The following is a 143,855-nucleotide window of genomic DNA, read 5'->3' as shown; positions in this document are numbered from 1 at the left end:
TATTCACAAAAATCTAAAAAAAAAAACCCACCTGGGATTAAAAATCTAACCAAGGAAGTGAAAGACCTCTACAATGAAAATTACAGAACACTGAAGAAAGAAATTGAAGAAGACTCTAGAAGATGGGAAGACCTCCAAAGTTCATAGATGGGCAGAATTAATATTGTTAAAATGACCATATTACCAGAAGCAATCTACAGATTCAATGCAATCCCTCAACAAAATACCAGTGACATTCTTCACAGAACTAGAAAAAAAAAACAGATCTAAAAATTCATGTGGAAGAATAGATGACCTAATATCCAAAGCGATTCTAAGCCAAAAAAAGAGCACCACACCCAACTTCAAATGATATTACAAAGCTATAGTAACAAAAACTGCATGATGCTGACACAAGAACAGACAGAAGACACGGAGACAAACCTACACAGATAATGGTCATCTGATCCTTAATAAAATTACAAAAAAAGTCCGCTAGAGAAAAGACTACCATTAAAAATAAAATAGGGGAGGGGGCATGGAGGCAGAAAAGATGGTGGAATGAGATGGACATCATTACCCTAGATATATGTATGACTGCACATATGGTGCGTTGCTACATTGTGTACAACCAGAGAAATTAAAAGTTGTGCTGCAATTGTGTACAATGAATCAACACACATTCTGCTGTCATATATACCTAATTAGAATAAATAAATTAATTTCAAAGAAAAAGCCTGAATCAGGGGAAAAAAAAACAAATAACCTAATCAACAAATGGGCAAATGAACTGAACGGATACTTCTCAAAAGAAGAAATTTAAATAGCCAACAGAATATAAAAAATATTTTTAAAAGAATGCTCAACAACTTTTTCAACCAGGGAAATGCAAATCAAAACTACACTGAAATTTCATCTCACTCCAGTCAGAATGGCCAACATCATCAGAATGTTCTCTCTGATACGGAGATGCTAACCCAAAACAAGGGAGGGAAAGATTGGAAGTTCATTAGACCAAGGGGAATGATGGGAATAGGAAAGACAGTAGAATATGTATGAATACGTGACCAATGTAACTCCACATCACGTACAACCACAATAATGGGATCCTACTTGGAACATATTATCCTTTTTCTATGTATGTATAATATGTCGAAATATACTCTCCTGTCATGTATATCTAGAAAGAACAAATAAGTTTTAAAAAGAATGGCTGCCATCAAGAATATAAATAACAAGCCAGGCGCAGTGGCACACGCTGTAAACCTGTAATCCCAGCAGCTTGGGAGGCTGAAGCAGGAGGATGGGGAGTTCAAAGCCAGCCTTGGCAATTGTGAGGCACTAAGCAATTCAGTGAGACCCTGTCTCTAAATAAAATACAAAATAGGGCTGAGGATGTGGCTCAGTGGTTGAGTGCCCCTGAGTTCAATCCCTGGTACCACCCCCCCTCCAAAAAAAGGAATATAAATGATAAATGCAGATGGGGATGTAGGAGAAAAGGAACACTTTTACACTGTTGGTGCAATTGCAAATTAGTACAATTATTATGGAAACTGGCATGGAACTACCATATGACTCAGCTATACCACTTCTCAATATTTATCCTAAAAAACTGAAGTCAGCATTTTATAGCAATCTGTGCATACCCATGTTTATAGCAGCCCAATTCACAAGAGCCAAGTTATGGAACCAGCCTAGATGCCTGTCAGCAGGTAAGTAGACTTTTAAAAATGTGGTATATACACACAGTGAAGTTTTACTCAACCATAAAGAAGAAAAATTTTATCATTTTCAGGAAAATAGATGAAATTTGAGAGCAATGTTTCAAGTGAAATAGGTCAAACTCTGAAAGTCAAGGATCATATTTTCTCTCATATGTGGAAGCTAGAAAGGAAAAGGAACCAAAAAAGAAAAAAAAAAGAGTGGCAGGAATCTCATGAAAATAGAAAGGAGACCAGTAGAGAAAGGGAACGGGGTAGGGAAGAGAGAGTTAGGGAAGGTATTAGTGAAATAAAATTGACCAGATTATACTGTGTTCATGTACAAATAGGCAACAATGAGTCCCACTATTATGTATAATTATGATTACCAATAAAAATATTAAAAATAGTATTTATTTGTAATTGAGATAATCAAGTATATAGAAAATCCTTAAAAATATAATCATAAAGCTGCTAAATAAGAGGAAAATGTATTAGGGTTACAGGAAAATGTCAAAGTAAAAAATCAATTGCATCTCCATATGTTACGTACTAATAAGTAACTGGGGTAAATGGCAAAATGGCAGCCAAACCATTAAATATTTAGAAACAAAATATGTGTAAGATCTGCACACTAAAACCTACAAAATATTCTCAAAACTTTAGAGATTAAGGGGCTCCATATTGTCAATTTTCCCAAGATTGATATGCAGATCAATGAAGCATGTCAAAAATCCTAGCATGCTTTTTGTCAAATGTAACAGTTTCACTCTAAAATCTATGAAAATGCAAAGAACCTACAACATAATTTGAAAGATGACACTGAGTTTAAGATTTACTCTAAAGGTATAGTAATCATAAGGTATAGTTGATTGACTTTATCCATAGGTGCCTTGATATTTCAATGACCATTACTGCAATACTGTAAGAAGAATTTGATACCCTGCTTTAAAAAAAAAAAAAAAAGATAAAAACAATATCAACTTTTAGCTCCCACAAAAATTAACTTTAGATGATTGTAGAATGTTTATAACTTTCTTCATAATGGCCAAACCCAGAAAGAAGACAAATGAAAAAAGAGTGAATAAATCCTTTTCTCACCAAACAATGGAGAGTATTTATTTATAAATACTCCATTGTAACAACATGGTTGAATCGCATAAGCATTGTGCAGAGCAAGGGCAGACCCAACAGAGGGTGTACCATGTAATCATATGGCTGCAATGCCCAGAACAAAGCTCATTTGTTCTAACAGGAGAGGAATGGATCTGGAGCCCAGGTGACTGGTGGGGATTATTATGAAGGGACATGGAGAAGAAGACTTCATCTAGATTGTGGTGATGGCTACAAAACCATGCATATTTCTCAAAACTCTTCAAGTTCCACATTTTAGAGGAACACCATATTTTATTATAAGTATTGATGAAATAGATTTTAGAAAAGTAACTGTAATCATTTTCAGAATATCACTGCAACCTCCCTCAAAATGTTTGTGTCCATCAGTGTCACCCGGGAAGTCTGTCTCAAAACCCAATTCCCAGACCCTTCTCCAGAAGGAGTAGATGGCAGGTCCTGCGATTCAGCTTTCAACAGCCATCCCCAGGACCATGATCCTGGTGTCCTCTGATCATGCTCTAGAAAACTACCCTCTTAGTAGAGTTGGGCGTCTGATCTGCCTCTTAGATAAGAGTCACACCTTGTCTGATCATCTGGACTGCACACTCATGACCTCAAGAGATGTCCTCATGCCCAGCATTCCCAGTTTGGGCCTAGAGCTGACATGGGAGCTATGGGTGGCAGAGCATATGACCTGGAGGACCACAGATGGATTCAGAGAGACACCTGGGCATCTTAAGTGACACTGATTGACCCCAGTGCAGTGACCTGGCCCACAACTGTAATACCAGCCACTCAGGTGGCTGAAGCAAGAGGATCACGAGGTCAAGAACAGCATGGGCAACTTAGTGAGGCCTTGTCACAAAATAAAATATTTAAAGGGCTGGGAGAGGCTGGGGTTGTAGCTCGGTGGAAGAATGCTTGCAACCATGTGTGAGGCACTGGGTTTGATTCTCAGTAACACATATAAATAAGTAAAACAAAGGTCTGTGGACAACTAAAAAAACTATTTAAAAAACAAAAAAATGCCCTATGAATATACCTCAACTGTGGAAAACCCTTGATTAAACACACAATACCAAAAAGGAGAAGAAAACCCACACTGATATAGCCACACCCCTCAACAGAAAATTTCAGTTATATGATGGTTGCCCTCATAGACTTCCTAGGAAGATGAGCACCAACTGAAAGTTCTAGAATAACTGTCAGCAGTTGGTAGGTTAAGCTCCGCCCATGTTACCAGGGTAACCAGGGAGGCTTAGACTGACCCAGCCTCCTAGGCTCAGTCACCTGGCTGCTGTGGACAGAACAGGGAGGAACAGCTCCCAAAGAGCCCTCACAGCTGCTTCTCCACCAAACCCAGAGCTTGGCACAGGCTTTCAAGATGCACAGGAAGGGACTAAATAGTCTCCCCAAGGGTTTAGGACAACAGGACCTAGTAGGAATCCAACATACAAAGGGACCTCCAGGAACCGGCTCACAGGGAGGCCTTGGAGCTCCTGCCAGGCCTGAGAGGATCTACCTTCAGAACCATGTGGAGGAGAAAGCCTGAGCGGTCCTGGAGGGAGGAATGTGATGGGCAGATCCCCAGGTGGGGCGGCCCAGGTGTCTCCAAGGGGTAGAAGTGATCAGGGCCATTAGACTTGGGCCCCATGATAGGAGAGACATAGGGCTCTCCCAATCTCCAAATGGATCACCTGGAATATATCCAGATACAATAGGACCAAAGTGCATCAAGAGAGAAGAAGGAGGGGAAACAAAGTTAAGCAGAGAAACCACCCAAAGGGATTAGGCTCGGAGGGCTGGGGAGCACGCACAAAATGTGACTCAGAGCAGGGAAAGGGGCAGATGTGGACTTAGACCTTTGACCAGGAGAAGGGAGCCTCAGCAGCAGGCTTCAGGGGAAAGGGGCTTTCCTGGCCTCTGTGCGGGGCAGCATCCTTGAGTCTCCTATACGTCCTTCACCTTAAACAGGACTTCAGCCTCCAAGCCAAGGGGGTTCAGGTGTTGAGGGGGATATAGATGGCACTGAATCCAGGAAGATGAGGAGAGGTTAGTTCAAAAGGAAGAATGAAGGTGATCAGAGCCCACAACTGCCAGGCCAGGGACACTAGTTTGCAGGACTCCCCTTGGTCTGTCTCCCTTTCTCTGTCCCCCAAGGGCCATCTGAGTACATTTGAACTTCTGCTTGGGTGCACATGGAGATTTTAACATCAAAAGCTAAATCAGTGGGTCCTCAGTCAGAGAGGGCTCTCCCCAAAGCACTGCCTGTAGAGAGTTACACTGGGGGGCACTTTGACTTCTTTTAAGACCACAAGGGGGTAGGAAGTTGGGAAGGAGCTCTGGGGGTGGAAAGAGGAAGACTGAGGACACCACATCAGCTGCCTTGGGTGGGCCAAGCAGGAACCGGCAGGCACCAGCAGATAGAGGCTCAGCCTCCCAGTCCCACACCCCTAACTGTCATTCTTCAGCTATGGTAGCTCTTCTTCCCATCCCAGAATACCCGGAACTTTCTACGATGTGGGGACACTGGGGATGGAACACTAGGGCCCAAAGTCCCTCTTCTTAAACCAGTACCACTTTTGTACCTTGCAGAGTAGGATGTTCCCCCGCCTTCCCCTGTCTCTTGGAGTGAATCCTGCCAACAATGTGGGCCTGGACACCAAGGGCCAGGTCTTCCCTGGCTCTGCAGGTGCCAGGGCCCCTGGAGGCTAAGCTTCAAGAACTTCAAGGGCAAATAGCCTGCGGTTTGGCAGGTGGCTGGCAAAGGTGTCAAAGAGGTGGGACTTGACCTTGGCCAAGCCTTGAAGAATAGGCAGTGCTGGGGGAAGAACAAGCCTAAAGGAAGGGCAGCTGTGGCAAGAAGAAGCTCAGAGATCTGCAGGGAGCTGGGGGCAAAGCAGCCCTGACAGGGAGAGTCCTCTCCAAGCACAGGCTGGAGGAGGAAGGGTCAGGAGTCAGCTGATGTCCACTGGGAATGCTCAGGCATCTGAATCCTAGTTCTCTGGCTGCAGGAGCCACGGACATGTCCTAGCTGCAGTTCAGTGGCAGGAATTAAAGCAAAGTTGGAGGGCGGTGATGAGGCAGGTGGTGTTCACAAAGTCCAGGCTTGGGTGACAAGGGCCTGAATGGAGGCTGTAGGTGAATCCCGCTGGATCTCCGAAGATGAGAATGACCCACCCAGTGGGGTTTGGTGACATAGGGGGAAAGAAGGGAGGGATTCCAGGATAATGGATGGTTCTGTTGAGATTAGGGAGCAACTGTACTACGAGGAGAGGAGGAATTGGGGTGGGGGATCAAGGAGGGCAGATGTGAGGGGCAAGTGGCAGGGGAGGAGACGGCTGGACATTTGGGGTTTAGAGATGGCCAGATGGTCCCTGGGAGTGTGGGGTGAGAGGAGACAGTCAGTTTGGGATGCTTTCATTTACTCATTCATTCAACATGCGTTTGTTGGCAACCAGGGGCACACCCAGCCCTGGGTGAGGTGTCAAAGGGGGGGCGTAAAAGGGCAAGGTGTCCCTCCCTTTTAAGAATCAGACTTGGACCCCATGACAGGAGAGAGACAGTGCAACCAAGGGGCACCAGGTAGCCTGCTGGGTGTAAGAATGAGCCACCAGAAGTGGTGGGGAGCATCCTCTCTCACCCCGTCTTCCACAGAGCAATCAACTCCCCTCGGGGGGTGTCCGTCTCTCCCACTGCATCCCCCGCAAAGCAGAACACTTATGTGAAGAGGACAGTGTCCTCGGGGGCCGCACATGTCCCCTAATCAAGGATCCTTGAGTAAAATGAGGGGAACAGACATTAAATGTGATGCCAGTTCACAGAGTGGAGGGGCAGTCCTGGGTCCTGGAGGAGGTGGGACCAGATCTGGACACTAACTGAGGAGTTTGCTGAGTGGAGGGGACCACGGGCTCTAAGAGGTAACAGCCCAACTCAGTCTGCTACCCGGCAGCCTGAGGAACCCACGAACCTCAGCTCTGGGCAGGAGCTAGCCGCCCTCCCGGTGCAGGCAGGTGGCACCCTAGGGCACTTGTGACCGAGGGGCACTCCACTGACCTTTCTTCCAACACCACCAGCTCTGACCACTACAGTGCCAAACTGAACATGGTAAAAATGAGAACATGAAGATACAGGATGTTGGGCGGGGGGAGGACTGCAGAGTGCACAGGGGCCTGGGCCGCACCCCAGGGCACCACCTTCCCACCTGCAGATGCTTTCTTGGTTGGATTTCCTCTTTCTTCATTTCATTTTCTGAATGGCATGGCTCGTCTTTTTTTAAGAGAAAGTCTGAACTCATTCTTGAGACGCCAACCTGAGATGGTTGTAGCTCCAAAGATGCCACATCTGAACTATTGTGACTTTCAGTCTCCTCCTCTGCCTTTAGCAGTTTTCTTTACCTGCCAGGAATTGTGACGTCGGGGAGGGTAAGAAGAAAGGAAGGAGTAGCACTCAAAGGAAGGTTGCTCCACATTCCACTGTGCCACCAACAGACAAGGTGGCACTGAGGTTTGAGTGGGATGAAGACTTGCAGTCCTTCCCTGAATGGCCACCTCGCACTGTCAACAAACCAGGCGAGAAGAGCTGGTTTTCTTGTCACTCACTGCAATGGAACCCTGTGCCATGACTGAGTGACTGACTGCACACGTGCCCAGCCTGAGGCGCAGGGCCAGAGCCCAGGACTGTGCCTGTAACTGCCATTGCCCCGTATCAGAGAAGCCAAGCTTCCTGCCTGACCCCTCAAGAGTTGTCCCAACAAAGATCCTACCCGCCCAAATGCTTAAAGCCATTCTCCGTTGAAGACAGAGAGGGACCTTAGGTGCAAAGGGCCTTGTGGTTGGTTTTTTTTTTCAATACTGATGATGAAATATTTCAATCAGCTGTAAGACACCTGGGTTGGGTGCCCTTGTGCCCCTACATGGCTCTGGGGAATCCCACTGTTTTCCTCTTCTGGTTCAGATTCTTTGTGAAAAAGTCAAAGGCTCCTGATGCCTGTGAGGCTTCTGTTCTGTCCTCAGGGCCACGGGAGCACCTGCAGAGCTCTCTAGACCACAACACTTAGAAACTATTGGGCACAGTTGGTAAAACATCCTTTTAATGCACAGCTGGCTTGCAAGAAAGGAAGGGGAACCCAGGGAGCCAGAACCCCCAGGGGGGAGAACCCTGGGGCAGCAAGCAGAAGCCCCTGGCAGCCCTGATATGGGGCAGGAGGGAGGGTGGCTAGGGGAGATGTGGCCCTGTGTTAGGAAGTGTGGCCTTAGCCACCCAGGAAGAGGACCTGGGTTTTGGCCTTGCTGGGGGTGAACTCAAAGTCACCCCTCACACAGGCACATAGAATTGGAGCTCTCTAAGAGCAACATTGTATGACACACAAAGAGTCAACAAAGTTCATGCAGGAAGACAAGGGAATTGTCTCCCTCAGCCAGGCTTCTAGGTGGGAAAGGTCGAGGACTCTCAAAGAGATTTTGAGATTCATGACTCCTCTCCAATTTGGGGAACTCAAAACATTAGGCTCCGAGCCTATAATATCCCTAAGTGAGCTGGCATCGGCCAAGGAGCAGCCTCCCTGGGACCCACGCTCCATCAGGCCTCTCAAGAGCCCCCGAGGCAGCGCCCTGCTTAAGAGGAACTTGTGTTCGGGAGGAAGTGCCCCTACACTGTCCGCCACCCCCCTTTCATTTTTCTCCTACTCTTTTCTGGTACAAGTGTCCCCTGTTCTGTGACAGAGCCTCACTTACATTGCTGTAGTGCTAGAGATGCTGCATCTGAACTATTGTGACTTTCAGTCCCCTCTTTTGTGCCATTAGGAGTTGTCTTTACCTGCCAGGAATTAAGTGAAGTCAGGGTTGGTAAGAAGAAAGGCAAGGGTAGCCATCAAATGATGTTTGGTACATATTTCTACTTTTACAGAGCAGAAGCATACCCTCAGAACCGTGTGCCCAGCAAGTACTTTATGCCTTCCAAGCCACTCCATTTTTAGTCCTGAACATGGTTTTGTACTTAAAACTGCACTACGCGTGATTCCATAGGTCACAGCCACACTGGCTGGCATCTGGAGCTCACAGACGGCGAGAACCATGGCCAGAAGAGAGGCCTGCTGGTGCAGTCCTGCAGAGTCAAGAGGAGCGTGCGGTCCTCTGCTCCTGGCCTCCTCCTCCTGCTTGGGCCTCATTAGTTTACCTATCTTTTTTCTGCAGCCAACACTGGCAATTTTAGAAAGAGCCCGATTTCTCTGACAGTGCGACAGTGTTTTAGCAAAGTATCTGAGCAATATGTTTTTTAACTGATTAATGCCCAAGATGGATGATCCTTGACTGCTTATTATACCCATGGCTTCTATAGAAGACTGGTGGGGTAGGGGTGTTGGGATCGTATCCTGAAGTCCATTCATGAGGGGTTGGGAAATCACATGTGATCAAAACACATGGTCAAGTGATCCACTGAGGACCTCTTCCATCACCCAGAAGCTGATAAGCCCTGGGGTGGTGGGCATAGCGGGAAGGGGGCGGGGGGCAGAGATAACAGTGTCATGAAAAGGCTCTCTGTGTCTTGCTAGGAACTTGCTGCTAAATGAAGTGCACTTTCCACGCTCTTGACACAGGCTGAGTGTCACCCCCATTCTGAGTGAAGGCAACAGAGGACCTTCCTGGCATCCCAGTGCCAGACTGTCATCAGCCTGTTCAGGGAGGGCACATGTCTGACTCCACAGCCTCCTATCCTGAGCACTCCAAGAGAGCCTGATTCCTCTGTCAGCACCCCAGCAACAGAGTCAAATGGGAAACCCAATGTGGGGGTCAGACAGGTTGCAGGGTTCCTGGGCCCAGGGTAACCTGAGCATCCCCAACTCTGCAAATCCACAAACAAGTTAGCCGAGCTGAGGAGGAGAAGCGAGAGAGCTGAGACATAGGAGGAGCTCTGAGTGCCCCACAGGCTGGCCGTCCCCTGGGAAAGAGGTCATGCTGATGGCCGCCACTGTCTCAGATTCACCGCCCGTCAGCTCATGCCCCTTCCCAACACTTCTTGGATACTAGTTTTCTGTGCTATGTGATACCAGCGTCTCCCCTCTGCCTGACCTGCTGAGGTGCCCACACCTGTATGCACAGTCTTGGTGAGGAGCGGGCTGCTGATGTCAAGTGTAGGAGAGGCAGGAGAGAGACAGCCCATAGGACTGGCACGCCGGCAGGCAGTGCTGGCTGGAGGGTCAAGACCTCTTTCCCAGGGCCGGCAGTCGAGTGGCAGTGCAGGCTGGGGTCTACCACCTGGAGCCAGGAGCACAGCACTGGCCTCATTTCCTTGGTGCTCATCCTGCTTGGGCCACCACTGAGGGTGATTGTCCCCCTGCCACTGGACTCAGTCTCTGTGACCCAAACAGCACTCTCTGTGTACCCTCTAAACAAAGTTTATGGGTTCCAAGTCCCGAAAGAGAAGGGAGGGCAGTGGGGAGACCCTAGAGAGAGGCATTTTGAGCTCTGAAATAGTTCCACACACTTCAGCATGAGCTCTAGTCTGCTATGAGCTGTGTAAAACTCAACTCTGACCGTTTGTCATTGACACGTTCTTCTTGTCTTTCAGGGGGAAAGTCACGCTTCTTCTGACTTTCCTTAGTTATCCTGCCTACAGTCAGCCATCTTGAATAGCTGGACTCCCTTCTGCCTGCCCCCTGCCCTCCTTCCTGGTCATGTTACCTGTGCCGTCCTCCTTCCCAGTTCTCCTCGTCTGTATGGAAAACTGTGGCCACTTGTCCTGTTTGTCACCCAGGAAGTATCAGCTCCCCCAGGAAGGCCTCTCTGCATGGCCTAAAAGGACTAAAGTATTTTTCTGTCACCATGGTCTAGGATCCCCTTTCTAGGATCCTTGCTCCTGGAGGTCTTGAAGTGACTTTTTAAGTAAAGACTCGAGACAGCAAGGCCAGCAAGCCCCTGAGACTCTCCCTCCTGCAAGGCAGCAAAGCAAACCAAGCAGACTCACAGGGGTGGCTGACCAAGACTTACCTGCTCACAGGAGCTCTTCCCCAGCCAAGCAACACATGAGCGCTCTCCAGCTCCGCCCGCACCGCCTGCTGCAGTACCCAGCACCTCAGGCAGGGCTGGTGAGCAGAGAATGCTCTGCCCAGGTGGGCAATGTCACCCGCCCCCTGCCACAGCAGCCCAAACATCTTATGTTTGTCGTCTGGTCTGTGCCTGTGTCCTCTGCTCATGTAAGCACTAAGGGGACCCCTTGATTAGCCCCAAGAAGAACCACCTTGGCCCTTGGCTTCTTGTCTCAAGTCCAGGGAAATATGACAGCAGAAAAAAAATCCCAGGATTGGAATGATTCTCCATCCTCACTGGGAAAGAGGAGAAAACTTCAAATCCCAGGGAGTGGAGGCCACACCAAAAGTTCTAAAAGGACAAGGCAAGTGGCCTTGGAGCTGCCTTGGACACATAGCTCTCCCTCGGGACTGAGATGCCCTGGTGCCCAACCAGCTGCCAGGCCTGTGTCCCCTAAGACAGCCACCCCCTTGGGACAGGGATTGCGTCTTCCTTGCCTCTGCCCCCCTGTGCCTGGAATATGCAGCTGCACAAGGGATAGATAGAATTAGTGAGCTACAAGGGTCCAGGCCTATTTGAAACCCCCACTTGTCCGGGCAGCCTCCCTGAGCTGCCCCTCCGCCATTATCTGCCTGCACAGAAAGGAGCTGGCCTTCACGCAGCTCCCCAGATTCTGATGCCCACATGGTTCCAGGAGTGGAGATGGGACGCACATCAGGAAACAAGACCAACACAGTCTAAAAACCAAGGAATGCAGGTGCACATCTGCTCATTGGAATTTGTACGTCCTCTTTGCTGCAGACGACGAGCCAATTGTCATGGGGCCTGTGGCTTCAGGTACCTCTGGTGGGGGCCGGGGTCGTGGGGAATAAGTGAGGGAAGCTCACCCTCAGCTCGGTGTTCTGTCCCCGTTTGTGCTGGATGTTTTGTCCTGTTTGGGTTGTTATCATATTCATGAATTTCTTTTTTAAAAAAAGGAATCAAAAGCCAAATGTTAAGCCACAGGGAAAACCACAAATTCCAAAAAATGCAGAAATCCCCAAAGGCCGCACACAGTCACACTCCTACCCACAAACAATAGATATCTCCAGGGCAGCCACATGGGACTGGCAGGATGAAACAGAGGTGCAGCCGGTCTATCCTCGCATAGTAAATGGAATCAAAAATACCATAGCAGCTATGTTGAAAGTAAGCAAAACACCTTAAAATAGGATGAAAGCAGGATTTCTCAAAGGAAAATTCTTTGATTTTAATGCTTCTGTATTAGAAACAACAGAGAGAATAAAGGAAGACAAGAGGCCAGAGAAAGGAGGACCTGGGGAAAAATGAGGGAAGGAGAATAATCTTCCCAAACCACCCTGACCCTCTAAGAAACTGCGTTTGCCAATCAAATTCAGTCCTGAGCTGTCAGCAGGAGGAACACTCAGTTTTCATTCGGATCTGGCCAACTGGTTTCACCCTTGACCCAGTCTCAGTCATCTCCAATCCATTGGGAAGTAAGGGATTGACTGCCAAAGATCTGATCCTGCCATATCTGAACACCGCAGTAGCCTCCCCAGGGGTATCCTCTGGACGTGCTTCGGAATCTTACCTGTGTCCAGCTCCCTCCTCTGCTCCTGCCACAGCGGCCCATCTCCAGGCAGCTCACACATACTCTGGCCTGTCACGCCTTTGCATCTGTCTGTCTATCTGATGTCCCACCGACCCATCCCCACTTCTCTGCGGTGTCAGATGGAACTCAGCCTTTCGGGGGTAGCTCAAATGTCCCTTTCCCTGTGGGGCTGTGTTCAACTCTCCCTGGAAGTTCCCCTCTTGCACGGGGCTTTGTTTGTACCCTAGAGAAGTGTATGTTCACATGTTTTGTGATGGGAGACGGCAGCGACTGTCTTGTTCATCTTCACATTCCTGGCTCCTGCCACCCCCAGCCTAGGGCCTGGTGCCGAGAGTCCCCTCGGTGAAGGCACATTGAGTATCCCAAGAGACTTCTCATAAGAAGCTAAACAAAAGCTAGAGACTACCCCGCGAACACGCTCTGCCCTCCATGGGTCTCAGAGACGCTGCTGTCTACTAGGACACCCTGACGACCCCTCTGCCAGATGGAGCTTGTGCTGTTCACTCTTGAGGGCCCAAGTAGACTGTGGGGGGGGGGGGGGCATCTGGACTTTGTTAACAAATGACTACTTCTTTCCCTGTGGTTCTCCTTGTCTGCAATGGATCTTGCCCAGATGGGTTCCCCAGGGCCCCAGAGCTGGGTCTGGGCTTAAAGCTCCATCCAGTTCGGATGCAGGGTCTCAGCCTGACAGGAGAAAAGCAGATGCATCCAATTATGTACCTGGTTGTTCTGTGCCACGCCTCCTACTCTTGGACAACCCAAACTGAAATGTGTTACACAAAAAGGGTTGGGCACAGTGGCGCACGTCTATAATCTTAGCCGCTCGGGAGGCTGAGCCTGGAGGATTGCAAGTTCAAAGCCAGCCTCAGCAACTCAGTGAGGCCCTAAGCAACTTGGCAAGACCCTATCTCTAAATGAAATATTTAAAAGGGCTGGGGATGTGGCTTAGTGGTGAAGCACCCCTGGGTTCAATCTCTGGTACCAAAAAATAAATAAATAAAAAATTACACATGAAGACACTGTTCCATGGTCACAAGAGAAAAGTGCCACAGAGCCACCAGGCTCTGAGCATGCAGGTGGTGGACCTTCAAGCAACAAGTGGTCATAGCACTTCAAGGCCAGGGCCCCTGCATCCTGCGCCCTCAGGAGAAAGCCTGGCACACTGTCAGTGTCCCATGCACAAGTCAGGTAGATGCTGCTCCAGCCGGGTCTGACCAGAGGCTACAGGCCTCCGAGGGACACAGTCCCCCTAACCCAGTGTGACCTGTAAGTTCATGTTCAAGGCAAGCAAGTGGTAGGCATGAAGAGAAAGAACTGAGGTGGGAGCTGTTCTCAACCCCCAACCCACAGCTACCAGGGCATGTTCAATCTTTTGGAAGTCTATATCCAAAAGTTGCTTTCTCAAATATTTTTTTAATTTTTAAAACTTATATTTTTCAGTCTTCAAAAGAGTTTGTTTCAGAGCACAAGCCTCTAGAAGGCAGGTATTTCTGTGTAACAGCATTCATTACTCATAAATGTTATTTGATAAGACTGATACTAGTAGGTGAACAACCATTCCTGCTTGGGAGGGAGTTCCAAGAAAAGAACTCTGTGCATCCGGTAGGAAATTCTCTATTACCTCAATGGAGGGCCATAAATGGGTTTGCTTCCAACATAACCCTGCCAAAGAAATCCTTTCTAATAGCACTGAATTTGGAGTGCCCTCCAGAGGCCAGAGAGAATATTTTAATTTTAGGACTCAACTGGTTTGTTTGGGGAGACTCGAGAATGTGAACCATGGCTGTACTCTCTGCCTCCTGTGTTTGGACGCCTCTAAAGTTCTCTAGCAGAAAGGAGCTCACTAGCCCTCGAGAAGGGTTGCCCGTCTTCCCACAGCTCTAGCAGGATACCTTTCCTTAGGGCCAATCCAATTCTTCGACCTTAGAGTGCTGCTCACCAACTGGAACAAAACCAAGGCCAGCACCAAATGCTGGCGGAGTTTAAGTCACCTTCTTGCATTGCAGGGGCACTGTGTGTGTGAATTGCATTCCAAACCCTTTAGCGAAAGACTGCTAAAGTGCACAGGCACATTGTTGGTGAGGAATTTGACCGTGGCTTTCTGCAGGGAATGTCTACTCAATTTAAGCATCGACCCTGGAGCTCTTAAGACTCATTTGTTTTAATTTTCAAAAGAAAGAGGCTGCGTTGAATACTTGTACTTGTTTAAGTTGATTGAAGTATGACTGACTACTATGTTCTGGCCAAGACTTATCCTGCTCACAGGAAATCTCTTTCCCCAGCCAAGCAACTCACTACCATTCCCATTTCCCACATTAGCCCCTTCCTCCTGCTGTTGTACCCACCCCCTGGGGGAGGAGGGCTGGGGAGCTGGGAAGGCTCTGTCTGTGCACAGGTGGGTTGCATCTTGCCCACTGCCAATTAGCCCTGTGTTCCAAGAGCTCCTGGGCCATCTTGCACTGTCCTTTGACCATGCCCTCTGCTCATTAACACAAAGGAACCTCTTACACACCCAGGGACGGGGGGGCCACTCCGAAGGATTCTATTTCAAGGGGAAGGCAAGTGGTCCCAGGGTCTTTCTGGACAGACAGAATTTTTCCCAGCTGTCAGCTGCCAGGCCTGCTGCCCACAGGACCGTGAAGCCCTCACAACAAGGAGCATTTCTTATTCACCTTTGCTCCCCAGGCCTGGCTTGTGTGGCTATTCAATGACTAGAAGCATCAGATGGGACCCAAAGTTCCAGGGAAGACCCAGTGAGGGTAGACAATGCAGATCTTTAGAGCCCACAAAGGTAGGGTTGGCACCCTGGAGGTCATGATGATTAGTGAGACAAAGAGCAACCCAAGACACCCAGCTAATACAAAGCTCATTTCTTCTAACAGGAAACAGATGAGTGGGTCTGGGGCTTGGGTGGCTGGTGGGGATTAATGCAAAGGGACATGAGCAGAAGCCTTCACCCAGATTATGATGATAGCTACAAAACCATAAGTATTTCCAAAACTCTTCAAGCTCTACATTTTAGACAGGTAATATTTTATTGTATGTAAATTATACCTCCATGAAATTCATTTTTTAAGAGTAACTGTAATCATTTTCTGAATATCTCTGCAACCTCATCTCTCATGTCCTATCCTCGGAACGGCCCTCAGAATGTTAGTGTGTCAGGGTCACCTAGGAGACCTGTCTCAACTCCCATCTTCCCAGGACCATCTACAGAAGGAGTAGATGGCAGGTCCTGTGATCCAGCTTTTAACAACTGTACTCTCTGCCTCCTGTGTTTGGACGCCTCAAAAGACTGGATGCCTCTGGGACATGATCCTAGTGTCCTCTGATCATTGGAAAACTAGCCCCCTTAGTGAAGGTGGGCATCAGATCTGCCTCCTAGATAAGAGTCACACCATGTCTGATCATCTGGGCTGCACACTCATGCCTTCAAGAGGTGCCCTCATGCCCAGCATTCCCAGTTTGGGCCTACAGCTAACATGGGAGCTATGGGTGGCAGAGCATATAACCTGAAAGACCACAGATTCAGAGAGATACCTGGGCATTATGCCATCTTAAGTGACACTGATTAACCCCTGTGCAGGGACCTGGCCCACACCTGTAATCCCAGTCACTCAGGAGGCTGAGGCAGGAGGATCACAAGGTCAAAAACAGCATGGGCAACTTAGTGAGGTCTTGTCACAAAATATTAAGAGTCTGGGAATATACCTCAACTGTGGAAGACCCTTGTTTCAAAACATAATACCAAAGGGGAGAAGAAAACCCCTACTGATGTAGCCACACCCCTTAATAGAAAACTTCAGTTATATGGTGGTTGCCCACATGGACTTCCTAGGAAAGTGAGCACCAACTGAAAGTTGTAGTATAACTGTCAGCAGTTGGTAGGTTAAGCTCCGCCCATGTTACCAGGGTAACCAGGGAGGCTGAGACTGACCCAGGCTCCCAGGCTCAGTCACCTGGGTGCTGTAGGCTGTGCAGGACAGAAAGGAACAGCTCCCATAGGAGCCCTCACAGCTGCTCCTCCACCAAACCCAGATCTTGGCACAGGTTTTTAAGATGCACAGGAAGGGACTAAATAGTCTCCCCAAGGGTTTAGGACAACAGGACCTAGTAGAAATCCAACATACAAAGGGACCTCCAGGAACCGGCTCACAGGGAGGCCTTGGAGCTCCTGCCAGGCCTGAGAGGATCTACCTTCAGAACCATGTGGAGGAGAAAGCCTGAGCGGTCCTGGAGGGAGGAATGTGATGGGCAGATCCCCAGGTGGGGCGGCCCAGGTGTCTCCAAGGGGTAGAAGTGATCAGGGCCATTAGACTTGGGCCCCATGATAGGAGAGACATAGGGCTCTCCCAATCTCCAAATGGATCACCTGGAATATATCCAGATACAATAGGACCAAAGTGCATCAAGAGAGAAGAAGGAGGGGAAACAAAGTTAAGCAGAGAAACCACCCAAAGGGATTAGGCTCGGAGGGCTGGGGAGCACGCACAAAATGTGACTCAGAGCAGGGAAAGGGGCAGATGTGGACTTAGACCTTTGACCAGGAGAAGGGAGCCTCAGCAGCAGGCTTCAGGGGAAAGGGGCTTTCCTGGCCTCTGTGCGGGGCAGCATCCTTGAGTCTCCTATACGTCCTTCACCTTAAACAGGACTTCAGCCTCCAAGCCAAGGGGGTTCAGGTGTTGAGGGGGATATAGATGGCACTGAATCCAGGAAGATGAGGAGAGGTTAGTTCAAAAGGAAGAATGAAGGTGATCAGAGCCCACAACTGCCAGGCCAGGGACACTAGTTTGCAGGACTCCCCTTGGTCTGTCTCCCTTTCTCTGTCCCCCAAGGGCCATCTGAGTACATTTGAACTTCTGCTTGGGTACACATGGAGATTTTAACATCAAAAGCTAAATCAGTGGGTCCTCAGTCAGAGAGGGCTCTCCCCAAAGCACTGCCTGTAGAGAGTTACACTGGGGGGCACTTTGACTTCTTTTAAGACCACAAGGGGGTAGGAAGTTGGGAAGGAGCTCTGGGGGTGGAAAGAGGAAGACTGAGGACACCACATCAGCTGCCTTGGGTGGGCCAAGCAGGAAGCAGGAAGCAGCAGGCACCAGCAGATAGAGGCTCAGCCTCCCAGTCTCACACCCCTAACTGTCACTCTTCAGCTATGGTAGCTCTTCTTCCCATCCCAGAATACCCAGAGCTTTCTACGATGTGGGGACACTGGGGATGGAACACTAGGGCCCAAAGTCCCTCTTCTTAAACCAGTGCCACTTTTGTACCTTGCAGAGTAGGATGTTCCCCCGCCTTCCCCTGTCTCTTGGAGTGAATCCTGCCAACAATGTGGGCCTGGACACCAAGGGCCGGGTCTTCCCTGGCTCTGCAGGTGCCAGGGCCCCTGGAGGCTAAGCTTCAAGAACTTCAAGGGCAAATAGCCTGCGGTTTGGCAGGTGGCTGGCAAAGGTGTCAAAGAGGTGGGACTTGACCTTGGCCAAGCCTTGAAGAATAGGCAGTGCTGGGGGAAGAACAAGCCTAAAGGAAGGGCAGCTGTGGCAAGAAGAAGCTCAGAGATCTGCAGGGAGCTGGGGGCAAAGCAGCCCTGACAGGGAGAGTCCTCTCCAAGCACAGGCTGGAGGAGGAAGGGTCAGGAGTCAGCTGATGTCCACTGGGAATGCTCAGGCATCTGAATCCTAGTTCTCTGGCTGCAGGAGCCACGGACATGTCCTAGCTACAGTCCAGTGGCAGGAATTAAAGCAAAGTTGGAGGGCGGTGATGAGGCAGGTGGTGTTCACAAAGTCCAGGCTTGGGTGACAAGGGCCTGAATGGAGGCTGTAGGTGAATCCCGCTGGATCTCCGAAGATGAGAATGACCCACCCAGTGGGGTTTGGTGACATAGGGGGCAAGAAGGGAGGGATTCCAGGATAATGGAGGGTTCTGTTGAGATTAGGGAGCAAATGTACTACAAGGAGAGGAGGAATTGGGGTGGGGGATCAAGGAGGGCAGATGTGAGGGGCAAGTGGCAGGGGAGGAGACGGCTGGACATTTGGGGTTTAGAGATGGCCATCTGGTCCCTGGGAGTGTGGGGTGAGAGGAGACAGTCAGTTTGGGATGCTTTCATTTACTCATTCATTCAACATGCGTTTGTTGGCAACCAGGGGCACACCCAGCCCTGGGTGAGGTGTCAAAGGGGGGTGTAAAAGGGCAAGGTGTCCCTCCCTTTGAAGAATCAGACTTGGGCCCCATGACAGGAGAGAGACAGTGCAACCAAGGGGCACCAGGTAGCCTGCTGGGTGTAAGAATGAGCCACCAGAAGTGGTGAGGAGCATCCTCTCTCACCCCGTCTTCCATAGAGCAATCAACTCCCCTCGGGGGTGTCCGTCTCTCCCACTGCATCCCCCGCAAAGCAGGACACTTGTGTGAAGAGGACAGTGTCCTCGGGGGCCGCACATGTCCCCTAATCAAGGATCCTTGAGTAAAATGAGAGGAACATACATTAAATGTGATGCCAGTTCACAGAGTGGAGGGGCAGTCCTGGGTCCTGGAGGAGGTGGAACCAGATCTGGACACTAAGTGAGGAGTTTGCTGAGTGGAGGGGACCACGGGCTCTAAGAGGTAACAGCCCAACTCAGTCTGCTACCCGGCAGCCTGAGGAACCCACGAACCTCAGCTCTGGGGAGGAGCTAGCCGCCCTCCCGGTGCAGGCAGGTGGCACCCTAGCGCACTTGTGACCCGAGGGGCACTCCACTGACCTTTCTTCCAACACCGCCAGCTCTGACCACTACAGTGCCAAATTGAACATGGTAAAAATGAGAACATGAAGATACAGGATGTTGGGCGGGGGGGAGGACTGCAGAGTGCACAGGGGCCTGGGCCACACTCCCAGGGCACCACCTTCCCACCTGCAGATGCTTTCTTAGTTGGATTTCCTCTTTCTTCATTTCATTTTCTCTTAATAAGTTGGCATGGCTCGGTGGGTTGCTTTTTTTAAGAGAAAGTCTGAACCCATTCTTATATTTATAACTAAAACATACCAGGTTTTTGGCAAAGCAGACAATTGGGGAATCCCCGATTGAGCAGGTCCCATAATAACCATCTCATTATTAATGGCTCTTATATCTTGCAATAATCTCCATTTACCAGATTTCTTTTTGATGACAAAAATGGGAGTATTATGGGGAGATACAGAAGGTTGTATATGTCCCTCTGCTAATTGTTGTTTGACCAGGTCATGGGCTGCTTGTATCTTTTCTTTAGTCAGGGGCCACTGAGGAACCCATACTGGTCTTTCTGATTTCCAAGTAATTTTTATTATCTCAGTGACCCCTCCTGAAAACCCAATCCATGTCTATCTATTTCTTGATCGTATTTGTATTGGTGCCACTATACTTTGTCCTTTTTCTTCCTATCCTTTTTGTTTCCTAAAACCTTGTCTAGCCATAATAGTGGATGCATTTGAATTGATGTTATTTGTTAATGTTAGTCCTAATTGATCTAGTACATCTCGTCCCCATAAATTTATAGGAAGATGATCCAATACATATGGTTGTATAGTTCCCTTACATCCTTCAGGATCCTTCCAATCTAATACCATTGCACTTCTATGGGGATTAGTCGCCACTCCTAGGCCTCGAAGCGTTTGAGTAGCTTGTTTTAACAGCCAATGTTTGGGCCATTCTTGAAGAGAGATGATGCTAAGGTCTGCACCTATATCCAGTAGCCCATTAAATTCATGTCCTTGAATATTTAGTTTTAGCATGGGGTGAGAATCTAAATTTAAAGAAAGCATAGCCCAATCTACACCTGTGGAGCCTAATCCCCTGGAACCTCTTTCTACTGTATGACTGGAAAATTTATCATGTAGGCTGGGTATTATTAATAACTGTGCTATTCTATTTCCTGGTGAAATTACTGATATATCCTTTGGAGAACTGGCTATAATTTTTATTTCACCTTCATAATCGGGATCAATTACCCCAAGACTTATCATAAGTCCTTTTAGAGTAGAAGAGCTGCGTCCCAATAATAAGCCTACTGTTCCTTTGGGAAGAGGTCCTTTTACCCCTGTGGGAATGATTTGAACTCCCATCTCTGGAGTTAGTACTGCTCTGACAGAGGTGCAGATGTCCAATCCTGCGCTCCCTCTAGTTTGTCTAGTGAGGGATATAATGGATAATGTGTCCTGGGCACTACCCTGATGGGGTTGCTGGGTTCCTCCAGTGCCCCGTATATTTGTGGTCGTGGGCCCTGGAGCATTAGGCCCCTCTGTCCGTTTTTTGGCAATGGAGGCCGATGCCTTTCTCCATGATATCGTGGGTAAACACCTGGTCCTTGTCCGTTTTTTTATAATGGAGTACCCTCTATGGTGGTTTGAGAACGGCATTCATTAGCCCAATGTCTCCCTCTACGGCATCGTGGGCAAATCTCCGGTATTCTACTCCTTTGATACCTAGTTTTGTTAAACCCTCCTCCTATGGGGCAATTCCTTTTAAAATGTCCTGTTTGTTCACAAATGTAGCATGTTTTTGGCCTGGCATTTAAGCCTGTTGTACTGCAGCCTGCCAAGACTTGCCCTTGTTCATTAATGTCTCTACATAATTTAATATATGTGTTTAAATCTCCATGTTTCCATGGTCTAATGGCCTCCTTGCACCATCTGTTTGCTTGTTCATAGGCTAGCTGTTTAATTAATGGCATTGCTTGTTCTGTATCCCCAAAAACTCTGGTAGCTGTTTGAATAAGCCTATCTACAAATTCAGCATAAGGTTCATTAGCTCCTTGTATTACCTTAGATAATTGACCTTGTAAATCTCCATGTCCTTGTAAAGTCTTCCATGCCCTAACCACATCTGCAGCAATTTGTGAGTATATGGCAGGATCATATGCAATTTGTTGCTGCTGTCCCTCATAAGGTCCCTTTCCTAACAACATATCTAGATTTCTCTGAGGATAACCGGCTGCTGCATTTCGCCTAGCCGTCTCCATGCAAAATTCCTCATTGGCAACCTTCCATAACAGGTATTGTCCTCCATTTAGCACAGCTTTACACATACTAGTCCAATCTGCTGGCGTCATGTTCAAATTGGTAATGGATTCGACCATGTTTACAGTGAAGGGGGCTTGAGGACCATAGGTTGTTACAGCCTCTTTTAGCTGCTTCACTGTTTGAAATCTAAAGCATGGTGAATTTGCTGCCCTCCTGCCTGCTCAAATACAAGGCATGCTAATCTTTGAGGTCCTGTCTCAGGATCCCATCTATCAACTACGGGGGTTGGGGGCCTCCCAGCATATGTTGTCTCCACAGGTGGAGCTGTTGGTTGGACACTTATGCCCTCTGGTGATAGAAAGGTGTTAGTAGCAGCCTCCTGTTGTAACTTCTCCCCTGATAGCCCTTCTTCCTCTAGACCTTTTTCCTTTGTCTGACTAACTCGAGAGACTTCCTCTTTTACTTGATGTAAGACGTCTTCTCCTAGACTAAGCAAACAAGATTGTACCAACGTCCATAATGGTAATGTGCCAACTGGCAGAGTTCCTGGGCTTTCCTTTTGTATCTTTTTTAAATCTTCACCATGATGGTTCCATTACGATATATTTAACAACCCCTCTTTAATGAACCATGGGCTACACCTTTGTATCGTCTTAACGTATGCCCTAACTGTTCTTGATTTTACTGAGATGCCTCCTTCCTCTAGCACTTTACTTAACGCCCTTTTGGTTAGGTTCTTACTAATTTTTAATTCCATATTTCTGTGACGAAGATACCCCTCACTAAGATAATGCAAAAGAAAACCGAGACAAAATGAAACAAAAATGGAACAAAAATTCATTATATCAGCCTTTCTATCCTCCTGAAATGTCCATCTGTCCTTTCTCCCTATCTGTTCCTCAGATGCAAATAGTTTTTCCTGAGATGTGAGCGGTTTTTCTTCTGTCTCACCCATCTCCAGGGATAGGCAACTTAAAACAAAAGCAAAACAAAAAACGAAAGAAGAATCTTAAAATGGCTACCCATCCTCTCGCCCTGCCCTCAGGGGCAAGCAGTTTACTTTATCACTCACCCTTAGTCATTCCCCATACGGGCCACCAAATGCCGCAGTCTGGCTGGGCACAATTCTCGAGCCACTTGTCAAGCAGGAACGAACTTTATTTTTAGCACCATGCAAGCTCTCTAGGAATTCCCAAGAGCTCAACTGCCACCACAGGCACTTCCGGCAAGCACTGTCAACTGGAACTCTTAGGTCATTTTCAATTTTCCTGCTCTTGAGGCAGATTGGCTGGGTCGTGTGGGCGGAGCCAAAAGAGTCCCCCAATGAGCAGCTCCGTGGTCTGAAAGGGCGGGGAAACAGCCCAATAAGCCTCACCGCAGAGGAGCTAATCAGCTGGAAGTTTGCTGGGGCCGCTTCGGCTCTCAACAAGAAAGTCTGAACTCATTCTTGAGACGCCAACCTGAGATGGTCGTAGCTCCAAAGATGCCACATCTGAACTATTGTGACTTTCAGTCTCCTCCTCTGCCTTTAGCAGTTTTCTTTACCTGCCAGGAATTGTGACGTCGGGGAGGGTAAGAAGAAAGGAAGGAGTAGCACTCAAAGGAAGGTTGCTCCACATTCCACTGTGCCACCAACAGACAAGGTGGCACTGAGGTTTGAGTGGGATGAAGACTTGCAGTCCTTCTCTGAATGGCCACCTCGCACTGTCAACAAACCAGGCGAGAAGAGCTGGTTTTCTTGTCACTCACTGCAATGGAACCCTGTGCCATGACTGAGTGACTGACTGCACACGTGCCCAGCCTGAGGCGCAGGGCCAGAGCCCAGGACTGTGCCTGTAACTGCCATTGCCCCGTATCAGAGAAGCCAAGCTTCCTGCCTGACCCCTCAAGAGTTGTCCCAACAAAGATCCTACCCGCCCAAATGCTTAAAGCCATTCTCCGTTGAAGACAGAGAGGGACCTTAGGTGCAAAGGGCCTTGTGGTTGGGTTTTTTTTTTTCCAATACTGATGATGAAATATTTCAGTCAGCTGTAAGACACCTGGGTTGGGTGCCCTTGTGCCCCTACATGGCTCTGGGGAATCCCACTGTTTTCCTCTTCTGGTTCAGATTCTTTGTGAAAAAGTCAAAGGCTCCTGATGCCTGTGAGGCTTCTGTTCTGTCCTCAGGGCCACGGGAGCACCTGCAGAGCTCTCTAGACCACAACACTTAGAAACTATTGGGCACAGTTGGTAAAACATCCTTTTAATGCACAGCTGGCTTGCAAGAAAGGAAGGGGAACCCAGGGAGCCAGAACCCCCAGGGGGGAGAATCCTGGGGCAGCAAGCAGAAGCCCCTGGCAGCCCTGATATGGGGCAGGAGGGAGGGTGGCTAGGGGAGATGTGGCCCTGTGTTAGGAAGTGTGGCCTTAGCCACCCAGGAAGAGGACCTGGGTTTTGGCCTTGCTGGGGGTGAACTCAAAGTCACCCCTCACACAGGCACATAGAATTGGAGCTCTCTAAGAGCAACATTGTATGACACACAAAGAGTCAACAAAGTTCATGCAGGAAGACAAGGGAATTGTCTCCCTCAGCCAGGCTTCTAGGTGGGAAAGGTCGAGGACTCTCAAAGACATTTTGAGATTCATGACTCCTCTCCAATTTGGGGAACTCAAAACATGAGGCTCCAAGCTTATAATATCCCTAGGTGAGCTGGCATCAGCCAAGGAGCAGCCTCCCTGGGACCCACGCTCCATCAGGCCTCTCAAGAGCCCCCGAGACAGTGCCCTGCTCAAGATGAGCTTGTGTGCAGGAGGAAGTGCCCCTACACTGTCCGCCCCTCTGACAGTTACGTTTTCTCTCCACTCTCTTCAGCTACAAGAGTCCTTGTTCTATGACAGTAACCACTTGCTGTCACCAAGCAGAATCAGACCCTCAGAATTGCAGGCCCATCGAGTACCTTATTCCCTTCCTCTTTGAAACGAGCCTCTCCATTCTCAGAGTCCTGAACATAGTTTTGTACTTAAAACTGCACTATGCGTGATTCCATAGGTCACGCCCACACTGGCTGGAATCTGAAGCTCACAGATGACAAGAACGATGGCCAGAATAGAGGCCTGCTGGCGCAGTCCTGCTGGGTTCAAGAGGAGGGTGCAGTACTCTGACTCCTGACCTCCTCCCCTTGGCCTCAATATTTGGCCTCTTTATTCCAGTCAGGAAAGTCCTTGAGCCCACAGGACTGGGTTTTCCCATCCAGGTGACAGCAGCTGAGGCAGGATACTTCGGACACTCACTCTCTGGACAAAAGGAAATTTCTGGCATCTAGAATGAATTTTGTTCTTAGCGCAATTTCCACGACATTGCATGTGTGAAAGAACATGAATGAGTATGGAGAGAACGGTTCACTGGCCACACACACCCTAAGCAAATGAGAGTGAGTCCCCACTGATTTCCCAGAGGTAGTTTGGTTGGGTTTAGTAAGGAAGCCAAGACACTGTGCGATCCTAGGAGTCTCTCAGGGAGGCAGCCTCCAGTCTAAAGGCACCGACAATCCTTGCTGCTGCTGCTGTTTCTCCTACTTTTGAGTATCTTGGTGGTTTTAGTTGTTATTTTCTCAGAAACTATTAGTCGGCCATCCTGGGCTGGGTTGCTGACCTCCTCCCCTCCCAGCGGGTTCATTTTCACGAATCCAAACATACATTCCCAGGAGTCCATGCTGAGGAGAATGTGGACGTCCTATGTCCTGCTCCTGGTGGCAGGGATGGGACAGCAGAGCTGCAAGGCCCAGAGAGCTGGGGGCAGAGCCCCATGCGCTGGTTGACAGGCTGCCCACCTGAAAAGAGCCAGTGAGGAACATCGAGCAAGAGGCCAGTGGTCCCTGGTATTTCCCCAGACTGGTTCTGTGTATGAACAAAACCTGAGGACCCAGCTAGATTGGTCTGGGGTGGCGGTAGGAGAAGTGCTGCTGGGACCTGGGACCCAGACAATTCATGGACATACCTCACCCAACCTGGTTCTTGGTAACTGGGTCCAGTATGGAACCTGCATATTGGCAGGGAGGCTGTTCCCATACTGAGCAGAATCTACCTCCTGGAACTTATCTCTGAGTCTGGTTCTGATGGCCCTTGAAGTGTTTGCAGCCAGTCATCTCATCCCACTTACATGATTCGTCCTCAGGTTTTGCTGTGGGGTTGAGTTGAGCAAAGCTTTTGGAGGGCAGCCAGGACCTCCAGGAACCAGACTGAAGATACCCCACCCCTGTGCAAGTGGTACACCCTGCTTTGTGAGTTCAGGCTCATGGTGCACTTTGTACTTGATCTAAACCCTGCTCAGTCTCTGTGTCCCCAATTAGTATGCAGGCCCAGCGCTTCTCCTGGGACTTTTTAGTCCCCTTCTAGTTGTCCAAGAATTCCCAGAGAAAGGCTCAGCCTTTCCCTGGGGAAAGAAACAAACCTGTGGCTCCTCCTAGCCATAGAGTCGAGAAGCAGTGGCAGATTTCAGCTGCCTCGATCTGCTGCCTCTAGACAGTGTTCCCGTGGACCCCAGATCCCGATCAGGGAGACACTTTTGCCCACAAATAGGATGGTGTTCTTGATGGTTCAGATCCCCCCTGAGGCTGTGGTTCTGTGGACACCCAGCTGCCACGCCTCGTCTTCTAGGCTCCTCCCTGGACCACATGAAGCCCTCACAACAATGCCGCTCCCTCAGTTAAGCTTTCTTTGTGGTGGTACTTGGCTGCAAAGGCCTAAGACCAAATCCAAGGCAGGCTTGCCTCCCAGGAGGAACGTGCGGTGAACCACCTGTGCACACGGGATTGGAGTTTGGCCCAAGCCCTTTTACCTTCATGGAGGGCCTACTCATCTCACATGGATGCAGCTGACAGGGGCTTCTTCAGAATTCTCCAAGCAGAGATCCTGACTTGGGCTCCACCTACACCAAGAAGCAGGAGGGTGCTTGGAAATTGCAGCTTTATGGATAAAACATTGGAAAATCAATGCTGCCAGACAATCGACCTGTGTGTATTTCTAGTAATCTGTTCTAGTTAAATTCTTTTTTTAAAAAATAAAAGAAGAGTTTTAAGGAGCCTATCTCTCCAAGAGTTGATTGTATCCACTTTGGAAATGGGTCATCTCCAGTTCCTGAGCACCTTGAGGGTCAGGTTGGAGGGAAGGGGTAGAGAGCGCAACATCCTCAGCAAGTAGCCAAAGGCAGGGACCTCTTGTGAGATGTCATTGTCCTAACTGAGCAGATGACTCTGTCTGCAGGATGCTGACTGGGCCATAATTACTAGTGCATGGGGTCACAATGCCATGTCATGTACGTGCCGAGATGGCTAATGATGATGCTGCCTCCATGTTGGAGGTGGCATCTGAAAGGCTGGCTCTCTCAGGTGTCTGGCTGTGGCATTGGCCATCAGCAGAGGAACAGCCACAAGAGCACCCATCCCTTCTGGGAAGAGGACAAGGACACTGGAAAGGCGCTGCCCTGCCCTAAGAACATCTTACAGCTAAACTGCAGAGGCCATGGCCCTCCTGAGGCAGGCTTCTGGTCCTCGTGGGTTGACCACTTTCCTTGGCCATGGGCGACCATACCTGGCTAATCCTCCAGACCGTGGTCTCTCCCCTAGATGTAGCCCAGTGACCCAGGGATCGCCACCTTCTCAGCCAGCCTGGCAGGCATGGTTTCAACACTGCACGGTTGTATGACCTGAGGCAAGTTTCTCAGCCTCTCTGTGTCTCAGTTTCCCCATCTGTAAAGGGGGATAATAATACGTCCCAAACAGGGTTGGAATACAAGTCAATAAGTTGAATATCTACAAAGTATTTAGGAAGGTGCCTGGCACATGGTAAGAACCACATAACTGCTATCATTATTATCACTGCTTTTCTGGGGACATCATGCAAATGCTCTTCACCTCCTTTAGTTGTCCATGGCTGTGCTGCACGACAAGTTGAGAACCTCTGATTCAATACCTGGAGACCAGAGGGACTTGCCTGACCGAGAATCTCACCTCTTACCTGTCCCTCCATCTTGGGCTGGAAGTAATAACAAGGGACTGGGGGCTGTGTTCTGGCTCCTGAGGGCTCCCAGGCCAATCAAGGAACCTGCTGCTACCCTGGAGGTCAGGATGATAGGAGATAATGAGTCCTAAGCAGAAGCCAGCCCCTTGAGGGCTCTGAGACTTTGGGCAAGTCACTTTATCTCTGTTTCTTTATTCCTGATTTGGAAGACTGGCGCTGGATTATCTCTGAATCTCTTTCTTTTAAGCATCAATATTTCAGGAGTTGGTTTATTCTAAAAAGTCTCCAAGTGTCCCATGGATCTTTGTTATCCACCGAACCTAAATGAAGCGATTACGGAATACAAGAGACCCTCAGCAGAGACGAGCTCCCCCACAGCGTCCAGCTAGTACCCATGAGCCCACCACAGCAGGCCTGGGACACTTTGAGGCAGTTACCAACCCGGCAGGCGGAGCGGGGAGCAGTGTATGCTCACTGGGGCCTTCCCATGGCCTGGATGAGATTTTCTCAGAATTGAACTGCAGGTTGAGGTTCTTCCTACTCAGTCTTCCCTTCCCTCTCTCCCCGCACAGGACCCAGACCTATCTTCAGTCTGAGAGCTGCCCTGCCTGCCCTGCTCCATCCCCGCTTGATTCACAGCCATTTCCCCAAGAAACAACTTGTGTGTCTCTTCCCATGTTGGCATCTGCTTCATGGAGGACCCAAGTAGATGCCTATGTTGGGCTTCCTGGCAAGCGACCTTCTAAAACTTGAGACTCTCCTAGATATGTGGTTTTGTAAATCTCTTTTTCTAATGCGGTTTTGAGATTTTCGGCTCTGTGGAACATTCTTCAAAACAACATTAGAAAATGACCTCACGCCATTACATGCTACCGATCCCGTGCTAACTAGTTATTGTCCTGTTAAGTCCCTATCCTACACCTGTTGTGTTTGAAGCTGCCCAGCATCTTCTGAATAGCCTTCCTGCATGTGAGAAACTGCTGATAGTAGGCCCTGCCTTCCTGAGCTAGACACTCCCATTTTTCTTTGAGTCCCTTGCAATGAGGGAAGACATATGACTCTACCAGATGCTTTGGTGGGGAACTTGAATCAGTAAAAGGGCAGGGAATTGTGTGGGACGCATTCTCTATTAGTGGCAGTGACGGAGATGTTGGACTTTCCCAGCCATGGTTCCTGCTTCTTCTTCCTCCTTCAAAGACATCATCTTACTGGTTGTATGGAAACGGTGGCCCCGTGTATGGAAAAAAGGAAATGAAAAGTCAGACAATTCAGTGATTAAAGTGACCCAACCGCTGGCAGCGGAGGTGAAGCAGTGGAGGAGGTGTTTGACTCCCGAGGACGTGCCCCCCACCACCTTCGCCCTGAGTTATACACCAGGGCACAAATCACTTTCTGAGAAGCATCAGTTTTATGAGGCCTGGTTTGCCCATGGGGTATAAGAGAAAGGTCCCAGGGACAACACGGACTTGGCTTCAAAGCCTGGTTGTCTCCTACTTGGCTCTGTCTCTGGGCAAGCCTGCAGCCTTGTTCCTTGAATGCTGCCTTCACTGTTTGAGAAGAGCATTATGTAATGCTTTTCACAGCTCACAGACTATATGAAATGAAAAAGGAAGTCATCTGTATTAAATAAGTGGTGGTAAATTCCCACAAACAAGTTCTCTATGTGTGTGGCCATAAAAAGGAGACAGAGCCATATGTTTTGATGTGGGAAAATCTCCAAGGTGTTGGTGTTAGAGAAAAATCAAGCGGGTGGATTAGGATTATGTTAAGGGAAAATAGAGGGCAGAAGGCCAGCCTGTGAATGCATGCACGGACATAGAACTGTGTCTACTTGAATTAAGTAGGACAGGGGATGGAGGCACAGTCTCCTTCTTAAGCATTACTATAACAAGCATGTAGGCCAGCCTGCTTTGGGGAATGAAAACTCATTTCCTCACCACCTAAGTCTAAACCCACTACACTTTGCCATATTGCATCAATTGCTTAAAAAAAAAAAAACTGAACCATTTCAGAGGAAATGACACTGGACACCTCATCTCTGAAGAGTCGAGTTCTCACTGCCATGACATGTCGCCCTGCACAATGCCATTAACCATTAACACCCTTATGTAACGTGTGTTTCCCTGATGGCAGAGAACTTGGATCCGTATTCAGTTCTTTTAATTTTCTCCCAGATAAACTATTTTTCTGGTATATGGTTAAATAAGCATCTGAAGACTTTCAATCTGACAGTCCCCCATCTACCTCCTTCCCCACACCTTTAGAGTACCGAAGAGATCAGAAATAGCCTTCATTTCAGATTTGTCTGTTTGTTTCTTTGTTCTCCAAACTTCCTGTGAACTGGTTGTTGGACCAGATGGGGCAAAACATTTTTGGCAACGAGACATCACAGGTGAAACTGTGCACTTCTTTGTGTTGAAGCTATTCAGTTGGTGGATTATGAGATCTAGAGTATACTAATAGACAATGGTCAGCCCACAGACAAAAACTGAACTCTGACCCACGACCTGCAGCAACCCATCCAGGAAATCAGACAACCGCTGCAGCGATTTGGATCCAGTGGCCAGGACTTGATCAATGACTGACAGCGTCCCTAGTTTTTGCCCCTCCTTTCAGTTTGATAGGACCAACCAGAGAAGCTACATCTATTCCCCTAACCAGCCCCATAGGGTCGCCTTGCACATATTTAGTCCACCTACAGCTTTCCCATGCCTGCAGCCCCTGCTCAGTCAGGCACACCTGAAGACTCCCCTTCCCATCAGGGAGCTTCACCCACACACACCCCACCCCACCCCCGCCTGCCTTTGAGTTCCTGCCAGAGGCAAGCGACAGTAGCTGACTCCTTGATGCAGCAATCCAGGGAGAGCCTCTGCCTGTTCTCCTTTGGGTGGTCTACAAGTGTCACTGATGCTGAGCAACCACAGTTAAGGTGGTAATGGCCAGATCCCTCACAGGGTCAGTGACCATAAACTCTGGCTTTTCAACTTATACTGTCTGGATGTTTTGCCCAGGCACCTATATTTACAATAAAATGGTCTCATTTTTTTTCATCCAGAATTTGTGTTAATATGTGTGTCTATGGTTCATTGAAATCACATTTTTTTTTTTCATTTTCAGCCCAATCTATCAAAACAGAATGTGCTGTGGTTTTAAAATGATAAGGGTTGGACTGCTTTTCATTAGATATGTAGTTAATTACATTGATCCCATAAAAATAATTTTAATTTTATAATTTAAAAAGTATAAATACCATTGAAATGAGGAGGAAACCATGAGAAATGTCAAGGATAGTGGATGTGAAAGTCACCTAGTGTAGTGTAGTGAGTTGCTTGGCTGCGAAAAGAGACTTCCTGTGAGCTGGGAGGGTCTTGGTCAAAAATGCAGTCAGCCACACTTAAATCAACAATTGTAGATGAGTCCCGATACTGGAACTCAGAAAGACAAGGGTTTGCTTTTAAGCATTTAAACAAAAACAAAAAAAACTCCTAAATCATCTGATCACCAAATACTTCCAGAGAGAGGTCTTCTAAGCCAAGGAGGCTTTTCAGCCCCACCCACTGGAATCCTGAAATCCATTATTCACTCCTCTCCCCAACCCATCAGGGACGTGTGTCCTTTCATGCAAAAGAGAAGACAGGCCCCACCTGGTCTTAGGGGCCATCTGAGGTGATGCAGGGGATGAGGCCATGCTTGCTGAGAAGCCTTTTCTGTAGCTACTTCCCAGAGCTGGGTAGGTTTGCTGATGTGGGGACCTGCGCTCCCCTCAACTTGGGGGAGATGGGGGTGGGGGTCTGGCTCTTCTCACTCCTACATTCTGTCCTGTAGATTGGTTCAGTTGTCATACCGACTATGCCAATCAGTTAGAGGCCACTGAGTGTACCTTGGGGTGGGAGGGCACATCTCCATGCCGGGGCCCGCATGTGAATACTGAAGCAGTTTCAAGCATGGATATCATGACTGTAGCTCCTGCTGTCCTTTCTGGGGCTTTGAAGTCAATGTGCAAGAATGGGCTGTTTCTTGCTCCACTAACTAACTGCCTGGAATGGCTGGGAAACCTCCCCTGAGGTTTGAATCCCTGTGGGGGCAGGGGGCTGTTGGTGCCTGGCAACAGGGAAAGGTTTTTGAGAACCTTAACCTCTTCCACTACAGCCAAGATTGGTTGCACGTTGGCTGCACCTCGGGGGGGAGGGGGGAGCTGCAATTGTTGCATGCATGTATTGCTCTGAGCATCCTCTAGCTGTGCCGGCTTTTGCCATTGGGTACATGCAGCCACCGCCTTGATTTGCTCGGCCAGTTTTTTCCCTGGGAGCTGGAAAGGTGGCACAGTGATGACCTTACTGAGTAGGTCAGTTCCTGTTTGCAGATGGATGTCCTAAAGGCTTTAATCAAACTCTTTGAACCTGATCAGCTCTGGCAATTATCTTCTCCATTGGATCCAACACAATGCCAAGGAGGTTGTCAGGAACTTGGTCCCAGCTACAGGAACACAGAAAGTCAAGAGTCCTATGCTTTCTCTCATATGCAGAAGGTAGAGAGAAAAAAGGAAAAGGGGGTTCTTAACGAAAATAGAGGGGATACAAGTAGGGTCATTGAAGGAGAGCAAGGGGGTGGAATGCAGAAGGGCAAGAGGAGGCACTGGGGAAATCAATCAAACTCAGTTGTGTGCATGCTTGAATATGCCACAACAAAAACAACTATAGTGTATAGTTTTACCAATTAAAACTCTTTCTTGTAGCAGCGGGGAGAGCTTTAAAGTGGGCTCAGGCCCATGAGCTGGGTCTTCAGCATTCTGCACATCTCTAGCCCCTGTGGGAGCATCAGCCTGCCCTGCTCAGTGATGAGCTCCGTGTCTGAGACTTGCCAGATCCTTGCACACATCTGGGAGGGTGACGTGTCCAGCATTACAGGCTGCTGCAGCTGCTCCTCCAGAAAATGTCCCAAAAGTATGGTGACGCATGCCTACAATCCAGCAGCTCAATGGTTAGGTGACCCTGGGATCAATCCCCTGAAAGGTTAATAAAATAGGTACTTGTCACTCCGTTTTTTAGGTACTTGTCACTCCGTTTTTCTGTATGCTTAACAAAACACTGTTGAAATCTTAAGAACTGTTTGCTAATCTTGTTCCCAAAATGTGCTGTCCCCAACTGCGAACTGTTTGCTAATCTTGATCCCAGAATGTGCTGTCCCCAACTGCCAAACTGCAGAATGTAACTTCCCTCCCTGCCCTCTCCAAGAAAAGTATATAAGCTCTGCTTAAGCTGTTCTCAGGGCTCTTTGCCCTATTCAAGTGAGCTCTGAGCCCCAGCATGCTGGACCCCCAATAAACCCTTTGCTGTTGCATGAGACAGTCTCTTGGTGGTCTCTTCCTTCGATGCTCGCCTGACCTTTACACCCCAATAGTGCGCCCCCGCCCCCCCAAAAAAACCATACATTTTATACAGTTGTGGAAAACTATTGGAAAAAACAGGAAGGAGCAATAGAGCCAGCAATTGGAAAAGAAAATGGTGCTGATACTATGGAAAGTGCTTCATGAGAATGAACAAATTATGGCAATTTGAATTATGTTGGTGGAGAAATAATAAAGAGTAACGTGACATCCAGTTAGTAGAAGAAGTTAGGGTTAGTAGAAGAAGAAGAGGAAGAATCGCCTTGGGATTGTAAGTATCTCTGGGAGTCTTCCTCAGAAGCATGTGGGCGTTTATCAGGAGCTGCAGACCACGGAGGGCAAAATACAGCAAATGCACAGGTTAAAGAATCTCTAGAGAAACACCCTCACTTGAAGCCTACCATGGAAACCAAAGACTCTCTGTGAATAAGGATAGGAGCAAGGGTGTAGGAGTCCTCAGAACTCAGAACGGGGGTTGTAGAAGGCCGGCTGGCTGCAAAATAACCGGGGGGTGACGAACAACTTGTGTATGTTGACATAGCAGGAGTGGAAGCCGTTTATTGCAGGACAGGAGCAGTATTTATACATTCCACACAGCTTATCTAATTAGCATAAACTAGATACATCAGTCAACCAATCAGGAATCTCCACACTTAATGGCTCGCTTTTGTTACTTCTCAAACCACTCCCTCTGGCATTTTGCCAGGCACCATCCAGACTTGTTTACAAACTCTAACATTCCCCTGGCAAAATGCCAGGTGTTATTTTGACTTGTTTACAGACTCTAACAGGGGTGGAGGTGGTGACATCACAGGAAGCACAAAGGGCAGCATGGCAGTGAAAATAATCAGCCGCAGGTTAAAGGAAACAGGAAGAAGCACAAGAGTAAGGAAATGAGAGTGCTGCTGTTATTGGTGACGATAATCAACAGAGGAGAAGAACTGATAACCAGCAATCCTCCTATTAAGAAGAATGGAGAACATGACAGGTAGCTTGGGAACAACCAGTAGCTTTCACTTTGCCATTGAGATCAGCAGGGACTCTCAGCTGCTCCCCAACCTGTCCTTGGGTGTCCACCTCTAGAAGGACTTGTGCAGGGAACGACTGTAAAACAATTTCTTGCCCAGCCGATAAACACCCTCCAGAAGCAGGATATGCCTTGAGCACCTTTTCTGGCTTGGAGAGACTGAGCTTTTAATCTAATTACAACTGTCAAGACCCAGAATAAATCCGTCACCACTGCAGGAACCACGCCAACATTTTCAGCAGACCTCTGAACTCTTTGGGTCACGTGTGGTCCTTCAGATGCTAAGTGACAAAGACTGCTTTCCATCACTCTTATAATAAGTGTGACCACCAAGGACAGCTCTCTGGACCACAGAATGATGTCATTTTGGCTTCACTGTGGCTGGGCATGGGTGGCACTCTGTATCTGATGAGAGGAAAACAGTTCCTTCAGGATCTGGAAGCAAAGATGGTAAAGAAAGGCACCCGTGTGGCCTTTACAGAAACACTCCATGCCACTAAATGCATGGATCAGTGCTCTCTCTCTCTCTCATGACTAGGACCAGAGTGTCACCCACAAGTGTGCACAGACTATATGATGATGGGGTGTGGGTGGGGGAGCTTATTGTTGTGGACATTGCAGGAAATTTTTTTAAATGGCAGGGAAGATGTGGATTATTCCAGAAAGGGGACAATATTAATGTGAAGGTTACCGCATGCTGTTCCCTTTCCCTTTTCATTTCCAACCACACCCTGGCTTTAAGCACTTTCTCAAGGCTGTTAACCCTTCCCAACTCCCGGACTTTTATGTAAGTAAACTGTAGTTCCAAGTGTTTGATGGCTCACCTCCTCCTGGTTCACTACGTGGCAAAGTTGGAGTCTGACCACCAAATCCTTCCTCAGACTTTATGCCAAGAAATGCCAAGTCGTGACTCCAGCTATTCCATCTTCAAGGCTGTGTTGGTATGCCCAAGTCCTCCCTAAAATGCTTTTGGAGACGCTAGAAAGAAAATCTCCAGGAGATGCTGATCACCTTATATTTCCTCCCTAGCAGATAAATGCCCTCCGGAAGTAGGACATGCATTGAGCGCCCAAGAGCATCTACAGACATTTTATTGAGGTGTAACACCATGTTTCCATCTCAAGATCAGCAGGATCAGATAAAATGGAAGACGGGCTCTTTCACACTGTGTACAGATATCTCTGTCACTGTTATTGGCATCTGGAGAAATCTGCCCCTGGGACCTTCAGTTTCAAACTAATTAGAAATTATATCCAAACATATTTTCTAATACAGGATGAAATGCTATAAAATGTCTAAATACGGGGCTAGGGTTATGGCTCAGTGGCAGGGTGCTCACCTAGCAAGTGTGAGGCACTGGGTTCAATCCTTGGCAGCACATAAAAATAACGACATTGTGTTCCCTACAACTAAATATATATATATAATTTTTTTTTTTTTTAAATATCTAGGGGCTGGGGCTGGGGCTCAGCGGTAGCACACTTGCCTGGCATGTGTGAGGCACTGGGTTCGATTCTCAGCACCACATGAATACATAAATAAAATAAAGGTCCCTCAATAACTAAAAATATATATATATATCTAAATACAACTCATGGCAAAACACAGGGAGATAAAACTAGGTTACAGCCATGCTTTTTCTAAGAATGCATCCAATGCAAGAAAATAAAGACAGCAGCTATTTCATCTGGAATACAGTATATGTTGTGGCACAAGCCCTCTTATTTAAGTCTAGTTTTGCAGGTCTGGCTCAGCATATTAAAATAGAATGTTCTGTGGTTTCAAAATGACCACCTTTGGCCATCTTTAGATAACTTCAAAATTCCTTTTAATTTGAATTTTTTTTTAAATGCCACAAAGTACCATTAAAAAACATAATAAAGCATTTTAATCCTGAGAAAATGTATACCGCACGTAAATGTCACCATGTATAGTGTCTGGCACACAGGAGGTGCCCTACAAAGATCAGAGCCTATCCCACAGCAGGACACAGTACACAAGATTCCAGGGCAGGGCAGCCCTTTTGTCTTTGGGTTCCATTCAATCATGACCCCCAGGGCACTGCTGCCTCACAGCACTGAGGGTTGGCAGGAAGGCCTAATCCTCTGTGGAAACAACAGCTGCCTTCCTCTTGGCGACATCTGTGACACACTCTTCCCCTCCCTTCCCTGGACCACTGAAGACCAAGTGTCCCTTCCTCCAGCCTCCTCTCTTCAGACTCAGAATACTACATCAGCATGGAGGCCAGGTGAGCGATCTTCCTGTAGAACGCCAGCAAAAAGACCTTCCATTTCCTGCAGCTGCAGGGCTGGGTCTTCCCTTATCCCCCAACCCCAGCTGGGTGGTGCAAAGCAGGACCTGTGTCTGGCTCAACAATCAACAGATTTAAGTTCCCTGTTCTAGACTGCCTTTAAAAACTAACGCCAAACTCCAAAATGCTATGGGTCAGGTCACATGGCCCTAGCATGCCTATTCCCCGCCACACACACCCCCCCCCACACACACACACCCTTTGGCAGCCTTCTTCTCTGAGGGGCTCTCTGGTATTTTAGTTGTACCTGAGCTCTGGCAGCCACAGGCCACACCTTCCAACTTCCCCTCATTTCCCCTTTCCCACCATCCTGAACACGGACTTGAAGCTCAAGCAGGCCATGTCAGGGGCCCTACAGTACTGGGTGATGCAACAATGTGATGCTCTGAGGTCCCACATGGTTCCACGCCAGGTAGGGGGACCCTCCCACCCAAGGCCTGAGAACATTCAGGGGACCCCCCCCCCGAGGGCTTAGCTCAGGCCTCTTTGCTGCTCATGGCTCGGCCCACGCCTTCGAGTGGCCCCACTGCAGCCAGCACCCCACAAAACACGGGACAGTCAGATGGGAAGGGAAGGGAGTCAGAGAGGGTGTGACAGCAGTAGGTAAAAGGGACCTCTGCCCACAGGAGCAGGAAAGGACCTCACGCACCGGCCAGTCCAGCCACATGCTGCACAGGAGGAATGCAGGGTGCACCTGGGGAAGGCGGGACGCAGGGATTCAGGGATCTACACACCAGGCATTACTGAAATTGACCTTTATTTTGTTGTACTAAAACTTTTTGATACAAAGTAACATTTTAGTACAGAACATCCCAGGCTGTCAGATCCGTACCCGCCTGCACACCGCCCATCACAGCCCGATCTGCCTGCAACGTAGAAAAACAGCGTGCAAGCAATGCCTCGAGAATGGTCTACACTTTTTCTCAGTTGTCTGAGCTAGAAAACTTGTACCTGGAAAACAAAGGACAGCACTGAGGACTGAGACTTGTTTCTCTTTTGAACAGCTGTGCAAGAAAATATATCCCTTTTTTTAAAAAAAAAATGTCAGTAATGACTAAACTACAATCTAGTTTCTAGAATTACAAAGAATCAAATCAAAGACACCTTGCTATTAAAATGAAATGTTAGGAACAGTATTAAAATATAGGTCCTACCCCAACGACACTTATGCGGAGCCCGGTACAGTACCTATTAACAGGACACACTGTTTAAGGAGGAACCACATCAAATCTTCAGCCAGACTCGCCCGGCATGGGAAGTGCAAAGGAAAGAAAATGAGAGAAGCCCAACTGAGCCCAAAGTAACCCAACAAAGGCCAAAGTCAGGCCCATGCTGTGAGCCCTGGGACCAAGATGAACAAGGTCACAGGTTTTCTTTTTAGATATTCAATAGTGGCTACGCTAACCATTAAACTCCCCCTACAAGCTCTCATTCAAACATCTGAAACGTGAATGTTTTCACATCCAAAAGAACGGATGCGCCTGCCCTGCTCCGCAAAGCTGAAAAAGGCCATCGGGGCTCTCAGAACCTCGAGGGGAGCCATGGCACGCGTCCACCCTTGCTTGACACTCTGCCTAGGACCCAGCCCTGTGGCTGAGACCTGACGGGGACACGATGGACCAGACAGAATGTTTAAATAACAAATACAGCTGGAGAAGAGTCAGGAGACCGATGAGCGCTTGGGGGGTGAAGAAACAGGAGGGAAAGGCCAAGAGGCGAGTTTGTGAGGATGCCCAAGCTGCCCTCCCGGGTATGGGAGGAAAACGCAGCGCCGGCGAGTTGGCCCCACCCAGGCACTGGTTCTGCCATCTCCAGCAGTCTGAGCACCTGAAGTGACGAAGTCCTTCCAGGAGAGGTACCGCCTCTGAGGAGCAGGAAGTCTGCCGAAGCTCTGGTCCCACTGACAAGAACCTCCTGAGGCGGGGCAGCCTGCCCCACCCCCCAACCCAGTGAGGTTCCAGGGTCATTTGGGGAACAAAAGCAACAGGGGGTGGAAGGGGTGGGGTGGGCACCAGCAGCATGGGGCGTCCACGTAAACATAACCACCAGATACTTAGAAAAGGCTTGTAAACTTGTGATCTGAAAGGCTCTCTGTGCAGCATCACTGATTGGCTGGCTATAGGAAGGTGGGTGTTGTACCCCTCTATCAAGTCTTTTGCGTTTTCTGCTTTGTTTTGTCTTAAAGCACATGTGAGAGGAGCAGTCTGCCGGCCTGGGCCCAGATCCGAGCCGCCAACCCCCTCTGTCTACACTACAAAGGAGGGGCTTCTGGAGTCCTGGTTCTGGATCCTTCCCCTGCATGTCCATAAACAGGCCCATCTCTGTTTTCAGCTGCTGGAGAAGAGCGAGCCGGTCTCCCCACCAGCGGGCCGGTCCAGTCGCCGCCTGGTGCCCACTTCCCCTAGAGCGGGCAGGCGGGGATCCACAGGACTTTACTTTGTTCTTGATTGACGGTTGCCAAGATCTGAGTGCAAATGCTCGACAGGGCTCCTCCCTGGACGACCCCTGCAGAAGAGCCCCCCAAACACACACAGGCCATTCAGCTCCAAGGAAACACCGCTTTGAGGTCAATGAAAACAGTGTGCCCTCTCCACTTCGTGCCCAACTTCATTAAGCAAGGCAGGGCTCCTGTCCCACCCCACCCCGCAACTCTCCTCCCTCTGCCAGAAACTGGGCAAGAGAAGGAAAAGCAACTGCCCCTGAGGAGGTGACCACTCCCAAATAAAGTGTCTGCCCCACTACAGAGGGGTGACGCAGCACGTGGGAAGCAGCGTGGGGACATGTGGCAATATCCCTTTGGCAGAAGTACTGAAGTACTCTACAGAAAATAAGGAGAGGTCTAAGGAACCAGGCGTCCGTGGCCTGGAGAAGAGTCCCAGCAGAGGTGAGGTGTGGAGCCGGGGGACCACTGACACCAGGCTAGGGCTGCTCCCAGTGTGCTCCACAGAACAGCATAGTTGGCAAAGCCCCCTCCCCGCGCCCCCCCCCCCCCCGGGCTGTGACAAGGAGCACTCAGAAAGTGACAGCATTTAGAATGCTCTGGGAATGGGATGGTGCAACTTTATGTCTGTTGAATGCAATAAAAAAAAAAAAAAAATAGGGATTTTTTTATAAGTTGTAGCGTTTTCATATTTCATTTTTCTAGGAGTCATTTACCTACGTGACTAAAGCACTGGGCGGTGGTGAAGTGGAAATTAAAATCACATGCGTGCACAGTGCGTGTGCACAGAGACAAGATCACACTGGGTCCTGGACTTGCCCTACAGGAAGCACCATACCAGATGACAACGTTGCACAACATAGTTAAACCCCTGACCCCTCCTCTCTCTGGCCTCATGCTAACCCCATGCAGGTGGCTGATTCTACCCCAGCAGCTGAAATGCAGAAGGTGAGATGGCAGCAGCGGAGTGGGAGCCCCGCTTCTGCGGACCTGGCTAACTTTACAAAGCAGAGACGGTAAGAGCACAGCTTTTCCTCACCAAATCCCACGGCAAAACTGGCCTCCCCTGGAGGGGTGGGGGACAGAGGCCACATGCACCGCTGGGGGCCTCTCAGGCTTCCCAAGTGCCCGGGACACTGCAGCTGTGCGGCACAGCGGCCTTGCTGCGAGCACTGGGGCAGACGAGGCCAGACCATGACCTGAGGCCAGCCAGGGGGCTGAGCCCTCCTCCCTGGGGAAAGCCGGACTCTGCCTGCAACTGCACCCCAACAACTCACTTGTCCAGGAGGGGGGCTGCCACCTGTTCAGACCAGGCTGGCTGTGGAAGCCCGTGTCCATCCCCCCATCCAGGCTGGTCACCTACCTGTGAAGTACCTGCTGTACTCCTGTTCAATCTTCTGAGCTGTCTCAAACTGCTCTTTGGAATGCCTCTGTGTCACCTTGTCCCTCAGGTAGATGGGATCTCTCTGCTCCCTGTTGGGACAGTCGGGCAACCAGGCTGAGCCTCAAGTCTCCCCAGGGCGTTCGTCTTTGTCCAGGGCAGCAGGGGCTCCAGCAAGGCAGGGGCGAATGCAGGGGCGGAGGCAGGGTGCTCCACCACAGAGCAGGTCCCCGGGGAAGGTGGGCACCCGGCACGTGCACAGGCAGCCAGAAGGCACCGGGCACATGCGGGAGCACACAGCACAGGGAGGCCAGGCGTGGAGGGCTAGTTGTGAGCAGGACCGGGCAGACCCAGCCCCAGCCACCCATTGCACACTGAGAGGAAAGGGGGAGGATGGGAGGAGGGAGGCAATGCACACAGAGATGGCCATGCTCAGGAACTGGCCGGGTGGCCAGAGCCACAGCTGGCGTGGACCCTGGCTGAGCCACAGAGGACAGGCACCTACTTGATGTGCTTGGCACTCTTGTAGTGGATGAAGATGACGATAGGGTAGATGTGCATGTGGTGCAGGCGCTCGATGGCATGGGGGGCGACGTCCAGGAGGCAGTGTCGGTTCTGTGGGGCGGGTGCAGACTAAGTGTGGAGGGCAGGCAGGGGCCAGTCTTCAGCAGACATCTTCCGCGCTGCTCTTCTGACACCAAGGGGGCGCCACTCCCCCAACAATCCCCACCGCCTCATCCACCTCTACCTCCCTCCACAACGGAGATGCGAAAGAGGCAGCAGAGCCAGTCTCTCAGAGGGCCACACAGATGACCCGCAGGGAGACCTCACCCAGGAACGTCTCCCCACACGGGCAGTTCTGATAGCTGTCACAGCCCGGAACAGGGGTGAGTGGCTGGCCAGCCCAACTCCAAACTTCCTGTCCTATCTCTGCCTTGATGTAGGGACCTTCCTACAGCCCCAACCCACCCCAGCCCCACAGACACTCTGCCAGACTAGGGGAATGGGCACATGCACATTTGTGTGGCTGTGACTGGAATACATCCCACAGGTCCCCTGAGACTCCTGGGTGGCTGCTTTGCCAACACACCCTATAGCTGCCCCCTCCTCTTGCTGCCCAGTGCATAAACCCCAGGACATCAGAAGCATCAGATCCTGTCAGATCCTGCTGTCCTTCTTGGGAGCAGGGACCTGTCAGATTGTTGCTCCCAGTCCCTAAAAACTGCCGAGGAGTTCAGAGTCTGCTTTCAGGGTCCCTGTCCTAGGATGCCCCGCGAGAGGACTTCCCCCACAGTCCCGGGCTCTTCTCAGACCCCCTTCTCATGACACCACCGGGAAACTTGCGTGCTAGTCATGCCACAGGAGCACACACCCCGGGGCTCCCACAGGCCCTCGGCTCAGACCACAGGTACCTTTTCTGTGATCTCCTTTATTGAAGCCACCGTGGTCACATCAAAATGGCCGCTCCTCCGCTTATAGTCGACAAACAGGCAGTCTTTAACGCCCCGCTCAATGGCCTGCTGGGAAGCCTTCATCACCTCTGCAAGGCACAGGCATAGAGATCAGGGTGCCCAGGGCCTGCAGAGCCCTGACGGAGCGAGGATGAACACAGCATAGCCACCCTAGGGGCCCCTACTGCTGTCCTCTCTGGGAGGCCACAGGCAGGTCCTGAGTCAGCAGGGGGTTGGCAGGTGGACAAGGACAGACACAACCCAGTGAATGGGCTCCAAGGGCAGCCCCTTACCCAGCGGGCATCTGCAGAACTTGCCAGGAGCCTCGTTTATCAGCATTTCCTTCACCACATCCAGCAGAGGCCCCAGAATCAGGACAGGCCTCAGGGAGGTGCAGTCCACCTTCTGGACCCGCTGATAGGCCAGACTCACTGAATCTGAGGGAGAGAGCACGGCAGTGTCACGGCCCAGCATGGAACAGAGGGCAGGGGTAGGACTGGGCACCCTGCCCACTGACCTCATCACCCCGGGTAGGCCCACCCCCTTCACACATGCAGAGCCAGGGAGGGTGGCACACCTGTCTGGTTTTCCTGGGACTTCCCCAGCTTTAGTGCCAGTAGTCCCACAGCCCGGGCACACGAGGGCACAGTCCCTCTTGAAGCCCAAACACACCCTCCCTCCCGGGCCGTGGGTGCCGACCATCGCAGAGCTTCCTCGTGCCCCAGGCCTGCTGCACCTGCCAGATCTCCTGTGCTCCCTGACACAGCAGCTGTGACTCTGACCCAGATGTGCCAGTGGGTGACAGAGAGGCACCCTAGGCCCCAGCCCATGGGGCAGAATGGGAGGATGCTGTGAACCAGCTCTGACCATGCAGATAGGGACAATCCTTAAAATGACAAGCCTCATCTCACACCAGTCAGAATGGCAGTCATCAAGAATGCAAATAATAAATGCTGGAGAGAATGTGGAGAAAAAGGAATTTTTTTACACTGTTGGTGGGATTGTAAATTAATACAACCACCTTGGAAATCAGTATGGAGAAGCCTCAAGGGACTAGGCATGGAACCACACATGACCCAGCTATAACCACTCGTTGGTATTTAGCCTAAAGAATTAAAGTCGTCATACTACAGTGATATACACACATACCCATGTTTATAGCGGCACAATTCACAATAGCCAAACTATGGAACCAGCCTAGGTGTCCATCAACAGATGAATAGATAAAATGTATATTCACAGTGGAATTGTGTTCAGCCATAAAGATGTCATTTGCAGGAAAATGGATGGAACTAGAGACAATGGTGTTAAATGAAATTAGTCAAACTGAGGTCAATGGTTATAGGTTTTCTCTCATTTGCAGAAAATAGAGGAAAAAGCGGCGGGCGGGGGGGAAAGGTGGGGGCAGGTATCTTATGAAAATCAAAAGGGAGATGAGTAGAGGAAAGGAACCAGGAATGGGAGGCAGGGAGGAAGGAGGGAAGTGCTAGGGAGTGATACTGTCGGTCGTGTGCATGTACAAATATGTAGCAACAAATCCCATCATACGTACAACTATAATGCTCCAATTAAAAACGGGGGGGGGGGGGGGAGAGACAACAAACAAAAATGACAGAGCCATGTAGCTGAAGGGACCTGGGACCTAAGATGGTTCCCGAGACAGAGCTGCCTCTCCCCAGACGACCCTTCAGCTGAACCTGCACATGGCAGAGAAAATGCAGCCCCGTCCGGCTGAACCACTGCTATTTGGGCTCAAAGCAGTCAAACCAGTATCCCAGCTGATACATGAAGTGAGCTTCCCTTCCCACCACACGCACAAGAAAATCCTTGCAGGAAGAGACTGCCTAGAACCAGCGAGCACAGTGCTCCTTGGCGTCTACCTGGAGTACACCGTGTGCTGGCATCTCAGACACAGAAGGTACAAATCCCTGCCATTCAAGAGCTCAGACTCTGACCAGGGCCATGAGATGGCAGCACCAGACACCAGGGCCAGAGCTGTCTGATGATTCCAGGCAAGAGCAGAGGGCCCAGGGAGCAGTGTGGTGCGGCAGCACAGAGGCCGGATGGGAGGATTGGAGACCACAGGCAGGCCCTCGAGGACAGCAGGCTGAGCTGAGCCAAGGAGAGGGCGGAGGAGAGGTGGGGGACGAGGAGGGGATGGCTGGGTAGGAAGAACCTGAGTAGCTCTGCAGAACAGGCTGTGACAAGGAAACAAGAGCAGGGACCTGGTGCTGTGACAGGAGCAGCAACCCTGTGGGAAGCACTCAGGAAGAAGGGACAAGGCTCCCTGCCCTCACTGCACCCCAGCACAGGTTGTTCTAAAATGGACGATCATCCACGTGCACCCGGCTTCCTGGGAAGCTGTTGCCGGCCAGCCAATCTGCTGTTTGAAAAGCATGGGGAGGACTTGGTGGCCACATTCACTGCCCTGGAACCCCCGTGCAACTTCTCTTTTAAAGATTAAACCTTCACAGATGAAGCCAGCACCCTCCTGTTGCCCATCCCCAGCCCCCTCCTCAGCCACCACTAATGTGAGCGGAAGTTTACCCTTCCGTGTGTTATTCTTGTAAGGGGATTGCTATATGCTTGGGAAAAATCTAGAAAATGTGTGTGTGTGTGTACATGTGTTCAACAAAAAAGATATGACACTGTACATGCTTTGCAATTCCTCCTCTCCCTGGGTAGTTTCTACAGCTTGCTGGTACTAATTCATGCTGACCTCGATTTCTTTTGAAGAGCCCACATATGAACCTGCTTCCAACCCAGGTAGAGGGCTGCTACCAAGAGGCTGGGGACTCGAGCAGTTTTTGGAACTCTCTAAGACTGGTGAGACCAATATGGAGCTTAGGACAGCTCAGGCAACCAGAACTGAGAAGCCACAGTTCCAGAGGGAAGGGAAGAGGCACAGAACTGAGTCTGATATCAGCAGTTTTCCATGAAAACCATCTGCCAAATTCTTAAGCTGTGAGGAGCAAGAGGCAACAGATTTAAGAAGCCATGAATTGCAGAGTCCCTGCAGTCCTGTGGTACTGAAGGGAAATGCTGGTGCCCAAAGGAGGAGGGGCCCTGTGCAACGGCTCAGGCGCTCAGATGACCCAGGCCCCCCGGACCAGGGTGAAGCAAACTGCACAAAAGCTGCTGCCAGTCTGAAGCCATCTCAGCCCCTGCCTGCCAGGTGAGCTGCCACCAGTGCTGGCTCTAGAGCAGGGGTCCAGCCCCCTCCAGAAGACAGGAACATCATCCAGGGCTCGGACATTCTTAGAAGTTCTGACATTTCAATCAACAATGTCCAGGATTCCAAGCAAAAAGACAACAGACACACTGGCAGTTTCTGAAACTAAGAACACACTGGATATGACAGAAAAGGGGGATAATGCCTAGGGAAAAGGCCCCAGAAAAATATCCAGGGTGGCTAAAGCACAGAGAGAAAAACAGATGGAAAGTAGAGGGGCACAGAGTGCAGGGGACAGAGGCATCCCAAGGCCCGTCCAAGAACTAAGGTGCAAGAAAGGCGAGAGGAGCCCAGAAACAGTCTCAAAGAAACAACGGCAGGACTTATCCACAACGTCAAGCTACAGAGCTAAAAAGTGTTAAGAAGCACGTGAGCAGGATACACCACCAAGGAAACTGCCCACGGGCAGACACCACAGTGTGACTGCTGAGAAACCGAAGACGCTAGAACAGCCAGGAGCAGGGGGGGTGGGGGCGCATTACCTTCTGCACAAAACCAAGAGAAAGCCCACCCTCCCCAGGAACACCAGGTGGCAGCCCCCAAAGTGCCCCCAGAATTGGCTTCCTAGCCCCCAGAACATGTGACTGCTGCCTTCTATAACAGGAGGTAAGGCTCTCAAAGAGGAAGGGCTTTTCCTGGATCAGCAGGGTGGGCCCTACAAGCAAGCCATCAGGTGTGTCCTGAGAGGTAGAGGGAGTTTGGGGACAGACATGCATGGAGGAGAAAGTAATGTGAAAACAGATGACAGAGAGGTTTGAGGATGGTGGTGATGTGGCCTCAAGCAGAAAAATGCTGGCGGCCACCACGAGCTGGAAGAGGTCAGAACTGAGGCTCTGCTCCATCCTTGGAGGGATGCCAGCAGCCCTCCTGACAGCTGGATTTCAGTCCAGGATGCTGATTTTGGATTTCTGGCCTCCAGAATCAATGAGAGAACAAATGCGTGATGTTTGAAATCACATAATTTGTGGCAATTTGTATGGCAGCCATAGGAACCGAATATGCAGTAAGAGCCACAGACGGTGAAGGACAACTTTAAAGTGCTTCAATTGTCAGTCCTTGTATCCCTGGGTTCTGTGTGCATGGATAACACTGCAGACTGAAAATATTCTGGGGAAAAATTACATCTATGTTGAACACATACAGACTTTTGTCATTATTCCCAGAGCAATATAATCTAACAGCAACTGACATCACATTTATACTGACTACATACTATAAATACCAGAGATGACTTTAAGTGGACAGGAGCATATGGGCAGGTTATATGCAAATACTGTGTCACTTTATATAAAAGGACTTGAGTCTCTGAATATTTTATCTGCAGAGGGGCATAGAACCAACCGCCCACAGATACCCAGGGACAACTGTGAACACCAGTCATAAATTTCCATATCCAAAGAGTATTTCTGAAAACAATGTAACACAGACATTTTGAGACAACACCGTCTTCCACCTAGGGTGCCTTATATGGTGGGAGAGAATGCATCACCCACAAACCTGCACTACAAGGCATGCTCAAGGGAATTGTTCACAAAGAAAACAGAACCAGAAGGAAGCACAGAAGTGCAGAAAGGAACAAGGGTGGGGAAAGGGCACAACAGGTGGCTGTTCTACAAACCCATAATGCTGGCTTGGGTTTGAAACACACGGAATTAAAGTGGTAACAATGCAAAAGTTGGGAAGGTGGTACATGGAGTTAGAGGGCCCAGTGTCACTAGGGCAGTGGTCACAGCAATGCCTTATGTTAGCAGCAAGTCAAAGAAGCATGCTATGAGGGCTATGGAAGCCCCCACAAGATAAAAACCAGTAACTAAATAAAAACCAGTAACTAAGAACAAGAGATGTGGTAGGAACAGAATAATAAAAATAATTGATTGATCCAAAAAAAAGCAAGAAGGGAAAGATAAGGAAATATAAAATGTGTTGGACAAACTACATTTTCATCAAGATTCAACACCCTGATTAAATAATAAAGGCACAAGGCACAGTGGTGCAAAACCATAATCCCTGCTACTTGGGAGGCTGAGGCAAGAAGATTGCAAGTTCAAGACCAGCTTCCGCAACTAAGCCAGATTCTTGTCTCAAAATAAAAAGGGCTGGAGATACGGCTCAGTAATAGAGCATCCGTCCCCAGTATTCAAAACAAGCAAACAAAACCCAAGAATATTGCAGATGTGCTCATTATGAACACTCATCCTGTTCGCTTTTCTGGACATGTATGTGTACTCTGTGGTACACGTGTCACATTGAAAAGGCAGACTGCCGTGTACATTAAAACACACACACACACACACACACACACACACACACACACACTGCTTATAAGTAGTATGTAAAGTGGAAAAAGTTTAAAAGGAAAAAGAAATTTGAGAACACCAACAAAGAAAAAACTAGTGGGAAAATAAAAAGACCACACAAAATAAACTTTTGGGCAAGAAACAATACTTGAAAGAGTACATTGTATAATGATAAAAGGGTCAACCTGGCAGGAAGAGGCAACAATCTAAGAGGCATATGTACAACTTCAAAATAAACAGTGCCCCAACCTGAAGGAGGAAAGGAAGAACAGGAGGAGGGGTACTTTTCAAAAATGCAAACACACCCACTATACACACGCAAACACACCCACTATACACAAACACACTATACACACGCAAACACACCCACTATACACAAACACACTATACACACGCAAACACACCCACTATACACATGCCCACACAGCACAGATGGTGAGGACTCTGAGAGCAGAGACCAAAGGAATGAAGAGAAAAAAAAAAAAAACAAGAGACCTTGCCCTGACTGGCAGGTCACCAAATTGAGTCTTAAGGGAAATATTTTAGGCTCTGAAGGTGAAAAGGCAAGAGGGAACCAGTCACCACCAAAAGGCCAAGGGTGGTTTCCACTGTGTCTAGAAATATAAAGTTCTATGCTTGCTTGACTCATCGGCTGTACAAAAACCAGATCTGGCCCAGGGGCTGTGGTCTAACGACTAGGCTTGAGACCTAATTTTTAAAATATAGAAGGAAGGACTGGGGTTGTGGCTCAATGGTAGAGCGCTTGCCTAGCATGTGCAAGGGCCTGGGTTCGATCCTCAGCACCACATATAAATAAATAAATAAAAATAAAGATATAAAAAAAATAAAATAAAGAAGGAAGAAGGGGAGGCTAGGATAGAGAGGGAAGGCAGCAGCCCTGCCTTCTGCTGCTCAGTGCCCCGCACTGTGTCCACCTAGGAGGACACATGCTCTGGACAGTGGACACACGGGGTCCTGGGAGCCACGAGGGCCCCCTGCTTCATGGGACAAATATGTCCTTTCCACGAGGCCCACATGCCAGAGATGCCTGACATTCCCTGATCCTCAACTCCAGCCCTGGCCTAGCACCCCGCCTCAGGAGGATCTTGTAAGAATCACTGATGAATACAGGAGCCAGAGAGGCCAAAGACCTGCAGACACGGCAGCCCCTGTCAATACCGAGCACAAACGAGAGGTGACGCATTTGCCTACCCACTCCCTGTCCCTCCTTTCTTCCTCGCTGCCGGAACCTGCGCTGCCCAGGCTGGCAGTGCTCCTGCTAAAACATGCCTTAGGCCTTTCTTAGAGATGTGAATGGCCAAGGGTTTGAAAGTGGAAGTCGCAGGTAGGTTCTCCGGACACACTGTTTAAAGAGGCCTGGTCAGCTGAGACACACTCTTGCCTTGCCCATTCCCTCCTGAAGCATAGATGTGATGTCTGGAGTTGCAATGATAGACGGCAGCCATGAGACCTTGAGGATGGAAGTGACACCTTAGGGCTGGGAGATCAGAAGACAGCAGCACCACCCTATCTACACAGGTGCCCACCTTGAGGCTTGTGTGCAAAAGCCAAGGGGACCTCTATTGTGTCTAAAGTCCCAGTTGTGAAGCTTCAGCAAACTGCACTAGGTGACTTGCCTTCAAAGAGCGGGAGGGAGTCGTTGGAGAAGGTGTCCAAGGCCAGGAGGTCTTTCCCGTCTTTGGACCCACTGCGTTTGTGCTTGTGCTTCCTTCGAAAGAAGGACCGGCGAGCGGCTGCTGACAGCGTCTTGGCGGCGCTACTGTCGTCTTTGACCTCGGACATGCTGAGCCTCCTGGAGAATTCTTGGTCCATCCTGCAGTCACAGGGAGTGGCAATGCTGGGGAGTGCCACGGAGACAGACCCTGGCCCACCTCCCAGCAAGGGAAGCCAGGCCTCCCCACACCACCAGGCACCTTGGGTACCACTGTGGTGCCAGGACGGGCTTTCAGAGCAGAGAGATGGCCACCAGGGTGCGCTCACCTCAGTGTCAGAGGAGCGGCTGGGGCAGGCTTCACCTGCTGTCCCTACAAGTTAGGCTTCCTGCCTGGGAATTGACCGGCACAGGGCCACAGGCTGCAGGCTGCAGCGTGAAGGGTGCAAGCCAGACACAAAAGGTCACGCACCGTGTGGTCCCAGCCCCTCCAAGTCCACGACAGGGAAACTTGTCCAACTGTCTATTAGTGGCTGCTTAGGGCTGAGGGCCAGAAGAAGAGGGGAGGACAAAGAGATGGGGTGTGCTGTGGTTTGAGTGTGTCCCCCAAAGGGCTGTGTCCCCAGTGTAGCCATGTGGAGGTGGAGGAACCTTTAAGAGGTGGGGGCGTGGGGCCACACCCCTGTAACCCAGTGACCAGGAAGCTAGGGCAGGAGGATCACCAAGTTCAAGGCCATACTCAGTAACTTAGCAAGACCCTGTCACAAAAATAAAAGGGGCTAGTCTGGGTGTCCACTGACATATGAAGGAATGGATAAAGGAAATGTACTGACACGAGAGTTTTATTCAACCATACAGAAAAATAAAATTATGTCCTTTTTCAGAAAATGGGTAGAACTGGAGACCATTGTGTTAAGTGAAATAAGTCAAACTCAGGTCAAGGGTCATGTTTTCTCTCATATGGGGACTCTAGAGAGGAAAAAGGAAAAGAGAGGTAGGGGCAGATCTCTTGAAAATCAAAGGGAGGTTGGGAAGGCAGGGAGGGAGGGGGAAGGGCTGGGGAGTGATACTGGCCAAATTACATTGTTACACTGTGTGCACATGCCAGTATGAAGAACTATCCATCCCTATGTGCAGCTGTAATACGACAACAAAAAATGTAGAGAAAATAAATAAAAATGCATCCACGCCAGCAAAAAGAAAAGATTAAAGGGGGAGTGCTGAGACTGCAGCTCAGTTGTACAGCACCCTTGGGTTCTATCCGTAGTACTAACCTCCTCCACCCCACCCCAAAAAAAGAGGTGCAGATTAGTGGAAGGTGGTTAGATCACTTGGGGCTCTACCCTTGGAGGGATTAAGGTAGTACTCATGGGACCTCAGTTAGTTCCTGTAAGAATGGGTTATTATCAAAAGGCCAAGCCTAGCCCCTGAGCTCCCTCCTTCCTATCTTGCCATGTGACCTCTCCTTGTATACAAGGCTGGTCCCTTGTGTTTCCCTACCACACTGGGATACAGCCCAGCGGAAACTCTCTGGAGACAGAACCGATGGGGCAGGCACCCTAATCTTACACTTCCAGCTTCCAGAACTGAAAGCTAAAAACCTCTTTTCTTTATGAATTATTCAGCCTCAGTTAGTTACAGCAACAGGAAACAAACACAGGTAAGACAAATGGGTATGGAGCTTCTTTCTGAGATGATGAAACTATTCTCCAATTAACTGTGAATATCGGTGAACACACTGAAGACCACTGAATTGTGTACTTGGGGAGTTGTAGGATATGTGAATTACAGCTCCATAAATCTGTTTTAAAAATAGTGATGCCGGGGGCGGGGGACATGGCTCAGTTGATAGAGTGCTCACCTTGCATGCACAAGGCCCTGGGTTCAGTCCCCAGCCCCACACACACCAAAAATAGTGACACCTCCTGACTGGCCACTCAGCTTCTGCACCCTGACTATGACACCACCTGCTTTTTGAACATGCGACACTGGCAACAGGGATAGCCCAGAAGCTGACATGAGCAACAGGACCAGTCCTCCAGGAGCTCAAGCCCGGCCTTGCCCTGTGGGACAGCTCTGTGGCCGGTGGACCCTGCGGCCCCACCCAGGGAGAGACACTCACACGTATTTGCTGGGAATCTGCCCACGCTGGATCTTCTGGGCGTTCTCATCCAGCTGCCACGCCATCCAGGACCCGAACGTGCCCTGGGGCAAGGTGTCGTCCACGTAGAGAATGTCGTCCTTCCTAAAGCTCAGCTCATGCTCCACCTCGGCCAGCCGGTCATACAGGGCCCTGGACCAAGGGACGGAGGGAGCTCCATCAGGATGCGGCCAGTGGCCAGGGGTGCACCAGACTCTGAAGGCTGTTGCTCTGCTTTGCCCCCACTCTGTCAGGAGCAGGATCCCATTCTGGGCTGGCTCCCAGGCAGGACACCTTGGCTATCCTCCCTATCACTGAGGGAGCTTCTAGCCCAGGAACAGGCTGTATCTTCCTCTTCCAAATGGGCCTTTCCCATCCGCCTCCCTCCCAGGACTCAAGGCCCCTGGTTCCCACAGACAGAAACCTCTGGAGACACACCCTCTCCCGCCCTCAGGACAAGAAGCGGAACTCATCAGCTTCTCATCCTTCCTGTGGTCTCAGATCGCAGGAAATGCAAAGAAAGCTCTGACCACTCACAGAAAACGCTTGATGCCCTCCCCACGTGCCATGTTCTACATGGTACTTAAGGTCACCGTAGACACCTGAAGCCCACACAGTCTGCACATCTCGGTCAGGAGCAGATCCAAGGAAAATGGGGCTCTACAGCCTCCAAATTCCCTAGGCCCCTAACCCTAAAAAAGGGAACTCAAATGTTTCCTTAGGTTCTCAAGCATTTTTCTAACTCAAAAGAATCCTACCTAGGCACAAGTAGTGCCAATCACAGCCCCAGCTTTGGGCACAGAGCAGAGAGGCAAACATTCACCAGGAGCAGTCTCCACTGAGAGCCCCTGCCTGGCCCTGAATCCCCAGCTGCTGGTACCTGATGTAGAAGCTGTCACCAGGCAGGCCCTTGATCCTGGTGAACTCCTCTGGGCGGTACTGCACCTTCAGGCGGACACTGTCTTTGGGCTTCAGCATCTCCACGTAGACCTCCTCTACCGTCTTATTGCGCACATCCAGGTTGCCATACTGTCCAGGGACAGAGAAGCCGGGGTCAGAAGGGCAATGGCCAGTATGCAGTTCTGGCACCCACCAAGGTGGAGATTCAATCCCTGATCTGAGACTGCCCACCTCCCCTGTGCAGGGAGGGCCAGGTCCTTATGGTCCTCCCAGAGCCTGAGATCTGCACACACTTCCTGGTCCCCCTACTCTGCCTTCTACAGCTTCTCCTAGGAAAAACCCTCAAAGAAGTCTTTTCCCAACATGGCCCTGCCTCTTGCTTATGAAACTACCTTTACCATCTGTAAGCCATCCCCTGGAGAGACAGGAGTGCCATCGAGAAGACGGCAACCTCCCTAATCAGAGACTTGCTGCTGGCAAGAGACGCATTTCCTTTCAATGCCAGAGCCAGGACCAAGCCCTTGCCTTCTTTTGGTGGCCTGCCTTACTGCAGTGACACCCCAGAGGGGTGTGGCAGCATCGCAGGTTCGCAAAGATAAATAATCAGCCCTGTCAGGTCACCAGGTGAGGGGTGTGCTCCTCTGTCCTCTGTGCCACCTGAGATGGCACCAGCCCTGCCACAGGGACAGTGACCTAGCCCACTCAAGAGTACTCACCTCGAGGATCAGATCCCCTGGCACCAGGCCATCGGGACCCCTGGCAGGACTGTCATCCTCTACTTCGGCCACAAACACCCCGTGCAGGTTTCCACCACACAAATGCACCCCAAGGTCCAGTTGAGACTTCTTGATGAAGACAATGCGTGGTTCCGGGGTCTTCTTGTTGGCATCTCCCATGATCCTTTTAGGAAGGAAAAGGGAGTTTCTCAATCATGCGCAAGGCGGGAGGAGGACAGGAAAATAAGTGGCTAGAGCCCCAGCTGTTTCTGCTTGCTCTACGGGTCTCAGAGCCCAGGTTCCCTAGAGGCCCTTGCCATAGGCTCTAGTTCTACTGATGCAGGGCACGTGGCAGGAGGTTGAGGGGCAGTGAGGGTAAAAACATGGCTTAGGTCACAAAGACAGTTGGGGACAGAGGTAAAGCCGAGGCCTCTGCTTCCAGATCCAGCCATGGCTTTCACGCCTTGGGAGGCATCGCCCGCCTGCCCTGCTCACCTGCCTCAGTCCTGCCTAAAGAAAGGTAACGTGGGTCTCATGGACCAGAGCACAGCGGCTCACTTAGCAATGTCTCCCAAGCAGTTTCTGCAGACCAGGACCTGCACCGACTGGGAAAGGGACCTTGTCAAGGAGAATTTAGAACCAGTGAGGGCAGCTGGAAATAGGCTAGCAGAGAAACCTACTGGAGGGAGCGGGAGCAATAGTGGGGACTGATGAAAGGAATCCCAGAAGGGAAACCAGCCTATGATTAAAATCTTACTGCAGGTAAGTTCCAACGGGACACAGTGAAGAATACAGAGCTGGCCTCATTCTGCGTGATGCCGAGGCTTTGCCTGAAAAGGGGGCCCTCTCTAGGCTCCTCCAGGCCCAGACCAGGCTGAGGGGCAAGCAGTTCTCATGAGGGCTCCTGCCTCCTCCTGATGCTGCTCCCTCCTCCTGCTCACCCTGAACATCTATCTGCACCTAGCAGTCACTTCTCCTTGCCACATGGCTGGTGTGGCTGTACATATCTGGGCCCTGGCCTGTCACCTCCTTGGGAACAATGCTGCTGCTGATGGCCAGAAACCTAGGGCCTGGCTGGGTGATGACTATGGGATTGTGTCTCGAGAAAGAATCAGAAAATGAGTGAATGAGAGGAGCTGGGGCTGTCGCTCAGTGGCAGAGCACTTGCCCAGCACATGTGAGGCACTAGGTTCCATCCTCAGCACCAGTAAAAATAAATAAATAAATAAAATAGAAGTATTTAAAAGAGAGAGAGAGACAGGGCAACAAATGAGTCAGTGAGAAAACAAGAGAAAGAGGGAAGGAAAGAAGGAAGAGAGGAAGGAAAAAGGAAAAGTGTCTCCCCCTTTCACCCTGGACACCTGGGTATGTGGTCGGCAGCACAGTCTGAGATCAGCTGCCTGGCACCCACACCCCTAAGGGATGTGTTCCATCCCACTCGGGCTAGGTGGACAGAGGACAAGCCCACAGCATGCATGTGCTGACCTGGAGCAAGGGGTGTTCTGCTTGGCTGGGGGTGTGCCAGGACCCTCGTCCTGCTCCATGAGCGGATCAATGACAGAGGGGTGCTCTGGGGTGGTGCTACCACTGCCCTGGAGAGTGGCGTGGGCACCGGCAGGGTCCAGGTGGGAGCTAGGGAGGGAAGACAAGAGGAGTAAGGAAAAGCACAGAACATGTGGCACACACCACCCAGGGCCATGCCCCCACCAGGGACAACTGGGTTTGCACTGCAAATAGGGAACAGGTCACACAGCACTGAGCCCTGGAAGGGAAGATTCATCAGGTGCTGGGACTGTGTCACCTGCTCCACAGGACTGCCTGTCCTCAGCTCAGGAATCCTCTCCAAAGGCATCCAGCCTAGGGGACACATGAGGTCACTGTCCCTTTTCCTGGCTTCTGCATCCTGTCTCTCTGAGCCATGAGTAGGACCCTGCAGGACACACTGTCCCTCCTATCTTCTTCCCTGTGACCCACAGCACAGGGGCACATAGAGCAGGCATCTGACACCCGCTCATGGACAGAGCCAAGCACTGTGTATGAAGCCTGCTCCAGAGCCTCGGTTACTAGTTATCATAGGGCCCTACCGGCAGTGGGCCTCCCGCCACGTATTCCCACACCCCATTTCAGGAGGAGAGATACTCTCAATGTGTGCCCTTTTCCCAAAGCCCAAGGCTAGTCAACTCCCCTGACCAGCAACAGAACCCCCAGCATTCGCTGTGGACACCCCAGGCCTCCCCATGGTGAGCAGCACACCATCACACCCACCCCTTGGCCCCCAGCACTCACCTGGAGCGGGAGTGGCTGCCAAGCTGGTGCATATGTGGGTTGTACTGGGCCAGGATGGTGATGGTGTCACACTGTTGCCCTATGATGAGCCGGGCCTGCTGCTCTGTGGCACTCCGCAGGTTAATGCCATTGAACTGGAGAGACACCCAGGGTGGGCTCAGGGATGGGGCGGGAGCTGTGGACATGGACTTCAAGCACTGCTTTTTCAGGGGTGGAGGAGAAGAGAAGAAGGGCCATTCCCTCCTACCTCAAGTAACTGGTCCCCATACTCAAGGCCAGCCTGGTGGGCAATGCTGCCGGTGGTCACTTTGGAGACGTAGATGCCGCCCTTCTCTCCACTCACAATGGAGATGCCCAAAGGCTCTGAGCCCTTCTGTACCTTCACATGGCGTGGTTCCTCCACGTAAGGCCTGGGAAAAGAGCCAAAGGTGTCGAGGACTCAGACACAAAGGACAGGCTAGGGGAGGCAGATCAGGCATGCGCTCAGGTGTACAGAGAGGACCCTGGAGCCGGGTGCTGCTATGATGATATGGCTGGATGGGGACATGATGAACCAGCTTCGATATGAAAAAGGATACACATTCCCAAAACTTCATGCAATACAAAACAGCACACCCAAATGGACAAGGAAACACCCAGCCCCAAAGACACAGGAACACCAAAATGCACGTGGGAGAAAACTCACATATCTTCATTTTATGAGAGAAGCTTCATTTATGAGAGAAGCTGCCTCACAGCATGCAATTTACAACCCCTGAGGGAGGGGTCCTCATGACCACCCCCCCTCCAGGAAAAGAGATGGCTCCTGGGATGACGTTCACACCAAGAAGAGATGACACAAAACGTCAGTCTTTGTATGTACTGGCTACATGGGGGTGACGCAAACTGATCATGGAAATTAAGCTGCTGCAAACCCAAGCCATGGAGAAGGAGGGAGAGGGAGGCAGAGAGCAAGGCTGGGACCATGCACCTGCTGCCCAAGGGCACCAGGAGGCAGGGGCTCAGGGGAGCCTCGTGTAGGGCCAACCTCAGACTCCTCAGCGAGGAGGACCTGGGCCTGGCGGCCACAGGCAGCCTCAGAAGAGATCTGTGGCGGAAGAGACATCTGGATGGCACCAAAGTTGGAAAGGAGAGAAGGGACACTCAGAAGGAAGACGACTCAGACGCCTACGACTACAGAAAACAGACAGCGAGCGACACAAAGTGCCCCCCCACCCCCACGGCCCGAGCTTCACCAGCCCTGGGCCTTCTTCCTCTGGGACACGAAAAAAAAAGTGAGGCCAAAAACTAAGAGAAGGATGGTCTGATGCCCACCCTTGGGTCCCCTCTAGAGCCCATGGACAGATCTGTGTGGCAACAAATGAGTTGGGAGGGGGGCACTTGAACCAGCACCCCTGCCACAGAGCTCCGGCAGCCCACAACCTCAGCAGGCCTCGGCCTGGGTCCCGCTGCTTAGGGCCAGGCCCTCTTAGAATAGCAGAAATTAAAATGCTGGGCTGGGGCTATAGCTCAGTGGGTAGAGTGCTTGCCTTGCATGCACAAGGCCCTGGGTTCAATCCCCAGCACCTTAAAAAAAAAGACAAAGAAATTAAAATGCTTACAATTCTTTGTTCACTCCCACCTTCCAAACCTACCCACTTTATAATTCTTCCCTTGACCTGCCAACTGCACCTGAGCTGGCCTGCACCAGTCACTTGTACAACTCAACAAGTACTAGAGTGCCAGGTCAGGTGCAGTTGGCAGGTCAAGGGAAGAATTATAAAGTGGGTAAGTATGGAAGTGGTTTAGAGCGGTGAGAACCTGTAGCCGGCAGCCGCCCTAACGCCATCCACACAGTGGGGCAGGAACCAGAGTGGGCTGAGGCTGCCTTCTTGTGCCAGCCCACAGGCACTGCACAGCTGGCTTCTGTCTACGGCTCCTGGTTCCTCACCATGACTACCCTGTCCTCTGCTCCACCTCCACCCAAACATGTTTCCCCACAAAGGAGCAGGTAACCTGCTCATATAAAAGCCACTATAAATGATCCTCCGAATCAGGAGTGACTAACACCCAAAGAAGTAGGGACCACTGTGGACTGCAAAAGCAGATGGGACAATGCCACACGGAGCCCACATGCATGTTTACGTCTGTACCTATGCAGATTTCTGTGGAGGGCCTTGCCCAGGAGTGAGTGTGGTGATCTGAGGTGATCTTTATTTCTCAGTCTTCTGAATGATTTAAATTTTATACTCTACACACGAGCTTTCTTGGAACAACAATGCTGCTTTGTAAAACATGTTAATAAATTATACTTATAATGCTCTAAATCACTTAAAATATAAGGTCAGGGTTGGGGATGTAGCTCAGTGGCAAAGTACTCGCCTAGCACGAGCAAGGCCCTGGGTTCAATCCCTTGTGCCACCAAAAGAGAGTAAAAAATAATAATAACTAGAGGAAACATGATTATGTATATAAGATGACAAATAATAAAACATACATTAAAAATGTGTGTGTGTGTGTATGTGTGTGTATAACAAGTGAATTTCTGAGACTACAGGTAACTTTTTTCTTTTTTCTACTTTTCTAACTAACTCCCAAATTTCTATGAGTCTATGAGAGTGAACTTCAGAATCAGGAAAAAGGGATGATGTTTAATTAATAAGCTGTTGCTCAGCCAGGACACACGTGTTCAATCTTGTCTTTAATTGCACAATAGCACTGGGGGACAAGGATGTGCATACTTTTCCCTCCGGGGGAGCAGTCCCCGGCTCTTTTGCACAGCAGGGTGCTGACGGGTTGCTTGGTTGCATGTGACACATGCACCCCCTCCCGCTGGGGCCAGGCTGGGCCACAGTTCCTACATAAGTGCCTCACAGAAAATACTAGTGACTTGCTGGAACAAGGTACATAGGTGCTAGATGACCTAAAGAAGATTGGCTGAGTCCCGTTTCAAATCAAAGCAAATTCTAATCCAACGCCCCCCCCCCCCGCCACGAGCAAGCCCACCCCACACCCAAGCACTGGCTAGTGGTCCAGATGTGCCATCCAGTGGTTGGCCCAGGCCACGAATTCCCATGCACACTCACCTGTCCTTCCTCCGCTCCCCGAGGGACGCAGGGTTGACAGCAATCCTGGGCAATGTAGAGGCAGAGGTCTGGGACTGGCTACAAGTGGACAGGGTGTCAATGTTGAGGGGCGACTGAGGAGGGGTGCTGCATTCGGAATGTGACAACGAACCTGTCAAGAGAGGAGAGGCGCGAGGACACGGGGCCCCACATCAACCGCAGGGTCTGGACGCTGGGCTGCAGCTGCCTGCCACCCCCCAGCATCAGGCCCCGCCTGGGCTCAGGACACCTTTACCCACTGACTGAAAGGACTGGCAAACTACAATCTGCACCCAGGGAACCCAGGCGGGGACAAAAGGAGGCAGTGGGATGAGCAGCGGGAGGGGCATGCCCACAAGTGCTTACCTCTGTCAGAGCCCATGACAGACCGAGGGTACCTCGGCGTTAATGGGATCTTAATGCGTTCTGCCTTGAACTGCAAGTTACTGGAAGACCCTGTTCCAAAAGAAGATGGGACATCAGGCCTTGTGATTAAACACCACCCCCGACCCCTCCCATGGCTTGGCAGTCAGGATGGTAGCATGCAAAGCTGGGCCTGCCATGCAGCTCTGAGAGAGCCTGGATGTGGAGCAGTTGCAAGAAACAGATACTTGGCCTCTAGTATTGGCAGAAGTGGGCAGGCCTGGAGTCTGTCTCCAGAACAGGAGCACCACTCATGGAGACCCACGAGATACAGGCAGCTGCTCGGTCTCCTCTCCCCAACAACCAAGATTTCCCCAGGGTCTCCTTACAAGGCCATATAAGCCTCTCCTCTAGGTGACCCTGAGCGAGCAGCCATACAAACACCCCAGGATAGCCAACAAGTTCAGGGAGAGGAAGCAAGGATCCGAGGGGCCGCAGGCTGCGGGCAAAGAGCACAGCTCCGGGTGCAGCATGGGTGTGAAAGTCATGGGCCCTCCAAGGAAGGAGCTGTGCTTAGCCCCAGGAGAGAGAGGAGCTCATGTGGGCAGCCCACCACGAGATCTGGGAATTAGGATGCAGGTGCCCACTGCAGCCCAGGGTCCAAGCAGTAATTACCGAGGCGGGCGCTGGAAGGCAGCGAGTTAGACCCGTGGGAGGCTCTCATCTCAGCATAGTCACTGCTGGCCCTGTGGCTGAGGTCCAGGCTCAGGCGGCCCTGGTGCTGGACACTGGGAGAGAACCAGAGGGGAGGGTTTGTGAGGACCAGGACCAGAGGTGGCCACCAGGGATGAACTGTGACGGCCTAGGCCTCCCTCACCACAGGCCCAGGACAGCAGCCTGCCCCACCACTTCTCAGAGGTGGCATCTAAGAGGGCCACAAACACAGGGCAAGCCAGAGTCACCTCCAGGTCAATGGCAGGGACAGACTGCGCTCACTGGAAGGAAGGGTCTGCTACAAGGAAAACAGGCTCTGCAACCCAGGTGGGCCCAGAACGAGGACAGGGAGAGGCCGCATGGGCCCCAGGACCTTGGAGAAGTACTACATGAGTCACTCTGAACAGTGTAACCAGGAAAGCAGAGAGTGGTGGCAGAGAGCCCGGCTCCCTGCGGTCAGGTTCCCACAATGTACAGAGACGCCACCTTCCTGCTTAAAGCCCTCCTGTGGTCTCCGCCATACTCAGAGTAAAACCCCAACTCTAAGCCAGGCTGCGATGGCTGTCTGGGACCCCAGTTACTTGGGACGCTGAGGTGGGAGGATCACAAGTTTGAGGGCAGCCTGGGCAGCTCAGTGAGACTATGTCTCAAAATAAAAAATAAAGACCTGGGGGTGTAGCTCAGTGGTAGAACATTTCTAGCCTGCACAAGGCCCTGAGCTCAATCCCTGGGACTGAAGTGGGCGGGAGGTTGGGGGGCTAGGGAAAAGAAAATCCAACTCTTTATTATGGCTGTAGGTCCTATAGGGTTTGTGCTGGCCAACCTGGGGTCTCCTCCTGACTCACTGCCCGCCTGCCAAGCTCCCAGGATTTCAGCCTCAGCATCAATGACACTTCTGTCTGGATGCCCCACTTCAGTTTGTGCAGTTTAGTGGCCACTGTCTTCTCAGACATAGCCCAGCCTGTCACCCTGTCTTACTGTCTTCAGAGCCACTCTGCACCACTTCAAAGTACCCTGTACATGTTTATTTGCCTCCCACACTTGAACAAAAGCACCTCATGAGTAGGAAGCTCATCTCTGTGGTCCACCACGGTCTCCCCACAGAACTAGTCTAGTTCTTGGAACATAAAAGGTACTCAATAAAAATTTGTAAGAGTGATCTTGAGTCAGCCTACCCACTTTTTGACAACTTGGGTTTGCTAATTTATTTAATTATTCATTTTAGTTTTTATTCCTTCCCCCTTTTTAAGTTTTTATTTATTTAATTATTTTTTAAATTTATATTTGACAGTGGAATGCATTACAATTCATGTTACACATACAGAGCACCATTTTTAATATCTCTGGTTGTACAAAGTATACTCACACCAATTCGTGCCTTCATACATGTACTTTGGATAATAATGTCCATCACATTCCACCATCATCGCTAACCTCATGCCCCTCCCTTCCCCTTCCACCCCTCTGCCCTATCTAGAGTTGATCTTTTTTAATGCTAGGTTTCTCATTTAATAAATGAGATTCATCAGTGCTCTACACAATCCAAGGAAGTTTTCTAATAATGAAATACAGAAATGATCCCTGAATGCAGTTTTGCCCCATTCACTTTTGAAAGCTCTCATCCCTACAGCAGAGGCAATATAAAAGTATTTAGCTCAGAAGCCTGAGGGAAGAGGGTGTGGCTGAAGATCTGAGCATGGCAACGGGACATGAGCTGCTGTCACTATCACCTGTTGAGAATCCACGCTGGTGAACTCACAGAGGAGCCCCAGGTTCCCTGTCCCTTGGCTCCAGTGCTGCTCCACCCAGCCTCTTCCCAGCTAGCCAAGGAAGCTTCTCTGCCCACAGCCTCTCTGCACCTGTGGCACTGGACGACTAGAGCACAGGAAAGGGTAGGGTACCTTTGCATACCTGGGAGGCAAGCCCTGGGGGCCAGCATCTCGGGGCACAGGTGGAGAGCTGCAAGGGCCAACCCTGTGGCTGCGCACAGTGTAGATGGGGTTCCGCAGGATGGAGCTCACAGCAGTGCTGGGGGTCATGCTCCGGGGAACAGTTCCTAGAAATGGGCTGGATGAGAACAATGGCCCCCAAAGCACCTGCCCCGACAGCCCTGGACTTGCCTACACCCTCTCCTGTATACCAGGGTGGTGGCCACGGTCTTTTGGGGGAAAAAACTCTATTATAGGGAAATAAGAGTTTTAACCACCAATTTGCTAACTGGCTTTGGCTATTGGACTTTCCCCAGCTGTAAAAAGGGAGATCCCTCTTGCACCATTGCCCAGGCTGCCATGGGGACAAGCAAGTTAGTTCCAACAAACTAAGATATGACATAGATGACCAACCAGTCTGGATAGGGCAGCAATTCCTATTTCTCTGGGCCTCGGGGTTGAAGACCCATGACAGCCATGAAATATGTGCCTCCCCTCTCCCTGGAGACCACACAGCTGACCCTTCTCCCAGCACCTGTCCAGCCCACTCACCCACGGATGGCCTGTTGGGGTAGAGCGGGGGGTTCCCATGCCGGCTGGAATGCCCTGGTGAGTAAGGGGACCACTCCTGCACCTCGGGGGAGAGCTCTCCACTAGCTGGGATGCACTTCTGCTCCTGTAGAATCAAAGACGAGGAGTATTTTCTGGAGATAGTGGGTCTATGTGCAAGTCAACTTCTGTCCCTCATGCACGAGCTCCTTCTACTCCAGCATAGGACGTGAGCAGTAGGGCAGAAGTCACCGCCCACTCACGTTGCCTCACACAGCTTCCTTCACAAGCCCTTCTGAAGACAACTGCAAAGGAAGACTCTACCCTTTCCAAGAAACAGCCTCTGGGGGTGGAAGGTGAGCAGGTGGGCACGCACCCGGCTCACAACTGCATGCCTCAGCATATACACTGGTGCCTCAGAGGGTCTTGGCTCCCGGCAATCGCTCCCTTCTAGAAACAACTACAGCACACATGATCAGACCACCCTGCTGCCTGTAAATAGTCTCACACATGTCGCTCATGTCTTCAAACCCTTCAAGTGCAAGTCTGTGTCACTTGACTTTGTGGTACAAGTTCAAAGGCTTCTTATTGAAAAAGCATATCAAACGCTATGTCCTCTGTGCTTCCCTCCACCCCAGCCCACTCCCCCACATGCACACTAGTTAACAGTGAAAAAGCCAGTCAAGCACAAGTGGGGACGCCAGTGCAGGGCCACTCTGCAGGATTCCCATGGCCAACTCCCCCCACCTAGGGCTGAGCTCTACCTCCAGGAATTGAGCAGGAATCACTACCGGAGCAAGCTTGGGCCGAAAACTAGGCGCAGACTTTGGCCGGCGGCGCTTCTGCCCCAGCTCATCTGCCTTCTGGGAAGTGAGGTCCTCGTCACAGGACTTCTTGGCTGGCAGGTAGGAGGAGTCCCCATCCCCTTCGGGGTAGTAGCTGGAGGCGATGCGGACCCTGGCCTTGCGAGGGGGTGATGCATGCATGGGTTCTCCGAGGTCGGCGTCCGGGGGCGGGGCACCTGGTGGGCTGGTAGATGGAGAGCTGCCCACCAGTGTGGCCTCTGACTCAGAACTGGTTTCCAGTCTGTGCTGGAACTTGATGGAGTCGCTTCTCCTGGGGGGCTTTGGGGGTGTCAGAGGCCCCATCCTCTTGGAGGGCTGGGGGGAGTGAATAGGCCCAGGGCCTGGGAGCAAATAGTCTATTTTGGGGGGCGTCTGGGGACGTTTAAAAGTGTTTGGGTCAAAGATAGACTTTCTTTGCTTTGGCTTCTTGTAAACGGAGAGCTTCTCCGGCCCTGCTGTGGAGCCGAGCACGGCCTTGGGCCAGGTCCCACCGCTGTTGGAGCCCTCAGCATCCACCTTGTCCAGAGGGGCCTCCACTACCCCACAGGGGCCCACCTCAGCCTCAAAGGGCAGCAGGGGCCGCCTGCTCCGCATGTCCACCAGCCCGTAGCCACGTTCCCCAGAGGCATCGGAGTGGAAGGAGCTCAAGCTGCGCTCGGAGGTGCTGGGACAGGTCTGGGGGGAGACTGGAAAGGGGCCCCCAGGGAACGGTTTGTGTAGAAAAGAGGTGCTGCCTCCGGGGGGCCCCGGCTCCTTCCTGTCTTCCAGCCCAGCGCAGAAGAGCTCCGTCTGCGTGGAGCTGTGGTGCTGCATCAAGTTCCGCTTGTGATGAGCCTGGGCCTCCAGGCCATGGCTCCGAAGACTCAGCATCTTATCAGAGTCCTTGATGTTTTCAAAGATGTTCTGGCCGCTCCACGAGGAGCTCTGAGGGAACACCTAAGCAGGGTTGCAGAGGGGTGAGAAAAAGAGGCAGCAGGGCCTGGAGTTGCCACTGGTAATCGTCCCCACAGCAGAGCAGGATGGGCCACCCCCCCACCCAAAAGGGACCCACAGGCACATGCAGGCGAACGCACATGCATGCACCCGGCCCCTGATGGTGAAGTCTCCTCGCGGCCTCCGTCACTTTGAATGCACAGAACTATAAAGTTCTCTGACTTTGAGCACTTTCTTTGATCAGTTGCACAATGTTCTATACACTGTCTAAACACTAAAAATCTCTCACAGAAAATGCAGGTGATGGTATATTGATCAGCACTAAAAGGACATGAGCTGTCAAGCCACGGAAAGACACGAAGGAACCTAACGCACGTTACTAAGTGGAGAAGGCCATGGGGAAAGGCTGACTGCGGCATGACTCCAACCACATGACCTTCTGGGAAGGGCAAGAGTCTGCAGGCAGCGCAAGGATCAGTGGTTGTCAGAGGCCTGAGAAGGGAGAGATGACTGGGCAGAGCACAGGAATTTGCAGGGCCATGAAGCTATCCTACATGACACTGTCATGGTGCATACACATAAGGATACGTTTGTCAAAAGCCACAGGATATACGGCATCAGAGTGAACCCTCAGGCTGGGAGGGAGCTCAGCAGCAGAGCGTTTGTCTAGCATGTACAATGACCAGGGCTCAATCTCCCATATCACACCAAGGTGGGGGAAAAATGAATCCTCGGGTAAACTGTGCACTTAAGTTCACTAATGCATCAACACTGGCCCCTCAATGGGAACAAGAGTACCAACTAACACAGATGCCAATAACAGGGACAGCCTGGGGTGGAGGGTAGGGAGGTGGTGGGGCTTGGTTCAGGGAATACATGAGATTGCACCAACCTCAAACAGCTGCCCAAAGAGCCTATTAACTTGATAATAACTGAGTAGTTTAGAAAACTACTCTTAATGAAATGGATGGGCCTATTTTTTTCTAACTTTCTAAGATTTATCTTTTCAGCTAAGTAGAAAAATTGACAGGAAAGTATAATGAATACCCACCAACTGGACTCCATAAGATTTTACCAAGCTGTCTTGAATGTCTATCTATAGTGATATTGCAGATCACTGGAAAAGTTAAGCTGTAGCTTAACATTTCACTAACAACTTTAGCTTGTACCTCCTCAAATAAACTCATCCCCATATATAACTCCAATGTCATCATCAGACCTAAGTAATAATTCTCTATTGTCATCCAATTATCCAGTCCAGATTCAACTGTACCCACTGTCCCCAAAACGGTCTTTTCAGCTGTTTTTTGTTGTTGTTGTTTTTCAACCAGGATACAGCCAGGACCCAGCCAGGCCTTATGCACACTCTGCATTTTGTACATTGGTGCCTTTTTTTCAAGGATCCCCACGATGCTGAGCAGTATGCTGGAGTTGGAGCTGAGGCTCTGGCCACCGCCTCAGTGGTGAGAGCAGAGCTGGCTGCAGGGTCCTTACCTTCAGGAGGGAGAGGGTCAAGGAGTCCTGGCAACTGCGCAACAGAGATTCACATTCATTCAGGGACTTGTTGTCCAGTGCGATGCCATTGATCTAGGGCCAAACAGAGAGCTGTTCAGATCCACTGGCAGGGAAGCCTCAGCCCTCTTCTCAGGGCTGCCAGGACAGAGGCTCAGCCACATACCACCCATGGAGGACAGCAGGCCTGGTTGTTCAAGGTACCAAAGTCAGGAGTGGGTGAAGGAGTGAAAGCCCCTCCCCAGTGAGGCCCAGAGTCAGTAAGGGGCTTCTGAGCAAATGAAACCCAAGCCTTCACAGCATTCCGGAAGAAGGAGCCTTCCTCCTGGGACCAGAACACCAGAGACCCCAAGGAAACATCCAACCCTGGGATGCCCAGATCAGCAGCGTGGAATATCCCAGCTTCATCCTTCGTGTATGAAATAGCTGACAAACATGCATGTTGAGACCAAGGCCATGCAAGGTCGTGTAAGCCAGAAAACACCACAGGCAATGAGGCACTGCCACTGTTGAGAGGAGATCAACAGCCCGAGATCCGTCTCGAGTCTGTCCACATCCCTCAGATACATTCAAACCTTTCCTCAAAGTACACGTGTGACAGTAGATGGCTAAACTGTGGAACAATGTCATTACTCAGCAATGACAAGGAACAAACTGTTGACATATGCAACCCCCGATGGTCCTCACAGGCTTGATGCTGAGTGAAAAAAAGCCACCCCAAAGTCACCCACTATAAGGTTCCATTTAGACGACGTTCTCAAAATGACAAAATTATAACGAAGAACAAATCAGGGGCCAGAAGAAAGGGATACTGGGGCAGAGGGGGGCCTGACTGTAAAGGGGTGACAGGAGGGAGGCCTCTGTGGTGGTAGCCCCTGGTCCACATCTGACTGTGGCAGTGGTTACACAAAAGGATGTATCAGAAAACCACAAACCATGCACACCTGCTGCACCACAGTCAGCTTGCTGGCTTTGATGGAGGGGGAGCCGGGTGAGGGGCAGGTCAGACTTCCCTGTATTCTCTTAGTAACTTGGAACTATTTCAAAGTCCAAAAGTCTTGGAATGGTGAATGAACTATAACCCCTTCTGAGAAGGAGATGTTGAGGCAGGAGGATTGCAAGTTCAAGGCCAGCATGTTCAACTTATTTTGAAAATAAAAAATAAAAAAGGGTAGGGATATAGCTCAGTGGTTAAGTGCCCCTGGGTTCAATCTCCAGTACCACAGCAAGAAGGGGGAATAAAGCAAATATTTTTTCTAAGTGGTAGCAATACAAATGTTTGTTATTTCCTTCCTAGACATTTTCTGTATTTCATAATTTTCTAGTGTTTACTGCAGTAGTATTTTGACACCATTGGGGAGAATAATTACTTTTTGAATGTTAACATGGTGCAATGCCCAAGAACAAGGGATGTATGAAAACTCTGCTCGTGACTTCTTGCTCAAATGTCTCATACGTAACCCAGCCATCTCGGAGCAGCAGACAGCCTGGCTCCATCCTTGAAACTCACCGCCACAATCCTGTCTCCCACGGCGAGGGACCCTTCTTTGGCAGCAGGGCTTCCAGGTACCACAGCAGCAGCATACACTCCACTCTCCAGACTGATGCCGCTGTCTGCAAGCCACAGGATGGTAGTGGGCAACCCTGTTCTGGCTGCCCCACCCCATTTTTTTTTTTTTTTTTTGAGGTACGGGGGATTGAACCCAGGGGCACTCAATCACTGAGCCACATCCCCAGCCCTACTTTGTATTTTAGTTTGAGACAGGGTCTCACAGAGTTGCTGAGTGCCTGAGGCTGGCTTTGAACTTGTGATCCTCCTGCCTCAGCCTCCCAAGCTGCTGGGATTACAGGTGTGTGCCATAGCACCTGGCCCCACCCCATCTTGGTTAATGAAACTTATAAAAGGGGAGGTCAGCAGACTGCACACTGTCCAGCCCAGTACCCCCACCTGGTCACACCCATAAGGGGGCTCAGTCATACCCAGTCTGGTGAATCAGACACTCGAGACCCAGACAACCCCCTGCCAGGAAAGCACACAGGCTGCATTTAAATGGCATCAACAACTCATGCCTGAGAATGATGTGCTTCTGCAAACACGCAAGCCCTGCCAGCCAGAAAGGACACCTGCCACCTCTGCAGGCTCCCTACCTTTCTGTCCACTGAGGTTTATGTGCAGGGGTGTGACCACCTTCCCACCCAGGGACTTCCTCCGCCGCACGACCATGTTGATGGCCCCCTCTCCATTGAGGAGGGCCTTGATGGCCTGCTTCTTGTCCTTGTTGATGAGGTCCACATCGTTGATTCTCAGCAGCCAGTCGTTGACCCTGAGGAGAGACACAGCCCGACTGGCAATCACAAGGATCCTGGGCCCTTTGGGTCACCCCACCACTCCCATTCAGGGGTCAAATGCCAAAAAAAAAGCAGTTGCCCTGCGTTCACATTCAGAAAGAGCTCCTCTCCCCGGAGCATACAGTGGTTAAGTTTACAGAGGCTGGAGCTAGACAACCTGAGCTCAAATCCTGGCTCTGCCACTTACTAGCTAGGGGACCTAGCTGTTCTGTGTGTCAAGTGTCCTCATCTATAAAATAGGACCAACAATTGCACCGACTTCATAGGACTGCAAAGATTAATCAACTCATTTATATAAAGTGCTTAAACCAGTACTTAGTAAATACAACTCATGGAATGAGAACGTGGCACAAGTCCTCAGCTTCAACGCATCCCACCTGAGCCCTCTGCCACCCAGAGAAGTAAAAGACAACCCTTGGTAACTAGAGAAAAACCAGATTCAGAGGCAACTGAGAGACACAGTGTCTCCTCTTAAACCAATCTTAGCAGTTGAGCCTGAGGCCTCAGAGAGACTCTGAATCCCCAGATGCTGGGATCCATTCATCCCAGCACTACCTGACTCTCCGAGTCCTCTGCATTGGACCCAGACATCCTTAACTCTTACCTTAAGCGGCCATCAGCAATGCTTCCTTTGTCCACTTTCGTGACAAATATGCCACAGTCCCCTGGGAAACAAGGCTCATTCACACCTTCTGCCATGTCAAACCCAAGTGCCTTCAAGTCAACCTCCTCCTGTCGGGACAGCAGCAGCACACTTTACCAAGCAGTGAGCAGAAACATTTGGCTCCTAAGCCCCCAAGCCACACTCACTCAGTCCCCAGAATGGAAGGCTGGGGGGAGCTGCAACCTGCCTGCTCTGGCCCCTGCAGACACACATCCCTGCCAGCACCTCCCCTGCGCTCCACTCCTCCCTCTGCTGTGCGACGCAGCACCACTGTGAGGCACGGGACACCGACTGCTACAGCCCATCTTGGACCGCTGCAAGAAAGGATGGACTCCCACCCCAGGGGAAAAAGCAGGTCCTTAGGCTGGGGCTGGGGCTCAGTGGTAGAGCACTTGCCTAGCATGTGTGAGGCACTGGGTTGGACCCTCAGCACCACATAAAAATAAACGAAGATATTTTGTCCATTGACAACTAGACAAAAATAAATTAAAATTTTTTAAAAAGCTGGTTCTCTGAGATGGTAGCAGTGAAACAGAGACACTGCCAGAGGGCCATCCCTTGTCTTCATGTCAAGCACGGGGAGAAAAGCCATCCAAGGCAGCTCACCGTCTCCCTTTCAAACTCGACGACTTCTGTTTCCCACTCCATGGAATCTGTATCGATGGCCGAGTCGTGGGAGCTGTGGGCCATCAACTGCCGGAACCGGGCCTCCTTCTCCAACTGGGATTCCATCTGCTCCCTGTGAACAGAGAGAGCTATGGCAATGTCCCTTTGGAAAGCAAAAACATCCCCTGGCATCACAACTCCACACCAAGGTTGCCATTCACGAAAGCCCTTCGGGGCTCCTTTCTTGCCCTCTATCTAGACCAGCTTCCGCCACGCCTGGAGGGCCAGCCAAGGCTTCCTGGGTTATCAAAGGGCTTTCACAGGGGATTTTTTAAAAAGACATATTCTCCCCAAATTTATCGAGAGGCTTAAAACAGTTCAGGTCAAAATGCCATTGAGACTTTTTTAGATACAGACAAAATTATTCCCAAATGTACACGAAAAGGAATGAGAACAGCTGACCATTTTGAAAATGGGACAATCAAGGGGGAGGAGTTGCCCCACCTGGTCTTAAGACTTACTGAAAACCAACTACTATGAAGACTATGTGACACCGCAGAGAGACGGACACACAGATCAATGGAACAGAACAAGGGACCTGGAAATGGCACCACACAAATACCAAGGTACAGATGTAATCAAGAAGAGGACAATCCCGGGGACAGGGGGTGTGACTCAGTGGTAGAGCACTTGCCTAGCAGATGTGAGAAACTGGGTTTGATCTTCAGCACCACAAAAAAGCAAATTAAGGTTTAAAAAAGAAAAAAAAAAAGACAGTCCTGGGTCAATGATGCTGGACAGCAGGACACCATGGAAAATGAGGAACCTCAACTAAAGCCCTTCCCTCCACACAAACTCAAAACACATCACAAATTCAAATGCATAACATGAAACTATAAAACTTTTAGAAGAAAAACAATAGAATATCTTTAAGTTCTAGGACTATGTGAGGGGTTCTTAGACATAAATCATTATGAGTATTTTTTAAAATAAATAAATTAGTCCATCAAAAATTTAAACTTTAGCTCTTAAGAAAATCTAACAAAGAGAATGGGAAAAAAAAAGACTCAGAAACCCATCAACCCCCCAATGACTCACATGTGATGCCCTTCTTTCTAAAATCTGGGCCCAGGCTACCTTTCCAATTTATCCACGATACCCACTGGGCTCCTGGCATCTGTGTGAACTGCTCTTGTGTCCAGCAGGCTCCCAGATCTGCATGGATGGCTCGGCTGGGCTCCCCCTGGCAAGTTCTAGAAGGCTTCTCAGCCTCCAGTCCTCTTTCCAGGCCAGTGCAGCCAACGCTGTGCACCGAGAGCTCGGCACACTGTTCCATCTGTCTCCACGACGGCACACCAGACAAGAGTCTGGTTCTAGATCGCATCGTGGTTACTGGACTCATTTTTAAACTCTGAACTTGGTATTGTCAGTCCTCTGCTAGTGGTCCCAAGTGTTTAGATGACGCTCTGGGAGGGTATTGTGACCAAGGAGAGAGTGCCTGACACCCCACATAGTCTTAGAAATGGCATCCATAGAACACAAGCAGAACAGCCCGTTCCACCCCCACCGGCTTATCACAGGCTGCTGCTGTCTTCCTGCTAACAGGGGGACGGAACTGACACCCATTTCACAGAATGACAAAGTGAGGCAAGGTGAAGGGACGGATGCAAAGCCTGCACACAGGGACAAGCCCAGTGTGTTCTGGGTTCAGTGCTCTGCAGGGAGCAGGGATGTCATGGTCACAGTACATGCCCACCCAAGCCTACTTGAGCTCCTTAAGCTCCCGGCTGACGTCGTTCTTCTGTTTCCGAGTGTCATCCAGGCTGCGCAGGGCCTCAGCCAGCTCACTCACTGCCCGGTCCCGCTCCCGCCGCAGGTTGTCACACAGTGTCCTGGCAGGGAAGGCAGAGAGCAAGGTGACCTCGAGGGGCAGGGGGACGGAGGAAGGGCTTATGTCAGCAGCAAACAGCTCGGTAGGCCCCTTCCCAAACACCTGCAGGCACATGCCTCACCCCCAGAAGGAGTGCTTGGAAACCCCACAGTCACCAGGTTCCCAGTGACCTCTACTCCTTCTGCTCCACTCTTGGTAAGCCTGAGGTTAAGAACCACCGTCTGCACGGGCTCACTTATTCTAACTCAGGCTTGGGAGAAGGGAGTGGCTCTCCTCTGTAGTGATGCACCCCAGATACCTGGAAGGCTCCATCTTCAGCACTCACCTCATTCCCTTAGCCACCTGCACGCAGGGCTTTCTAGACACACCCCAACCCTGCACCTAGGCTGGGAGCCCACTCAGACAGAACCTGATCCCCACACATCTCGGCCACCCTGAGCTTTGCCTAGGTGCAACGTGTGAGCTCAGTGGGACTCTGCAAAAGGGGACCACAGCCCGTGTCAGCCATCCAGGGAGGTGGGGACACATGACCCATCAGGGAGCAGAAGATGGCTGTGCTCTTTGCCATCTCCAGAACTGGATGTGTCCAGGGGGGGCTGGTCCCCACCTCTCCACAGAGTCAAACCTTCCCTGTTTTGATCAGAGCCCAGTTCAGAACTGTACGCTGGAGAAACATGCAGCTCAGGTCAGAAAAGGAGCAGACAGGAAGGAAGCCCCACTAAGCCTCAGTACTCCCTCCATGCCCCGGAGAGCACCTCGCTCCTCTCCACTGGTGGGGCCTCTGACCAGCCCCCAGGGCCATAGGTCTCCACCCAAACAGCCTCAGGGGATCTTCCAGAAACCCCCCAATGACCTCTCTTCCCAATGCCGACCTCCTCATCACCTGGAGAAGCCCCATTCAAGCTCCAAGTTCTAGCCTGGATGCCATACTTTCTCAAGAGAGCTCCTCATACCCCAAGTGCCCCGTGTGCCCGAGGACAGCCCTGGCTGAGGCCCCAGACATCACATCCATGCATCCCCCGCTGCCCCCCATCCAAGCTGCTCAACATGTCATGAACATCATATGCACCTGGGAGCCTCTCTCAAGGTCTTTATGCTCAAGGGATCTACAATCCTGCACACAGTTGGCACCTAGTAAATATGCTGAAAGAATGCATTTCCCAATGTGCTACTGTCATGAGAAGCCCTCAAAGTGGCCGGCCCTGTGCCGGGGAACACTTCTCAGGGGTCTCACCTGGACACAGCACACACTCAGGATGTCCGGGGTGAAGTTAAACAAGGAGAGACACAATGCAAAACTCCAAAGCCAAGACGTGAGGTCTGAATGTCAGCCAGGGGTGAGAGGGAGGAGCCCAGGTCCCGGCCACCCTACTTGGACATACAGTGTCCAATTCTGACCCTCCCAACAGACCTTAGAGTGACCTGGGGAAACGTAAGCTCACGCCTGGCCCAAGGTACCCATACCGGATGCTGTCGCGCTCCGCCACAATCTTGTCCCGCTCCTGGAAGGCCCAGTCCCGGCGGCACTTGGCCACATCGGCCTCCTGCAGGGCTTCCTTCAGCTCCTGGCACAGAGCCTTGCACTGCTTTCGAAGGATCTCCACCTCCTTGTTGGCCCTCCCAGCATCCATTGTCACCGTGTCTTTGATCTGGGGGCAAGAGACAGGTATGGGGGGGCAGTGCTGCTGAGACTCCTGGAGTGGAAGCCCCCTCCTCACAGTGCAGGGGGGTGGGGCTGCTCCTCTAGAGAGCTGCATGGAGGGAACACTAAGTCCAACACACCCCCTCCTACACGGGACCTCTACACGGCACACTGACAGACATGGTCAGACCACAAGTGGCACTAGGCGAGGGTCAACCCAGACTCTCACAGTCCCACACCAGCCTGCACCTGAACCCTAGGCCCTACCCAGCTATGGCCTCGTCAGCCTGGGTGGAATGTCTCCATGAGTGCTTTGCCAGAGCTCGTCCTGCCACTTCCGTGGTTTATATCTAACAGGCCACTGCAAAGCACTGAAGAGCCATCAAGATTTCAAAAGTGTGCCATGTGTGAATGTCACAATGAATTCCGCTTTTATGTCTAACTATGATGTACCAATTAAAAAATAAACTTAGAAAAAGGGAGCTTTGGGGACAAAAGGTGATGATGTGAGGCAGTGAAGGGGCCAAGGGTTGGTCATAACTTCTCCTCCCACCTGCCCCCCATGTCTGCAGTACTAGTGTCTATAATGCGCACACTGAGTTTTTATAAAAAATGAAAATACTCCAGAATTTTTGCTTGTGAATACTATGCGTCAAAGTTTTTGGGTTTTCTTTTGTCTTTTTGCAGTACTTGGGATGGAACCCAGAGGCATTCTACCACAACTACATCTCTACTTTTTCATTTTATTTTGAGACAGGGTCTAAGTTGCTAAGGTTAGTTCTCACCAGGAGGCTCAGTGGGGAAGGAGACCATGGAAACCGGTCATAAGCCTAGAATAGGCTCATAACTAACCTTCGTTGCTCAAGTACAGTCAGCAGGAACCAGGGGGAAATTTGGACAAAAAGTGTTTTGTAACCCAAGAGTGACACGGTGGCATGCTTTGCTCCAAACTCCTGTTGCCCAAGATCGATGCTAATTATTTTAGTTTCGGTTTTCCCCTATTTTTATGCTGCATCGAGCATAAAAATAACCTTGAAAAAATTAAAGACTATTTGTACTAATTCTATCAATAATTTGTTATAATAAATAATACATTTAATGATCACATTTTTTAAAAAATCTACATTGTGTTGAATGTTGGGTAATATACGCATGCGTGGTTTTAAATATGAAACATGTTAATATTTGGTTTTCTGAAAGGCTTTTCCATTTTGCGCTGGATGATAATCTCAACCCAGAGACAGAGGTGGAAACACACAGAAAAGCCCACGCTGGGGAATGGAGCGTGCTCCTGCCCTCTCCCCCCCACACACTCCTCTCCATGGGCTCCTTGGCACTGTTTTTCTCCAAAACAAATTCCCCCCAGTTTCCTTAAGAGTTTTAGAGTGGGGGTGGGGAATAATGAGATATCTTTAAAAGGACAGAGGAATTTGGAGGACGAGACTGGAGTAATCTTTGCCCGATTCCTTGATGGTGCTAATGACGAAGCCCAGGATCCTGGTGATGACCTGCCCCAGGTCCCACCACAGTGGAGAGTGGACTTTCAGTCCACTCTGTGCCCCCCACATCAGACCTCAGTCCTCATACACACTGCCTATGACTTCTTCCTGCCTGGCTTCGGTGCACTTGGAGAAGAGATGGCAGAGCCCACTCCAAGGTCCCAGAGAGAAGATGGGATGCAGGTGTGGTGGCTTTCAACAGACGGCTCCCAGGTGGGGCAGCTGGCTTCTATTCTGGCAGCCCCTGCTGTCAGAGCCCTCTGCCCAAGAGTCTGAAACTCATCACACTGCTCAGCCTCCACAGCCAAACTCAGCTCCTCAAACTGGACTTGTGGGTGGATATGCAACTGCATTAGGAGGGCTACAGGGACAGAAAAGCCACTGTGAGCCAGAGTGGCTGTGCTGGCCTTCTATGTGGCAATGTTCTAATAGTGGGGCTTGGGGGTAATTAGAACCTGGGGGAACTTCTTCCTCCATCCTCCTAAAAGCAATGGCCTTCACTAGACCAGGCCAGCTGATGGCAGGGAGAGCGACCTTGTAATGACAGTAGCCCCTGAGGATATACCCGCCCTGGGCACTGGACAGAACAGAGGCCTCTCAGGTCATGAACAACGAAGAGGGAGGCACAGAGAGAGGGGGACAGAGTGGAGAAAAGCTCCAGAAAGCACCACTCCCTGGCTGGGCAGAATCAAGACCTCCTGCAACACGAGAGCTAGACCAGCTGGGCTCCTGAGGAGGGTGGGGTCTGACCCCAAGCTGGGATGGCCAGGGCCACAGACCTGGCCTCCCCTGGGTGGCAGGGAGCAGTACTATACATGGAACCACAGCAGCAGCGGGAGAGGGCGCTGGGGTTTTCAGCTCTGGAAGCCTCGGGGTGGGGGAGGGGGTTCTGGTCACCTCCTGCCCGCTGACTCGGAACAATGCCTGGAAAGGGTTCCTGTCTCAGCTGACAGGCAGGCTTGAGGCCCAGCCAACACCCCCTGTGCAGGGCAGGCGCTGGGCTGAAGGGCACACCTGAGTGCTGGGGGAGGGGGGTTGGGTGCTCTACTTCCCCATGTTCCTACATGTCCACGGCCTTCACAGGTCACTCCTATGATCTCAAAAACCCATCCACGTGGGCTCTGTGTCCTATCACAGGTTGTGTATAAACAACCTTCTGTGACCTTCTAGTCTGGTGACTGACTAGGTCTTTTCAGAGTTTTCTTCTGCTCCATTTTCTTTTTCTAATCTGATATCAACATTTCACTCAAGATTAAGTGCTCAGACACAAGGATGTGAAAAGGAGCCCTCACCTTGGACACTTACTGAGCTCTGGTGTATTAATAATAATAATAAATTCCTTCTCATAATGTTCTTTACAAAAATTTCATCAAAGTAGGGGCTGAGAGTGTGGCTCCGTGGTAGAGCGCTGGCCTAGCATGCACAAGGCCCTGGCTTCCATCCCCAGCACAAAAATCAATAAATAATAAATACAAGAAAATACTCCTCTTCACATTGGCTCTCACCTTAATGGTCTGCACAGGTCTCAGTCCCCTTGTATGAAACTGCTGTTATTTGGCCCATTCGTAAAACAGTGTCACAGCATTCACCCTGGTCCTAAACAGGACAGTAATGAAGACCAGGGGGCAGTGGCAGGGCACGATCTGTTATAACCAGGCCAGATCACTCCGAGCCACACTGACCCACACAATGCAAAGAGAATCTCCCATGCTGTCCTCACCCCAGCAGAGTAGGGGTGCTCAGGGGAGAAGCGTCAGTGCTAAGGTGTCAGTGGGGATAGAGGTGGCCCGGTAGGAAGATTGTGAAGAATCCATAGATATCACTCAGAGATGAGTTGAGTGACCTAGTCTCAGTGCCACTGAACACTCCAGTCCCCCAACCCCAGAGGAACCACCCCCAGGGGGCTTTAGAAGGGGGCCAGGCTCAGCCTATTAGCACATCTCAGCAGGGGCCTGGGGCAACCTTGTGAAGAGCAGTGTTGGTCAGAAGTGCCCAGAGGAGGGCTGGGCTGTGGCTCAGTTGGAGAGCACGTACTTTGCATGTGTGAGGCCCTGGGTTTGATTCTCAACACTGTATACAAATAAAGGAATAAAATAAAGGTCCATCCAGAACTAAAAAAAGAAGAAGAAGTGCCCAAAGGATGTTCCTCTGACCCATGAGGCCAACAGATCTATGGTTCTAAGAACTTGGACTTGGAGGCTGGGGTTGTGGCTCAGCAGTAGAACACTCACCTAGCACATGCGGGGCCCTGGGTTCGATCCTCAGCACCACATAAAACTAAATAAACAAAAGGATTGTATCCAACTACATTTAAAAAAAAAAAAAAAGGAACTTGGACTTGGGATTTGCTTCATAATGAGCAAGTCTGAGACTTTCAGCACAAAACTGATCTGAGCTTAAAGGGTGGCTTTGGATGTGACAGCACCTGGAGTGTCATCTGATTTCTCCCAGGATATCTAGGACTGTGGTTGGCCCTCCCTTCCCATTGGACCCACCCTGCCGTATCCCACTAGAGCTGAACACTGAGCCTGAGCCCAGCAGTGACCTGCCAGCACTTAGGCCTCCAGTGAGAACTCTCTGCTGTCATTCAGAAGCCTGTCCAGCCAGCCCCAGGAGCACTGTGCAGCCCCGCCTCTTGCTGAGGCATAGCCTACCTGCCGCAGAGCCTCCATCTCCTCGCTGGCCGCCTTCTTCTCAGATGTGCTGCTCTTGAGCTTGGACTCGGCCAGCTCCACCTCGGTCTGCAGCTTGTCCAGCTCAGAGATGACCTGGTCACGCTCGCTCATGATGAGCTTATACTCGCTGTACACTGCATCCCGCTCCTCCTTGTACTTCTCGGACTCCTTCGCGGTTTTGACCTGCGTGGTCCTCAGCTCCGTCAGCTCTGACTGGAGCAGCTCCATCTCCCACTGCAGGTCCTTGTTCTGGGCCGTGGCCTTGTTCAGCTCATGGTGAATGGCCTCGAACCTGGGGGAGGAAGGCAGCGGGATGTGGGAGGGGCGGCGCCTGCCCGGTCAGCTGTCTGGCTGCTCTTCTACCTCCCGCCAGCTCCACTGTGCTGAACAGTCAAGCATGAAGTTTGGGGTGAGGTCATTCTCTGCACCCCAAGGGAGAATGGTCACAGAGCACCAGTGCTGTGGGCCTGGAATTTTTACAAATGCCAGAAGTTGAACTGAGGACAACGCACCCCCTGCTCTACTAGAAATAACTGCGTATTCCTTCTACGTCAAACCACTTTATTTTGAAAAAAAAACAATGTCAGAATCTCAACAGAGGACACAGAAAAGCCTTAATGATGATTTGCTGCAACCTCCTCATTTTACAGACAGGGATGGTATGGCCTGGCACTGTGAGCAAGGGACCAAGGTCACGAGGTTAGCTCGGTCCGCCTAGGCCAGGTTGCACCTTCCACACGGACAGGCAACCTGAGAGTCAGAGTTGCTGCTCTAGAGTAGCATGTCCCAAAATGTGTTCTTAGAGAACAGTAATCCTGCAAGGGGCTCCATCACAAACCACCTATGTGGGTTCCCTGATGGCCTCTACATCTTGGTCCTCTCTGGGACAAATCAAAGCTCTGGCAAGTCCTGCAGCAAGGAAATCCATCTGGGCTCAATCCAGCAATTCCCCAACCTATTTATACCCAGAGAACACCTTTCAAGAAATGCTCCCGAGAGCTCGAGTTCTACAGGAGTGCACTTAAAGCAATACCGTCAGAGGGAGGGGATCACATCTCTGAAGATGATATTCCTTAATAAAAAATGAAAATTGTAGGAGACACGGTGCCCTGAAAACTGACAGGAGGAGAGGGTTGTGGGGAGACCTAAGAGACAGAATGCTCAGAACACAATGGGTTGCTCAGATGGGAGAAAGAAGATACAACTCCCGAGACACATTAAGTGTCAAAAAAAGTTTCCCAGACAGAAATACCTGTTGATTGACAAGCACTACAGCCTGCGCCGCCTTCCCCCGGCTGCGGCTGGGAGTCTGGCAGAGAAGACGCATCTGGCTCTTAGGCCGCTCTCCTCCCTACCGCCCTCTGCCGGGGTCCTACCTCCTCAGGGACAGGGCGCACTGGTGCTGCAGCTGGATGGCCGTGTCCCTCTGCTGGGTCAGCATTTCCGTCTGCTTCAGCAGGCGCTGGTTCTCCTCGCCCAGCTGCTCCAGGCGGCTCAGGTCTGAGTTGTGGATGGCAACCTTCTCGCTGTACCGTTTCCGCAGGGCGTCGTAGTCCTTCTTGACCCCCTCCAGCTTGTCCATGGCCGTGTCGTACAGCTTGTTGAGGATCTCTGATGACCCGTTGTGCTTCAGTACCTGGCCACAGGGAGTTATGCTCACAAGAGGCGGGGGGCGGGGTGGACAGGACAGACCTCCTCCCTGGTGACAAGGCGTGGGACGGGCCTCCGGGAGTCCCCGAGGTGTCTGGTCCTACGTGCCCTGCAGTCGCACTGGGCTGATTCATCCAGATTTGCTCATTCTCAAATATTTATTGTCATGCAGAGAAAAGTTAACGTGGCAGAGCCGGAGACGCTCCGCCTTGGACAGGCTCACAGCAAGGCTGACTACTTGCTGGGTGCGTCCGGGAACCCACACCAGCAGCATCTCTCAACGCTGATATAAATCGTCCCCTACGTGATAAGAGTGGCCCGTGGTGCCCAGACTACACAAGCTGTGTGGCTTGTGCTACTTTCTCTGGGAGTCTAGAATCTTGGTACATGCTAGGCAGTGGGCATCCTGGTGACCAGCTCCCAGTGAAAAGCCCAGGCACTAGGTGTCCAGCAGATGGCCCCAGAAGCCCCATTGGACGTGGGCTGTCACGACTCTGTGCTGGAGGGGTCGGGTGTGTCCAGTGTGACTGCCCTGGGGAGGACTCTTGGAAACCTGCACCTGGCTGCCTCCGGACTTTGCCCCACGTAGCTCTTCCTCCCTTTGCTGATTTGGCTTTACGTCCCACGGTTGTGAATTTTTACCACCACGATTACACACTGGACCTTGTGAGTTCTCCCAGCACATTGCAGAATCCAGAGGTGGTGCTGGGGACTCCTGAAAACAACACCTAAAGTGTCTAGTATTGTTCTAAGTGCTGGTGACACCAGGCAGGGTGGAAAGAGACTGTGCTCCATGGACCTTTGATCCTAATAGGAGGATACAGGCACACAGATCAAATCAATTGACCTCAGAGCATGAGAAGGGACATCAAATAAAATAAAAATAAAATAGGATAACAGGCTGAAGAGACTGAGCAGCAGAGTGGAAGGCTAAGGTCTAGGGATGCCTCTCTAAAAGGGTGACATCTGTCTGGATACAAAATGAAGAGCGGCCAAGAGCACACCTGGCAGCTGGGAGAGTAGATACAAAGGCCCTGGGGCAGAACCAGCAAATGTGTGCTAAGAACAGCAAAAAGGAATAGGTAGTATAGCTGTAGCCACCCAGTTCACAGAGCCTTGGAAAAGAGCCCACAATGAGGATCATGGCCTGAAAGAAACAGGAAGCCATGGAGAATTTTGAAGCACCCTACTCTGAATTACAGAAGCTAAAGTTCACTCGGGATGCTATTCAAGAGCAGGGGGAGATGAGTTAAAAAGCTGTGAGGGGGGCCTGCCGACTTCTGCTGAAATCCTCAGGGGACCTGAGCCCTTGGTGAGTCACCAACTTGAGGGTTTCAGTTTCCTTATTTCTCAAATGACAGGAGAGAACCGGAAAGGCTTGCTTAGTGCCTGCAGCTCAGCAGCCTGGGATCACCTGGCTCACTGTGCGTGGGCTGAGTTATCACAAGATCTTTGCAGCCCAGAGAACCGGGACCAGAGAGCATGGAATATTCCTTCAGAGGCAGAGTCGGCCTCAAAAACACAAGTACCTCGAAACAGAAAAGCGCATGTGATTTAAAAATCAGAATCACCGAGATAGGGAAGGAGCTCGCTCCCCTAAGACCTAGGATCAGACCCCAGGACCGCAGCCGGTCAGAGGCGAAGTCCGGTTCAGGCACCGGTTCATTCTTGTGCATTGCTTGTCTTTATTTATTTTTTAAGTAGAACTCTTCCCTTCAAAGGAAGTCTTACGAGGTTGCCGAAATACAAAACTCATTTTAAAAAGTGGCTGATGAGGGGCTGGGGTTGTGGCTCTGCGGTAGAGCGCTTGCCTAGCACATGCAAGGCCCTGGGTTCAAGACTCAGCACTACAAAAAAGGAAATAAATAAAGTATTGTGTCCAAATACAACTAAAAAATAAATTTTTTTTAAAAAGTGGCAAGTAGGTTCCTCAGCAGTTAAGACCTCCATTGTTCTATTAAAAAGTTTCCCTGTGGCAAAAGAGGAATACACCCCAAGACACGGATGGAAAACCAGGTGCTGAGCCCCACACTTAGATGTCCTCTAACATCTTCCTTTAGAGAAAAAAAAAAAAATCTTCCACACATAGAGAAGAGGATAGCTAATAATGTAACAAATGTTATATACCCAACTGTTTAATCTTAATATCATACTGCGCCCCAAACTGTTTACAGAGAAGTAGACCATTACAGAGGTTGCTAAAGCTCCCAGCACACCTCTCTTGCCTAGTTTCCCATTTATCCCATCCCCACCAGAAGGACTCGCTCCCTCCCCCAGCCTATTGCTGACCACCTTCGTGCACAATGCGACACTACCACCAAGGCAGGAGCCTCTCCGTGGTTTCATGCCACTGGAGGTGATTTTTTTGCATGATTTCTTTCTTTCTTTTTTTTTTTTTTTTTTTTTTTTTTTGGTGCTGGGGATTGAACCCAGGGCCTTGTGCATGCGAGGCAAGCACTCTACCAACTGAACTATATCCCCAGCCCCCCAGGTGCTTTTTATTCACTGCTGATTTTGAGATTCAGTCAAGTAGATGCAAGTAGCACTTCATTGTGTGAATATGTCACACTCCTCCTTCTGATCCAGAGATGGTCACACTGTCTCCACATATTTGCTAATATTAATAATACTGTCCTTAGGCTGGGCACAGTGGCGAACACTTGTAATCCCAGTAGCTCAGGAGACTGAGGCAGGAGGATTCTGAGTTCAAAGCCAACCTCAGCAAAAGTGAGGCACTAAGCAACTCAGTGAGACCGTGTCTCTGAATTAATACAAGATAGGGCTAGGGATGGGGCTCAGTGGTCAAGTGCCCCTGAGTTCAATGCCTAGTACCCCCAAAAAACAGGGTTGCACACACATCTCCTTTTCTCTAGGAGCAGAGTGGCTAAGTCTTGGGATATGGATTTTCCACACTTACTGGACAGCACCAAATTGCTCTGGCTATGCCAATTTACACCCCCACCAGCTGTGGGAGAAGCTCTGAGAGTGACTGACACCAGCACACCCTTGCCAAGGTACAGTACATTCAGATTTTTTTTCTTTTTATGTTATTGGTGGCAAAACACAACAACATAAAACTGACCCTCTTGCCCATGTGAAGCATTTCTAAGCGTGCAGTTCAGCAGTTTTACGTACATTCACTCTGTTGTGCAACCAATCTCCAGGACTTTTCCCATCTTGCAAAACTGAAACTCAGTACCCATTAAACAACTCCATGGTCCCCCTTCCCAGCCCCAGACAACCACCACTCCACTTTTTCTCTGTGAAGCTGACCACTTCAGATGCCTCCCATCTGTGGGATCAGACAGTATTTTGTCTTTTTGCGGCTGGCTTATTTCATGCAGCGTAATGTCCTCAAGGCTCACCCACGTTGGAATATGGGTTGGACCGCCTTCTTCTTCCTCAAAAATATTTCACTGTACATCCTGAAACACCACATTTTGTTTACCCATTCATTCCCCAATAGACACTTGGTTTGTCCTGCCACTCTTGGCTACTGTCAAATGGTGAGGTTTTTTAAAGTACTGCCAATCTCATAAACAAAAACATGCTCTCATTTTAAAACTCATAGCTTGGACTTGGAGCAACTTTCTTTATGTTTATGGATTATGCATCTTTCCTATGAATTATATGTTCCTATCCTTTGACTCCTGGCTTCGTTCCCTCCCTCTCTTGACCTTTCTCTCCCTCTCCTGTCTCTGGAGCTATTTTCAAATTCCAGGCACTAACCCTTTCCTATTTATCTGTAATACAAATGTCTCCAATATATGTCTTAAGTTGGCTGGCAGGGTCTTTTGTTGTGCCCCAGTTACACATTTTAATATGCCAAGATCTATTAGTTTTGTGTGTTGGTCGTTTAACAAATTCTTCCTACCTTGAAGTCATAAAGGGATTCTCCAGTGTTATTTCTAAAAGGTAGTCAAGTTTTATTTTTCCCATTTAAATCTTTAAACTACTTGGAATATATTTCTGGGTGTGGTGTGAGATGAAGATATATCATTATCCTTTTCCATCAATCACCTGAGCAACGAGAACTGGGCCCAAAGCACCAGACAAAGTGCCCGGAATCTGTCCTGGTGCAGATAGTGTGATCTGGAGGACACCAAGGGCCTCACCCGACAGTGCCCTCTACCTAGAGTTGAGAAAACAGGGGCTACCTAAGTCACTCAGGGTGGAGGGAGAGCTCTCCAGACATCTGTCAATCACCAAGAACTCCCATTCACGTCTGAAAAGGTCGGCCTCTACAAGGGGTTGCCCTTATTTGTGAACAATACCTCAAAAATGCCGGCTAAAAACCAACTTCAGATGCTTTACACTCTACACAGCCCCTAAGCCAGGTAAGGACCCTCACTGGCTGGGAGGGGGTCTGGTTTACTGCAGAACAAAGAACCTGCTGCCATTGTCGGAGTGTCCCACCAGGTGGCAGTCTTGGGTGGACAGCCCGATGCCTTCCTACAGTTGTACCAAGCTTTAGTAAGAAACTAATTTTTAAGGTGGCCTTGACAGGAGGCAGAGCAGAGGCCTCCTTCTGAGCTCAGCAGGAGCCAACTTTCCCAGGACAGAGTAGGCCATGGAGTCTCTAACCAGGGCAGGAAAATGGTTCCCCAAATGCCCTCCCCTTGAGGAGCTCATGACAATCCAGAGACAATTCAGGGCAGCCAGGATGTGCCACAAATTCCTAGTGAGACAGGCAGGTCAGGGAAATCCCAGAGCAGAACCAGGAATCCTTTCTGATAGTTAACCTAGCAATGTGGAGGGATCCTAGGGTCAGAAGAGACCTCCAGGGAGCCATCAGGCCCTGGCCTGTTTCCACCACCATCACCTCCAACCTCAATGCGCCACACAGGTGTAAACTCTGCATGAGGACATCCTGCGTACTCAGAGGGGAATTCCACCTCTCTGAGCCCCTCTACCTCCGACTCTCACTGCCGCCCAGGAGTCAGAGACTCATCCCTCCCACAGCACAGCAGCCAGACATTCAAGGAGGCTCACAGACACTGCCTCCCCCCAAACGTTCCTCAACTTCTCTTACAAGCAGAGCTCAGAATCATGCCTGGGCTGTCCTACACGGCCTCGGAAGAAACATGGGAGATTGTGGCCACAGTTGACTCAGAAGAAGTGAAAAACAATCCAATTAGTCTACAGTTTTTCCTTTTCATCTTTTTTCTTTATGTTCTCAGTAAACAGTTCCACACCCGTGCCCACACACAGGCATGCACATGCACAGATGCACACACAGCTCCGGTCAAATGTCTAGCTCCCTAGCTAGAGATGATGGAAGAGAACACCTGGGATACTTGAAAAGGAAAGTCAACTTTCGTGAATTAATTAGGAAAGAGAAAAGAACATTTTATTTTTTAGCCTATTTATTTTTTATTTTTGGTACAAGGATTGAACCTGGGGGGGTGCTTACCATTGAGCTACATCTCCAGCCCTTTTTTTATTTTTTGAGACAGGGTCTCACTGAATTGCCTAGGGCCTTGCTAAGTTGCTGAGGCTGGCTTTGAATTTGTGATCCTCCTGCCTCAGCCTCCTGAGCTGATGGGATTACAGGCATGCACAACCCTGTCTGGCTTTAGCTTATTTGTTTGTCTATTTATTTATTTTGGTGCCAAACTTTTAGGTGCTTTACCATGGAGCTACATCTCCAGACCTTTTATTTTTATTTATTTGCAGTACTGAGGATTGAACTTGGGGACTTTCTACCACTGAGTTACTACTCCCCCAGCCCTTTTTGTTTTTATTCTATTTTTATTTTGTTGTTTGTGTTTTTTCGTGTTTTCCTGAAAGTTGCCTTTAAAATTTTTTGTTTTAACCTCATAATGTATCATGGATTTTCTTAATTTTTCTGAAGGTCTCATCAAGTGGCTGAAGCTGACCTTAAACTTGCAATCTTCTTGCCTTAGCCTTCCAAGTCTCTGGGATTACAGATGTGGGCCACCACACCCAGCAAAAAAAAAAAAAAAAAAAAAATACATTTTAAAGGTAGAGAAAGGAGGAAGAGAGAGCAAACTCTTGAGACCTTTTAAGTTTCCCAAATAAATCAGCAGGACCTATGAAAAGGAAAATGTGCATTGCCTTGAACCCAGTAATTTTAGAATTACTAAGAATCATATTGAAAACATAAATACTAAAGAGCATAAAGATAGACGTATGTGTGACCTGTAATCCAGCTGAGTGGGAGATCAAGATAGGAGGATTGCGAGTTGAAGCCAGCCTAGGCAACTTAACAAGACCTTGTCTCAAAAAATAAAAAGGGCTGAAGGTGTAGCTCAGTGGTAAAGCAGTTGTCTAACACGTGAGAGACCTCGATTTGATCCCCAATTAAAAAAAAAAAAAAAAAAAAACAAGTATATGTGACCTCTTAAAAACTGTTTGTAATAAGGAAAAAGCCTTGACAATCAAAATGCTCCATACACAACGCAGAACAGTAATGTCAGACATTACTGACAACGAAACAGAAATGCCCTGTTGGATGTTCAATGTCACAAAAAATTTAAGAAAATCCATGATACATTATAAGGTTAAAACAAAAAAAAAATTAAAGGCAATTTTCAGGAAATAAAACTTTATATATGTGTTAAAACACGAAAAAACAACAAACAACAAAAACAAACAAAAAACTAGTGTCCACAAGGATATTTCCAAAGGGGTTCACGTAGAGGTTGGTCATTTCTAGAGTAAGACTGAGGTGCGGGAAGTACCTTTATTATTGTTTGAAGGTTTTTTTTTTTTTCTTTTTCTTTTCTAACCAAAGAATATGCATCATTTTAGTAAAGAAAGAATGATACAAAATCCTCCTCCACTTTGCTTCGCCAGCCAGGGCCTGTCACCCTCCACCCAGGATCTCCTGGGCATGCCTGAGGAAGCCTGGAAGAATCCAAGATGGCGCATTCTAACAGATGAACAGGCCCCTCCCCTCGCACATACACACACAGAACAAAGCACCTATCTGCTGCTCTCAAGTGGGAGAGGGGCCCAGGCCCAGGCCCTGGCCCAGGGCTGCCTCATTTCCTCTGAGATAAATCATGCAGAGGACTAGGAGGCCCCACAAATCCCTCAAGCAAACATGCAAGTCAAATAGCACCATTTACCCTGCAAGGGCCTCTTCAAGTTTACAAGGCGTAGGAGGAACCAGGCAACAAAACCAGCCTTGTCCAGGGAGGCCAACCTTTGCCCTCAGGCCCAGTGGGGAGCAAGCTGAGGCCATCTCTGTCCCCTGCTTCCTCTGCCACTGGCCTACCCTCCACCTGGTAACTCCAAAGCTAGGCACCTACTCGAGAGCCTGACAGCTCAAAACCCCATCCCTCCCTCCCAAGCCTCCTCTCCTAGTGGGGCCTGCAGGTGGCACTTGCTGAAGATCATCAATCTGGCTGACATGGAGGAACTCAACAACCAGGACTCATCCAGAGACCTACCCACGCACACCCTGCCACCAAGGGCCACCGTTATAGGAAACGAAAGGATTGCAGGAAATGGAATGCAGGGTGGGGAGAAAAACCCTCCCACAACAGTTGTTGGGTGAATATGAAAGGGGAAGAGAGGAGAGGGATGGGGAAGGGATGACTGCACTCTGAATATATGTAAAAAGCGTGTTGAAGGCGGGTGCGGTGGCGCACACCTATAATCCCAGCAACTCAGGAGGTTGATCCCAAGGAGGAGGATCCCGAGTTCAAAGTCAGCCTCCATGAGACCGTTTCTGATAAAATATAAAATAGGGCTGGGGATGTGGCTTAGTGTTTAAGCATACCTGGGTTTAATCCCTGGTTTAAAAAAAAAAAGCATATTGGTGCTTAGGAAGCAAGAGAATGGGAAACAAAAATTAAAGAAAACATTCTTTTTAAAGAGAAGGTGGCAACTACTCTCAGCCTTCTTTGTCTTTTACATTATCACACTTTCTCTCTTTTTTAGGGGTACAACTCAGCAGCCATCCTATGTGCCCAGGGATATGAATCTTCAAGGTTTCCACTAATTCCAGAGCATTTCCACCATCCCCAAAGAAACCCGTCCCATTGGCATTCACTCCCCATCCTCCTCCCCCATCCCGTCCCAAGACAATCACAAATCTCCCACCTCTAAGGACTTCCCTGTGCTGGACGTCCCGTATGCCTGAAATCACAACACGTGGTACTTTGGGACTGTTTCCTTTTATTGCTACTGTCGTTTGGATCTGAAATGTCCCCCAAAGGCCCATTTGTTATTAAAAGGGTTGGTCTCCAGGCTGTGGTGCCACTGAGAGGTGGTGGAACCATTGGAAAGTGGGGCCTGAGAGGAGGATGTAAGGTCATGGGGACATGACCTCAAGGGGACATTAGGAACCCAGCCCCTCCTCCCTCTCTGCTTCCTGGCTGCCGTGGCATGAGCCATGTCTTTTACCATGTGCTCCCACCACAATGTACTGCTTTGCCACAAGCCCAAAAGCAATAGGGCCAAGCAACTATGGACCAAAACCTCCTGAGCAAAAATAAACCTTGCCTCCAAATGAGCTGATTATCTCAGATATTGGTTTCAGTAACAGAATAACATTAATAACATTTGGCATGTTTTCAAGGTTCACCCACATTATCACATATATTATTTTTATGCTAAATAATATTCCATTGAGGAGATATACCACATTTTACTTATTCATTCATAAGTGGGTGGCCATTTGGGTTGTTTCCACTTTGGGGCTGCTTTACAAACATCCTGGTTTCTGTGTAGACTATATGTTCAGTTCTCTTGGGCATACACTTAGGAATGGATCATGTGGTAACTTGTTTTTTTGAGGAATTGCTACACCATTTTCACAGTGACTATACCATTTGACATTCCTGCCAGTAATGTACAAAGGTTCCAGCTTCTCCACATTCTCAATGAGGCAGATTTTAATCCAGACTAGGCAAGTCCAGAATAATAACAATAACGAGGGCAACCTGTTGAGTGTTGAATGCACAGGCACGCGGTGCCAGTTAGGATATGTGGTATCATTCTGTCTCCAGACATCACACGAGACCAGTTCTGCTGCACTGAGAAAGCCCCACTCTCACATATCCTAGCATGGCCGCGGAACTTCCCCTGGATTAAGAGCCACAAACACATTTGCAATTATGAATCTCTCAAGAGTGAATCCAAACTAAGCCCCAAGGCAAAGGTTAACTGAGCCAAGTTTATACTGGAAGAGAGGGTAAAGAAAACCAGCAGGCAGTAGGTGAGGGAACAGAGCAGGGTACAGGTGAAGACAAGGAAGGGCCACCCACCTCTCTGGTGGGCAGTCACCACCCAGGCAGGGAAGACCCTGAGTCTTCAGCTGGCTGTTCGGTCCCTTGGGCACCTTGATTCACCACTGTAACTAACTCCCTCTTCATTTGCCTCAGAACACTCAAAAGAATTTCTTTGAAGGTGAATGTTTTTTGCCTCTAAAAAAACCCCTGAAAGTCTTGGGAAGCTCTGTGGACATCCAGGAGGGAGGTCTCCTGAGGAGGGTGGGGATTCAGGTGGTACAGACTAGAACTGGAGCAGGCTCTCTCCTTCGTGTCTATCTCATTTCATTCTTACAGCAATGCTCCAAAAGCACCCTTCACACACCTCCTGAACCCTAAACGGACAGGGAAGACGGTGTTATCCTGCAGTCCCCTCTCTGAGGCCACACCACAGGTGGAGGCAGTGGAGTCTCCCAGGATCTGCATGGCTCTTGGCCCCAGGGTGGACTCCTGCTGCCCTAGCCTACATTTATTTCCCCTTCAGGAATGTTTTTTCCATGACCAAGACTTCCAAAGGCAGGCTTACAGGTAGATATCCCCGCCCAGGTTCTAGGCTGGACCAACATAACCAATTCCCTCAATCCAGAACTCATGAAAAAGATTACCAACAGCTCCAAGTACATCTCTCTCGTGTCCCTAACTGATTCTGCTCTGAGTACACCACCAACAACCTCAGTAAATACCAGAGAAAGAAAATAAATGATGGAAGCAAATTTTTCAATAGAATAGAATTCATAATGGAAAATCCTGAAATAGCCCAAGGGTCAGCCAATAGGTGAATGGTTAAATCAGTTACAGTGCTTTTATGTAACTCAGTGCTTTGCAAAACAATGAAATAGAATCTGTACTAAGACAAAATGACAAACATGATGTATCAAGCAAAAAAAAAAAAAATGTTAGCAACAAAATGTACTATATGATTCATTTTGTGAAATAAATTAATAAGATACAAAAGGGCTCTAAGGTACAGATAAAAATCTCAACTTCACCCTGGCAGTACACTCACCATAGTGATTTCTGCAAAATGAGACTAAGGAAGCCTACTTATTTTTTAAATTTCTGTACTGACTGTTTTGTTTTTTGTTGCAAAATACATATTAATCTTGCAAAAATTGAAAAAATAAAAATGAAAAGAAAACCATGTCCTTTTTTCTTTCTGAATGATTTAACCTTAAAGCCAATAGTGAGACAGGAAGCAAGGAGGGTGAGGGAAGGATGCCTGCTATCAGGGGCTGGGGTGGGGGGTTCTTGTTGAGTCATGTACTGGTGGGAGGAAAGTGTGGGGTATGAGGACCTATGAAGGGCAAGAAGAAATTGGTATGGGGAAGACTGCAGAGGGGATGGGTGGTGGGTTCATAAAGGGGGACTGATCATGTAAGTAAATAGATGAAGAATAATAGGAACCACGGGCTAGGGTTGTGGCTCAGTGCCAGAGTGCTTGCCTTGCACTTGTGAGGCGCTGGGTTCAATCCTCAGCACCATATAAAAATAAATAAACAAAATAAAGATATTGTGTCCATCTATAACAAACAAACAAAAAAGTTACAAAAGAATAATAGGAACCAGCCAGGCATGGTGGCACATGCCTGTAATCCCAGGGGCTCGGGAGGCTAAGACAGGAGGATCACAAGGTTCAAGGCCAGCCTCAGCAACTCAGCAAGGCTCTAAGCAATTTAGCAATACCCTGTCTCAAAATAAAAAATAAAAAGGGCTGGGGATGTGGCTCAGTGGTTAAGTGCCCTTGGGTTCAATCTCCAAGCACGCATGCACAAGCACACAAGCACGCACGCGCACACACACAAAGAATAATAGGAATCAGGTTTCCCAGTGTTGTTTTAACGGGGAGTTACAAAACTGAAAGGAAGAAAACTAGAAAGAACATGGATGACAAAAGTGGAAGTGTCGGTATGAACTCATGTTTTTGTTGTTGTTTTGGTACTGGGATTGAACGAGGAGTGTTCTGCAGCTCAGCTACAACCTCGGCCCTTTTTGGAGACAGGGTCTCACTAACTTGCACAGGCAATTTGTGAGCCTCCTGCCTCAACCTCTTGAATTGCTGGGATTTCAGGGAAGCAACCACTGTGTCTGACTCCTAGTTCTCAAAAATACATATCTAGACACAGAAATATAGATGTGAACTGTGTGAGAACTTGGTTCTTCCCTACCTCTGTCCTCTGTAAGGGTCTGCAGCAGTGATACTCCAATAGCTACAAGCATCCCCAGCTCTCACATCTTGCTTCCTAATACTATTCTCCATTAAAAGGAATAAGAACTCCCTGGAGAAATAAATGACTGGTACCAGGGTCCAGGGCAAGGAAACTATAAAATGAGCCTGGAATACCTCTTTTGCACAGAGCAAGAAAGTACTAAAAGAACGAGGGGGCATATTGAAAGAATGGAAAAGCAAGCTTTTCTTTTTATTTGTTTATTTAATTTAAATTTTAAGTGTGTGTGTGTGTGTGCATGAATAGCATGCTGGGGATCAAACCTAGGATCTCGCACATGCTAAGCAAGCGCCCTACCCCTGAACTACAACCCCAGCCTGAGAAGCAGCTTTTAGAAGCTACCCCTAGCCACAATGGATTATAATCCACTAAGTGAAATATACTGAGGTCCATGTCGAAGGAAACAGAGACGCTAGAAAGAAGGGAGGAAGGGAAGGAAGAACAAAAGAAAGCCCTCTGCCGTGGAGAAGCCTGGAAGAGATGCCAACTTAATCAAAGAGAACGACATCAGTGGCAGGTCTAAAAAAACTAAGTCCCCATCAAGAGAATGCAATGAGAAGCCCACATCATCGTCTCTTGGGTATTCCCATTAAAAAGGCAGAGACTGAATCAAATCGCGAGGATCAGACAGATCCAAGTTGAGGGGCATCCTACAAAATAACCAGCCTATAACCTTTAATAGCATCAAGGTCATGAAAGTCTAGAAAGGTCTGAGAAACTGTTCTGAATGGAAGGAGAGCAAAGAGATGTGACAGCTATGGGCAATGCTTTATTCTAACTGGATCCTTTTCCTTTAAAAGACACTCTTGAGACTGGCAAAGCTCCATGGGGTCTGACAAACTGGATGGCAATCGTGCGTCAACATTAATGTTTGCATTTCTGTGGTATGGGAGAATATCCTTGTTTTAAGAAATACAGGAGTGCATCTGGGTGTGATGAGGCAGAAAGTTGGCAAATTACTCTTGAATGATAAGGCAGTGAGGGGAACCCCGTATTAGACTTCCAAATTGTCTACAACTTTATAGCAGTTTTGCATTTAAAAATTCTTAATTGTAAATGAAAAGAAAGCAAAAAGGTAACATTATGCTAAATGAACAGAAAAGTTTTGGTTGTTACACCAGCTTACCCAAGACTCCCAGAAATGCTCTCTGCTGGGGAGTCATTCTCTCCTTGGTTAGATTACCACAGTGCTTAGAGGAACCATCTCTCCTTGGAAATTTCTCCCAATACCAAGTCCCCCACCATCCTCAGACAGAGCCAGTACAAGCCCTTTCCATGTCCCTGAGCAGTGGAGCTATTCTAGATTGCAAGCCACAGGAGGGAAGAACTCGGCCTATGTCACTCACAGAAGCCAGTGCTCTGACTCGGCCACTGCTCATACCTCTGTCCATGTGAACCACAAGCTGGCCGAGGCCAAAGAAAAGACCATCTAGGAATGCAGGGAGCATCAAGAGCAAGAGACCACACTCCCACCCAAAAGCCAAAGTGAGGACTGCTCCACTGCTCACTTGCACAGGGCTCTAACATTTCCAAACTTCTTTGCATCTATAATCTGACAAAATCCGCACTAGGAAATAAGCTACAGATTCCCAAACCTCGAACTCAGTCAAATGCCTCTGCTACCTGCCCCCTTGTGTGGCATTCCAAACTGCCCACCCTCCTTGGTAGCCCCTGCAACATTCACAACGCTATGCAATATGTGTGGTTAACACTGGTCTCCCTCCTGGGCTGCAGCTTCCGGGAGAACGAGGGCCAAGTGTTCACCAACATCCCGGAGTCTCCCACACGGCAGACATCCCAGAAGTATTTGCTGAATGATCATACGAATGAAAAACTAGACGAATGGGTGGGTGGGTAGGTGGGAGGACAGGGGGATGGCTGACTCAGTCTGCCCCCAGCCGCCCAGCCCTACCTGCTGCTGCTGCGCCCGGAGGTCTCCGATCTCCTTCTGGTCCTCCTCATGAAGCCGCTTCATGTCTTCCCAGGACTGCTGCAGTAGGTTCCGCTCCCGCAGCAGCTGCCCGTTCTCCCGCCTCAGCATGTCCACATCATCCTTCAGCTGAGTCTGGTCACTCAGGAGCCGGCTGTGGAGTGTGCTGAACCCCCACCCACACACAGTGAGTCCCAACCAGACTCTAGCACCCCATCTCCAGGCATTGCCAGTCCCTCCAGCACCCAAGTCCCCAGTAAAGATCTCAGACAGGAGCCCCCGGCAGCAGGGCCAGCAGCACTCAAGACACAGGCCAGAAAGTTGGCAAATTACTCTTGAATGATAAGACGGTGGGAGGAACCCTGGGCCAAAGCCTGTGAACATCCAAATTCCAAAAAGACTCAAACCACTTTTTTAAAACCTGGCATGAAAACGGGCTCATGTATCACAGGGAAAGGACACAAGTCCCCACCTGGCACAGACCTGGTTCCTACAGGTACTGGGACCTCAGAAAACATCAGAAGGCAAATCCCTACGAGGGGGCCAGAAGACCCAAGGAGAGATGCCTGTCCCACAGGTACAAGGTGCAGGAAGGCCCCTGGACAGAGTCCCAGAGATCTGCCCGACCCCCCGCCTCACGTTCACATGGCTCTGCAGCTGGCAGCAGATGACGGAAAGGGTTAACATTCTCCCTCTACCCTTAGGAAAATGGAAACCCAAAGGCACAATTCCTCTTGCAGAGGCAGGAATACAACCAGAGCCCCTGGCACAGGTCCAGAGATAAAGAAGGGCAGAAAGCAGCTGTTCTGCGGGTGCCAGGCCCTGCCGCGCGGGCACACTTACTGGTAGAAGTCGGTCTCCTTGGCCACCTCCTCGCACCTCTTCAAGGCATTGGTGTGCTGGTTCTGGAGACTCTGCAGGTCCGACATGGCCCGCACACACTGGATCTTCAGCCTCTCGTAGTCAGGATTCAGTCTGTGGTAGGGCCTGGCCCCAAAGTAAACAGCCCGTGAACACAGGCCCCAAGAGTCACATTGACCTGGGGTCAGCGCCCCCCAACTCCCTAGTGCTTGTTAAACTCAGCTAACCCAGCTCCCCAGACCAGCAGAAGAGAGTAGCCTTGACTGCCTGAACCTCTCTCTCTTGGAGAGCCAAGAAGTGGCTGCCTTGCTTTCTGGGAGGTTCTGGGAGTCTGGGTCTACCAGCAACCTGTGATGAAGTTTCTCCTGTCTTCAGAACAGTGATTCTCAATCTTGGGTACAGATCAAAACAACAATGACAAAACCTGTTACGTCAGCATCTCTGGAGGTGGGACCCAGACGTCGGAATTTTTTCTTCCCCCAATGCTAGGAGTTGAACCCAGAGCCTCACACATGCCAGGCAAGTGCTATACCATGGAGACATACACCCTGGCCCAAATTTCTTTTTAAATTCCCCCTGGGGGTTCCAACGTGCAATCAAGGTTGAGAACATTGACCAAGAACACTGGTTCTCAAAATGGGCCTCCCAGATTTACAGCTCTGGTATCACCCGGGAACTTGTCAGAAATGCAAATTCTCAGACCCAGTCACAGACCTCCAGAATCACATGCTCCAGAGAGAGGGAAGGTTAACTAGCATAGTGTGCTTTAACCAGCCCTCCAGGGAAATTCTGTGCATGCTTAAGTTTTGAGAATCCCTTCCCTAGAGAGAAATCAGCAACCGTTTTTCAAAAAGGGCCAGATAGCGAATTCTTTGTGCTTTGTGGGCTACAGAGTACCCTTCTAGCACAAAAGCAGTTGTGGACAATATGTAAATAAATGAGCATGGCTGTGTTTATTTGTGAAACAAGGGACTGCATTTGGCCTTGGGGCCACAGTGTACCCACTCGGGTTAGGATGTCCACGTTTTCTCTCATCTTGTCTTTGTGCCATCTGACTAAGGAGCATATCCTCCTAAAAACCACTTCAAGAATCAGGCTTTGCGGATCTGGGGTTGTGGCTCCGCAGTAGAGCACTCACCTAGCATGTGTAAGGCCCTGGGTTCGATCCTCAAAACCACGTAAAAATAAATAAAGTTATTGTGTCCAACTACAACTAAAAATAAACATTAAAAAAAAAAAAAAAAAATCAGGCTTTGCAGCCCTAACATATACCAGAAGCACAGACCCTTTCGTAATAGGAAGAAGTTAAATCAAACTGTTCACACCAATTCTCTGCCCTAAGACGCCCACCAGCATGGGAGCTAAAGGATAAATGGCTCTCCGTCCCTCCTCCATCAGGAAGTCCTCCTGGATCATGCAGGTACATAGACTCTCTGTGTCCCACTCAGCGGCTCTAGTATGTACCTCTGAATCCCAACCCAAAAAGCTAAGATCTCCTTCAAAATAAGTGGACTGAACCCTTCCTAAGACACAGGTGGCAGAGAACAGTTAATATATTCACAAACCAAAGAATATTCCATTCAGCAACAAGGCAGGCTGGGGTCTTCTAGGAGACAGAGCAGGTACGTGTACACACACACACACACACACACACACACAGCCCACCTCTCAGATAAGCACTCCACTCCAAATGCCTGATGGGGACACACCACACACCGCCTTCTCCATCTCTAAGCTGTGTGACTCAGGCCACAGCCTGTTTTTTATCTGGAGGAAGCAGGACAAGCCTGTCTGCCCCCTCCCCTGCCATAGCCTCCAGGTTCTGCCTCTGGGGAGCACTTAGGGATGTGGGGTTTGGACACCCTGGCCTTGCAGCCTGGACCCTGAGAGCTAAGGGTAAGTGCGAGAGGGGACAGCACTGACGTCAGCACCCTAACCCCTGCCCGTGAGGCTGGGCAGGCGCAATTAATACCTCTTATCAAAGGTCGTCCCGTGGGTCGCAAAGGCCAGGCGTTTGCGCAGCTCATTCCTCTCGCGGGTCATCAGCCGCAGCTGAATGGACAGGTTCTCCACCTTCTCATTCGCCTGCCGGTCGGTGAGGAGGGGTGGCGGGGACGGCGCCTTCCCAGTGGTGCCTGTGGGCAGTTACACGAGTGAACTTGCACTTGGACAGTACTCAGGAGGTGCTGGCACTCTTCTGAGGTCATGGCTACTCACAGCCCCACGGGCTGGCTCCTGAGCGTCCCCCTTCACAGGAGAGAACACCAAGCACAGACAGCTGAGGCCAAGCTGCCTGGCCTTGGCTGGGGACACCCACCCTCTCCCCAGCCAGCTTTGACACCTCCAGGAGGAACCTCTGTGGCTCTGCCTGATCTAGAAATGCTAGCTATCCCCCAGCCCTGGGCAAGGCACAAAGGGCAGGACACACATCTCTGAGCCCTGAACAAAGACCTGAGGAGGAAGACACACTTGGAACCCAGCAAAGCTCCCAAGGAGCCGGGCAGCTGCCCCAAGGCCACGTCCCTGTCCTCCCCACTGCAGCAGAACACTTGGCTCAGCTTCCCAGCAGTCCCCCACCTCTGCTGGACCTGCCCTCACCAGTCTTGGAGCGCCGGCTTGGAGGGGGCTGCTGGCTCATGGCCGAGCTAGATGTGATGCTGCCCAGCCCGCACCATGCCCTCACTGCCTGTCCCCAGACCCTCATGCCTACTAAGGACAGACATCATCACCACCTCTGACAAAGTCAAATCCATCTCTAGAAAAAAAAACAACTCCTCAGATGTCCTGGAAAAGATGGATCCATGGCGCTTTATGGTCAGCACGGTGGGTACCTCCACCTGGTGCCTCGTCTAACCCTCGGAGACCTCGGGAGGTCAGATGAGCTCACAGCAGCCCTCTCATGGGATCAGGGAGGCCAACTCACCCCAGCACGTGCAGAGGGAAGGCCGCACAGCTTCGCCCCTCCATACTGTCCTACTCACCCCCTCCTGCCGATCCTTGGAGGATGACAACTTGTGCAAACCAAGCGTCCCCCCGGACAAGAGCCAGGGCTTGCTCCTTCAAGGAGTGCCAGGGAATCCAACAGCACAGGCGCCTCAAGCCCTGCACCTGGCGCCAGCCGGGGTTTCAGGTGGTAGTGTCGGCCATCTGGTCTAGGACCCCCGAGTGCTCTTTACTTCAAAGCCACCACCACAACAGCCAGGATTCCCGTGCTGCAGGCCAGCCTCAGGGTCAGAGTGTTCTCAGGAAGTGGGCTGGGGGCCAGAGTTTCCCAGGAGTAGCTCTGCTCCTCGAAGCGGCTCTACTCACAGCTTCTGAAGCCTTCCCTCCCCTTTCTCCCGCGAGACTGGTCTCACTCCTGCTCCCAGCAGCTCTGGAGGTGGGGCTGGCAAGGGCTCTGAATCTCCTGCTTCAGAGTCCCTGACTCCGACAGGTGAGGCTTCCTCTGGACACACCTGATGTCCCTTCTGGGCATGCCTACCACTTACCTGCTCATCAATCTCAAGGGGAAATTACCCACGGAGGATCTACCAGCCCAAGACTGTGGGCTGAAAATACCAGAGGAGCACCCAGAAAAGCCGGTTCCAGAGCTCACAGTCATGCCCACCCACACAGCAGCAGCCAAAGAGGACATCTCAGGCATTAATTCAACCACTGCAACCACCCCACAGATGGAGCCATAGCAAGCTCCCCACCTTACAGGTGAAGAAATGAGGCCCAGCTAGGTTAGATAGTTGACAAATGCTCCCAATTAGCCAGGACAAGAGGAGAGACTGGGACTCCACATGCTACACCCCGCACCTCCCTACCTCCCTAACCACGTGCACCAACATCTTGAAGGATGGTCAGCCTGCGGTGCGAGACTGTGGGGAGCTCTGGGTTCTGGTCCCCACAGAGTCCTCCCTGAGCCCTAGACAGATGGTTATGGGTTAAATTATGGTCCCCAAAAGCTTTTTTTATATATTGTTAGTTGTTGATGGACCTTTTTTTTTTTTAATATGTGGTACTGAAAATCAAACCCAGTGCCTCAACATGGTAAGCAAGCGCTCTACCACTGAGCCACAATCCCCGAGCCCACCAAAAGATATGTAAGCACTAATCCAGCAAATGTGAAGGGGAACGTTATTTGGAAATAGGGTCTTTTACAGATAAACAAGTTTAAATGAGGTCACATTGGAGCTAGGTGAGCCCCTAAACCAATAGGGCAAGTGTCCTTATTAGAAGGGAATATGTGCAGACAGACACACACGCACACGTGCAAACACACACACACACATATACACACACACACACACACAGATGAGGACAATGCATCCAAAGTCAACACGCTGAGGACCAAGGGCAAACCACCAGGAGCTGGGGAAGGGTCTGGAACAGATGCTTCCCAGCACCTTCAGAGAGATGACCTGCCAACACTTTGATCCTAGACTTCTGTTCCCCAGAACTGTGAGACAGCGGCGTTCCTGTTGTTGAAACACCTGGTCTGGGGTGCTTTCTTATGTCAGCCCTGGCGAACTCTTGCAGACCAGACTGATGCTGGTACCTGTCGGCCCCTCTCAGCACACTCACCTCCTGTACCCCAATAGTCACTGCCCCCCCCCCAAGATCCAGGAGCCAAGGGACCACATCTGCCCTCGATCACACGTCCACCCCAGGCCCAGGAGAGAAGTTCAGGATGTGCATTGACAATGGGACATCATCCCTGGCCAGTTCTGGAATCTCAGGCATGAGACTCCCCCCGGGGTTAGTTTTCCCACCTCCCTAGAGTGGGAAAGTAAAACACCTGCACCAAATGACCTCTGTGAGCCCTTCCAGCCCAAAACCTCAGGACTCAGCGCTACAAATGTACCCATCCATCACAGAGGGGACACCAGAGACCATCCCAGGGCTCAGCACAGGGAACGGGCCTGAGGTGCTGCAAGGCTGTGGGTGCCTTACAACCTTCCTGCTGGTACGTCCCTAGAGAACTGAAGGAGGGCCGGCCTCACTTTGCAGACTTCAGGAACCCAGGCTCAGGGAAATATCCAGTTAAGCATGGATTGGCTGTTCCTGTCCTCGGGGCACTCTGCCCTTCTTACAGAGGGAAGCCCCCAAAAGGGTCAGTCTCACAGAGAGTGGTCACGAAAGTACTATGAGGCCTTTGAAGTGTGTGACAGGTGAGGACAGGCTCATGGAGAAAGCAGATGCCCCATCAAAATGAAAAGGCAAAACATCCCCATGCCCACCCCTCTTAGAACCAGGGCTGGATTTTTGCTGCCAAGAGAGAATGTGAACAGCATCAACACAGATGATCCCACGAATGGTCTGCCAGCTTCCCCTGCCAGGAACCCTTCAGGGCTGTCCCGTTCACACGCAGAGCCCTGACCCACCTGCCATCATGCAGGAAGGAGGGCATGGGCAGAGGTACTCACCCACACTGCTGAGGGAGCTGCTGCTCTCTGAGTCCGAGGGCATGATGGACAGGACACTGTAGGTGGAGCCTAGGGACAGAAGGGAGACCATTTGTTACGACTCCAAGGGGCCACTTGTCCATTCCCCAAGCACTGGCAGAGAAGCCCACCATCAGTCAACGTGAGGCCAGGAGCCAGCGCCAATCCAGGGCCTGTGGACCTGCAGTTGAGGGCAGAGGTACGGCTGGCAGGAGCTGGACTGGGGGGCTTCCAGCCAGCCTTCTGCCTCACCTTACCCCCCATGTGTCTGCTCCAGAAACTGATGGGCAGGGGAAACTGGAGTCCTCTTGTTGGGACACCTGGGGGAAAACTTAGTCAGGGGAGCACACTAGCCACAGTGGGTTGTGGGCTTTCCTCCAGAGCTTTGTCAACATGGCTGGCTTCCGTGCAGAGGGCAGCGGCATGCACTCAGCACCAGCCAACTCTACTCTTTCCCTGACTGTCCTGCTCGTATGTCCTCACTGCATGTAAGCTCAGTCCTGATTTAGTCAGTGTCGGCCTCTTAATAAAAGTTGCTCACTGGCAGCGCAGCTCAGTGGCAGAGCATGCACTTAGCATGCCTGAGGCCTGGGTCAAATCTCTAGCACCAGAAACAAAAAAAGAAATCACTCAAAACATTATGAGCAATTACACTATCAGAGAGCCAAAGAGCAGTGCATGCTTTGGGTAGTTTTTTGTTTTGCTGTTGTTCATTCCAGGTGGTTTGGTTTCAATTCCAGTATTTTCAAAACCCGATATGACCTGACTGGCATTAGGAAAAACCTCTGGATTAGCTCGGTTTCTGAGCCGGCCCTGCTCATGAACCAGAGGCTGGTGGTACGGAGTGAATTGCTTCCGTCTTCTGGACTCTGTTCCCCAGTCTGTACGCTGGACAGGTTCAGTCCCATGGTTCACAATGCCCTGTCCCATCCCATTCCCACTGAGCAGTGCAAACAAAGAGTGAGCTTTACTCTTCAAGGCCGCAGCTAATGCAAAATTTAAAAAGAGGGCAAATCGGGGCCATCGGGAGACAAGACTGGGAGTCACAAAAAGATCAAGGGGCAGAGATGCAGGTCCCCCAAAACAATATCATGGGAGGAATAGGACGTCTTGTTCTTGGAACCAAAGAACCACACAATGAAGAAGGGTACCGACTGGCAGGGCGGGGAAGCCCGAGGTGGGATTTTGCAGGAAGGGCTTAATGCAACAAGTCTGAGGACTCTGGGCCAGAAGGCTACAAGAACTAACGAGATCTCAGGCTCCAGAAGCAGAAAAGCAAGTCCAGATTTAAGGAGTTCTCTTCCATCTCAACTGGTAACTACACACCCTCTGATGGGAAAGGGGTGAAGGGATGGGTCAAATAGGAAAGGAAGGCAGGAGGCTCCCCAGAGGAAGAGGCTCTGAGGCTGTGGACAGGAGAGACCCCCAGGGGACAGGGATACCTTGGGTGGAGGATGAGGACCATATATGAAGGGCAGAGATACAATCTTAATATAGAGGCATGCCAGTGAGCTCACAAGCATGCCCATCAGGAAGAGATGAAGGGGAAGAGAAAACCAGAAAAGAAGGGACTTTAGGAAAGGCAAGGCCAGAGGCCAGGAAGGACAACCGCCTCGTTATCAAGCTTTCTGTGAATCTCTGAAGAACCTGAGCGTTTAGCATGGACTGCAGGGAACGGGAAGGTTCCCGCCTCCCTACAGTGCTGTCAGAGGGATTCAGCGTGCTCTGCATGATCTACGGAGCAGAGATGGGAACAGGGGTGAACCGTCTGCATGCTGGGCTGCCTCGGGATGGAAGGTCAGGAGGGAAGGCACAAGGCCAGCACTCACCTGGAACAGGTGTCCTAAGGGCCACGGCACCTCACGTGAAGGGAGATGGAACCAAAGTACCCCATCCACCCTAAAATTACCCACTAAATGGCCCTATTAAAAGCGAATAAGCCACATTCAGCCTTCTGTATTCCAAGCCCAACACACACCACTATTAACGGGTTTTTTAGTTTTGTTTTTGTTTGCAATTCTGGGGACTGAACCCTGGGTGCTCTACCACTGAGCCACATCCTCAGCCCTTTTCATTTTAATTTTGAGACAGCGTTTGGCTAAGCTGAGGCTGGCCTCCACCTTGCAATCCTCCTGTCTCACCCTCCCAAGTTGCTGGGATTACAGGTGCTGGCCACCACACCTGGTTTTCCATGCTACTCAATTTACCATGCATTTAACACCTCTACGTTTTTGCCCTCAATTAAACAAGGAGATTCACAAATTTTTTTGAATCATCTCTCTTTCCATACGATAAGCTCAACGCACTCCAGGCCACCCACAGTCACCAACAAGGAATAAGAGTCAAACACCATGTCTACTTTCCAACCTCAACTGTCATCTTTTAAATCTCCTTGCTCTCTGTGGGGGCAAGGAAGGCTGGCTGGCACCTTGGTGGGTTGTTTTCCAAAGATGCCTACTCGGGAAAGCAGGTACAAATAAACTCTCCCACTCACACCTCCAGGAACCTCCGTCTCAGCTCAGCCCTGCCTGGGACACAGGCGGCCAGAGCCCTGGTCCAAGCACTGCGGGAACGGAACGCTTTGCTCCTTTCTCGTTACTGGCACCGGCAGTGCCCCATCTTCCAGTAAGCCGCCCTCCTCTTCAGATCGTCTCTCTCCTCCCCATGGCCAGTTTCCACTGTTAATTAAACTTGGCAGGCGCCCTTTCTTCTCTCCACCCACCTCCCTCCCTAGCTGGGGGAGTCCACGGGCCAACCAATACATTCTGTTCCTCTTCCCTGTCCCCAAAGCCCGACGGGGCTCTGGGGCCTGACCTGGGGCAGCATGACATCTTTATCTGCATCTCTGGGCATCACCCCACCCCACCCCAGGCAGCTGGCAGGGTTCCCTGGGGCCAGTGGGGGTCGTGATTAACATTGGACAGGGTCCAGTTATCACAATGTTCCCAGAGCCTTGGACATCACAAAGGGGGAAAGGCCCAAAGATGACATTGTCTTGGTAATGCTTTGTCTCTGCAGCTGTTGTCTTAGGCCTGTGTGGTCAGAACCGTCTGGAAAAAGCAAAAGGAGAGACTCTCCCCCTCACTCCCTCCCCCCCCCCAGTCACAGATGTCCTTTCAAAGTCAGTGGCTTCACTTCCGTGGGGCTGAGGGGTGGATGTTGGGCGTCATCAACCTCTAGGGTTTCACAATCAGATTCAGAGGTCACCAGAAGTCCCTTCGCAGCCAGGCACTCAAGGATGCCCTGCATGGCCCCTCACTCTGACTTGACCCAATCCTAGGAAGGGTGACAATTCGTCTGGATCCCCTAAGTCACCTCACCTTCTTACCTACCCTGAAACCTGGAACAGCCCAGTGTCATGTTGGGCCCTCAAAGAGGGTCCACCTCACAGAAAGGCCCAAGCCACTGAGGACCACAGGATCAGCCTGGCTCCCCCCCTTATCCCCCACCCCGCAGGGCTGCAGGGTGCTCCCCCCAACTCCCACATGCCTCCCAGAGAAAGTGGAGTCAAGTGGAAACAGTTCCAGAAGACAGGAGCTGCAGGCCAGCTGTTTGGACGTGTGGGACAGAGGTCACACATGGGGGACTCTTCACTGTCACAGCGATTGCCAGGGGACCTGGAGGAAGGGCAGGTTTGGGAGGGGCCTGAGACTCTGCACAGCTAAGGGGACCCCAGGGCACATGGCCCACAGCCCATCAAACCAAGCCTCCTCTGAAGCCCTGGGGGAGGCGGAAGCCTTGGAAGGGAGCCGGCCTGGTGGCCCTGTGGGGCTGACCCGGCCCCGGGCATTGTCTGCGTCCCTCGGAGCCCAGGCCCTGCTTATTCTGTTTACTCTGTGACTCAGCCCCATTGGGTCACTGAGCCCACTTCAAAAGAACTTCCAGTAAAATCACCCTAGCGATAAGGGAACACCCCAGGCTCCCAGGCTCCTCGGGCAGCCCGCCAGGCCCAGCAGGGATGAGAGTGTCCCTTGGGCACCCCTCAGTTCACCTGGAACCTTCATCACCCTGTAACTCCTGCCACAGCCGGACTTGCTCCACCTCTGAGCCAGCACAGGGTCCCCCACCTGCAGGAGGTCCGGGCCAGCAGGAGGAAGGTGGCTTGCCGGGCCCACCCTACTGCTGCCTCTCCAGCTCACAGCTGACTAGCACATGTCCCTCAAGCCCCCCACACGTCCTGTGTGCTGTGTGGCCCTGGGCCAGGTTTTGAAGGAGACAAGCCAGAGGTTCAGAAGCCCCAAGGTTGCTTACCAGCTGTGAGACTGGGGGGGGGGGGTCATTCCCCTCTCTGGACCTCAGGGCCCAATGACATGTGAATGACTAGAACACAGAATAACTAGCACAGATCAGCCTGCCTGAGTTCAACTCCCAGCTCTGTCCCTCACCAGCTGTGTGCCCTCAAGCAAGTAGCTGAGTCTCTCTGTGCCTCCATATGCCCACCTATAAAATGGGATGATAGGAACACTAACCTCATGGAGCTGCTATGGGGGCCAATTTAGTATATGAAAAAGTGCCTAAAACAGCACCTGGCACTACCAGTGTCTTGGGTATTAGTCATTGTGATTATGGCAAACCAGTCCTGCAGAAGGCCCTTCCCACCCTGACTTTCTTGATTCCTAGATTACCTAAATTGAAAGCCCTGACACAGTGATGAGGTCACAGGCCACAGAGGCAAACTGCCAGACTGTATGGCACTCTCTAATAACAGTAACAGCAGCTAATAGGTACTGAGCACTTAGGTACTGGGACTGTGCTAAGCACCTTGCATGCATTGCCTCAATTAACTCCCATAATAATCCTGAGGTTGTCATTAGGTCCCTTTTACAGAGGAGAAAACTAAGGTTACAAAATTTAAGCCACCTGTTTGAGCTCATGGTAGGGCCCCTACCACAGAACCCCAGGCAGTCTCCTTCAGAGCCGGTCCCCCAACCCCTACATGCACTGCTGCCGCTGGGCTCTACAGCGAGGAGCCGTCAGGGAAGACTGCAGGAAGGAAGGGGCCCAGAGCTGGCCCGGGAGGATGGTGGATAAGCACGTGAGAAGCAGTATCTCCCCCTGTGGGTGAGAAGCCTTAGAGCAGGGCTGCTGGCCCCACTCGGGGCTCCCCAACTGACTCCCCAAGAGTGGGCATGCCTCCTGCCCCCACCCTTCGGGGGCTGTACTCCATGCCCTCCTGGAGCCTCCCTGGGTATCACGTGGACATACGTAAAAGCGTGGAAGGGTGTCGGGAACAGGGTTCAGAACCCTCACACGCTGGGGTCCTTCCTGAATGTCCTACTACACCCTGGCTGTTGTCAGCAGGTAAGTGGGCAGGGTGCTTGTGGCAGGAAAGGTACTATTTATACACATGACTCCACGCAATCCTCCTAGGAGCCCTACGAGACAGACTGTGACCATCTTCAAGGAGGCCCAGAGAGGCCACAGAACCCACTGAAGGCCACAAAACTTGCAAGCAGTAGGTCTTGTTCCAAACACAACTCTCATCCATGGACCCGGAACTCCTGCTTTGTTTCCAAGAAGATCAGAAAAATCGGAACCCACCAGATCCTTGTCCCGGTGGACAGCAGACCATGTGAGCAGCCATCTCCCGGCCCAGTGACAACGCTCAGGGCACAAGAGGCATCTGAAGGGCTGTGAAGTCACTGAGCCTGAGGAGATGTGTCCAGCACTCACCCTACAGCACCTAGCCCTTCCCAACAGTGGGCAGGAAGAGAAGCCACCGTGAGAGAGATGGTTCTAGTCACCTGTGTGCCTCAGGACCAGTCTCGTCCTTGGGTCCTGGCCTCTCTGACCCGTCTCTCCTCCAGTCACTGACTTCTCCAGGTCCCCCTTGGAAAGACCAGTACGATGGCTAGAACAATCTAAAGACATATCCCTATCCTCAGTCTTTAGAAGACAGCAGGAAATCAAATGAGCCGCTGAAGTTTCCAGAACCTGTTGGTGATTCTGTTGCTTATACCAAATGCAAAAGTACTTCGAACAGTGTCCCTCCCCCGACTGTTCCCTTCAGGCCACGTCATCCCCCTAAATGGCCATGCTCCACTAATCCCAGTTCAAGGTAAGCTGAGGAGTCAGCCAAGGAAATGACAGCTCTGGGACAGCTTAAGCCCTGCAGTGTGATCAGGAAGGTGGATATGACACCCAGGCTGACAGGTCAGGGACATTCCATCCTCAAAGGCCACCGAGAGCAATCACCAAGGAAATGGCTCATCCTCATCAGCAAACCAGTGCTGTTTCTGCCTCCTCCCCCTTCAACGCCTTCGCCGTCACCCTCCTCGTCTGCTTTGTGAAATGCCTTGAGAATCACTGCCCACCTGGCAGCCCAGGCCCCAGGAGCAGCAGCCCGGGCTCTGCACTCCTGGAGAACCCCCTGCCCACCAAGATGCGCCCGCAGAGTCTGAACTCACCAAGACCACAGCCACAGGGGCGGGAAGCTCCCAGTGCTGGTACAGTGGAAAGCGGGGGATCGGTGCTGCGTGTACCTGGGCGCTCCCTGGTTTGGGCACCCCCTAGGGCAGATACTTTTTCTGAGCCTCGGTTTCCTCATCCGTGCACTGGGGCTCAAGGTCTTTACACAGTCTGAATGGCACAAATGGCTGAGCTGAGCAAAGTGGCTGCCAGATACCAGAAGTGCTCTGTAACTACCAAGGACGTATCTCTCCTGCTCCGGTGGCCCCATCTCCTTTCTCCCCGTCCTCTTTACCACTAGCTGCTTCTCTTCCAGGAGCTCCTTCCCCTTTCTTCTACTCTTATTTAAAACTCAAAACAAAAACACTACACACACACACACACACACACACACCAGGAAAATAAATCAAAATACGGGAGCTTCCCCTGCATCTCCGTCCATTCCACTTGGCCCAACTCTTGGAGCCTGAGTGGTCCAAACCACACAATTCTACACTCTCTCTGGTTCCTACAGGCAAAAGTTCCCGATGCCCAGCCCTGAAATTCTAGAATGCCCAAGATTTGTGAGCAAGGACAGAAGCGGGCAGGGATGAGCTCCAGGGCGCTGTCTCCAGCAACTGTGAGCAGGAAAGAGGGGAAGAGGGAGGCGGAGAGCAAGAGCGCTCTCAGGGTGTGCTCGCAAAAGTCCCCCTGAACCACTGGTCATGGGGTCCAGCTGGGAGGGGGCACAGGAGCCTGTGCAGAGAGGTAGGAGGTGAGGAAAATGGGGCAGGGGGGAGAGTGGACAGACATGGGGGCTGGGGTATTTGGGTGGAGTGTCTGGGAAGATGACACCATTAAGAGAGGCAGAGAGCTGAAGAAAAATCGGTTCAGAGAAACAATGGGTTGCTGAGGCTCAGACTGGACCAAAGAAAATCCCTGTGCCATCTGACATGGTCAAGACAGGGTAGGTGGCAGGGTCCCTGAACAGGGTGGTCCACAGCTGGTCCACCTCCAGAAACAGGATTTCCCGGTGGACGGAGGGAGGTTTACTTTAACTAATTGCTAATTGGAATTAAACCTTAAGTTCTGATCTGTTTCTCTAAAATCTTCAACTGACTGAGACTGAAGGGGTCCTCAGGGAAAAAAAAAAAAATCAAAGGATTTCCATGGATTCCCTTTTTGAGGCCCTGAGAAATAGAGTCTAAGAAGAGTCTGGCCCATCAGAAGGTCTTCTAATCCAAGATCCTCTCAGATTAGGTGACAGACACCACGCAGAAGGGTCTGTCATCATTTTATAACAGTGATCCTTGGTGGAAAGAGTCCATTCCTGAAACTGCAGGGACATTTCATGGGGTTGTGCAAAAAGGACAGCTGCGTATGCTCACTGCAGGGATCTACGCACGTACCAAGATTCGCCTCTGCTACACGCCACGTCTGACCTGAGCTACAGGCCCACCACCCCCACACACGCAAGCAGGGGCGGCTGCTTGTGCCAGCCACCCCCTAACCCATCAAATCAAGGCACACATCTCGAGCAGCCTTCTCCATGAAACCCCAAAGCAAGTTCCAGCTTTACAGCTATTATTTCAGCGAAGCCAAGTGCTCACATCTACCTGGAGTGCACGGCCAGTCTTACCCTCCAATGCTCAGAAAACAGGCCCCAGTCACTCTTCCCTCGATTGAGCTCCCCCGATCCTGGGCAAAATCTGTTCACACAATGTCTTCAGATTGCCACAACTCAACCACAGGAAATGGGGAAGGAGACCAGAGAAGCATTTCAAATGCACAAAAGGATGTGGGTTCTTTCACACTTGGGTAGCCCTCAGAAGAAAATGTCGATCTTGAGTAACAAGAGAAAAAATTTCCTTATTTTGTATAAGGAGGAAAAAAAAACAAAATCCACATGTGCAACCACAGAGCACAGCAAATGAAACCAAAGTGCCCCAGGGCTCCTGGCCCACTGGCCACCTGTGGTAACCCTTACGGCAAACAGGCCCAGTCTGTTCCCTAAGGACTAGGGCCCCAAACTTGCATCATGGCACCTGGTCCCCAGCCCCTGTGCAAGACAAACGCGGGTAGAGATTTTCAGAGTCTGGGGTAGATCGGGTTTCCAGGCCGACTTCAGCCTTTCTGTCCCTAAGGGACCCCAAAGGCACCCAGCCTTGACCTTCTACAGATGTCCAGAGGAGGGCAAGTGAATCCAGGTCCCATGTTGAGCTGGGGTCAGTGACAGAAGTTAAACTCAAGCCAACCTAAAAACTCTGATGGGCAGGACGTGGAGATGAAGTGGGAGGTGGGGGGCTAGCTTGCAGCCTGCTGGCACCTCCAAGAAAAGCACCTACTCTATGAGCACCCAGAAATGCTGGGTTCCAGGACCCCTTCCTCCCCTGAGACTGGTCAGCGCCTCCAGCAATCCAGATTTTTAAGATGCTGGTTGGTGATGCTGGTGAGTGGGTCAGTCTGGGATTCCCATAGGGCCTGCACGTGCAGCTCAGGGCTTCCTGACCCTAGCTAGAAGTGCTCAGGACCCCAAACCACCTCAGGGCCCTCATGACCACAGAACTATGTAAGAATAGTAACAGTGACTGTCACAGGCCGAAATGTGTCCCCACAAATTTTTATGTTGAAGCCCTCATCCCCAGTACCTCAGAATACAACTGTATTTGGAGAAAGGGTCTAAAGATGTGATGAAATTAAAATGAGGCTGATGTGATGGGCCCTAGCCCCACATGCCTGGTGTCCTTGTAAAAAAAGGAGATTAAGGGGCTGGGGATGTGGTTCAAGCGGTAGCACGCTCGCCTGGCATGCGTGCGGCCCGGGTTCGATCCTCAGCACCATATACAAACAAAGATGTTGTGTCCACTGAAAAAACTAAAAAATAAATATTAAAATTCTCAAAAAAAAAAAAAGAATCTTTAAAAAAGAAAGAAAGGAGATTAAGACAGACAGACAGAAGGTCATTTATCAGAGACCCAGGGAGCAGAAGACTGCCTACAAGTCAACGAGAGAGACCTCTGGAGATGTCAACCTTGCCTCCAGCTAGATCGTGCACTTCCAGTCTCCACAACTGTGAGACAGAAGATGTGTGTCATGCAAGGCGCCCATTCTGCAGTGCAGTTATGGCAGCCCTAGCAAGCCAATAGTTAAGACCACCTGCCCAGTGCTCAGTCACCTGGGCCCTGTGAGCTTCTTCCAATAAACATCAACCACGAAATAGCCATGAAAATCGTCATTTGCAGACATTATCTTACTTGAAACTCGTGTGGGAGGTACTGCTATTAGCTGCTAGCCCTATCTTTCAGATAAGAATGCAGAGGTTCTCGGGGTTAAAGAACTAGACCCAGATCCTTCAGCTAGATGGGGAATGACCAGGTGCACCTGCCTTCAAGCCCTGTACCCTTCACAACTGCTGAGTTGCCTCTGTATCCTAAACCCTCTCTCCCCTGCCTTTCTCCTCCCACTAAGCTGCCAGTGGGCTCCCGCCTAGATGAACCCTGGCTGAGGCCACTTGCCTTCTCTCCCAGCTACAAGCCCCCAGCAGATACTTAAGGGGAACCCAGGCTTTCTAGGTACACAGTCCTAGACTCTTTTCCTTTTAATAAGCACTGTATTGCATTGGTAATGGGGGGGGGGGGGTCATCGTTGAGGGAAAAGAAGCTAATGCAGTTAAGAGACTATTGATCTTCAACTTGTATGCAAAAAAACAAGTGATCAAAAGGAAAATATTTAGAACGACTGCTGTGAAGGAAAAAAAAAAAAAAAACACACAAGCTGCCCTTGCCAATGTCCCATCAGTCGAGATGAGATAAGGGACTCCTGGGGCAGAAGTAAGGCTGCTGCAGCCAGTAACCCCAGCCAGGCCATCTCTAGAAAATGTCTATTTTTAAAAGCATGTTCCATTTCATCACATCTCAGAAAAACAAAGAGGAGACCTCGAGGAGCAGAAAAACAGACTTCGCAGCGACCTGCGGCGTGTGTGCGTGAGGCAACAGCAGCCGCCCCTGGCCAGCCAGCAATTTTCATCTGAAAAATGCAGATCTCTAGTGGCAGACGGGGCCCAGACACTGAGCAACCATCAGCACGAGTCCGACAAGGTGCCAATTTTCATCTTTCCTGGGGCCTGCTGGGCTCCCGACTCCTTGGTTTAAATGGAACCGGTGGGGATGTTGTGCCAGCATGTGTTCTCCTCAGAGGCAAACATTCTCAGTCTACGACTTGTTCTTTTGTGTCCCTGGTGACTACATCAAAGATGAGACAGGCCGGTGGGGAGGAGCGTCGGGAGCACCAGAACAGAGCCAATGCAAAGGGCAGGAAGGGCCCAGTGAACTGCAAGGAAGCAAAATGCAGCAAGAGCCTGTTCCTCAGCTCCCCGACCTGAGGGACCCGTGTGTGTGTGGCGGGGGGAACAGTGCGCTCCCGCTCCCCCTGCTCCCCCAGCACCTCTGTGTTAGATGCCCTGGAGGTCCCGGAGGAGGAAACGGTGCAAAAGAACGTGCAAAAATCTGGTGGAGGACAGCAGAAGTCCCATGTGAACAGGGAGGGGGTTTAAAATATTGCTAATATTCATCAGGCAGAGCTTTTGGACATAGTTAATGACACTGACCTTTTGGAACCATTTTAAAGTACATTTTCATTCTAAGATCATTCATTCATTGGGGCCTCCTAAAATAGTCTCCAAAGACAGATAGCAATGTGCCCTCATCCACTGCCACACCATCACTGCGTGTCAAGCAAATGGAATTCAGAGGCAAGGACATCTGTGAAGACCGTTCAACCCATTAATAAATAACATCCTCCCAGGCTGGGAGTGGAGCTCAGTGGTAGAGTACTTACTTGCCCAGCGTGTGCCAGGCCCGGGATTCAATCCCCAGTGCTGCCAGAAAAAAAAAAAAAGAAAAATAACTTCATCTCAAGCTTCATATGATAAACCTATGCCACACTGGCCTTTTGTCATGTGTGAGGTGCTGGGGGTTGCGGGGCACAATAGAGAGACCCCTTTAAGAAAACTGAGGAAGAATTCCCCAAATGGCGACATTTAAGTCTTCAAAAGCTTCACTTCTTCTATGTTTGCATTAAGGGGTCAAGGTAAACACATGGCCATGAAGAAGGTCTACAGCCCACACACACACCCTCCCAAGGCCTGAGCCAAGCACAAGAACCAATGAAGCATCCATAAGAGTCACTAGAAAAACAGCAGAAAATGTGCCCCCATCTTCAAGAAAAATGGCATCTGTTCCAGGTCCCCAGCTCCAAGCTGGCTGCCGTGTGTGCCGGCCACCTCACCCAGGGCTGACAGCACCCTCCGACCACACTCACCACAAAGGCCACTTGTTTCCCATGAGTGCCCAGAACAGTGGCGGAACCAGTCGGCCCAGTCTAGGACTGTGGTCCTGTGGATGGGTGGTGACCGGGCACACTGTGACCTCAACAGATAATTAGCGTGGTGGTGTTGAGTTACCAAGCTCCCACAGGTCACCTGCCACGCTGGAAACTGGGCAGAATTCTGCTTCTAGACCCAAGAAGAGGGCAGCAGGAGTCAGTTACAGTCCATCTCCACCTCTGTCCCTGCCTCTGCACACGAATAGCCCCCAACACCAGAGGGGCAGGAGAACAGGCCTCTAGAACTTGCCACATGAGTAACCTGGGCAGGACTTAGGATGGGGGCATAGTCATCCTATGGGTTGTTTGGAAATATGTCGGGACATGGTTCTGGTAGGCATGATGATGGGGTAGGAACTGGGGCGGGACCAGAGATGATGAGCATCCTAAAAGTACAGAGGACTCAAAAGCCCAAGGTCTCCTGTGGAGGGCCATCCGTGGACTATGTGTGGACCAGCTCAGCATGGAAGCCCACTGAGTGGGAAAGTCTGGTATCTGCTAAGTCTATATACATATACATGTGAACGCCCACCCAGCTCTGCCAAAGGTCCCACACAGCACCGGAGATGGGGTGACCTGCTACAACCCCCAGCCACTCAACCTCTCTAAGATGGGTGTAACCTGCCAAGAGGCCAATCAACCTGTGGACTGCGAGACATCACGAACCAAGAGTCCACCCATGAAACCTTGTCCCTGCCTTTGATGTTCCCCCTTAAATAAACCACAGGAGCTATTTTCTAGTTGTCTCCAGCTCGTGTGTGGGCCGGGCCTATCAGGTGCCCCAAGCTTCCTTTAAAACTATTTTTTCTGATTCTGTGTCTTTTGTTCTTCATTACTTATTCTAGACTTTAATTTTCCTCCAGTGGCTCACATCCTCCGTGGGAAGAAACTAGGACCCCTTAGCGGGGTGCAGGCCGCCTCCCCACACTGGAAGCAGTTCCATTATCCCAGCTGTCCTTACCACACCTGAGCCACCCAACTCAGCATAAAGCCACAGCAGATGTGGCAGTAGGAAGGAACCAAGAGCCACAAAAAGAAGGAGAAGGGGAAAAAAAAATAGTCTGGAAGACAGACACACAGTCTACCTGCCCAGAGGGTGATGCTAAGGTAAAGGGGAGACTCAGAGGCAGATGGGGGCCAAAGAAGCGATGGGCAGCTGGCAGGCAACACACCAATGAAAGCAGGCAGCTTCTCACACTGAGGGACAGCGACCACCCACCAGGACCACAGAACGTCTTCAGCTGGTGGGACTCCTGACTACTGACCCACCAGCTCCAACGTCCACCTGTCCTACCTCCACACATTCCTCTCCACCGTCACCATCTGGCAGCACCCCTCCCATGTCAACTATTTCTCCCCCCTCCCAATTCACCTTGGGTCTCTAGGGTCCCAGTGCTGCCACCCACCAACATGAGCAGGGTGTGTGGCGCCTCTCTGCACCTCCACTTCCTCATCCTGAGCCATGGTGGATGAGGAACAACCACTCTTCAGGGAGGTCCAGCATGGTCGTTCTCAACTTCTAACGTCTGCAGGCGCCCCCTCCAGAGAGCACTTTGCAGAGCCCAGCTCTGTGCCACCTCTGAGCTTCCCAGAGCCCCTGCTCTTCCCTCCAGCTGCAGACTGAAGAGTGACTTCATAAAGGCACTCGAACCCTCCCAGGGCTACCTTCTACAACCCAGGCCTCCAACCAGGGTAAGGGGCCACTTGCTCATCCCCGCCACTGCCCAAGCTCAGGAGTCCTCACCTTGCTCTCCGTTCCCAGCACCACCACCTCTACCAACACCTGGGCCAGCCTTCTAGGCCCTGCTCAGATGGGACTTCTCCAAGCATCTGCTCCACTATCCAGCTGACCTCTACCAGTCCTGACTTCACCTAAGCTTGGGGACCAACCCAGCTTCAGGGGCAAGTGACTTCTGCAATCTCAAGAGGCCCCACCATGGCCTCACACTCTGCTGTTGCTGTCCTGAAATCCACCATGAGCAAGAAGCCCATATTTCCATTTGGCTCTGGAATTGCAAACTGAGGATCCAGTCCTGCTGAGAACTCCGCCAGGAATGAGGCTATGGTTTATGTCCATGTCCCACAGCAGAACTTGTGACATGGTGGGACTCAGGAAGAAGGAAAAGAGGTGAGCCTCCAAGTCTGTGAGCAGCTGCCACCTCGGGGAGTTGTGCATAAGCCAATGTGCTCACTTCTGTACACACACTCACACACACACACACACAAGGGCGGAGGGCAACAATGCAGCTCAGGCTATTCCCCAAACCCACAGTCCCTCCAGCCCTCCAGTCCTGGTACACAAGACACCATGAGGGCACCTGGACCCCGTGGAAGCGCAGCGCCTCCTTGAGGTCCCAAACCCTGGGTGGCTGCCAGCTGCTTTGTGGACAGTTCATTTCACAAAGCTCCAGTATGCAGGAAAGTTGGCTCGGAGCATCCTGCCTCTGCCCCTTGCTGGCTATCATCTTCTGCATGGGGTCCAGAAGGAAGGAATCTTCTTGTGCGGCCGTCACCATGCCAGGCCTCTTGTTTTCTGCATGATACAGGCCCACCATGACATGGGCCCACAGTGACCACTTCGTCCTGCCCTCTAATATGTATCAGTGGTGTTCACAAGTTCCAGACAGACACACCCACAGGCCAGACAAGGAACTAGGGATGGCAAGAGCTTTCTGGGGACACCCCAGTGGATGAAATCACACCCAGCCCTGGCTCTGGTTGTAGCAGCATATCTGACACGTGCCCTCAATCTCTTCCTACCCCGTGACCCATAAGCAGCCCGCTGGCACCAGCCCACAACCATAAGCCAAGCAAACTTGTGGGAAAACATTCCCTCGCCATGCAGAACAAATGTAGTTGGCCCATCACAGAATGAGGAACTGCTCGTGAAAAGACAAACACAGAGGACGCAACAGTCTCCTCCTTCACGTGACTTGGGAGCACTTAACACAAAATTTGGGCTGATTTTAGACATGTTCCCACCTTCAATGGAACACTGTTACCATGGAGAGTCACAGAACACAGGACAGAGAGGACCCAGAGATCAAGTGGTCTAATGCATGCATTGGACAGATGGGGAAACCAAGGCTCCGGCAGGGTCAGCCACTACCTCCCTCTACTCTCAGATCCCGCATGTCCCTGCAAGTGTGGGCAAGCTGCCACCCACTCCAGCTGTGAGTTCCTAGGTACCAGGTGTTTCCTTACTCAGCTCTATGGCCACAGTGCCTTGCGCAGGTCCATGCAATCAGCGGTACGCAGCAAAGGGCTGCTGTACCTCAAAACAACATGTTTTTAACAATACACAATTTTTATTTGCCACTTTTTAAAAAATGAATTAACTGAAAACAGAGGCCAGAGGTATAGCTCACTGATAGAACATGTGCTTAGCACGCATGAGGCCCTGAGCTGATCCCCAGCACCCAAAAATAAATGATGAAAGTAGAGGGTTGATGAATAAATGAAGCTCAGAATGGCAGCCACTCAGCCAAGGGTGAACAAAGTTGGACCCAAAGCCATGGCTTCCTGCTTTCCTCTGCGACTAAACACCACAGGTGCTGAACTGGGTGAAGGAACGCCAACTTCAGGATGAGCAAAACTGGGATGCTGTGTGGTACAGGGCCAGGACGCACGGGCAGACCAGACCTGCTGCAGCCCTGCCTCTGACGTGGTATGTGGCCAACTGGCCTGCATGTCTCTGAGCCTTAGTTGCTAGTATCAGAACCAGAAAAAAGAGAAAACGAAATGAGTATGTACACTGCAGATCTAACAGGCACGTCGTTGGCATTATTGGAGAGCAAAGGTGGTCCCTCAGGGATCCCCAGAGATGCTGCTCCACCTCTTTTACCCACCAGCTCATTTATTCCTCCAGAATCTGGTTAAGTGGTGAGAACAGAAACGGTTGACCTCACTTTACTCATGGGAAAGCAGGTCCCTAGAGGCCATCAGCAGGGACTGCTTTGAGTGCCCCTGGAAACCCAGGTGCTATCTACTGCTAAAACCCAGGGCACAGCAAAGAGGCCCAGGAGTCCCTGCCTCCCAGACAGCAGCACCTGCCAACCCGTGTCCCGCTAAGCAGCAACACCTGCTGTCCACAGCCATTTCTTGGAGGCCACAGGGAAGCATCACCTGTGGAGTTTCCTAGACGTTGGGGCAGGATTAGAAATCCAAGGAAGTTCAGATGGCCCAGCACAAAGAAGCAAAAAGTGACCATGCCCTGCAGCCTGGAGTCTGCAGACTGTGTCACCTGCTTTCTAATTTTCCCTGGAGGAAATACAACTAACAGGGGATGTGGGGAGGGGCCAGACTGAACCCCTTCCCTCAGACTGAGACCCACTACTCCCCACTGTCCTATCTTCCCCCAAAGTGGCCATCTTGGGTCCTTCCCACAGATGAGCTGACCTCTCCATCCCTCAGGCAACCAGAGCGAGTGCTCATAACCTCAGTTCCTAAACCCCAGGCCACAGAAGGCCTCATACAGAAGATGGTACAGAACCGCTAGACCCGCCCCATATGCTGCCCCGGTGGTCCAGGGTCCCCTTACCTGCATGGATCTGGATCCCAGGCTCTGGTGTGTGGCCATGAACACACATGCAGAAACAACGGCAGCAGGGCAGTATCTGCAAGGGTATTGAGGATCCTAGAGGCGCTGAGGTTGACCTCTGCAGCCTGACTGCCTGGCTGCGAGACCCAGCTCACATGGCCACCAGCTGTGTGACTCAGGGCACATTCCTTAACCACTCAGTGCCTAACCTTCCCCACTTCTAACATAGGCATGATGAATCTCCCAGGGCTCATGGTAAAGAGGCTAAAACAAGATAACACTTAGCACCGTGCCTGGTATAAAGATAAGAAGCCCCATTCCCCCCCACCCCCGCACTATGGTAATAGGGTTGCCTCTGGGACTATGTGTGCTTTTTTTCTTCATTAAATGAATTTTCTACATGAATGTGCATATTCTATTATCAGCAATGAATAAAGTTTGTTTGTTTGAGATGTGATAAAAAGAACAACTTAGAATCCCAAGTAACCCTTTCCTCCAAGCAGCCCTCTCACTGCAGATTCCTTTTGGGGGAGGGACCTTTGGAACAGGGAGTTCTCCAGCCCAAGGCAGCATGACCATTCCAGTACCTTTTCTCCTGCCCGTCCAGAAAGATTCCCATGTGACCTCCAAGGAGGCCCCTGCTGGCCAGAGCTTCTTCCTCCTTGGGGACCTTTCCTTACCTGTCACCACCCCTTCCCCGCACAGGCCCTGGCCCATCCCAGGAGTCTTGCACCAGCTGTGGCTTCCTGGGGATGGGGCACTCACCAGCCCCAGCTGGTGGGCAGGAGGGCAGGACCACACTCCTCCTCTGCTTCCAGAGCACTCCTTCCACCTCGTCCCTTGGGTTCTCAATACAGCCCTTTGAGACCCGGGCCTGGGTTCAGGGAAGTGGTGAGCCAGTCACACAGATGGACTAACGCCAGCCTCCCTGAGCCCCACAAGGCTCATTCCAAGCTCCTCCCAGCGCTGCCCACAGCAGACCCAGCCAGCAGGCCTGACCCCACACAGACCTGCACTGGCCTCTGGGGGCTGGCCAGCTCTTCCTCCACCACCACCACCCCCCCACTACACACACTCTCTCCTTCCTCCTCCCCAGCTGGTTCTTTGGTCCTACACTGGCCCTGGAAGGGCCAGCCCTTCTGAAGGTATCCAGAGGCAAGGAGAACAGTAACCCCACACCAAAAGTGGGAGGAGAGGAGAAGGTTTGCGTTTGTAGAAAATGCTACTGGTTTTTCTCTGTTTTATGTCAAATGACCTATAACCCTTCCCAGCAACGGTACTTTTGAGCCCTGAACACTTAAAAGAATTTAGCGGGACAGTTTAAATTGTCCAGACTTGAAAGTGTCAGATTTCATAAACCAAAGAAACTCAGAACACACAAGCCAACCTCAACACAAGGATACTGGAAAAGTGTCTCAACGGTTCTGACCACAATTCTGAAAAGAAAGGAGAGCAGATCCCCAAAGCCCCTCCCAAGTTTCAAGAATCCTAAGACTGCCCAGGGGAGGCTACAGAGTGCATGCCTATGTGTCTGTCATAACAACGTGTTCTCACAAAGCCACCGATGATCAACTTTATACTCCATGCTTTAAAAAAAAAAAAATAATAGTAGCATAACAATCAAACAAAAAATGTTTATTCAAGCATCTGTTTAAGAAAAAATAAAAATAAAAACCTATAAAAGGCATGTTTGGCTTGCCTAGCATGTACAAGACCCTAGGTTCAATCTTCAGCAGCAAAAAAAAAAAAGTCTACAGGTTACAATTGGATCCACTCTGACTCCCTTGGGCCAAACAATGGCAACTTGTCACTCATGCAGGAACAAGTCCTGGTCGTGCATGCTTCAATGGAATGCGTTCTTCAGGGCTCAGGGGTGACATGTCCAGAGGGCAACAACTTCTTTCCAAATGGATCAGGAAAACAACTGCATGTGTGACACGTGGAGAGAGTTAGAAAGAGAAAAGGCGACTGACGCAGGCGCCGAGCTCCCGCAAAAACCACAGAGTGCATGCTGCACCTTCCTTCCCACCTCCTGCGGGTCTGAACATCTCCAAAACAAACATCCAAGAGGACAGACAGCACTGCTAAAAATCTGTTTAAAACAGAAAAGTCTGAAGTAAAACAATCCCACGGCCCCGATAAATCTTTAGAATTATTGTTGCCATTTAACTATGGATTCGAAAATAGGAGAATAATATTGCACGATACACCCAAAAAAGGGAAATATCATAACAGAATCTGATAACAAACAAATGTTTAGGAAATATACAGAGAACAATACCTAAGGAAAAATCTAGTGTACTTTTTTGGAAGGGAACTGAGGATTGAACCCAGGGGCACTTAAGCACTGAGCCACATCTGCAGCCTGTTTTATTTTTTATTTTGAGACAGGGTCTTACTAAATTGCTTAGGACCTTGCTAAATTGCTGAGACTGGCCTCCAACTTGGATCCCCCTGTCTCACCTTCCCAAGCCACTGGGATTATAGGAGTACACCACCATGCCTGGCTAGTATGCCATTTATTTCACAGTGGTAGAATAAAAAATAAACCCAAAGTACATGATTCCCAAAATGAGGGCCTATTCTCAAAGGTAAGAGACACAGGGAGGAAGTTTAAAAGATGTTCTATTGGAGCCAGGTTTAGTGGCACACCCTGTAATCCCAGCGACTCTGGAAGCTGAGGCAGGAGGATCGCAAGGTCAAGGCCAGCCTGGGCAACTTGACAAGACTCTGTCTCAAAAAAATAATAAAAAGGACTGGGAATAGGGACTGGGGTTGTGGCTCAGATGTAGAACGCTTGCCTTGCACATGTGAGGCCCTGGGTTCGATCCTCAGCACCACATATAAATAAATAAAATAAAGGTATTATTTAAAAAAAAAAAAAGACTGGGAACATAGCACAGAGGTAGAATGCCCCTAGGTTCAATCCCCAGTACCACAAAATATTAATATTAATAGTAATAACTAAGGAGCTGAGGTTGTGGCTCGGTGACAGAGCATTTGCCTAGCACATGCAAGGCGCTGGGTTCGATCCTCAGCACCACATAAAAATAAATGATTAAAATAAAGGTATTGTGTCCAACTACAACTAAAAAAATAAATAATAAAAACTAATAAAATATTCTATCAAAATATTCTTGTCCCCTTGCCTTTGGGTACCTGTTGATGGTGGAACTTCCAGGCAGGGCCTTCTCCTCCCTCTACACTGCACACAGATAGTACAGCCATGTGGGCTCCCCCAGATACACTCCAAAGACCTGACTGCCTATTCAGAGTCCAGGCAGGGCCACCCAAAGCAGCTGCAAGGAAGCTCTGGCCTTGCGGCAGCTCTTGCTAGAACAAGCACCTTTGTCCTGGCACGAAAACAGCCTCCACCATCTCAGACAGTGCTGTCCAGCTACCAGGCATGGGCCGAGAGAGTCCTGCACTTCCCCTGACCTCCCCAAGGCCTGGATTGCCTCTCTGCAGCTCCACCCCACACCAGACTTCAACCCTTAGTTTCCTGGGACTTTGTCTTACTTGAAGGAAGAGGAAAGCAAATGCTCCCAATTTGCTCCATAGAATTTAAAACACTCTCTGCAGAGGAGAGGCTGGTGACAAGGGCAAGGAGACATAAATAGTGGCACCATCTGAAGAGGGACTGCCCTGACCAGGTTCCAGAATGTGGGGGCACAGGAGGGGAGGGAAAGGACACAGAGGCACCAAGGAGCAGAGGCCGGGATGTCCTGCGCAGAGCTGGCCTGGGCTTGCTGATGAGAGCCAGCAAAGGCCTGCTTTCTCCTGCCAAGGAAGTTATCTTTTAATCCGACCCCCAGACAACACCACCTGGCACCAGCGCAGGAGCAGCTCCCAAGGGCACGTGAGTCACAAGGCTGCGTCCCAGGTCTGTCCCTTCAGGCCAGGGCTTGCCCTGTGCTCCTGAGGAGGTAGCTCTGTCCCTCTAAGACCTAGCTCCTGATAGGCCTATGCATGCCTGGGAGGCACAGGTGGGAGGTAAGGAAGTGGAGAAAGTTGATGGGCTTTCTGTGTCGGGTCACCAAATGCTACAAAGACCTGAGGACAGAGACCCATGAACAGACAGAGCAGCAATCCTAGGACCTTCCTCTGACCCAGAAGTGGTGAGCACATTTGTAGCTCCAGAAACAGCTGTCCTCAACTGGCCGTGGCTGAGCACTGGGCAAGCTCAGCAGACAAGAGCATCCTGACTGGCCAGCGAGGGAAGACAGGCAGCACTGCCCCAGCATTGCCACTGCTCAACACGAGGCTCTCTGATGACTCGGGAGCAAGCCTGGAGTGAGGCTGCCCCTGAATTGAGACTCATGCCCATCTGCAGAGCTCAATTTCCAATCCCTGTAGTCAGCCAGGTTGGAGCTGCAACAATATCTAAGGTTCAGTAAGGTTATTCCTGACCTCACGCAAAAGGCTCAAAAATACTCTCCCAATGGGTGAGGTGGTGCACACCTGTAATCTCTGCTACTAGGGAGGCTGAGGCAGGAAAGCTGCAAATTCAAGGCCAATCTGGACAACTTGAACAGACCCTGTTTATTTTTCAAGATGAAAAGTGAAAAGAACTAAGGATGTAGCTCAGTTTAGAATCCTTGTTTAGCATGCAAGTTCAATCCCCAGTACTGGGGGCGGGGGGGGGGGGGGGTATGGCAGGGCAGGGGAGTGGGGTAGATTGAGGACATATATAGTTCAGTAATAGAACACTTGCCTAGTACAAGAGAGGCCCTGGGTTCAAGTCCCCTGGGGGAAAAAAAACCCAACTCCATCCCACAGGATTTTGAAAGGGGTAGGAGAGGGAGTTCCATTGGGAAGTTTTGAGGTTGTCAGATGCTCAGATCATCCAAAGGCAATTGTCCTAACACTGACCAATACTCAGTGCTACAGCCCTCTGCCTTAAAGGCAACTGGATCTGCCAGTAGAAACTGGTGTCCCCAAATTCCAAAATCTCACAGCCCAGAAGGCTGCTCCAATTTCCCACTCTAATCCAGTGGACATGCGCTCAGGATCCCAACAGCCAAGGGTAAGATCCTGACTCATTAGCTGAGGACTCAGCAAGTGACTTCACCTCTCGATGCCTCAGTCACCTCAGTCCCCACAACGGTGAAACTGGACAACAATACTTTCATCGAGTGTTGCCGTGAGGATCGCAGGTTCTGTCCACGCAAGCTCTGGCACACACGGTAAGTGATTACTAAATGTTGACACAGCACAGTCTGAGTCCACAGGCTCTGGTCCAGCTTTCTGCCCCTCTCCTGACACTCATCCCACTTCTTCATGGCCAGACTCCTACTTGAGCAAGTGTCCAGTTCTGCAAGCTGTCTCCAGAGAAGCCGACTCTCCAGGAACACACTCCAGACCTGGTCTCCCCTTCAAACACAGTTCTGCCATGCCCTCCCCGTAGCCCACCAGAGCCGGCAGGTGAGGAACACAGCAGGAGAACATGACGGGAGGGCTCTTCTCCCCCAGCCTGGCCTTGACCTGTGTCTTAAAAACAGCACAACAGCGAAGGGGTACCATCTTATCAAGTCCATGCTCCACAACGGCTTTTACGGCTCCCTCAGGCTCATTAGGATAAAGTCAACAGCCTCACACAGGCAGATAAAGGAAGGGAAAAGACACTTATTGAGCATTGACCATGTACTATGTAAGCTCTTTGCCACCTACCTTACAAGTGGGATATCATTTAAGAACTCCCTCTGAAGTGGGCCACACTACCTGCATCTTACAGGCAAGAAAGCCAAGGCTCTGAGACATTAGGCAACTGTCTACACCATGCAGCTCAGAAACGGCAGGAGCAGATTTGGAGGCCAGGTCGTCAAAGCCTCCAGGCTGGGTCCATAGTACAGCCCAGCCCCTGTGCCCTTCTCTGGGTCACCTACTCCAGCCCCTCTCTGACCAAGCCTTGTCCAGTCACACCAGGGCCCACAGTCACCCAGGATTCCCAGTTTCTTCCTGCCAGCTGTGCATCCTCAGGCATGTGCACCCCTGCCTGGAATGTCCCTACTCGTCACCTGGCAGGCTCCAGTCTGCCCTCAAAGCCCAGCTCTCAAGTGGCCAACCTCCTTCCTGAAACTGATGCTTGCTCCAACTATCTCCTCCATAAGACAGAAATCACTCCCTTCCTTGGAATTGTTTCCAGGTGCTCTGTCCCCACCTATATAAGAGCATGACTGACCAGTCCCCATGTCAGCTGCACTGCAATCTGCTCCCTAGTGTGGATCATTCATCTTGCTGCCACCAGAGCTCAGGGTGTTGGCTTGAACAAGTGAACAAATGTGTTTCCTTCTAGACTTACCACATAACAGAGGGTAGGCAGGGTGGATGGACAAGTACTAAACAGCCTGTCTAGAGTGGCCCCCTGGAAGTTACCCTGGCTGAGAGCTCGTCCTTGGCTGGCTACACCAGAGCAAGCCTGGTGGACACCAGCAGCAGTCTGAGGAGGCAGCACATCTGCTCAGCAAAGCCTAGGCCTCCGAAGGAGACTGCTGTTATAGCCATGGCAAGGCAGTATCAGTGACATCTCAGGGCCACAGTGACAGCAGGGACCTCGGGACTCCTCATCCCCCTGACACTGGCTGGGAGGCCCTCCTGAGACTTAGCGCCAGGACACCTGACGCGCTCATTCCTAGGCACAGGCTGCACCAATCAAGGGGCAGAAGCAACTCCTCTTTGTTAACCTGGACAGGAAGACCTCGGAGCCTAGGCCAATAGCACCCAGCGACAGTGATGTGTCAGCCCCAGCGAGGTTCCATTGGGAAGAGAAGGAAAGACGAGCTCTCTGTCCTGACCCACTTCTCCCAGAGTTCCCACTCCAGGCCAGCCCAGGGCAGCACAGCCCAGCGCCAAAGTCAACCATGAGATCCTTCTCACCTTGTGACATTAGTAAGGGACATACATGTGCATTCATGCTAGAGAGGACTTGGAATCACCAAAGCCACTCTGCAACTCCCACCTCAGAGATAAGGAAAGCAGCTCCCAGGACTAGGTCGCTGAGCTATGCTCTCCTCACCCAACTGTCCCCAACCTAGGTTCACATCACAGCTCTCGCGCTGCTTTCCTTCCCGGGCAGGCCGGGACACTGAGCAGATACCAAACACCATTTGCAAATCCCGGAGGGCTGGGGATGTAACTCACTGGCAGAGAGCTGACCTGGGTTCCGTCCCTGGCACAGCACACACACACACACACACACACACACACATACACAGAGGAATGAGTAAAAGCACATCCTGGGGACCAGCCAACACCAAGTTGGTTCAGGAAACCTGGGTGTGGCTCAGTTTTCACCTTTCAGGTAGTTCTGAGGGGGCCAAAGATTGCACCTAGAGAAACCTGGGGGTGGCTCAGAGTCAATGCACGGCCTGCCTGGTGATTCCTATCAACAGCCACACCCTTGCCGGGCTCAGTGGTGGGCACCTAAAGTCCCAGCAACTTGGGAGGCTGAGGCAGGAGTATCACAACTTAGCGAGGCCCTAAGCAACTTAGCAAGACCCTGTCTCTAAATAAAATACAAAATAAGTGTGGGGGAGGGAGTGGCCTGGGGATGTGGTTAAGTGTCCCTGAGTTTAATCTCTAGTACAAAAAAAAAAAAAAAATCTACACCCTGCAGCCCAGAACCTCCACTTCCTGGAACTTACTCTGAAGAAATGAAGATCTGAGCACAGGAGACGCACTTCTTCAGTACTAATGACACGCAAGATGGGAACACACTTGCTCCAGTCAAGGAAAACTGGTGACGTCAGTTTTTTTCTTTTTTTTTTTTTTTGATTAGTGTGTTATTATTATACATAATAGTGGAACTCAATGTTTTATATTTGTACAATAAATAATATAGCTGGGCACGGTGGCTCACACCTGTAAGCCCAGCAGCTCAGGAGGCTGAGACAGGAAGATCTCGAGTTCATGGTCAGCCTCAGCAATGGCAAAGTGCTAAGCAACTCAGTGAGACCCTGTCTCTAAATAAAATACAAAATAGGGCTGAGGATGTGGCTCAGCGGTTGAGTGCCCCTGAGTTCAATCCTTGGTACCAAAAATAAATAAATAAATAAGTGAATGGATAAATAAATAAATAAATAAAAATAAACAATATAATTTGGTCAATATCATTCCCCAGGAAGTCCCCTTTCATTCCCCTCCTCCCTCCCCCTGGTCCCTTTCCTCATCCTACTGGTGAAATAAATCTTGACAGAGCAACACTATGCATTCATTGAAAATGACCCCTTTTTACAGTAGAAAGAAACTGACCTGACTTTCTTATGTATATATGTGAATATACCACAGTGAATCTCACCACTATGCACGTCCACAAGGCACTAATCAAAAAAATAAAATAAAATATATAGCAGAAAGATCAGTAGAGTAGAGGGAGGGGAACAGGGGGAGGGAGAAAGGAAGGGAAACACTAGGGACTGAATTTGAGCAAATTATATCCCATGCCTTTATATTTATGCCAAAATGAATCCTAATGTTATGTATAATTAAAAGGAAACAATAAAAAGAAATTAAGAAAAAAAAGGATGCCTCTTAGGTGGGTACAGTGGCACACACCTATAATCCTAGTGACTCAGGAGGCTAAAACAGGAGGGTTGCAAGTTCAAAGCCAGCCTTAGCAACTTAGCGAGACCCCGTCTCAAAATTAAAAATTAAAAATGGGCTGGGGATGTGGGTCAGTGTTTAAGCACCCCTGGTCAAATCCCCAATTAAAAAAAAAAAAGTTGCTCCTGATCCCAAGCAGGATTTTATCTGCCTGAAGCCAAAAAACTACTGTCTCTTTGTCTTACAGGGGGTTTGCAGTACATGGTGTCATAACCTCAATAAACACATGAAATTGAGCCACTATTTTTATAGTTAGAAATCTTTAAGGACAACCAGCCATACTTCTCCAGTATGGGCAAGATGAGAATGTGGGTTTCCGCAAGCATTGCTGACACATACTCAAATGCCCTCATTTGAAACAAGTGCTTGTTCGCCTCTTGCTCCTACAAATCTTCTAGGTGATTATTAAAAGCACCCAGTTCCTACTACATCAACTGTCCTGTAAACCACGGTTGCCCCTCCCCTCCTCCAGGTGACTCAGCTGGACCTGTAGCAGCAGGGATAATTTTTTTTTTGGTGGTGGGGGGGGGGGGGGGCAGATATCAGGAATTGAACCCACCACTGAGCCACATCCTCAGCCCCCCATTTTAAAATTTTTATTCATTTATTTTTATTTTGAGACAGGGTCTCACTAAGTTGCTTAGGACCTCACTAAGTTGCTGAGGCTGGCCTCAAAAACATGTAATCCTCCTGCTTTAGCCTCCCAAACTACTGGAATTACAGGTGTGCAACACTATGCCAGGCAACAGGGATAACTCTTTACCAAGGCCGTTTTGGGGTCAGAGATCTGTCTGAGGATGCCAGCTCAGCCAAGATCCACAGTGCCAGAAGCTGGGTGAAGGGGCACAGCTGAGGTCCTAGCACCAGAGACAACAGTGGGACAGGAAAGCGTCTCTCTCTTCTCTCTCCTCTCTTCTCTCTCTCTTCTCTCTCTCTCTCTCTCTCTCTCTCTCATGCTCACTTCCCTTCCCACACCCATGGGCAACCATTTGTTCATGTCTATTTCTGTGGTTCTGCCAAGTGGGTATTTGGTAACTTACACGACAGCACTGCTTTGCTCATCTCACTCCATTTCTTATGTTTTTCTCGGAGGAGCGCGCTCAGGAGGCATCACATTGCCTGTCACGTCTGGTTCTCACCAGTAACTGTGGAGACTGCAGGCTCACACTCATCTGCACACGTCTGCTCTCCTGGGATGGACAGCCAGCGCCGCCTCCTCTCTATCACATACAGGAGGAGGAGCATCCTGGACCTTTCCCTGGGGACTTGCATGAGAACTAGGAGGGAGTGGCACCCAGGAGAGGGGCTGCCAGGATGGGGCTTTGCTGGAATCCTGCCAGAGGCTGCAGGACAGCTGCACCAGCAGAGGTGGGAGTTTCTGCACCCCACCTCCGCCATCGATTGACCTTATCCTGCTTTCTACTTCCTGCCTGCCTCAGAGGTCGAAAGGGTTGGAGCCCAAGGCTGTGTTCTGGCATGGCCTCTTACCAACCTGCCTGAACCCTGCCTGCTAGGGGAACGGAGAAAGGCAGGTGCCCTGGAACCTTCAGGGGCATGAAATAGAAACAACTGCTCATTAACAAAAGCCTCTGCCATGAAGCCACCCGCCTTCATGGGCTGCTGGAGGCGCAGACTTCACACACTGGCTCACAAACTGCCCTGGATCCCAACCGTTCTCACTGGCTGAGGCTCCTCCCACAGAGGCCGGCTGTTTGAGATGGGCAGGAAGGGCACAGAGCTCCACTCTCTTATTTGCCGTCATCTGTTCCTGCTACCAATGCCCATGATGCGCATTTCATGCCACTCATCGTGTGAGGTGACAACATCTGAAGCGGTCAACACCTGTGAGGTGAGTCCCCACAAGGTCAAACTGCTCGACAGGTTGTTGACACTTCCCCCCAATCTCTGTGCTCACCGCATTTTAGGCCGGGAACCAAGAATCTGCAAACCCACACTAGTGTGTAGGCCAAACCCTGAATGTGGGACCAGTGGGCAAGAAGGGTATCTAGTGGGGACACAGGTGTCTCAAACAATCATCTAGTTGATCATGGAAGCAGAAGGTGAACAGGCACTTGTTGTAAGTCTGGCATGATGGTATGTGTCCCCTGCACGTCACAGCTGGGCTCCCGCCCCACGGTGGAACTTACCCATGGGGCTAAGGGAACAATAATAAAGATAACAACTTATGCTTACCTAGCGCTTACCTGTGCCAGGTGCTGCTCTCAACGCTCTACAAACAGTAACTCCTTTCATCTTCACAATAGCAGGTCCTATTATCATCCTCACCTCATAGAAGAGGATATTGAGGCACAGAATGAAAGCAGCTTGCCCTTGAACTAGCACCTTGGTTAAATCTAGGCTCTTCACCATTCTACGAAACTATTCCCAAGGATCCTGGCCTTCCCCATCTGCACCCTCACCTGTGAGGTCAGGTAAGGACTAAGTGAGAAAATAATACAAAAATGACTGACAAAGGATCCCAGGCAATAGCAACGCCTGCCTCCTGCCTGCCTCCTGCCCAGCGTGGGACCCACTGGGAGCACATGACCATTTACCTGCAGCAACAACCTGCCTTTCCTGCCAGCTGTGAAAGGAGCTGGTATCATGGATCCCATTTGCGAGATGAGGACACCAAGGCCTGGGCGGGTTACAGGAAGGTAGTGGCAGTGAGGACGCAGTTGGAGAGTCACAGTCACTCACTTCCCCTCAGCCACCTCACTCCTCAATCATTCCTTCATCCTCCCCAGAGAAAAGGTCACCACATGGGAATGCATCTCAAACTCCCCAGAGGACTCACGACTCTCAGGCCCAAACTTCCCAGCTATTATTCTCAGACTGGAAACTTAGAGATAAGCCGGCATTCCAAACCATCCGAGAGCTCACAAAGAGGCAGTCAGATCCCTAGGGGATGTAGGAAGACCAGCTGTCCATATCCTTACCCACATGGCCCTGGCCACAGGGTCCTCCTCCACATGACAAAGACCACGGTCAACCTCATCCCCTCTCCAGCCCCAGAGAGGACAACCGGAAGCAGCAGCCTGGCCTCACTCCCCAGCCCTGGCTGAGGAGATGTACCAACTGGACGCCTAAGTCTCTATAGACCTCTATTCCCAGAAAGGATTCCCTCCCACACTCGGGTAACAGCTGGCTATACCCTGAGCCCTGCGCTCACCAGCCTGCCTCCCTCCCTCATCTCTCCAGCACCCTCTGTCATGCATCCAGCCCAAGTCCCTGAACACTCTCCCTCCTTAGGTGCCCATATGTCCAGACAGTTTCACCTGCTCATTCAAGTTTGGACTTTCCAGTGTATGTGTGTGTGTGTGTGTGGGGGGGGGGTGACTCAGCAAAGAGGGGGAGCGGGAACCATCTTCTTTTTATTGATCTTCCAAGAAAACCTTACAGATTTTTCCACACAAAGGCTCTTAGCCATGAGCTATCAACCACAGAATGGAAGGTGAGAAGCTGGAAGTCAATAAGCTAGTCTGAATCCTTTTTAGTATTTCTAAAAATTCCAGAACAGGCACAGCAATTCAAAAGGAACATCTTGGGGAATGATGGGATGAATATTCCAACTAAAAGAACAAATCCACGCTCACTGTGGGTCCGTGGTGCTGCCCATGGATGGCACCAGTGCCCTCCTCACCTCTGCAGGCTCAGTACTTGGTAGAACTGGGTACAGAGCACTGACCGGGAACAGACTGACAGACAGATATACGGACAGATGAAATCTGGGTCTCAGTCTGGCTGGGCTCTACTCTACAGCCATGGGATCCTGAACAAGACAAAGCTGTGACCAATTCTATGGGTTTTCCTGAGAAGCCTTGATAGGAGGGAGGCTGGAGACAGAACAAGGTTACATGCGATTTCACAACTTTCCACGGAGAGCCAGAGCGGCTGATCCCTGTTTTGTTCCCTCTCCCTGGGCCCATAAAATGGGGGCTTAGGGGTGGGGGAATAGGACCAGATGTATAAAGGTCACCTGCCATTTTCTATCAGAAACAAGAAGGATGAACATTCCCACACCCAGACCCTGAACTCTGGGCTGCTGGATCCAGCTGTGTTCAGGGGAGGAACCCACGACCAGCACGTTTGGGTTTGTTTACTTTCTTGCTTTTTCCTAGATCCATTTCCTACAGAGATTGGCCATCAGGGAGGGCCCCAACTCAATGTCCATGGGGACTTTATCCTCTTATCTTTATGAAAGGCTTTTTTTTTTCTCCTGGGGCCAGAGGCTCAGGGCATCATTTTCCTGCTTGAACTTTGTCCTGTGACTAAGCACTAAGAAGTCACAGGAGTTGGCACCCAAAGTTTTTGCCGTGTCACAAAAAGAAACACAGAGGTCCTTCCTGCCAATGTCAGACCCATCCTCTGACTCAGCACTAAATTTAGATGTCATGTCCGATGTTTGCATCCAAAAAGTCCTGCCGTGTGACAGGGGCTCAGAGCATGGCTACTGAATGCATGGGTGCTGTGAGGAGAAAGGCTGGGGTGGTCCAGGCTGAGGGCACAGACATCTCAACCTGCCCTTCCACAAGCCTGGAGAAGAGAACAACTGAGCTTTTACAAAGAAACGGACAAGGCCTCCGAGCTTGCCCAGCCTCTGAGCAGTCGCTGACCTGGGAAAGCTGCAGGATTCCCAAAACTCACCTATTTGCCCATCTATAGAAGGCAAATGCCAAGGACCTGGACTCACCGCTCAGGAGAAAGAGCTCACAGATCCATGAACTAGGATGCCCTGTTAACTGCCCATCCTCACCGTAAAGTCTGATGTCTGCTAAGTCAGGTCCAGATCAGGAAAAACCAGCCCAGGCTCCGAGCCTCCTCCTACTTGCTCCCAGCCTGGGAAGAGAGCTGGATTCTGTGTCCAGCTCTGCCAGCAGCAGGCCACTGAGATCCTGGTCAAGTCCCTTTGTGTTCTTGCTGCTTCTCACTTATAAAATAAGGATTTGGGCAAAATAGTCTCTAAGATCCTTTCCAGCCACTGTACTCATCAACCATTTAAGAAAAATACAGCAGAAGGGGCTGGAGGTACAGCTCAGTGGTAGAGCACTTGCAAGGCCTCACAGCACAAAAGAAGAAAAAGAAGGAAGGAAGGAAGGAAAAAAAGAAAGAAAGGAGAAAAAAGATAGGAAAAGCACATGTCCTGGCAAGAGGAGAAGAAAAGATAGGCGACTGGGAGAAAAACAGAGGTGGCCACAAGGACTGAAAAGGTCCTTATATTATTTTTTAAAAATTAAAGTATCCTAAACTATTTACTGGCTTTTACATTAAAAGATGTGAACAAAATTTCTTTCCATTTGTTTTGCTATCTCATCACTGAATATTGGCTGGGCAGATTTTCACATTTGGAAAGCAATCCAGGACTGGAGGATAGCTCAGGTAGAGTGCCTGCCCAGCACACACAAGCCCAGGTTCTACTGCAGCAGAAGCACCACAAATGTGACAGTGCGTGCGTGCATGTGCATGTGTGTGTGTGTGTGTGTGTGTGTGTGTGTGTATATATATATATATATATATATATATACACACACACACATATATATATATATATATACACACACACACACACACACACACACACACATATATGATGCGAATCTATTTGAAGGTCCCAGGCCACCTTAAGGTGCAGACAGGTACCATTCAGAGCAGTAAACTCAAGCAGACTTTGAGACAGATACCACAGCTGTAAAAACCCTGAGGGCAGAGAGAATGTACCCTGGCTTGAGCTGGTCACCAGGGCTGTGGCCCACACAGACAGCCTGGGACTCTACTGCAGGCTACATGTGAGCAGGGCTGTTTACGCATCAACAGCTAACAGCACTTGGACAATGCAGGGTAGGGTCAATGACAATATTAAAAAAAAAAAAAAAAAAAAGTTGTTTGTGTTAAAGGTAACCACTTCTCATAGAAACTGATCATCTGATGGGGTTTCACTTTACTCCCTCTCACATCACCGTCTTGAGTAGCAAAGACTGGCTTTTTTATTAACCACCTTGTAGTCATCTGTCATTTTTAAAAGCATGGTTTATCCCCAAAAGAAACCCACAAAGGTAAATAGAGGAAGCAGGCAAAGACAAAAGCACTCTGTGAAAACATCACTGTCAACGATGGCACTCTGGGACCAGCTATGACTCACCCGCCCAGCTGGGCTCAGACATAGGATGGGGAGGCCTTCCGGGGACTCTTCCCTTTCCCAGAATGGAGGGGGCATCATAAACAAAAGCAGCCAGGTCATTGGTTTTCAAACTGTGTTCCAGGGAACCCCTGGAGGATCCTGGGGGACCTTGTGGAGGAGGTTCACAGAGGCCACAAAAAAGGGGCAAGCTCCAGCCCTGATCATGCTATAGTGCCTCTTTTGTCTATTTACACAGCTGACTTTCCCCTTCCACTAAACAAAAGGGATCCCATAGCTTTTTTTTTTTTAATTAAGTCATAAAGGACATTAAGTCATTCATTGTCCACAGCAACCCTGTGAGGAACTGAGACCAAACAGCTCAGGGTTGAACAGCACAGTTCATTCCCCAAATAACCACCTCTACTCCCCCAGGCTCTATATGAACACATTCAGGGAAGGCCAGTGCCTGGTAAAGGATCCATTCCACGGCTAGATGGCACCAAAAAGAGTTCCTCCCGAAACCAAAGGCCCAGGCCCAGGGAGCCTCCAAAGACACTAACCAAATGCAGTGGGCAGCCCTTGCTCCAATCCTGATGGAAAGAGCCACCTGTGAAAAGACATTTTGACACAAGGACAACTGAATATCATCACCTATGTTTGAAGGGCTTAGGAAAGATTTGAAAGGAAGGAAGAGAAAGGGGAGAAAGCAATAGCTTATGCTGAGCTCAACTCTTCCCCCAGGGTCTTCCAGAAGGCAGCCCACATCCAGCTCTCTGGGGCCAAAGAGACACAAGCCCCCTCCTCTGCCCCGAGTCTATCTGGAAATAGATTCTTTGAAGGCCCTCTGAAAACTCTTCCCAAGGTCCTTTTGGAACAGAACTCCTCACAGGGCATGGTGATGCCTCCTTGATTTAGGGACTCCAGGACCCAAGCCTCGTGAAAGTGTGTTCTGAGCTGCCCAGAGAGGCACAGGCTTCTCTCACTGTGATGCCAAGCATGGCCTGTGCCTGTGCTGCCTCCTGATTCCACGCACAGGCCAGGGCTGCCTCTCTACTCAAGGGCAGATGGCTCAACAGCAGCCTGACCCTGCCTCAATAACTTACCTCCAGCCTCACCAAGATCCTGGGAAGGGGGCCCACTAGCCCCTCTTTAATACCAAGAACAAGGAGGCCCAGGATATTAAGCTTGGGATAGAAGAGCCAAGATTTAAACCCCAGAATCTGGGCATCTCCAGATGGGCTTATGACACTCAGTTATCTCTAGTCCCAGGCCCTGGCTCCGAAGCTCCAAACCCACAACAATTCAGGCCACCTAAGTCACTCATCCACCTCCCAGAAGCAACATGACACCCTCAGGGCAGAGACCATCTTCCCTCTTCCCCAGCCCACTGCCTCCCACGGGTGCAGAAAAGACATGCCCCCCAGTTAACCTGTCCTAGACCCATAGCAATCAAACCACCAGGACGGTCTCCACACATCCGTCCAACATGTCCCCAAAGCCTCGACAGTGACCTAAAGCCCAGTCCTACTCACTCAGTCTTAGAGAAGACCACAAGAGATTTAACCATCCCAATGAATAATGATGAAGAAATCAGACTTCATTCTTGTTGACCCAAATCGGGGAAACTAAAAATGAGGTCTACTCATCCTAGAACCACATGTGACTGACTATTTCAGCTGGTAATAGAACTTAAAAGAACAGGGAAGCTTAAAGTTTAGGTGCTCCAAATGAGAGGGAAATGGGGGAAATGCAAAATGTTTCTCAAAAGTACATTGGTCTGAACACTAACATCGCAAAAGGATTTTCATGGAAAAGGATTCTGTGGTCAGATCAGCTTGGGACCATTCTAGTGAAGCCCCAAAGCACAGTGGCTCAGGAGTGCTTTCAAAAGGAATACAGCTAAGGAGACCAGAACTACTTAATCCAGCACTGCACAAACGCCCTTGACCACAAAACCAGTCAGAGAGTGACAGCACCATCACCGTCCCACCAAACCAGCATTCATAACAGGTTTTCCTGGGGAAGTGCTGATCTAGGCCTTTTAAAAGAAAAATCTCAATAGCCTTGTTACCCTGGGTTCCAGATGAGAAACCAAACCAACTCCAAATGGGATAAAGGAATGTCTACAAAGCAGAAATAACTGATTCAAGACCTTTGGAGACAAAGATACTAGTACTAGAAACACGGCAGAAAGTGTGAACAGCTCTGGGCTGCCGGACTTGGGTGCTGCAGGTACTGTGTGGTAACCTCACCAAAGGAAACACAGAAGACAGCTGAAATCGAAATCTTTCTATAAAGTCCAAAGGAACTGTCCTGAGACTTCCCAAAAACCTACTGGGAGAACAAAATATAAGCAAGCACATGTTTTAGAAGGAAAAAAAAAAGGAAGAAAATGTTGGAATTAAGGTTCCACCCACACCCTGGTCAAGGTGTTGTGGATGTATGGATTTTCTTAAGTGAAACTAAAAGCGAGAGCTGGTATGGTGGCGCATGCCTGTGATCCCTGCGCTCAGGAGGCTGAGGCAGGGGGATCATGAGTTCAAAGCCCATCTCAGCAACTTAGTGAGGACCTAAGCTAGTCAGTGAGAGCCTGTCTCTAAATAAAAAATAAAAAGGCTGTGGATGTGGCTCTGTGCTTAAGTGCCCCTGAGTTCAATCCCCACTACCAGAAAAAAAAAACTAAAAGCAAGGGCTAAGGGGGTGTGGGTCAGCAGTAAAGCATTTGCCTAGTATGCACAAGACTGTGGGTTCAATTCTGGGTACCACAAAAAATAAAATAAAAGCAAACAACAGAAGGGGTCCTTAAAAAAACTGAATGGAGAATTACCGTACAATCCAGTAATTCCACTTCTGGGTCTATGTTCCACAGTGAAAACTGTATACATCCATGTTCAGAACAGCCTGATTCACAATAACCAAAGGTAGATGCAACTCAGGTGTTCATCAACAGTGAATGGAGAAACAAAATGTGATGTATACATACATGGAACATGATTTGGCCTTGACACAAAATTCTAGCATGTGCTACATACAACATGGATGAACCTCGAGGACATTATACCAAGTGAGATAGCCACTCACCAAGAGACAAACACTGCCTCAACTTCCCTTGTAAAACATATCTAAAGCAGTGGAATTCATAGAGACATAAAGTAGCAAGATGGTTGATTGGGGCTGAAGGGAGGAAGCAGTAGGAGTTAATTGTTTAATGGTTACAGAGTTTCAATTTGCAAGACAAAAATTTCCAGAGATGCACGGCAGTGCATGGCAGTTACACAAGAATGATGGGTATATTCTTTTTTCTTTTCTTTTTTTTGTACCAGGGATTAAACTCAGGGGTGTCTAACCACTGAGCAACATCCCCAGCCAGTTTTATTTAGTATTTTGAGACAGGGTCTCGCTAAGTTGCTCAGGGCCTTGCTAAGATGCTGAGGTTGGCTTTGAACTTGTGATCTTCCTTTCTCAGCCTCCTGAGCCACTGGGATTACAGGCATGTGCCACTGTGCCCGACTGCAAATATTCCTAATAGCATGGAAGTGTGTACTTAAAAATAGGTGAAACAGAATTTTCATATTACATACATGTTGTCACAATGAAAAAATCAAACAATGGTTCAATTGATAAATTTTATGTTATATAAATCTTACCACAATTGGGGGATAAAAAAAAAGCAAATAGGTTATGACCCTTGGTGTGAAATGAATGTCAAAGTCAACAGTCAAAGAGTAATTATCCACAGGGGTCTAAAGGAACAAATCACCAAATATCTGTATTTTAAAATGTTGCTGCAGCTGTTTTTGTAGATCTCTGCCTCAAAAAAAAAAAAAAAAAAAAATCAATAGAAACACACAATTCACTGACATACAATCTGACCAGGGCAAATGGTACAAAAAAGAAAAAAAAAAATCAATTTCCCTCCAGTTCTAGTTCCATCCCATTTAAAATTCCCTGCTGAACGCCCTCAGCATCCCTACCATGCAGACCAAGCTGCAGCTCCGCACTCTTACTCCACACTGCTTCTCTGAAGCTCACATCTCCCAGGGCTGCAGGAAAGTACACAGGGCCTCCTCACTCTAGGGCTGCGGAACATACAAGTAATTGGTAGGAGTGGAACAAAAACCCGAGACAATATTTCTCCTAGTCTGCTTACTTTTTCAGGAAATAGAAAGCCAAAACCAAAATCAATTGACACTAATGTTAAATCAGATTAATAGTAACCTCAGTGTGGAGCTGGAGGGGACCACAGAAAATTAGTCCAACCCAACTGCTCCCTGGGAAGAACTCAGAACCCCACAGGACTTAGCAACCTCCCAGTCAACACTCTATTCTTCTGTTTTTATTATTGAACTCAAACAAACAAACAACAAACAAAAAACAAAAAAAATCCAAGCCCCAAGAAGCTAAGAGGCTCAGCCAAGGGCAAGACATTGCACTCAGGAGATCACCACTCAGGGCTCTTTTGAGGACACCAAACTGACATTCAAATTCCAAGTGTAAAAAGAAAAGAACTCTCCAAATCTACAACAGGCAATGTGGGTGCTCCACATGGCTCTTGGCAGCCAGCCTCACACTGCCAGTACCTGATGGGTGACCTTGGGAACTTCAGACACCAATGTCACACCACCTGCTTCCATCAAAGACATACTGTGGGTGGTGACATCTGTGTGTGCATCTGGGATTCGCTCAAGTCTTTCTCCTCTCCCACAGCCTTCTGCCTCTGTGAAGTTATCCCTTAGGAATCTGTATGTGCATTTGCAGAGGGTCTGCAGAGGGACACACCATTCACTCTATGCACAGATGACATCCACTCAACAAAAAGTTGTTCAACACAGATCTTGGGTCAGGCTCTTTCCTCAGCATTACGAGTAAACAGCTCATCCAGCACCAGGGCCCAAGGGTGCAGGAGCACATTCTGCTCTAGAGACCCATAGCCACAGTAAGAGCAACCTTGACCACTGGGTGGCATGTTTGCAAAGTATTCCCACAGAATCCTCAGAAGTACCAGGGGTTCCTGGTTTTCTGGCTCTAAGGCTGGTTTCCAGCCTCCTGCTGCCACTGTGATGCTGCACAACTCACCATGATAACAAAGTACTCCTCCTTTTTCTTACCAAAGGCGGCCAAACAGCATCGTGAAGCAGTTGATGTTTGCTGTGTTCCCCGCGCACCCCCACCCCCAGGAGAAATAGCTTTATATGCACTAAGAGCCAGAGAAGGAGAGTAGGATCTGAGATCCCAGAGATTAGGTTCCAAAATGGCAGCCCAAGCTCATCAACTGAACAGACTCTGCTTCCCAGAAGCCCTGCAGGCACTGCCACCAGCCAAGGGCTTGCTATGAAATGTACGTGTCACCAAACCACACAAGTCTGCCACCACTACAGAAAGGTACAGGTTTTGTTCCATCATTAGATTTCGACAAAACCTCCCAGTTACAAGTACTACAAAAGGAAAAATAATAATATTTGCATTTTGCCGAACTTAAACTTGACCTTAACATTTGGCTCAGAGCTTTCACCATCTCCAGAAACATAGCTCCCCTGCTAACTTCTCCAGCTATAAGATCCAGCCAAGCAGTGAGAAGACAGCCTTTGCTAGCCCGTGGCAATCCTCTCCCCATTTAACCCAGCCTGTCGGGGCTCAACAGCAGGGTGAGGTGGGGTAGAGGTGGGGGTGGAATAACTTCCCCCAGTATGACACAGCAACTGGAGCTTGATGGGACAGCAGAACCGGTGAGACCAGAGGGGAGGGTCCAGGCCCTGTGTCCAGTCCATCTCTGCTGGAAGGGGAGGAAGAGGGATGCTTGGCAGCCTGTGGTGCTCACACATCTTTTTCTGAGCTTTCTTGTGTTCCTCTGTGTCTCTTGTCCATCCTCACTCCTGAGCCTACTATGCTGGATCCAAAGGATTCATAGGATACAAGCCCCGTAGAGGTGGTAGGTACAGAGGAGGGCAGGGATTGGAGGGCTGGCACCCTAAAGACCCTGGCTGTGCACAGGATGAGGGACCCACCTGGGGGGGAAACTGCATTCCCCCAGAAACCCTGAGGAGTGGGCAAGAGGGGCAATGGAGTGGCAGGATTGACAGGCTGTAGATGGGCAGGACTGGAACCTCTAGGGCACCAGACATTGTGGAGGATATGATTTGGCCCTGGCTGCCTAACACTGGGACTCCACATGTTCAGTAGAGGTTACCTGAGCCTTTCTATCTCTAGCTCTAATTATTGTTTTAATTACTTTATAGGGCACAAGAGACTTAGAAAGGTTAACTGTCTTGCTCAAGGTCTGACCACCACCAACCCTCTCTAGCAATGACCTCGTCTACTAACTGTCTCATCATGCAAAGGTGACACCACATGTAGTGGCTGTATCTACACACGGTTTCTCTTACTCTGGAGAACTGCTCCTACACCCTCTAAAAAGCCATGTGGCACTGGAATAGGCCACCAATCCCATCACCCTGCCCTACTGGTTGGTTCCACTGCTGTGCCCGGAGCCAAAGCTGGGCCAAAACCTTAGTTCTCCAGCCCCAGCCACAATGACTGGCCTCATGTGGACCTGTGGCTCTAATTGACCAATCAGAATTCCTCCCTGAGATTCTTCTGTCTCAGCTGATTGGATAGAGAGAGCTCAGTTTCTTCTCTGACCATGTGCTGTGAACATAAAGTCTAGAGAGGCCTGGGGACACATTCCAACCCCATGGTTAAGATTGAAGGATTTAGGGGGTCAATTGGCCCTCCTCTACTCCAAGATTTTGTGTTGCCTGAAGACAGGGATAAGTTCTGAGAAATAAATCTGGGGCAATTTTGTTGTGCAAACATCACAGAGTGTACTTACACAAGATCAGATGTCTACACCACCACCAGGTGATATGATTTTACTGGACCACCATTGTGATGAGGTCTGTCATTGACTGTAATGTCATTATGCATCACATGATTGTGTTACAAATAATCAATAAATATTTCTTTCCTGCCTAAAATAGTTTGAGCTATTTTTTTTTTTTAATAATCTGCAATAAAGGTATCCTGAACTAATATAAACAGAGAAAAATAAAAATCTTCCCTTCAGGGGCTGGGATTGTGGCTCAGCGGTAGAGTGCTCACCTAGCACGTGCAAGGCCCTGGGTTCAATCCTCAGCACCACATAAAAATAAAAAAATAAAATAAAGGTATTGTATCCAACTACAACTAAAAATTAAATATTTAAATTAAAAAATCTTCCCTTCACTTAAAAGCACTTATCAACGATGACTTTCAAGCTCCTCTGCCACCTCCTCCAAATAATACAATATTAAAAAAAAAGAAAAGAAAAATTACAATGGTCGGAGCTTTTACTTTCTGCCTCTTCTCCTGATGACCCTCCAGGATAGAGGGTAGCTCCTACCCAAAGGGAACAGGGGAGAGAAAAAAGGTCCAAGTAACCTCTACTGAATAATAAATAATCCACACTTGTCAATCTGTACTAGTCCTGCTGAAAGAATCTGGCAGGTTTATTCCTTTAAAAAAAAAAAAAAATGTCTTCCAGGGCTAACTTCTATCACACCTAAAATCCAAGTAACATCCAAAGCTCTCACTCAGCCATGCACAGTGGTGCATGCCTGTAATCCCAGCAGCTCCGGAGGCTGAGGCAGGAAGATTGTAAATTCAAAGCCAGCCTCAGCAACTCAGCAAGACCCAAGACCATGTTTCTAAATAAAATACAAAAAAGGGCGGGGATGTGGCTCTGTGATTAAGAGCCCCTAAATTCCCAGTACCAAAAAAAAAAAAAAAACCTCATTCAGCCTAGTGGCACAGCCCTACTGGTTACCTGAACATCCCCATCTCCCTCCACCCACAGCCAATGCCAGTCCCTGCTCTGCTGTGTCTGCGGCCCAGGCATCCTACCGTTTCCCCCTGTGTGCTCCACTCCCCTCCACCCTACTCAAGTGCCATTCTCTGTACAAAGCCTTCCTCAGACACTGCTGTCTCCATTCTCTGAAGTCTGCTGAAAGCAAGCCAGCTTTTCTCTAGGAAACTAGGGAGGAGGACCAAGGAAAGTGGGAGCTCTGAGCACATGGATGAGAAGTTTAGGCGGTGACCACCAACTTCTGCCACTTCTGCTTCCCAAGAGAGGCTTGGTGTAAAATAATTTGGGAAGGGCCTCCACATTTAGGTGGCAATTAGAGTCACTAAGGATAGATGAAAGTATTTGCAAAAAGTATGTCACATAGCCAGGCACAGTGGCACATACCTGAAATCCCAGAAGCTCGGGAGGCTGAGGCAGGAGGATGGCAAGTTCAAAGCCAGCCTTAGCATGCTAAGCAACTCAGTGAGACCCTGTCTCTAATAAAATACAAAATAGGGCTGGGGATATGGCTCAGTGGTCGAGTACCCCTGAGTTCAATCCCTGGTACCAAAAAAAAAAAAGTGTGTCACATATATTGTTTTTGGTTTGCAGTATTATACAGGGACTGAACACAGGGCCTCACACATACTAGAACACTTGATCACTGAGCTTCATCCCCAGCCCTTTTTGATTTTTTTTTTTAAGTTATACATGGACATAATATCTTTATTTATTTTTAGATGGTGCTTGGGATCGAACCCAGTGCCTCACATGTGCGAGGGTGAGGCAAGCGCTCTGCCACTGAGCCACAACCCCAGCCCACTTTTTACTTTTTGAGACAGGGCCTCACTAAGTTGCCCAGACTGGCTTCCTACCTGCAATCCTCTTGCCTCGGTGTCCCAAGTAGCAGACCATAGGTGTGTGTTACAGCAGTACATAGTTTTAAAAAGAAGAGTAATCTTGCTTGTGTTTGTGAATCATTCGATAGGTCCATCTTATGATGTCCCTCTCCTAAGTAGCCCCACTCCCCCAACAAGGCAGCAAGCTGAAGGAATGATATTACACACCTCTGCCCAGGGCCAAGCACAGGACCAGGGCCTCCATCCTCCCCCAACACACCTGCCCTCCAGGAACTGAGGCAGACAGCAGAGCACCCCCAGTCCCAACTTGCAGATTGAAGACACTCAGCTCACCCAGAGGCAGGAAGTTGAGATCCTCAAGGGAGAAAACCTTCATTTTATAACTGCATCAAAGAGAAAAGTACTTTATTCTCTTTGTTGTGAAGGTACAAATTAGATTCACCAGATTCTGGAACAATGGGAAAAAAGAAAACACAGGAGATCTCAGAGGAGAACAGCTATTTTCTCCCCACCCCAGCAGCTAGACCAAGGTGTTCTCTTTTTTTCCCTATGATCAATGGTCAAGGACAAGAAAACTCTTCAGAATTCCAGAGTTCTCCAATGACAGGAAATGTCCCAAAATTATAGTGGGAAGGCCTGATCGGGTAACAGAAAAAAACCACCCCAGACAAGAAGTCAAGAGCAAGGAGTTCAGCCTCACCTCTGGCACTAGCCAGCCCTGGGACTTCTTCCTCAGTAAGGGATAGGGCCCTGGATACCAGAGTAACAAAGACACCATGCTTTGCCCTGGGGTTGCCAGAGAATCAATGAACAGGAAAGTAAGATACAAAATGCTAACCGGCCTTGCAACTACCAATCCTGGCACTGGAGCCCATTCTTCCCCCAAAACCCAACACTGTATATTTCTTAGTCACCTCTGTACCCCCAGGCCTCAGCGAGTCAGCTAATTGAGCATGAGTTGCCAGGTGGATTTGATTGGCCCACCTGCCCAGGAACACTAAGTCCGTGCCCTACTCCGAGGTCCTTCAGGTTTCAGGCCCCACACAATTGGACTGCTGGCCGACCTTTGCCTTGGGCACCACAGACTCCCATAGCGCACAAGTGCCCACCGGGGATGGGCATTCTCGACCAGAGGCCCACTCAGTTGTGGAATCTACGACAAAAGCTTCCTAAATGGGTGATGGCACCATTTCCAATGTAAAGAGATGGTGATAAAACAGCTTTCGCTTGATGCTCGGGTCCTAGGGAAGCCAGCCAGCTCCTCCCTCAGGCTCCACTGGGCCGCAGGCCGACTCACTGGCAAAGCCTTGGAGGGGAAATCACTGGGGAGTGGAAGCACTCAGGGCACAGTGCTAGGATTCCCGGATCATGGCCCCTTAGGGGTAAGACCAAAGCCTCCACCCCTTCAGCCAGAGCACCTCTTACACACTGTGCAATGCCCCATAAGAAGGGCTCCCTGATCTAAAGAAAAAAAGTTTGGGGACACTACTTCGGAGCAATCCATTCCTTGGGAAGACCCCAGCACCCCACTGTTTACTCACCACGTCACTCCTTTCCCCAAGAGGCTTCAGGTGGCATCTCGCCATTCCAAACACTATCCTAATTTTTTCCTAATGTATTAAATAAAATGAACTTAACTTCCCCTTGAAAGTTATTTTTCTAAGGATTTCGTGAAGCCACAGAACTCTGCATTGTGGGAAAATAGATCTGAAATCACTGCCCTTGGGGATAAAATCCAAACCCTAGTCTATCCCTTTCTTGGCGGTCAGGACTAGCTCCTCGAACTTCTGCCTGAGGCCCCACCTTCTCCAGGAGGCCTGGTCAGGGTGGATCCAAATTAACAGCAATTCATCCACTACATTACCTAGACCAGAGACTGAAGCTAGCACTGATTCACACACATCCCAATGAAGACTTGAGTCCATACTCCAACTTCTGTGCTTCCTCCCTCTGAAAGATTTCTGGAGATAATCTTGGATAAACTTCCTCCTTCACAAAGACAGAAGTAATTAAAAAGAAAAAAAAAATTGCCCTAATAAGACCCTTCCCCCATTCCTACCCTCAGGGCCACATCCGACAGCCCCTTCTTAGCATCTTCCAAAGCATAATCCCAGGAAAGCACTGTATTTGCCAGAATGCAGCTTTGAGGGAGAGAGGTGTAAGAGAGTCGGTCACCCAAGGTGGAGACAGCAGGACTACTGATAGACAAGCTCTGCTATGTGGCGGACAGTTTAGATTCTCTATGTCAGTTTCCTTCAGCTATAAAAACTAAATGGAGATGGCCCATGTAGTTGAGAGCTATTACAAGGAACACCTTATAAAATCACTCCCTTAATAACTGAGGCTTTTAACAGCCACATAAATGGGTCTCTTTAGCCTTTGCCCTACAAGTTGCTAAGGGCAGTTTTTCAGCCCTCTCTGCTCACTTCTTTTTTCCTTTTACATATGTGTCTTCATTTATTTTTATTTTATACATCAGTTAACTCTTAAGGACAAGACTTAGAAAGGATGTACTTGCTGTTCCCTGGCTCTGAATGTGTTAAACAAAACAATATATCATAATTCAAAACTTGTGGCGCTCAATACTTTCTGAGCATTCCAGCCAGTCCAAGCTAGACTTTTCTCTCTGGGAAACAGGAATAATAGCTAGTTCACATGGTGGTAACAATTAAACACTTGGTAAAGCAGAGTGCCTGCCACAACCGTAGGTGCACAATAAATGTTAGTTCTGCTCCTTTCTCAGTGCAATGCTTTCTTCCTGGCATCCACACTCCCTGATCCGTCCAGAACAAGACTAGCACTCCTCACAGACTCCCAGCAGTACCCCTTCCCTACACGCACACTGAAAAATCATTCACTTCCAAGAGAAAGAAGGGGTTCCAAAGGGTACAAGCCACCAGCCTTCCTCCGCAGGCAGCTCAGTGCTCTCGGGACAGAACTGAGCTCCAACAACCACTACTAAGATTTTCCCATGTTGCAATGCAACTTCCCCCAACTTTTCCCGACCCAGTTTCCAAAGAAACCTGGGCAGGCTTTGTGCAAAATCAACCACAAGTCTAGATGAGCTGAGACTGAACTTCGGGCAGAGGGAAGGGAGCTGGGTCAAAAAGTGAAAAGTCCTGAAAGCGGGTGGCAGGGACCAAAATGCAGTTGCACTGGTCCTGGCTCAGGCTCCCTTCTTCTTGATTGTGCCACTGGTTAAATGCTAGCACAGGCTGCCAAAGGACTAGAAGACGGTGAAGAGTCAGAGAAAAGAAACCCAACGTCCCTCCAAGGCACCCCTCAACCCCGACGCCGCGACTGGACCTGGTGGCCTCCGGGGGACCCTGCAGCCGTGGCACCTGGGAGGGAGAAGGCCTGGGGGAGGGGCAGCATTGTTCACAGAGACCGGCGGGACTGGAGAAGGAGGTGTGAATTCGGGGTCCAGGCGTCGCCCGCTCCCCGCAGGGGCTAAAGGAGAGAAGGTGTCACTCGGGGCGATCGCCGTGTAGCGCAGGGGCCCCAGCGAGATCCCCCTCGGCAAGCTGCCGAAGGAAGGAATAGAGGTCGAGGCGAGAGGCCGCGCGGGGGTCTGACACTCACCGGCGCCCTCGGCGGGCTGCGGCGGCCCGACGACGCCGTTCAGGTAGAGAATGGGCAGCAGGTGAGGCTGCGTCTTCTCCAGCGCCGCGCGCAAGTCCTGGAAGTGGTCCCGCTCCTTGGCCAGGAGCAGCTTGAGCAGCAGCTCCGCCTTGGCGCCTCCCGCCTCCTCGTCCAGCTGCCGCCGCTCGCCAGGGCTCAGCGCTCCCGCGGCCTCGAGCAGTCCGAGCACGGCTTCCACCTCCGTCATGGCCTGGGCCAGGCTCTGCTGACACTGGGCGAGCAGCTCCCGGCGCTGGGGCTCCATGGTGGCGGGCCGCGCCGCCCCGCCCCGCCGGACAGCGCCCGGGCTCCCCAAGGCAGGCGAGCGCCCGGGCGGCAGCCTTAGCGCGCCGGGAGCCGCGAGGCGGCGGGGGCCATGGGCCGGTGCCGGGCGGGCTGGGGCCCGGGGCGGCGGGCGGCTCAGCAGCGGCCGCCTCCCGGGCTCCTGAGCGCAGCCATGTTGGCTGCAGCGGCGGCGGGACTAGAAGAGGAGGAGGAGGAGACGGAGGAGGAGAAGGAGGAGGCGGAGGTGGGGACGGCGGCCGGGGCGCGCCCCGAGGCCCGGCTCCAGCCGGGCATGCCCCCTCCCCCTCGCCTCGGCGCACGGCCCGCCTGCGCCGCCCCCCAACACACTACAACTCCGGGGGAAAGTCGCCGGGCCCCCGACGGCTCCGGCCCCGCTCGGTGACCGCCTCAGCCCGTGCGCCCGGCCCGGCTCACCGGGGCCCCGCAGCCGCCGCCCGCGCCGCCATGGCCCGCGCCCCGCGCCGCCGCCGGCCCGCCCCTCCTGGCCCTCCCCTCCTGGCCCTCCCCTCCCCCGGCCGGCCTCCGGAGGCGGCGAGCGAAGGGATGGACCTAGAGGAGGGGTCCCGCCCCCGGCCGGCCTTCGAGGCTAGGACACCGCGCGGGCTAGCTCTGCTGGTCTCCCGAGGCCCAGGCGCAACCCGAGTCGGGGACGCCGAGTTAGGCCGGGCACATGGCCAGCCCCCAAGCTATTGGAGACCCCCTTCATAGAAATCCTGCCCCAATTCGGGGTTTCCAAAATAAAGAACTCCAAAATCAAGGTCGGACCCAATGGAGAGGGGATCCCCGAAACTTGGACATCTTCAATTTAAGACCTCCCTGGAAACTGAGATTTCCACATTCCACGGAGCTGTTATATTGAAATTTTTCCAGTAAAAGCCCCTCAACTGAGACTCTGTTAATAGTTTATCTTCCCCTCTTCTGCATCTGAACCCAGTTGGTCCTACAGTGTAAAGGGGTTTGGATGCTGGAGGAGGAAGGTTGTGTTGCTAGATGAGGAAGAGTGATCAGGGTTGACTGTGGAGTCCCTGATCTTGGTAGTAGGAGAGGTGCTCTCCCTCTAGATATCCCCCCAGATTGCATTGCCTCTCAGAGGAGGTAAAATGATGAGCTACCTTCTTCCCCTCTGACCCCCAGAGAATCCACAGCCAGGCTCTAAAACCAATAATTTCTGCCTTTCATTATAACCATCACAGACCACTATGCCCCTGACTGATGCCAAGGTCTTTCAAAGCTGGAATAACAAAGGATTGCTCTTAGTAACCCCACCTACTCTACTCTTGGTGTAGAGGGCCACCTCGAATGTCTGCTTATAATACACAATCTCATTTTCAAATATTTGCTAGCTGGTGACTTTTTCTACTGACTGTCCATCACTTCCATCCCCATACTTCTTTTCTTCCCAGCAAAAGCACAGTCTTCTTAAATATTCTGCTTCTTTGATGGGAGAAATCATGTTTGTTTAATGGAAACAAACTCTTCTACATAAGATTTAGGACAAGAGTACCAGAATTTGCCCCTCAGGAGCTGAGCGTGGTGACTCATATCCCAGCAACCGAGGGATGCCAAGGCAGGAAGATGGGATCCCGGAGTTCAAGATCAGCCTCAGCACTCACTGAGGCCCTAAGCAACTTAGTGAGACCCTATCTCAAAATAAAAAATAAAAAGAGCTGGGATGTGGCTCAGAGGTAAAGTGCCAAAAAAAAAAAAAAGAATTGCTCTTCAGTCTTACACTCCTCTCTAAATAGTTGTACAATGTGGGAGCAAATCAATTACCCTTGCTCACCTGTTCTCTCTTCAAAGACAGAGGAAGGGGAAAGAATTAGATCAGGGATTCTAAGTCTTGAACTTGAATAAAACCAAGAGTGTCAATGAAGCTTTTTGTATTTTTCTGGGATGGAGGCCCATAGCTACACTGAATTTTTATTTTATGTATTTTTGTGGTGCTGGGGATTGAACCCAGGGCCTTGTGCATGTGAGGCAAGCACTCTACCAACTGAGCTATATCCCCAGCCCATAAGTTGAATTATTTAAGGCCAATGTGACTGACCATGGACTCCAATATAGTGGAACTATTTAAAGATACCTCCCTGTTCAACCAGTCTGGGCTTCTACTGCTGAACAGGTTTTAGGAGAGTGGAAGCTGCCTGTAGTGCCAGAGTCCTGCAAGGGTCCCAAGCTCCTCCCTCCCTCTCCTGCCCCTAAGACATTGTTCCTCTTTCTGGCCATCACTTCCCTTATAGCAACCACAGTTCCAAAATCATCTTCAAGATATTCACTTTCCAGAGAACATGTGGAACATCTGTTTTCAGCTGGATGAATAGAAATCCAAATGACAAAAGGAAGGTAGAAGTGGAGATGGCAGAAGAGGAAAAGTTGGAGACTAATTTGGTTTATGGTTAGAACCAATTGTAAGTCCCAAATCCAAAGGGTATCTGAAACAGGAGGGGACAGGAGACATGGTCTCTCAGAAGCTCTGTGAGGAGAATGTGTGTTTCTTCCCTGGAAGCCTTCCCAAGAAGCAGTGAGGAAGCCCAGTGGCACAGAATGACCTCATTTAAACTTGATTACATCTGTAAAGACCCTATTTCCAGATAAGGTCACATTCATAGGTACTAACATTTAGGACTTGAACATATCTTTTGGTGATGGTGGGGACACAATTCAACCCAATATTAGGCACAAAGGATGTTGTGTACAGGAGGTACTCCAAAGAATAGACACTTTCTCCCAGTGTCTGGGCAGTGATGAACACTCTTTTTGTAAATCTTTACTTTTAGCAAACTCTTGGGGTTTATGCAAAACATGAACCCTGGAGGAGATTGTTTGGTTAAGTTTTAGGATTGCTTTAACTAATGACCTTGCTATGACTTTACTTCTGTAGGTTTTTGTTTGTTTCAGTGTTGGGGCTCAAATCCAGGACTTTGCATATGGTAAGCAAGCACTCTACCTAGCCCTATTTCTGTTCCATACTTTTATATTCTTTGTACTTAA

General features: G+C 50.1%; 1 protein-coding gene across 1 annotated transcript; it reads right to left on the bottom strand.

Moving 5' to 3' along the window:
* Window positions 1-36,865: 36,865 nt before the first annotated feature.
* Dlg5 (discs large MAGUK scaffold protein 5) lies at window positions 36,866-140,823 on the bottom strand. The gene is made up of 32 exons (XM_027931377.3): window positions 140,520-140,823; window positions 97,213-97,281; window positions 93,774-93,936; window positions 91,784-91,927; window positions 90,923-91,106; window positions 77,270-77,529; window positions 75,873-76,185; window positions 71,542-71,726; window positions 69,953-70,078; window positions 68,187-68,319; window positions 67,521-67,648; window positions 66,716-66,891; window positions 66,078-66,181; window positions 64,550-64,642; window positions 62,042-63,058; window positions 61,281-61,404; window positions 60,712-60,856; window positions 58,762-58,874; window positions 58,090-58,179; window positions 57,706-57,856; window positions 54,888-55,050; window positions 54,641-54,774; window positions 53,840-53,986; window positions 52,355-52,538; window positions 51,619-51,767; window positions 50,721-50,891; window positions 48,564-48,760; window positions 41,691-41,834; window positions 41,359-41,486; window positions 40,452-40,561; window positions 39,929-40,038; window positions 36,866-38,630 (listed from the first exon to the last, which is right to left on the bottom strand). Exons 1-32 carry the CDS (start codon window positions 140,821-140,823, stop codon window positions 38,527-38,529), a joined length of 5,763 nt encoding a protein of 1,920 aa, XP_027787178.2. The 3' UTR covers window positions 36,866-38,526.
* Between the last annotated feature and the right edge of the window lie 3,032 nt (window positions 140,824-143,855).

Source organism: Marmota flaviventris, chromosome 4, assembly GCF_047511675.1.
Source record: "Marmota flaviventris isolate mMarFla1 chromosome 4, mMarFla1.hap1, whole genome shotgun sequence".
Lineage (NCBI taxonomy): Eukaryota > Metazoa > Chordata > Mammalia > Rodentia > Sciuridae > Marmota > Marmota flaviventris.
The sequence above is the reverse complement of the archived record's forward strand: the minus strand, read 5'-3'. Positions and strand labels throughout refer to the sequence as shown.

Coding starts and splice junctions, on each gene's coding strand:
- Dlg5 (XM_027931377.3), bottom strand. CDS start 140,823: ATGGAGCCCCAGCGCCGGGAGCTGCTCGCCCAGTGTCAGCAGAGCCTG. Junction 60,857..61,280: donor CCCCAACAGGCCATCCGTGG/GTGAGTGGGCTG, acceptor GCCCATTTCTAG/GAACTGTTCCCCGGAGCATG. Junction 41,487..41,690: donor GTTCTGCAGATGCCCGCTGG/GTAAGGGGCTGC, acceptor TGTGCCTTGCAG/AGGTGATGAAGGCTTCCCAG.